This window comes from Ambystoma mexicanum, chromosome 3q (genome assembly GCF_040938575.1).
Source record: "Ambystoma mexicanum isolate Mex_15411 chromosome 3q, UKY_AmexF1_1, whole genome shotgun sequence".
Taxonomy (NCBI): domain Eukaryota; kingdom Metazoa; phylum Chordata; class Amphibia; order Caudata; family Ambystomatidae; genus Ambystoma; species Ambystoma mexicanum.
Genome location: NC_090926.1, coordinates 861,558,511 through 861,702,689, shown reverse-complemented (window position 1 = coordinate 861,702,689; position 144,179 = coordinate 861,558,511).

Here is a 144,179-nt window from a genome sequence, read left to right as displayed (position 1 = left end):
ACACGTTTTAGGTCATTTGTGCAGACCTGTGCATCGCTGGGAAGTGCATAAGAAGTACAGAGTTGTGAAAGACCACAAAATGTTTATACACTATCTTGTTCCCTCTGATCCTCTTCTGCACTCAACCTCACTGTCCTTATGCCTTCCCTGTGTCCCTTCTCACTTCTGGTCTTTCTCCTTACTCTCCCGGTGCCCATCACAAGCTAGGCCAGCCCAACTGTGGTTCTGCTCAAAGCTTGGCTTAAACTTACGTGCTAAAGAGTGAGCTCTCTCTGTCCTTCCCCCACTCCCCTACCTGACAAGACTTCTTCCTCCAGTGATGGTTAATAATGTAACTTTGTATATTTATATAGTACTCCGCTTTAATGTAGAGCACTTGCCCCCTTAGGTTAATATTACCGCTGCAAGTCACCTTTTTTCGTGTATATGTATTTTATCAGTTTATTTTGTTTTGTCCCTGGGCTGACAAGTTAACACCCTCATGAACTGGCTCAGCACTTGTTCTCATCTGTGTGATGTTGTACAGGTGTCCTTCAGGGGAAGGGTCTGCACACCTGTTATTGAAAGTAATTTCTAAATAAAATTGACACCTGTTCTGGAAAGAAATACACATACAAATGCATGAAAGTCTAAACAAGGTTCTTAGGTTTCAAGTGAGGTAGCACCATCTGCCACAGCTCTACCTATTAGTCTGCCACATTTCCCACAGCCACTAGCTGAGTCATAGCAAGGCACTAACTTTCATACCAAGGAGATAATCTATCCAGCTACATCCTTGAAACAGCGCTACTACCAGTATTAGAGTGGATTCAATCAACATCAGTCCAGTAAATATTTTTTGAGCTACAAAGTTTAGCTCACCAAGCATCTGTGCCTCTAGCTAGGGATGCACAATCTTTTCTCATTCTCACAGAGATGGTACCCAACATTATGCAGAAAATAAAACAAATGCTCTGCTATACCTTTTTAGGGTGGCATCACCCCAACAAGCATTGCCAGCATGAAGAGCCGAGGAAGAGACACGGTATAGACTGAACTTAAACAATGAAATACGAGCAATGTACTGAAACACGTTGGGACAGATCACCTAAACTGCATAGTAAGAAATGGTATTTACAAGTATATTTTGTATGGGATGAGCACTATTTTGAAGGGTTTTCTGATATACAACAGTACTAACTCGATTTGATCTGACCTGTGACTCCCCCACAGTTAATGACCTGATCCGGTAATCCACTGCCCGCCAGGGTGTATTACTTAATTATAACCATTGGAATTCTGAGAGAGCATTTTCATTGGACAATCTGCAGGCTATAAGAACTGATATAACCTGCAGATTGTTTTGCATGCTACATAAGGCTAGCAATAGGGCAGAGAGTACCTTCATTATCTGCAACCACACTGGCAGATATTCGTAGTGACAACTTCTACATACTTATATTTGCGCACAACATGTCCCAGACCATACCAGAAATGGGTTGGTATGCCTTGTTAAATGCCCTGAATGTAGTCTGCCCTTTACCTCGGTCTTCAGGGCCCAAACTTCCAGTACGGTCCTCTGTCAGGATCTATAAAACCCAATTAAAAGTAAGGTTCCTGATCTTATGGTATTCATTTTTGCACCATTTCATTCTTGATTTCGCATGTACTTATCCACATTTATTTTTTGCTTTCTAGTAAAATAAGTTGTAACTAGTATTTGTCCACATTGACATGAAAAGAAGACATTAGCTTTTGGATGCCTATAAAGGTGAGCTCATAGAGCTGCCAGAGCTGCTTTCTTGCACAGCAAGTGAAGTGAAGGGCTGCATATCTGCAACCATTTAAACAATTTAAAAAGGAATTAAATCCCATTTTCAAGCTCTCTAATATGACTTTGCACAGCCACTGACCTGCAATCCATGATTGACAATTTAAAGAACCAACCAAGATGCATGCGGTTCTATTGGTATCAATTTTGTTTTACAGAAAAAGTGATTTTCGTTTGTATTTGCATCTACAAATCTGTAAAACCCGAAAACAGCTAGCCTTAATTATAACCCTTGGAGTGTTGAGGAAGCATTCTCAATGGCCAAACCAATGTAAAAATAAGCGGCAGCTAATTTTTCACAACTTCCCAGACAGATCGCCCGCAAATTGTACAAGCCACCATATTTGGCCTTTGTCATGGCTTCTAATACTTTATAGACCTACCCTTGGTCCGTAACCATAGTTATCGAACTGTAAATCTGATTAGCTGCTGTTGCTTTCCTCGGGCCTTGAACTCAGTCTCCTGGGCCCATATCTAGCAGGCCGGCCCTAGAACAGGGTCTATAAGGCAGATGATCATTTGGTCATAGATAGCAGTACTGCAAATGAATATACTTCTATTTTGCACCTTGTCACCAATTGCCGTGTTAATGTTAATGTTAATGTTACAGGACATTTGTACCATGCACTATCACCACCGGAGTGGTCCCCTAGCGCTCTGGTGGCTCTGAAAGAGGAGGGGAGGTTGAGTTAGTGGAAGGAAGCAGGAAAAGTGCAAGAGAGCAATGATGTGCTGTTGGCGGCCTCAGCCCGGTGGGTCCGTTGGCTGGGCCTGGGGTGTTTGCGGCCGGTAGTCGTCATGTACTGTTGTGTAAGACTATGTGTGTTTTTGTTTTGTTGTTGCAATGTAGTGAAGTTTGTGCGGTTTGTTGTGCTGTAGGATTTGGTTGTGTTTGGTTTGGAGTTTGAGAGGTGTATGCAAAAAGGGAAATTGTTAGTAGGGTTGGTTAGTTTGCCTCTCTATCCTGAATTGAGATGCTCGGCTTGCATAGTCTCCCCTGATGCGGCTCTGTCCTGATCTGGGTCCGACTGGCATACAGGTTCCTTACTCCTCTAGCCCCCACCTCTAACATGTTCTCTTATAGCTCCCCTTATCCTCCCTTCATACTGCTGTGGCCAGTGCACCTGCCAAATGTCAACCTCTCAGGTAGTGTGGTGATTGCCAATATCTCGACAATTCCACACCACTGTGATACCTGGCGGTAACTAAGTGGTGGGGGAAAGTGTTGGTGGGATTGTCTGGGGTAGTTGACTCGGTCTGTGTGCGTGCCGCCTGTGTTCCAGTCTATCCGGTGTCACCCGTCCAGGTGCCGTGGGAGTTACCCTCTCGGGTCGGGGATGTCTGTGTCCTTTCCGGTTTAGTCCTCCTTTTTCTGGTTTGGTTTCCAAATTTAGTCTGTGGTGTTGAAGAGCCAGGTTTTTAGCGATTTCCTGAATTTTAGGTGATCTTCAGTGTTTCTTCGTTCTTTTGGGATGTTGTTCCAGGTTTTTGCAGCTAAGAGGTAGAAGGAGGTGCCTCCAAGTTTTTTCTTAAGGTATGGTTTGAGTTCCAGGCGGATTTCGTTGCTTGATCGAAGGGGGCTCGTTGATTTGTAGACTGTAATTTTCTTTTGTAGGAATTCAGCTCCTTGTCCACTGATTGCCCTGTGTGTTATGCACATTGTTTTCAAGGTGATGCAATGTTTAACTGGGAGCCAGTGTAGTGTTTTTAGGGCTGGAGTGATGTGGTCTCTTCTGGATAGTTTGAGGAGTAGTCTTGCTGCTGCATTTTGGATCCGTTGCAGTTTCTTCAGGAGGTATTCTGGTATTCCGAGGTAGAGGCTGTTTGCATAGTCGATTTTTGACATAATGAGGGCGACGATGGTGAGTGTTTTGTGCGTGAAGGAGAGGAAAGGTAGAATTCTTCTTGCCGTGTGGAGGATGAAAAAGCATTTCTTCACTGTTGCTTTTATTTGTGGTTCCAGGGTTAGGGAGCTGTCCATTAGGACTCCCAGATTTTTTACTACCTTCGATGGTGTTGGTGCGTTTGCCATTTGCATAGGCCATGGGATGGTAGTTTCGTTCTCTTGGTCTTTGGATATGATCATGATTTCTGTCTTTCCTGGGTTGATTTTCAGGTTGTTGGCATCCATCCAGTTGAAGACTTCTTTTGGACAGTCGGTTAGGGTTGAATGGTCGGCATCGGTTTCTTTGATTTTGTAGATGATCTGAGTGTCATCTGCGTAGTTGTAACATGTAATGTATTTTTTGAAGATTCTGATGACCGGAGTCTGATAGATGTTGAAATATAGTGGAGATAGTGAGGATCCTTGTGGCACTCCACAGTCGTTAACTCGTGGAGTGGATTTGAAAGGTTTTATCCATACAGTTTCTGTTCTGTCTGCTAGGAATTATTTGGTCCAGCATAGTGCTGTGTCTGTTATGCCTATGTCTTCTAGTCTTTTGGTCAGGGTGTTGCGGCTAATTGTGTCAAAGGTTGCGGAGAGGTTGAGCAGAATAAGGGCGGAGGTAGTGTTTGAGTCTGCGTTAGTTTTGAGGTCGTCCCAGATGGATAGTAGTGCTGTTTCCGTTCCTCTCGCTAGTCTGAAACCGATTTGAGCTTGGTCCAGTAGGTGGTGTTTTTCTACGTGTTCTTGGGTTAGTTTATATACGTAGGTTTCTAGAATTTTTGCTGGGTAGGGGATGTTAGATATCGGCCTGTAGTTAGAAAGGTCATCTACGTCACCACTTGTGTTTTTCAAGAGTGGCTTGATGTATGCTGATTTGAAGATCTTCGGTACAGTCCCTGTTGATAGTGATAGATTTAGAAGGTTTCTGTAGTGTTCTGCTGGCGATTCTTTTGCAAGGATTGATTTGTAGATGTCTGTGGGACAGGGGTCCATGGGTGATCCTGCTTTCTTGCTTCGTTTTACCAGCATTGCGAATGCCTCTGCTGATATTTCTGGAAAGCATTGGAGTTTGTGCTGTGGTTCCGTGTTAGGTTCGTTGGGTTGTATGTTGTGGTTGGTTGGTCGCTTTTGTATGGTTTGTCAGATGTGATTGATTTTTTTTTTGAAGTGGTCTGCCTGGTTGTTGCATATTTTCTCCGAGGGGGTTGGGGTGTTATCGCAGCCTGGTGGGTTTCTCATTTCTTCAATGATGCTAAACATTTCTTTTTGTGTGTTGGTGGCATTATTGATTCTGTCATTGTAATGTCTTCTCTTTGCCTTTTGAATTTCCTTCTTGTATGCGCGGATTTGTTTCTGGTACAGTATTTATTTCCCTGGGTTGTATTCTTTCCTCCATTCCAATTCCATCTTTTTGTTTTCCTTTTTCATGTCGTTTAATAGTGGGGTGAACCATTTTGCCATTGTTCTTTTTTTTGATGGGGTGAACGGTTTTTCTGGGGCGATCTTGTCTATTGTATCTGCGATCCATTTGTGTGGTATCTCTGCTTTCCCGTTAAGGTCAGCTAGTTCCAGTTCTGTAGTTGAGGGTTTCGTTAATTCCAGTTGTTCGAATAGGTTGCTTTCTTTGACATGTTTCCCATTTCTTTTGGTGGTCTTTGTGATTTTCGGATGTTGGATGTAGGCTTGGGTAGGCAGAGTGATCACGAATGGGATGATGAGATGGACGCTCCACAGTATTTGTATCGGAGGTGCCGTGGTGATGAGTTTTTCTTTGGCGAAAATTGCGTCTAGGGTGTGTCCTGCCGAGTGCGTTGCTCCTTTGACTAGTTGTTGTAGTTTCATGGTGCTGAGTTGTTCAAGTAGTGAGTTTTGGGAGTTGGCGTGACTGTCTTCAAACCAGAGGTTGAAGTCCGCCAGGATGATTAGGTGTTCGTGGTTGATGGCTAGGTTGGTGATGGCTTCTATGAAGTTATTGACGAATGTTGCATCATATGTTGGCGGTCTGTATACCAGGATGAATGTGATGTTGGTTTTTGGGCTTGCTGTTAGGTGTATTACCATGGTTTCACAGTTGAGGATGTTGAGTGGTTCATCAGTTTTTATTTTCAGGTGTTCTTTGAATGCTATAGCGATGCCTCCTCCTTTTTTGTTTTTTCTGTTTATTTGTAGGCATTTGAAGTCGGTCGGAAGGCATTTTTGGAGTGTGATTTTGTAGTTGTCGTCCAGCCATGTTTCTGTGATGAACAGGATGTCAATGCCATTGTCGTCGAGTAGGTCGAAGATCTCTGTTGAGTGTTTTGACATGGATCTTGCGTTTATAAGATTGCAGTGAAGTTTGGAGGTGTTGTTTGGTTTGGGCTTTGTCGCAGTTGTCTTCTGCTCGGTGTTGAGGTTTCCTTCCTGGTCAGTCACTTGTTGGGTTGTGGGATTCAGGGGGGGCCAGCATCTTCGAAGAGTTCTTCTAGGTTTTGCCTTGGGTTTTTTGTGTTTTCATCGGTTCGCCTTCCAGGAGTTGTGGTTGTTGAATGGAAGTTCTTCTTGCTTTGGTGATGTAGGGGGTTATTGCATCAGTCGTCTGTTTGTTGTTTATGTTGGTCATCCTTCTTCTACTTGCTTGTGTTAGGTTGTTTGATGTTGCTGCTTCAAATGTTGGGTTGGATTGCCGTGGTGGCCAGTTGTCTGCGAGGTATGGAGTTAGGTAGAGGGATTTTTCTCTTCTCTCAGAGTTGCTTTGGTTTGTGTTCCTGTCTGTGGGGGTCCAGTCTATAGTTGTTGTTCTAAGTTGCTGTTCTGGAGTGTTTGTTCTTTCATCTCTTCTTCTTTTCCTTGCAATGGGTCGTTTGCGTGACATTGTAAGATTGAGAGTTGTTTAGTCTTTGTTTGGTGATGTTTAGTTGGTCCTGCTTTGGTCTGGTTGTCTTGGGGTTTAGTGGCGGGATGAGGGGGTGTCCGCTACTAGTTTGGGCTCCGTCTGTAGGTGGTATTCCGGCTGGAGTTGGCGTTTCGTTTAGTCGCTGTCCTAGGAGGGGAAGGGGGGTGGTAAGGGTTATTAAGTTGGGTGTTATCGGTGGCTCTCTTTACTGTCCTTCTCCCTGAGCGTGGTTCGCTGTGGCGAGCAGGCTGTGTGGGTTGGGAAGGGTATCTGCTGGTTGGAGGGGGGTTGGATGGGCGCAGCTTGGATTTTCGCCTGGTGATGCGAGAGGCCCTAGTCAGAGTGACCCACCACCGTAATTCACTGGTTGCTTCTGTCTCACAAGAGGGTTAGCTAAGTTTGCGAGTGAGCTAGATTAGAGATACCTGTATAGTGGGAGAGAGGCTTATCAAATTTGAGACACCCGTACAGTGGGAGATAGGCCTATCAATGCAGTTTGGAGATCAGACAATGGAATTTGGGAACAGAGGCCCTGCTAAGTTTGAGACAACTGTATAGTGGGATAGAGTCCTATCAAAGCAGTTTGGAGATCATACAATGGAATTTGGGAACAGAGGCCGTGCTAAGTTTGAGACACCTGTATAGTGGGAGAGAGGCCTATCAAAGCAGTTTGGAGATCACACAATGGAATTTTGGCACAGAGGCCCTGCTAAGTTTGAGACACCTGTATAGTGGGAGAGAGGCCTATCAAGGCAAATTGGGCATACAATGCAATTTGGGCACAGAGGCCCTGCTACGTTTGAGACCCCTGTATCGTGTGAGAGAGGCCTATCAATGCAGTTTGGGATTGCACAATGCAATTTGGGCATACAGTGCAATTTGGACACTGAGGCCCTGCTATCAATGCAGTTAGGGGATCACACAATGCAATTTGGGCATACAATGCCATTTGGGTACAGAGGCCCTGCTAAGTTTGAGACACCTGTATAGTGGGAGAGAGGCCCATCAATGCAGTGTGGGATCACACAATGCAATTTGGGCATACAATGCAATTTGGGCACAGAGACCCTGCTATCAATGCAGTTTTAGGATCACACAATGCAATTTGGGCACAGAGGCCCTGCTATCAATGCAGTTTGGAGATCACACAATGCAATTTGGGCACAGAGGCCCTGCTAAGTTTGAGACACCTGTATAGTGGGAGAGAGGCCTATCAATGCAGTTTGGGATCACACAATGCAAGTTGGGCATACAATGCAATTTGGGCACAGAGGCCCTGTTATCAATGCAGTTTGGGGATCGCACAGTGCAATTTGGGCACAGAGGCCCTGCTATCAATGCAGTTTGGGATCACACAATACAATTTGGGCATACAATGCAATTTGGACACAGAGGCCCTGCTATCAATGCAGTTTGGGGATCACACAATGCAATTTGGGCACAGAGGCCCTGCTAAGTTTGAGACACCTGTATAGTGGGAGAGAGGCCTATCAATGCAGTTTGGGATCACACAATGCAATTTGGGCATAAATGCAATTTGGGCACAGAGGCCCTGCTATCAATGCAGGTTGGGGATCACATAATGCAATTTGGGCACACAGGCCCTGCTAAGTTTGACACACCTGTATAGTGGGAGAGAGGCCTAACAATGCATTTTGGGATAAAACAATGCAATTTGGGCACAGAGGTCCGGCTATCAATGCAGTTTGGCATCACACAATGCAATGTTGGCATACAATGGAATTTGGACACAGAGGCCCTGCTATCAATGCAGTTTGGGGATCACACAATGCAATTTGGGCACAGAGGCCCTGCTATCAATGCAGTTAGGGATCACACAATGCAATTTGGGCATACAATGCAATTTGGGCACAGAGGCCCTGCTATCAATGCAGTTTGGGGATCACACAGTGCAATTTGGGCACAGAGGCCCTGCTATCAATGCAGTTTGGGATCACACAATACAATTTGGGCATACAATGCAATTTGGACACAGAGGCCCTGCTATCAATGCAGTTTTGGGATCACACAATGCAATTTGGGCACAGAGACCCTGCTAAGTTTGAGACACCTGTATAGTGGGAGAGAGGCCTATCAATGCAGTTTGGGATCACACAATGCAATTTGGGCATAAATGCAATTTGGGCACAGAGGCCCTGCTATCAATGCAGTTTGGGGATCACATAATGCAATTTGGGCACACAGGCCCTGCTAAGTTTGACACACCTGTATAGTGGGAGAGAGGCCTATCAATGCAGTTTGGGATCACACAATGCAATTTGGGCACAGAGGCCCGGCTATCAATGCAGTTTGGGATCACACAATGCAATTTCGGCATACAATGCAATTTGGACACAGAGGCCCTGCTATCAATGCAGTTTGGGGATCACACAATGCAATTTGGGCACAGAGGCCCTGCTATCAATGCAGTTTGGGATCACACAATGCAATTTGGGCATACAATGCAATTTGGGCACAGAGGCCCTGCTATCAATGCAGTTTGGGGATCACACAATGCAATTTGGGCACAGAGGTCCTGCTATCAATGCAGTTTGGGATCACACAATGCAATTTGGGCATACAATGCAATTTGGACACAGAGGCCCTGCTATCAATGCAGTTTGTGGATAACACAATGCAATTTGGACACAGAGGCCCTGCTAAGTTTGAGACACCTGTATAGTGGGAGAGAGGCCTATCAATGCAGTTTGGGATCACACAATGCAATTTGGGCACAGAGGCCCTGCTATCAATGCAGTTTGGGATCACACAATGTAATTTGGGCATACAATGCAATTTGGACACAGGCCCTGCTATCAATGCAGTTTGGGGATCACAAAATGCAATTTGGGCACAGAGGCACTGCTATCAATGCAGTTTGGGATCACACAATGCAATTTGGGCATACAATGCAATTTAGGCACAGAGGCCCTGCTATCAATGCAGTTTGGGGATCACACAATGCAATTTGGGCACAGGGGCCCTGCTATCAATGCAGTTTGGGATCACACAATGCAATTTGGGCACAGAGGCCCTGCTAAGTTTGAGACACCTGTATAGTGGGAGCGAGGCCTATCAATGCAGTTTGGGATCACACAATGCAATTTGGGCATACAATGCAATTTGGGCACAGAGGCCCTGCTATCAATGCAGTTTGGGGATCACACAATGCAATTTGGGCACAGAGGCCCTGCTAAGTTTGAGACATCTGTATAGTTGGAGAGAGCCCTATCAATGCAGTTTGGGATCACACAATGCAATTTGGGCACAGAGGCCCTGCTATCAATGCTGTTTGGATCACACAATGCAATTTGGGCATACAATGCAATTTGGGCACAGAGGCCCTGCTAAGTTTGAGACACCTGTATAGTGGGAGAGAGCCCTATCAATGCAGTTTGGGATCACACAATGCAATTTGGGCACAGAGGCCCTGCTATCAATGCAGTTTGGATCACACAATGCAATTTGGGCATACAATGCAATTTGGACACAGAGGCCCTGCTATCAATGCAGTTTGGGGATCACACAATGCAATTTGGGCACAGAGGCCCTGCTATCAATGCAGTTTGGGATCACACAATGCAATTTGGGCATACAATGCAATTTGGGCACAGAGGCCCTGCTATCAATGCAGTTTGGGGGTCACACAATGCAATTTGGGCACAGAGGTCCTGCTATCAATGCAGTTTGGGATCACACAATGCAATTTGGGCATACAATGCAATTTGGACACAGAGGCCCTGCTATCAATGCAGTTTGGGGATAACACAATGCAATTTGGACACAGAGGCCCTGCTAAGTTTGAGACACCTGTATAGTGGGAGAGAGGCCTATCAATGCAGTTTGGGATCACACAATGCAATTTGGGCATACAATGCAATTTGGGCACAGAGGCCCTGCTATCAATGCAGTTTGGGGATCACACAATGCAATTTGGGCACAGCGGCCCTGCTAAGTTTGAGACACCTGTATAGTGGGAGAGAGGCCTATTAATGCAGTTTGGGATCACACAATGCAATTTGGGCACAGAGGCCCTGCTATCAATGCAGTTTGGGATCACACAATGCAATTTGGGCATACAATGCAATTTGGGCACAGAGGCCCTGCTATCAATGCAGTTTGGGGATCACACAATGCAATTTGGGCACAGGGGCCCTGCTATCAATGCAGTTTGGGATCACACAATGCAATTTGGGCACAGAGGCCCTGCTAAGTTTGAGACACCTGTATAGTGGGAGCGAGGCCTATCAATGCAGTTTGGGATCACACAATGCAATTTGGGCATACAATGCAATTTGGGCACAGAGGCCCTGCTATCAATGCAGTTTGGGGATCACACAATGCAATTTGGGCACAGAGGCCCTGCTAAGTTTGAGACATCTGTATAGTGGGAGAGAGCCCTATCAATGCAGTTTGGGATCACACAATGCGATTTGGGCACAGAGGCCCTGCTATCAATGCAGTTTGGATCACACAATGCAATTTGGGCATACAATGCAATTTGGGCACAGAGGCCCTGCTAAGTTTGAGACACCTGTATAGTGGGAGAGAGGCCCATCAATGCAGTTTGGGATCACACAATGCAATTGGGCATTCAATGCAATTTGGACACAGAGGCCCTGCTATTAATGCAGTTTGGGGATAACACAATGCAATTTGGGCACAGAGGCCCTGCTAAGTTTGAGACACCTGTATAGTGGGAGAGAGGCCTATCAATGCAGTTTGGGATCACACAATGCAATGTGGGCATACAATGCAATTTGGGCACAGAGGCCCTGCTATCAATGCAGTTTGGGGATCACACAATGCAATTTGGGCACAGAGGCCTTGCTATCAATGCAGTTTGGGATCACACAATGCAATTTGGGCATACAATGCAATTTAGACACAGAGGCCCTGCTATCAATGCAGTTTGGGGATCACACAATGCAATTTGTGCACATAGGCCCTGCTAAGTTTGAGACACCTGTATAGTGGGAGAGAGGCCTATCAGTGCAGTTTGGGATCACACAATGCAATTTGGGCATACAATGCAATTTAGGCACAGAGGCCCTGCTATCAATCCAGTTTGGGGATCACACAATGCAATTTGGACACAGAGGCCCTGCTAAGTTTGAGACACCTGTATAGTGGGAGAGAGGCCTATCAATGCAGTTTGGGATCACACAATGCAATTTGGGCACAGAGGCCCTGCTATCAATGCAGTTTGGGATCAAACAATGCAATTTGGCCATACAATGCAATTTGGACACACAGGCCCTGCTAACAATGCAGTTTGGGGATCACACAATGCAATTTGGGCATAGAGGCCCTGCTATCAATGCAGTTTGGGGATCACACAATGCAATTTGGGCACAGAGGCCCTGCTAAGTTTGAGACACCTGTATAGTGGGAGAGAGGCCTATCAATGCAGTTTGGGATCACACAATGCAATTTGGGGATCACACAATGCAATTTGGGCACAGAGACCCTGCTATCAATGCAGTTTGGGGCAACGGGGGGTGATCACATTGATAAACATTGGTTTTGCCTAGTGGTCAGGAATCTAGGATAGAGCTGTACCTCTCCCCAACCCAAGCCACCCTACCTTCCTGGTCCTTGTAGTTGCTGGTTGAAGGCTGGCCACTGGCTTCCCCTGCGGACACCTGCTGACACTTCCTGGAGCCGCCTCTGTTGGAGCCGCCCTTGGCCTTGGGGCCCTTAGCCGCAGGTCTGCACGGGTAGAGGGCTGCCCTGGGGGGGCCAGTGATGAAGGGCTCACGGCCCAATCAGAGCGGGGTGGGCGGGGTGGGCGGGTTGGGAGGCGGGAGGGAGCAGACACCAGGAAGAGGGTGGGGGGTGGGAGAGGGATGCTTGGTGGGCCTGGGGGCCTGGTGTGGCGGAGAAAAAAAAGATATCCACGTGCCCAGAGATGGGCTTTCTTACCTTGCGTCGGCTTCTGCACAGGATGCAGGGGCCGGTGCGAGGAGGGTCGCTAGACCCTTTCTACCTGGGCTCACGGCCCAATCAGACTGGGTTGGGCGGGTTGGGAGGAGGGAGGGAGCGGACACCAGGAAGAGGGTGCGGGGTGGGAGAGGGACGCTTGGTGGGCCTGGTGTGGCGGAGAAAAAAAAGATATCCGCGTGCCCAGAGATGGGCTTTCTTACCTCGCGCCGGCTTCTGCCCAGGATGCAGGGGCCGGTGCGAGGAGGGTCGCTAGACGCTTTCTACCTGGGCTCACGGCCCAATCAGAGCGGGGTGGGCGGGTTGGGAGGCGGGAGGGAGCGGGCACCAGGAAGAGGGTGGGGGGTGGGAGAGGGATGCTTGGTGGGCCTGGGGGCCTGGTGTGGCGGAGAAAAAAAGATTTCTGTGTGCCCAGAGATGGGCTTTCTTACCTCGCGCCGGCTTTTGCCCAGGATGCAGGGGCCGGTGCGAGGATTGTCGCTAGACCCTTTTTACCTGGGCTCACGGCCCAATCAGAGCGGGGTGGGCGGATTGGGAGGCGGGAGGGAGCAGGCACCAGTAAGAGGTTGGGGGGTGGGAGAGGGACGCTTGGTGGGCCTGGGGGCCTGGTGTGGCAGAGAAAAAAGATTTCTGCATGCCCAGAGATGGGCTTTCTTACCTCGCGCCGGCTTCTGCACAGGATGCAGGGGCCGGTGCGAGGAGGGTCGCTAGACCCTTTCTACCTGGGCTCAAGGCCCAATCAGAGCGGGGTGGGTGGGCATGGGAGGCGGGAGGGAGCGGACACCAGGAAGAGGGTGGGGGGTGTTAGAGGGACGCTTGGTGGGCCTGGGGGCCTGGTGTGGCGGAGAAAAAAAAGATTTCTGCGTGCCCAGAGATGGGCTTTCTTGCCTCGCGCCGGCTTCTGCACAGGATGCAGGAGCCGGTGCGAGGAGGGTCGCTAGACCCTTTCTACCTGGGCTCACGGCCCAATCAGAGTAGGGTGGGCGGGTTGGGAGGCGGGAGAGAGCGGACACCAGGAAGAGGGTTGGGGGGGTGGGAGACACACGCTTGGTGGGCCTGGGGGCCTGGTATGGCAGAGAAAAAAATATTTCCGCGTGCCCAGAGATGGGCTTTCTTACCTCGCGCCGGCTTCTGCACAGGATGCAGTGGCCGATGCGAGGAGGGTCGCTAGACCCTTTCTACCTGGGCTCACAGCCCAATCAGAGCGGGGTGGGCGGGTTGGGAGGCGGGAGGGAGCGGACACCAGGAAGAGGGTAGGGGTGGGAGATGGACGCTTGGTGGCAGAATTGTTTGTGGCGGAATTGACCGTAGTCAATTTTGTTGAGGCCAAATTCAACAAATCTATGCCCCCACCACTCCCAACACATACCCACCACCCCACTGACCTTTTGCACGTCCTCTTCCTTCTGACCCTGCAGCGTCAGATCCGTCCCTCTTACGTAGGTCGGATCCAACGCCAAAGGATCCACCTTTTCTCTTTTTCTTTTTTTCCCATCCCCGCCTCCAATCCTCAGGTATCAGGGGACACCTCCTCTACCTCCCAAACCCATCAATACAGAACATGCAGAGTAGGGGACACACCCTCAACCACTGCTCCCCATGTTCAGTAGTGAACAGAGGATAGCACAGAAGCAACACGCTTTGTCTTGGAAGCAAGACCATGCAGAGAAACAGAGGTTCGAATCCTGCATCCATGATTACAAAGCAAACTCAGGTACGGTATTAGGCGTGTTATAAAAAATCCATTTAAATAAATAAAATGACCAAATTTGAACGATTTTAATCTATTGAATTAGGCCAGATGTACCATTTGATCAATTAAAATCGATCAAATTGTGAAATAAAAGATGTGTGGCTATACATTGAACACCAAGGAGCCTTAGGAATGTCCATCTGGCAAGGTTATAGAGGCCCTGGTCTTTTTGATTTGTATTAAGTAATCCAATGATGTAAGTAATACAATGATATGGGTAATTTCATCTAAGAAACAGTGGTCTTCTAACAAGGTCTCTGTCATAAAGACTCCATGGGAAAAAACATAATGTACACCTGTGTCCTGCTGCATCAGTATCCCAATCTGCATGCCTGCTCTTCAGTAATGCAGACCAGGTTCAGAGGTCACAGGTGACCTAGTTGACTGCTGTTCTCACAGCAATGTCACGGCAGTGCTGCAATTAAATCTGCACCTCTGTCCCAAAACCATGATAAATATGATAAACTAACAACCTGGTGCCAGGATTATCTGAAAACGTAAGCCATACCCATGCTTGGTATAGTGGTCAGTAGTTGCATAATAATTACATCTGTATCTGATTTGTAGCATCCCATTGAGTTCCCTGTGTGCTCATATAGCTATGGCAGGCTATGTGGATTTCAGGCACTTGCCTATCAGCATTCCAGTGAATCAGATAATATACAGTATGCATGCCTCTATTGACTCTCTAGGAGGGAAGGTAAACCTTCCCTTGCCAGGCGTGAGATTTTCATGCTGGAGACACCTGAAGAGCCTGCCTTCAAAGTGCCAATTCCATAACAAAGGCCTACCTCACAATAAGGGGTTGCACACCAAAGGGACTTTGATCCACAGGGCTGGAGAAGTGGGTGGTGCGATGACTCTGATAGTGTCATCACTCCATTCCCAGTAGTGACCACTCCCCATGTGACTAGGATACTGTTGGGTGTCCTGACCCACGTTTAAGCTATCATGCTACAACATTTGGTGCTGTGGGCTTAGAAAATTCAAGATGGCGGAAAACCCACATGTGCGCCGAAATCCAGGAAAGCTGCGCAGTTTGTGCGCACACCAAAATGGTTGCCTCACTTGCCACCCACCAGTGCGAGAATGATAGGCCGGGTTGCCATGAGGGAAATGGGTTGCCAAAGGAAAAACAGTAGCGCCGGTTAGCTTCAAAGCGCTTTAAAACCACCCTGTGTTTCTCTGAAGGCAGGCTCAAAATGTCTATTTTAAACATTGCAACACATCTAAAAACTCACTGAACACCAGCAGACATTTGGTAGAATGGAGTGTTGTGTGCCTACAAAATCTGGGAAATGAAGAGCCCAAAACAATGCTTATAACAAAACTGCTATGGAGTCAGCCGTTTAAGTTGCACTGGATTTAAAGACACTAAAATCGAAAATGTTTAGATTAAATGAGTGACCTATGTTTGGTGTCACATGCCTTTGTAACTGTTGAAATGTCATAGTTTTGCACTTAGAATCAGCATTCTAGCTGCATGTGTAAAATTGCAAGTTAATTTAAAAAGCAACAAAAAAAACATGACAGTTAGCTGAAAGTCTGGCTTAAGGAACTTGATTTTGCTTGACAGCTACCCCCATCAGGAGTGAAACTTGAGTCACAACTGTGTTCCCAGGCCTATCTGCCTTTTGCTGGCCACACTAAGGATATGCCATCTCTCTGATAATTGAATTAAGGGGAGCCCTACAGAATACAGGAGCTCTGAACAATGTAACCCCCTTCACCCAGGCAGATGGTTTATGGCAGGAGTCGTAAATGGTCGTAAAAAGTGGCTTCCTCCTGAAGGAAAGGGGAGGAGCACTGCCTGTGAGAGCAAGCTGGCTTGGCAGAACTGGAAAAACCAGAAATTCAACCTTGTGCTGAGGGTAAACCACACCCCTTTGGAGCTAGAACATAACTTTAAAAAGATGGATCATTCATAGAGCGGACATGTGAAAATTTTATAAATGATACCATAATTCTTGTGATTTTTCTGCCCACAGTTTAAGAGGTTTTTAGAACCGGTGGTATGTTCAGGGGGGTTTTAGCGGAAAAGTGGATATTACTCTAAATGTATGCATGTTAAAAATCTGAAACTTCATCAGTTAATGTCCATACTCCTTGCGCAGATGTGTGTAAAATTGGGTTAATGTCAGAAATTGCAAAGTCAGTTAAAAAGTGAAATAAGTGCCATTTCTGAATGCAAGCCCCCAGGAAGAGCAGAGTTTGGACAGGGTATATCTCCTGTGATATGTGATGTGTGCATGTAATTTTAAACCAATGTTTACCTGTGCAAATATGTCTTTTGTTATCAAATCTAGATTTGTGTGCAAGTTGACAGGGGAGTGTCCTCTCTGCAAGCCATAAAATGACATCGCTCTGACTCACAGTTCCTTCCCCAATCAAGTGAGAAATGGAAGTTTGACCAATTAGAAGCTGAGAGAGAGGTAGGGTCAGTGATGCTAGAACACACCCATTTTGAAAACACATAAAAGCAGACAGACAGGACAGATAGGGACCTTCAAATCCATTTGCAGCTGGAAGCTCTGCCGGGAAAATCCATACTTTACCTCCATCAATCTCCAGAGAAAGCTGTGCAGAAAGATCCAGACTTTAAATCCCTCAATCTTCAGAATCCAGAGAGAGATCAGACCCAGATCACTGTGAAGTGCAGAGACCAGAGTCCCGTCTAAAACCTGACCAGATCCATGGCGAGGCCCATTTCACTCAAGAATATAGTGTGAGTACCTAGAAAACTGTGCAGAACCAATCTCTTAGTTAAAATAATATAATCCAAGCTATTTTAATCTAAGTAGAACTGCCTCCTGTCACCTGTCATTTGTAAAGCTGTCACCTGTGATTTGCTAGTTGCAAGCTGCACTTGTCTTTTTAACTTTAAAATTTCAAATCTGAAAAACGACCTTTATTTAATCGCTCATATCTCCGCGACCGTTTGTGCTAGAGACTTGCAGTAACTTTCATCTGAAAGCTGAGATCCTAGGCTTTCCTAGGACCCCAAAACGATAGTGATAGTCCTTGTAGTTCCTCTGTAATCTCGCTCGGCGCATTCGCGAATTTTACCGCGATTTGCAATTTCTTCACGTGTAAAAAGCTGCTGCTGCTTGCCTTCCATTTGCCAGAAATTCGTTTAACCTGCTAATCATTGCTAGTGTGAGCCTGGACTAATATTAACCAGATACCACTCACCCTGAACTTCTAGAGGGAATTAAAAGCAAATTTAGCATATTTTTCACTCCATTTCCAGCACATTTAAAAGCATTTTGCCTGTGTTTTCAACTTCTGTAGTCTAAGTTGCTGGGTGAACTGAATTACATTTGAATTGCATTTCTGAGAACTGTGTGCTTCCTTCCATTTCCTTGCATTGCATAAAAGGGGGGGTGAATTGCCAGAGAAAAGTGATTACATTGTTTTGTTGAAATCATATTGAGTATTTTCTATACTGCATTTCATTCATTCAACCTTGCATTTCCTTGAACCCTATAAAACATTCTCTTCCACATTATTCTTCTGTCCCTATTTACCAGTGTGCTATCTTATCCATTTCATGTCAACTCCTTATTTATTTATTTATTCAAATTTGTTGAGCGCACATCAGCCCAGAGGCATCGTGGCGCTTGTTACAGACATCTTAGTTGCAGAGGAAACCGTAGTTACAAGCAGTACATAAATTACAGGGGAAATATATACAATAGCAAGGCAGTATAATTACATGGCTTCCTGAGAGTTTGCTAGTTATTTAGCAGGAACGAGGTTTTCAGTTTCCTGCGAAAGATGGGAAGTGAGTTTTCCGTTCGGATGTCTGAGGGGAGAGCGTTCCATGTCTGTGCTGCAATGTAGGGAAAACCTAGACCTCCAGCTTTGGCTTTTTTGATGCGTGGGGTGCAGAGTAGGTTAGCGTATTGCGTCCTAGTGGGACGTGTGGAGGAAGGTTTGAGGATGGCATCTGAAAGATAGGGCGGGGCGGAGAAGGAGAGGCATTTGTGAGTGAGGGTGAGGATTTTGAGGGTGATCCGTTCTTTGACTGGGAGCCATTGGGCTGAGAGCCTGGCCTGGGTGATATGCTCTCTTCTTGGGATACTGAGAGCGGCCCGGAGAGCGTTGTTCTGTGTGATTTGTAGTCTATTTATGTTTTTGGCTGATGTGCCTGCTAGGAGAGCATTGCAGTAGTCCAATTTGGCTCCAATGGTTGCCCTTGCTATGGAGAGGCAGTTAGGTTTAGAGAGGTAGGGCTTGATGGCGTTTATAAGTTTGGTGGTGTGTGCGGATGCGGAAGTGATAGCGCTGACTTGTCTAGTCATAGATAGCGAAGAGTCAAGGTATACTCCCAGTGTCTTGACGGCTGTGGACACGGGGATGATGGAGTTGTCAATTGAGAAGTTGGTGTACAGTTTGTCCAGTTTGTCTAAGGTGTTCTGTTGACCTAGTATCAGGATTTCGGTCTTGTCACCATTAAGGCAGAGGCCATTAATTGCCATCCATGCCTTGATGATGGAGTAGATAGTGTGGAGTGCCTTTGCGTCTTCGTTGTATGAGCCTGAGAGGGGTAGTAGTACTTGTGTGTCGTCAGCGTAGTTCGTGTAGGTGATGCCGTATGAGTCAAGTTTGTCAAAGAGGGGCTTGGTGAACAAGTTATAGAGTGTGGGTGCAGTGCAGGAACCTTGAGGGACCCCGCAGTGGATTGTCGTCGGTGTGGCGTTAGCGATGTCCGAGAAGACTTTCATGGCCCTACCTTCGAGGAAGGAGGTGATCCAGGCGGCTGCTTCTTTGGAGAAGTTGGCTGAGTGCGTGAGGTGGGAGGTGAGAGTCTTGTGATCGACTAGATCCTTAGAATCCTTAGTGATTATAAAGAAGTGTGCTAGTGCCAGATTCTCTGTTGTTAATCTTTCTCATATCAGATTAAGTGTGATATTCAATTATTAATTTATTATAAAGTGTGATAGATATATATTGCTTTACTTCTCAAATAAACCTTTTAATTTGCAAAACAGAACTACTTCTTGGCTCAGTGGGGTCAGGAGGATTCCAAGAGAGGGTGTTATATAGGGGTAGTCATCCAGAACGCATGAACTGGACATAAAGATATATCAATAAGGGTTTTCATTCAGTATTCTAGACTAGGCGTTGACTTGGCTGTAGTGCTGAATTGAATCCTCTTACAAATTGGGGGCTCGTCCGGGATATTTGGATTAGATCTATCACTTGTGCAGATTAATACAGCGTGCCAGCTGACCAGATACACACATCCGGTCGGATCACCATGCTGTGTTACGCTGTAAAGCATTCCTCAAAAGGGACACTCCAAGAAAAGTTCTGTTCTGCAAAAATAAAATACAAACTTCTGTAAGTCAGGACAGAGACCAATCTCTAGAATGACGACCTTGGTAGATATGAAAATAGCCAGAGAGCACTTCTTACATAAACTATTTGTGAGAGGTGAATGGGCTGAGCAGGGCCAGGATGCCTGGTTGCAGGCCATCACGCGACAGGCCACTGAAACAGGGTCAGACTTATGGAGAGATCAGGGTCCATTACATGTGGCCCTGAGTGAACTATATATGGCTCCTAAGGCCAAAGATGAACACGACAAGATTGTTAGGATAGCGGCATATTTATATTTATATATGGGAGCCATACAGAATAAATGTGCTGAAGGCCATGATCTGGCAAAAAGGCAACAGATGGCGTTAGAGAAGGCCCAATCTGATCTGGACTCTTCTGAGCAAAGGCTGCACAGAAGCCAGGAGTCAGAAAATAAGACCAGACAGTACATCACTAAAATAAAGGAGGATATGGATGTGCTGCAAAAGGAAAAGTCAGAACAGGATACCAGATTTCGGGCCTTGCAGAAGGAACACCAAGAAGGTTTGGACTCCCTACTGCAAAGCCAGAAAAAGCTGGAGCAACAACTGGACTTCAACAGGGCATGCACAGAGCAGGTAGCCACCCTGCAAATCCAACTAGACAGAGAGAAAGAGGAGAGCAATAAACTGATCCTGAAAGACCTGGATACCCAGGCAGAGTTTGATCAGGAGCGCCAGAAAGCCGGTGCCTTCCAAAGGCAAAGGGACGACCTGGCGACACAGATGCAGGCTCTTAGTCAGGAAAGAGACACTTTAGGCCAGGAAGTCTGCCACTTAAAAAAGGAAATTGAAGAAAATCACCTGGCCCTCCAGGGGCTGGGTGATCTCCAAAAAGAAAACCAGAACTTGGTAGAGCACACCAGAAGGGTGGAGGATGCTCTAGCAAGAAAGGAGCAGGCCAATAGGGACACAGCTCAGGAGGTAACCCTCCTGCAGCAAAGACTGGCCCAGTTCTCCAGGACCAACCAGGAAGCACAGAGGGAAAATTAGGCCCTCTGTCAACACAATGATAGGCTCCAACAACAGGTAGCGATGCAGGAGAGACTAATAGAGTCTAGTAAGGCCTTAACTGAGGAACTGAAGGCACAAATGCAGGCTCTTGCATTGCAACAGGGAGCAGGGGCGGATAGAGATGAGGTTCGCTGGGAAAGGGAAACTCCGGAGCATAACCTCAGGAGCCCTAGTACCAGAGGCCCTCATACCTCTCAGTCCCTGGACTCTACCACCCCCATGTTCCCTGGCGCACATGAGCACAGGGCCACAGGGATGGCAGATTACTATCCAGCTAAAAGTATGGGGCTCATAGGCCAGCACCACTCAGGAATGGAGGGGTGGGCATCCGGGTATGGGCACCCAAGTACAGTACAGTTCAGTGGGGAACCCCAGGAGAGTAGGCCCCTTAAGGGCATCCTGAAAACCTCTGCCCAGTTAGGTCAGTGGGGGGGGTACCCAGCAAATCCTGGCAGCAAGGGGGGATCTGAAGACTCCTCTGAGCGGTACAGGAAACAGGAGACCAGGTCCCCACATTCTGCCAGCCATTCCCAGGCTCGCAGAATCCGGGAAAACCTGGAAGATCTGACGGGAACCTCTGGGAGCAGTGCCTCTGAGTCAGAGGATGAATGGACAAGGGTTACCCGAACCAAAAAGGCCAATAAGGCAAAAAGGGCCTTGCTTAAGGACCCCTTAAAGCAGATTAAGGCGATCAGGAGCGTCATCACGCCTTACCATAAGAACGCTAAGTATTCTGTTTGGGAGCACTTAGAGTTGTTTGAGCAAATGATGGAGACTTTCCATTTGAAGGACAGCCAAAGCTGTATTCAATATGTAAAGTGGACCTTCTCCCCGGAATACTCCAGTTTCTTTGCGGGGCTGGAGGACCAAAATCATTTAAGATGGTCCACCTATAAGGCGGCCATCTTGAAACACTTTTCTGTTCACAGAAATCCTCAAGAGGCTCGCAAGGCAGCCTACAATTTGCAATGTGGGGAGGATCAGGCCCCACAAGAATTTGTGCAGGAGTTAAAGCGTGCTTTTGCACAGACCACAAGAAGGGTGCGCACGGATAGCAGAGAATTTATTAATACGTTTTTCCATGCCTTGCCCAAATATATCATGACCCAGCTCGTGAGGGATTTTCACGAGAAAAGATCTTTAGACTGGGTCATTGAACAGGCTACCCGGATCTATGAGGTGCAGAAACCGGTAGATAGCAAAAGTAATGCCCAGAAAAACCCCAAAGCCAACAGCACCCCTGCTGCTGCCAAGGTGGCAGAGGTAAAGGTCACCCCCGTTTTGGATTTGGAGATGGGGGGGCCTAAAAACCTACCTGCACCTAATAATGCTAGGCCCAGGAGGTCCTCGGGTCAGTCACAGACAGGGAGCCAAGGAGGCAGCCCCACAAATGGGGTCCCTCGCTCTCCTGATTATGTAAGTCCCCGTTACAAGGGAAATCGACCCATCCTGGGTTATGTGTGGACTCCTCCAGCCCAAGGGGGGGATCCAGCCAAGCACCTAACCCAGGGAACTTCCCTCCAAACTTCCCACAGGAGGGCAGAAATTTACCAAACCCTGGGCAGAACTTTTTCCCCAGATATCCACCCGACTTTCAGCCCCAAAACCATCCATACTTCTTTCCCCAATTCCCTGAGCCCAGACCACTGAATCCGGGAGAGGGGAGGCCAAGGGTGGAGGGGTACCCAAATCTTCCCAACCCGGGGCATTACCAGAGGAGGGACAGCTACCCTTCCCGGGATCAGCCCAGGGGAGAAAACAGGGCCCCGTATCAGCCTGAGCGGGTTTCCCAGTTAGAGCGCCAGGTTCAAAACATGGCGCGGGATCTGGGTCACATACTGAGGGCTCAGCAGAACCCTCAGATGGGCGTGCCGGCGCAGAACGCACCCAACTCTGGACCTGGTGCTCCAGAACAATGACGGGGGCAGCACCCCGATAACTCACCGGTTCCCAGGGAGGAGGCACAAAAGGAAGGGGGGTGTAAAGCCTTGGAGGAAGCTTCCTTCCTCACTTGTAAACAGCCCCTGGAAACCCAGGAACCGGAAACAAAATCTCTTGCCCCTGAAAGTCTGCCTCCTAAGGAGCAGAGGGGGGGTAGGAGAAACAAAAGACCCAAACAGACTCAGTTTGAGGAGGAGGTACAGGTCTTCCAATTTGAGGGAGAGGGATCCTCAGAGGATCCTGGGAAAAGGATCTTCTCCTTCAGAGAGGGGGGAACTCCTCCCAAAGAAAAATGGGTCCCTAGGGATGCAAATCCAGACTGGGGGGATGTGGAGACTGAGCTACCGCCGCCCACTATCTCATCCCAGAACCAACAGCAAGAAAATCCCCTGGTTCAAACCCATCCTGGTGACTGCCTCCAAAAAGGGGGGGGCGGCCCAGAACCGGAGCCAGGGGAACCCAAAATGGCTCTGATCTCCAGTTGCCAACTTTCTCTTTCAGATTCCCAAGGCTCTCCACAGAATTCTGCCCAAATTTCTTCTCTTGCAATGTCTAAAACCAGAAAGTTAGCCCACCAGTTGTCCAAAAATGTGCATTATCTGTGCCCCCTTGAGGAGAAGGAGGGAAGATACTATGCCCCAGTACAAGTACAGGGGCAGGGTACAATTTCAGCGCTGGTGGACACGGGATCTCAAGCTACCCTTCTGTCCAGAAGGGCCTTTGATGAACTGAATGCAGGAAGGGGAGAGAATTACCAAATTCCTCTCACCTCCCTTCCTGGACAACTGCAGAACTTTGACGGGAAGGAAATTCCCGTTGAGGGGACGGCAGACTTGGACATTAAAATTGGGCGACACAAGTTGAAACACCCGGTCATAGTTGTGACCCCAGAGGGCACCCCTTGTTTACTAGGGAATGACCTCCTGAGAAGGTTGTCACCCCTAATAGATTGTGTAAACAAGGTCCTCTGGACCCAGACTAGCCGACCAGTAAAATTAAGTGTCAACCATGTTAGTTTAAACGGCACCTGCCACATGGTTGAACAAAAATCTGACCAAGTAGAATTTCACTTCCAGAATAGCCAAATTCCAGACGTGACAGTAATAGCAGTAGGACAACAGACTGGTGATGGAGGGTCCTCTCTGTTTCTGAAAATCAACCTTCCTTCCAGTTTAAGGTGGTATTCCACGCTGGAAGGAAACACTCTGAAATTCTTTACTAATCCACAATCAGAAACTCCCACTCCTATAGTCCAGAAAGATGTGAAATCAGCTCAGAGCCTGGCTGATATTCAGCAAATTGGAGAGCAGTTGTTCATCCCTGTCCAGTTAAATGATGGGAAGGACTCTGTTCTCGCTCAAGTGTGTGTGAACAACGGTAAGAGCTTCATCAGCGAAGCCATGTTCCGCCAACTCCCAAAAGATCCAGCCATTCCCACCTTCAAACTGATAGACAAATGGGAAATGGACCTGGAAGCACCTAATTCCAAACATCTCCTGCCAAGCAGGTGTATGCTCAAAATCTCCATTGGCAACAAGAGCATAGTCCACAATTGTTGGGTCGTGCGAGACGTCCCTGCCGCCTTTTACTTAGGCAGTGACCTTCTCAATCGCTTTGCCATTAGTTTGGACCTAATAAACTTCAAAGCTTGGTCCCGATTAGCGGATAATCCCATGGGCTTTGATGATCCAGAAAAAGCATTTAGGTCAGCTCAATTGCTACCTTATGCAGTTGAAATTCAGATCAAAGAGGAAGTCACCATCCCAGAAAGGACCCGACAATTCTCCCTGGAAGTGAAAGTTAAAAGAGGACAATATTTGCAAAACCCTGATGCTTACATACATCTAAATGCTTCTCTCCAACAGCAAGGGTTAGGGGTAAACCCAACACCATTAGTCAACATAGAACATGACACCATTCCAATAGAGGTGGATAACAGCGACTTGAAGAGTATTACTCTAGCCGCAGGCACCATTATTGGAATGGCGGTTGATGACCGACATTTCTCCATTGATCTTGGAAATGAACTGTTAGGGCCAATCCCCAAGGACTGCTTTGACAGTGACAGTGATGACAACACAACACCAGACAAGATTTTTACCCGGCATGGGGGGAACTTCCTGGTGTACACTTCCTGCCCCTATGGTAAGGAAGATGTGACTTGTGACTTCAGGAGGGATGAGGTGATTTTCCAGGTCCATGAGGGCTGCCTTTCCCACCTGAAGCCTCCGGTCCAAATCAGCACTCTGACCAGGGACTTCTCCACCCAGCTGGAGGAGGCCGCTGAAATAGCCAAACCAGAAGTCTTTCCAGGCTTCAGGCAGATGGTGGAAGAGAGAGTCAACCTAGCTGATGCCTGTGTGACTCTGGAACAAAAGCAAAAGTTGAAACAAGTTTTCTTGGATTTCCAAGATCTCTTTGCGGTAGACTCATATGACTGTGGCCGCACCGACATCCACACAACCACAATCCCCACGGACCCTGGCATGACTCCTGTGTTTGTGAAACAATATCGCTTGCCTCTCGCATCAATGGAGTCCCTTACTGAAATAATTAAGAACCTTGAGTCCAGGGGAATAATCCGTCCAGTCCACAGCACCTTCAATAATCCGGTGCTGGGAATATTGAAGCCAAACGACCAGTGGAGACTCTGCGCCGACCTTAGGGAGCTCAACAAATGGGTCCATACTTCCCGATGGCCTCTGCCCTACATTGACCAAGGGCTGGCCCAGATCCAGGGGTCACAGGTATTCACTGCAATAGACCTGACCAATGGATACTGGACCGTGCCTGTCAGTAGGGAGGACCAATACAAACTGGCTTTTACCTTTGGGGGCCAACAGTATACATGGACCCGGACGCCCTTCGGATACCTTAACTCCGGTAATGAGTTCAATATTTTCCTACATAAGGCCATGCCCGACCTGGGTGCAAGGGGTAACCTGGCTTATGTAGATGATGTCCTCATCAAAAGTTCATCTGTGGAGGAACACATAGCGGAGATCCGTTATGTTCTGACCCAGTTCAGAGCCGCCGGAGCAAAACTTTCCTTTCAGAAAGCACAGTGGTGTAGAACCCGTGTTAATTTCTTGGGGCATGAGATTACTCCTCAGGGTCTCTGTCCCCAGGAAAAGAAAGTGGAAGCACTTCAGAAACTGAAAGACCCCACAACTCTGCGGGAACTAAGGAGCCTCCTTGGACTGACTAATTACAGCAGAAAGTTCATTGAGGGCTACGCAGAGATCACCAGACCCCTGATTCATCTCCTGAAGGGGGGGTCAAGTGGGAATGGGGTCCAGAACAAGCCGAGGCAGTAAAGCAACTCAAAAGAAGCCTCTCACAAGCGCCTTGCCTAGCTTACCCTGTCAGAAACAAGGAGTTCTTCCTGGAGACGGGGTTCTCTAATACGTGCTTGACGGCAGTATTTTACCAAAAGCATGACAAGGTCAATAAAGTAATCTCATATGCGAGCAAAACTTTATCCTCTGTGGAGGAGAAATTCAACGATTGTGAGAAGGCACTCCTGGCGACGGTGTGGGCATTGAAGAATTACCGCCCGTTTATCCAGGGGGAGCACATCATAGTGGAGACTCCACACCAGCCTCTGCAATATCTCCAAAGTGACAGAATCCGGGCCGGAAATGTGAGTAATTCCCGAATTACTTCCTGGATTCTGTCAATGCAAGGCTTTCCTGTGGAAGTCAGATATGGCCAAAACAAGAAGAGTCCCCTCGCGCAAGGTCTGGCTGACTTGCATGATTGTGCCAGAGAAAACTGTCTCGAGGACGAAAGTCTAAAAATCAAGGACAACATGGAGGCATACCTTAATTCCCCACACAAAGTCTTTGAAGAGGACAAGTGTGAGGGAATGCCCACTGTCTATGTGGATGGATGCTCGTACCATGTTGACAACAACGGGGAGATAGAACTGGTGGCCGGCGTAGGGAATGCATGGGTGAATGAGGCCCCAGAACCCTCTGCTGGATACAAAATTGGTCCCCGAAGTAGTCAGGTGGCAGAATTGATGGCTGTGCATCAAGTCATCCTCACTGCTGTCCAGCATCAACTCCACGAACTGGTCATAATCACAAATTCGGATTATGCACGGAACAGGTTCGTGGAGCACCTGGTTAATTGGAAAGCCAGGGGCATGTTATGTGCTAACAACAAACCCTTGAAACATGGGAAGTTGATCCAAAACATTGATGATCTGGTCACCTCGAATGAGATGACCATCTATTGGAAAAAGATCAAGGGTCATTCCAAAGTAGAGGGACCAGACAAAACTGCAAATGACTTAGCTGATCAGCTGGCCAAAACCGGGGCCATCCAAGGGGATCTAATTGAGATTGAATCCCTGTTGGGAGAAATCCAGGTCACTGCTATCACTAGGTCCCAGACAAATGCTCACAACGACCTTTCAATTGCACAATGGAGTAAGGAGACCCCTGATGCTGATTTGATTACAGCTCAGAAGAGGGATCCAATTATTGGTAAGTTTTACCAACACCTTGAGGACCCTGAGAACTTTCCCCTGACGGATACCGATTACACTGGGAAAGAGGACCTAAGAGTGTTGATGAAATGTCCAAAAATGTTCCGAATCCAAGACGGTTTGCTGGTAAGGAAATCCAAAGCTGGCCACGATCAGTGGGTGGTTCCTACCTCATTCCGAAGCCTGATGTTAAGTCACGCCCATGATGCGGCCACCGCCGGTCATAGGGGGTTTCACACAACATTGGAAATCTTAAGAGAGGTTGCATACTGGCCACACATGGGGCAGGGCCTCGACCAATACTTGAAGGGGTGTCTTGTGTGTGCACAATTTCAGCCATCATCCCTCACGCACCGTGCGCCTCTCCAAAAGAGGGGAATGACACTGCCATGGTCAGATTTACAAATCGACTTTGTAGGCCCCGTGATTCGCTCTGCTAGGGGGAATAAGTACATGTTGACTGTGACATGCTTGTTTACCAAGTGGGTGGAATGTCTCCCAGCCCCAAACTGCAAGGCAGAAACGGCAGCTGCCTTGATGATTAACCACATCTTTTCCCGTTTTGGTCTACCTCAAAGGATTGAGTCAGACAGAGGTAGCCACTTCACCAGTGAAGTAATGACAAAGATGTGGGAGATACTGGGGGTCAAAAGGAAGTTGCATATTGCTTACAGGCCAGCTTCTTCTGGGGCAGTAGAGAGATATAACCGGACAATTGTGAGCATATTAAAGAAGTTTGTGGCAGATTCTGGGCCAAGTTGGGATATCCGATTACCTCTGGTCCTAATGGCCATCAGATCTACCCCTTCATCTGCAACCAAAATGTCACCATTTGAGTTGATGACTGGGCGCAAGATGGTGCTTCCTCAGCATTTGCTCTACAGGACCCAAGAGCAGACACTGATAAATGCCTCCACAACTCATGAGTATGTGGAGAATTTAAGGAAACACCTCCAACATGCTTTTGCTTACGCTCAGCGGAATCTAGAAAGATCGGCTGATAGCATGAAGACCCATTATGACCTGAAAACTTCCAGGAAGGAATATCAGGTGGGAGACCGGGTCTATCTATACAACTTCCAAAGGAACCAGGCCAAGCAGCGCAAATTTTTGCCTACATGGAAGGGACCCTTTGAGATCATCGACAAGATCTCCCCTGTGGCCTACAAAATCCACATCCCCAAAGGTCCTTTGGCAGCGGGGGAAGACAAGTGGGTCCACATAAACCAGTTGAAGTGTTGCCATCCCAGGCACGCTCTGCAACAACTGGAGGAATCCTCTGGAATCCTAGCGGGTACTGTCTCGGACTAATTCAGTTCCAATCATAAAACATACCACATCTAGTCTCTAAAATATTGTGATTTGCATGAAACTGTCTCTTAGTTATACTGTTTTTTTTTTCAAAATAAGAATGTAATGTTTCGTGATGATGAAATGCATATGCTGCCCCACTATCTCAACAGTGGTGGAAAAACGTCTATGAGTAGGTATTGCCGCTCTTCCTTTGTCGTCCTAGGAGAAAGAAAACCTGGAGACGGGCCAAGGAGGACGATCCGGAGACCGGGAGCAGAGACGCGATGGGCCCTGTGTACCGCCCAATACTCCCATCAGGACCGGCGAGGAGAACCGATCGATCAATACCGGATGGAGGAAAAGATGCTGAACTGTGCCATCTACAGAATTGGAAGAAGATTATGCGGACAGACCGGTGCGTGGGTCAAAACCCTTGTGCACCCGACTCCCCATCGACTCAAATTCAAAGTGCAGTCGCGTGGGGGGGCTTGTTGGGTGTCCTGACCCACGTTTAAGCTATCATGCTACAACATTTGGTGCTGTGGGCTTAGAAAATTCAAGATGGCGGAAAACCCACATGTGCGCCGAAATCCAGGAAAGCTGCGCAGTTTGTGCGCACACCAAAATGGTTGCCTCACTTGCCACCCACCAGTGCGAGAATGATAGGCCGGGTTGCCATGAGGGAAATGGGTTGCCAAAGGAAAAACAGTAGCGCCGGTTAGCTTCAAAGCGCTTTAAAACCACCCTGTGTTTCTCTGAAGGCAGGCTCAAAATGTCTATTTTAAACATTGCAACACATCTAAAAACTCACTGGACACCAGCAGACATTTGGTAGAATGGAGTGTTGTGTGCCTACAAAATCTGGGAAATGAAGAGCCCAAAACAATGCTTATAACAAAACTGCTATGGAGTCAGCCGTTTAAGTTGCACTGGATTTAAAGACACTAAAATCGAAAATGTTTAGATTAAATGAGTGACCTATGTTTGGTGTCACATGCCTTTGTAACTGTTGAAATGTCATAGTTTTGCACTTAGAATCAGCATTCTAGCTGCATGTGTAAAATTGCAAGTTAATTTAAAAACCAACAAAAAAAACATGACAGTTAGCTGAAAGTCTGGCTTAAGGAACTTGATTTTGCTTGACAGCTACCCCCATCAGGAGTGAAACTTGAGTCACAACTGTGTTCCCAGGCCTATCTGCCTTTTGCTGGCCACACTAAGGATATGCCATCTCTCTGATAATTGAATTAAGGGGAGCCCTACAGAATACAGGAGCTCTGAACAATGTAACCCCCTTCACCCAGGCAGATGGTTTATGGCAGGAGTCGTAAATGGTCGTAAAAAGTGCCTTCCTCCTGAAGGAAAGGAGAGGAGCACTGCCTGTGAGAGCAAGCTGGCTTGGCAGAACTGGAAAAACCAGAAATTCAACCTTGTGCTGAGGGTAAACCACACCCCTTTGGAGCTAGAACATAACTTTAAAAAGATGGATCATTCATAGAGCGGACATGTGAAAATTTTATAAATGATACCATAATTCTTTTGATTTTTCTGCCCACAGTTTAAGAGGTTTTTAGAACCGGTGGTATGTTCAGGGGGGTTTTAGCGGAAAAGTGGATATTACTCTAAATGTATGCATGTTAAAAATCTGAAACTTCATCAGTTAATGTCCATACTCCTTGCGCACATGTGTGTAAAATTGGGTTAATGTCAGAAATTGCAAAGTCAGTTAAAAAGTGAAATAAGTGCCATTTCTGAATGCAAGCCCCCAGGAAGAGCAGAGTTTGGACAGGGTATATCTCCTGTGATATGTGATGTGTGCATGTAATTTTAAACCAATGTTTACCTGTGCAAATATGTCTTTTGTTATCAAATCTAGATTTGTGTGCAAGTTGACAGGGGAGTGTCCTCTCTGCAAGCCATAAAATGACATCGCTCTGACTCACAGTTCCTTCCCCAATCAAGTGAGAAATGGAAGTTTGACCAATTAGAAGCTGAGAGAGAGGTAGGGTCAGTGATGCTAGAACACACCCATTTTGAAAACACATAAAAGCAGACAGACAGGACAGATAGGGACCTTCAAATCCATTTGCAGCTGGAAGCTCTGCCGGGAAAATCCATACTTTACCTCCATCAATCTCCAGAGAAAGCTGTGCAGAAAGATCCAGACTTTAAATCCCTCAATCTTCAGAATCCAGAGAGAGAGCAGACCCAGATCACTGTGAAGTGCAGAGACCAGAGTCCCGTCTAAAACCTGACCAGATCCATGGCGAGGCCCATTTCACTCAAGAATATAGTGTGAGTACCTAGAAAACTGTGCAGAACCAATCTCTTAGTTAAAATAATATAATCCAAGCTATTTTAATCTAAGTAGAACTGCCTCCTGTCACCTGTCATTTGTAAAGCTGTCACCTGTGATTTGCTAGTTGCAAGCTGCACTTGTCTTTTTAACTTTAAAATTTCAAATCTGAAAAACGACCTTTATTTAATCGCTCATATCTCCGCGACCGTTTGTGCTAGAGACTTGCAGTAACTTTCATCTGAAAGCTGAGATCCTAAGCTTTCCTAGGACCCCAAAACGATAGTGATAGTCCTTGTAGTTCCTCTGTAATCTCGCTTGGCGCATTCGCGAATTTTACCGCGATTTGCAATTTCTTCACGTGTAAAAAGCTGCTGCTGCTTGCCTTCCATTTGCCAGAAATTCGTTTAACCTGCTAATCATTGCTAGTGTGAGCCTGGACTAATATTAACTAGATACCACTCACCCTGAACTTCTAGAGGGAATTAAAAGCAAATTTAGCATATTTTTCACTCCATTTCCAGCACATTTAAAAGCATTTTGCCTGTGTTTTCAACTTCTGTAGTCTAAGTTGCTGGGTGAACTGAATTACATTTGAATTGCATTTCTGAGAACTGTGTGCTTCCTTCCATTTCCTTGCATTGCATAAAAGGGGGGGTGAATTGCCAGAGAAAAGTGATTACATTGTTTTGTTGAAATCATATTGAGTATTTTCTATACTGCATTTCATTCATTCAACCTTGCATTTCCTTGAACCCTATAAAACATTCTCTTCCACATTATTCTTCTGTCCCTATTTACCAGTGTGCTATCTTATCCATTTCATGTCAACTCCTTAGTGATTATAAAGAAGTGTGCTAGTGCCAGATTCTCTGTTGTTAATCTTTCTCATATCAGATTAAGTGTGATATTCAATTATTAATTTATTATAAAGTGTGATAGATATATATTGCTTTACTTCTCAAATAAACCTTTTAATTTGCAAAACAGAACTACTTCTTGGCTCAGTGGGGTCAGGAGGATTCCAAGAGAGGGTGTTATATAGGGGTAGTCATCCAGAACGCATGAACTGGACATAAAGATATATCAATAAGGGTTTTCATTCAGTATTCTAGACTAGGCGTTGACTTGGCTGTAGTGCTGAATTGAATCCTCTTACAATACGGCAGCCGCTACCTGATTGTGACCCTGGGAGGCTAAATGAGGGAGGCTCACATGGGGGGAGGCAGCCCATAGGGGAGTGACCTGACATCATCGGACGAGTCATGGTATCCCCCTTTTTCCTTTTGAGGATACCCCCTCCATTGCCCATGCCATAATAGCATGTTGTCATACCTTCCCTCACACACCTCTGAAGACAACTCAGAATACTTTCCCAGACTCTGGTTACAAGTCATTAAGAACTGATATGACTTTCAAAACTACTGAGAACATGTTCCCAGGCTCTACTTACAAACCATGCAGGATTGACTTTCCTTTCCACAAATGCAAAAGTACAATAACAAATGAAGGTCAGAAACAGAAGCAGAACTCTAGTTGTTGAAAGCTCCTACTTGGTGCAGGGACATTCAAACCTGCAAACCAGCTGACAGAGGGGAGACGCTAGCTTGAGAGGTACTGTCCTCTCAGTACTGAAGTGCAGCGAGGTCCATGGAGCCTACCGGCACACAGAAGAAGCCAAAGGGAGCAGACTGTGTGGGACGGTATTCTGCAAGGAGACCAGAACGGGAAGGAAGACTTCCTCGCGTGTGCAGGTACAGAACAGCAGCCTCTACGCTGCTCGAGTAGAGAGAAACCCAAAGCAGGCGGCCGCAAGGGGCACAGCAGCCACAGAGCAGAGGCAGCAAACCCAGAGAGAAAACAGGACACCAAAGAGAGTTGGTGAGACAACCCAAGAGAAGCAGAGACCTGAGGGCATTTTGGCAATACTACCGAAGGCAAATAGTAAATGAAGCATATCAAAAAGAAGGAGAGATTCCATATATCTTAAAGAGACAAAAGGGAATGAATATTAGAGAGGATCAAGTTTATGAGTGTGTGCAATATAATTATTTGAGTAGAGGCCTGGCTGGAGAGTATAACAGGCAGATACAAGTTGCAGGAAGATTTATGTAAGAAAAGCCCTAGCAGGAGAATATACCAGGCAGATTGAAGTTGCAAGCGTATTTACATCAGAAAAGCGTGACAGGAGAGTATACCAATCAGATTCCAGTTGCAAGAGTACTTTCATAAGAAAGACCTTGGCAGGAAATATACAAGGAAGATTCAAGTTGCACATGTTTTCATATAAGAAATCCCTGGTAAAGGTGTGCACCAGGCAAGGACAAGTTGAACAGTGTGTAAAGAATATCATATGATAAGATCCTGAGAAGGATACATCAGGATTGAGTGGAATATTTGAAAGAGGAAAAGAAACATGGCTGGAGAGTACGCCAGGTATCCTGCCAAGAATCAGAGTAACCAGTTGTGTTATTGATCAAAAGAAACACAAGGCATTAACATCCTTAAAACTTTAAAGCAGAGTGAAGAGAAATCCAGGGGAAGGGAACCACCCTCTGGAACAGGGAACTTTATCCTTCTGGAACATTTGTTTTGGAGTTACACATTTCCTTTTTTAACAATTATCCACTTTTCAAAGCCAAAGACATTACCCATTTCGCCTTAGAGTTGAATTGTTAGACTGTGACGGCCAGAATAGTACTTTGGACACAGGACATTTTGCTTTGGACATCTTGACAATGGACAGACCCTTAGTTTTGTGTTTAGGTAGGGAAAATCTTCTTAGAGTAGGGCTAGACAAGTGTTGTTCAACCCCCTTTTACTTGAATAAACATTTATGGCTAAAATCATGAATACCTGTGTTCGCTTCTCATTCCTGGCTCCTCACAATGTTTATAGGCAAAAAAGCAGAGTAGAGAACAAGAAGGAAATGGTGCATTCATTTTCTCTGGTTTTCTATTCCATTTCAATTCCCCCAAACGTTTTGCATAACATCACACTCTGTGTATGACATTAGAATGCAAGAAGCATGTGTCAAAAGTACAAAGATTGGACAAATTAAAGTAGGCTTGTATTCCATCTATCCTGTGTGAAATTGTTCCCACAAAAGAGGGTGCCTCTCTTCTCCACCTTTGGTAGAGTTGATCTTTCCAAGCCCTCAGTTATGGAGGTGACAATGGAATGCTCCAAGTCAGGAAAGCTTTGCTTCTCCCACTCCCTGGACACATAGGGGGTGAACTGCTGCTGTACTGACTCTCTGCCAGCTCCACTGGTACCCATGGCTGGACTGCTGGTGCAGGACTCCTGCAACTGGGACACCCCCAGAGCCAGAAAAGCCAGGATCCCAGTTGTCATCGCCTCAAACTGGCTCAACCACAATCAAACAGTGTTCTCTGTATTCAAACCAGATGAACCCATCGGCGCAGCCTTTGGCACTCATTTGAATTTCAAACAACCGCTGCTCATATCATTGAACTAGCACAATGCTGTATAGCACCAACAGCGCTTTGTCACATCTACGTCTCGAGCACCAACACATTGTGCAGATGACTTCGAACTAACGCAGCAAATTGCCAGGACTACGCATTAAACACAACTCGAACGTCTGGACCATCGCAACACCCATCAAACCAAATCAGCAATATTCATCATTTCAAAACATGCTTGATCGTTGAACTGCTTTCGCTACTGCTCAACGCCACCTTGAATACTCAGAGCACTCCCTCGAATCCAGCTCAATGATGACTCACTGTCGGGGACCAACATAAGAAAACACCTTCTAACATGGTTCAACTCGCATGCACAACTGGCCAAAGCCTGATTCAAGAACAAAGAAAAGTGTCTAAATCTAAAGACACACCCGTCCCTTGCACACTATTAAAGATGATACAAAATCAGTCAATTGTAATTCAACCCATTTGAACCATTTAAGGTACTTCCAGTGACCTTTGGAGCCCCAGAGACTGGTTGCATTCCTGTTGCACCTTTTTCTATCAAGACACTTTATTTTGAGCAAATTGATGTATTTCTTGCCTGTTTGAGTGCCTTTACATATCTGTTCTGCACATGTTGTCTTCTTATTACAGATCTAGGTTTTTATAGTATGTTTAATAGTTAGTAGTTTAATTGATTTGTATAATTAAAGTATGTATTTTAATAGAAACTTGATTGAACAATCTTTTATTTTGGAACTGTTGTACTATTACAGTTTGGGTTGTGTGGTGGGTTGAACGATGGAGGCAGACACCTGCTGGACATTTTAAGGATTCTTTTATTTAACCTATAAGAAAAAGGCCCGTCTTTCCATATTGCTAAAGAGATTAGCCTGCCCATCTAAAGAAACTAAAGGTGTTTGTTTGTCATTAGGAAGTCCACAAAACATAAATGTCCTTGGTCCAAATCTAGTTCTACCTAACCCTACCACTAATAAGAAGAACTCAACATTAAGCAAAGAGAATATCTCTCTTATCCTGTTCTTGTATTGTGGTGCTTGACTTTTAAAAATGTCTCTGGTCAAAGAATGTACTTTTCTTAACACAATCTTCCTTGATATCATCTTGCTATTTTCGTCATGAGCTCCTGTAGCTCTTCATAATTCCGCTTGTCTCTTGTCCACCCTGTTTAGGATGATTTCCCTTGAAATAGTCTCTTTTTTATCCATGGCTGTATATCTCTAATAGCCTTTACACCCAATCTTCGCCAGGTTTGATGTGACTTTATCCAATTAAAGACGTCCCCTCTCCTGGCTTCTGGATATTGGATTGTCACTTAATTTATCTTGTTCACTTGACACTTTTGTCTCACAACAACTTTCTGTTGTCTGCATGCCATGTTCTTTCCACTCTCCCACTCTTAGCTCGTGGAGGCTTTTTCCTTCTTACCAAGGTATTTGTTTCTAGTCTTTTTTATTTTGCCATCCAAAGTTACTGGTTATGTTTTAGTGGGTCTTTCATATCCTCAAGGAAACTGTTTTGCTGTTCATATTTCGTCCATATGACTGGGACGAGATTCTCTCCTCTTGTATTGTGGCTCAATGGCCTCCCACGTTTCCCATTTTCCACTTCTTGTGTGCTGGGGAATGTCGCAGGACTCAGCATTCGCTCGGGTAGCCAATTGTGTCGGATGGTTTCTCTGTTGCTGCTTTCATCAGCATTCTATTCTCAGACATGCTGCAGATGGGTTCCTTCTATGGACGCTAGTGGCAGGGAGCAGATAACACTCCTCATCGCAATGGTATTGGTGCCATTCGCTGGGCTGCTCGTCCACCACAAGATATTTGTGGTCGCACCACGACCTGTCGCAGAACTTCTGTCCCCACTTTCGTATTGGTTTCCCTGTTGCTTGTCTTGCCAGCCTTCTGGTGTCTCCACTCAACTTTCTCTGCCTCTCTGAAAGTTGCGGGCTGCAACTGTGTTAGGGGGCTTCTCCTGCATAGCATACTCTCTCTTCCTTTGTAATCCACTTGCCTCAGTTAAGTACCCGTCTCTTGTTAAGAGACATCTGCTTTTTATTTGCAGGATATGTTTTCACCATATTTATCTTGTTCACTTGACACCTTTGTCTCACAACACTTTTCCCTTGTCTTCATGCTGTGTTATTTCCATTCTCCCACTCTTAGCTCGGTGGCCTTTCCTCTTCTCTTGTGGCCATTCATTGTCAGATTCTCTTTTTTATTTTGCCACACAAGGTTACCGGTTATATTTTAATAGGTTTTTCATATCCCCAAGCATACTGTTTTACTGTTTCCATTCTCTTGTATTGTTGCCCCGGTGGCCTACCGCATCTTCTGTTCTCTCTGGTACCTACTTGTGTGCAGGTGAATGTGACAGGACTCAGCATTCGCTCGGGTAGCCAATTCTGTGGTCTAGTTTCCCCATTGCAGCTCTCACCATCATTCCCTTCTTGGACTCACTGCAGATGACTTCTGTCTATGGATGCTGTTGGTAGGGTAGCAGAACATTCTCCTCGTTGTGATGGTCTCGGTGCCATTTGGCAGGCTGCTCACCCACCATGGTATTTTTGTGGTCACGCCACCACCTGTTACAGGACTCCTGCCCCCACGCTGGTAATGGTTTCTCTGTTGCTTCACTTGCCGGCCTTCTGGCACCTCCACTCAGCTTTCTCTGCCTCTTCGAAAGTTGCAGGCTCTGTGACTTGCCTTTGCTCTACCTCTCCAAGACACAACTACATCAGGGGGCTTCTCACATGTACCATGCTCTCTCTTCCTCTGTAATTCACTCATCTATGTTAAGTCCTCTGTTTTTCATTTGCAGGATACACTTTCTCCAGCATTGCCTGCAGCCAAATGTATGATGGATATATAATTCTTCGTTGCAGGCAGTCCGATGTTAGCTGAGATGGTGCTTAGTCTAGGAAGTTCCTCAGGAGAACGAGAATCCTTGTCCCCTAAGGGGGAGTCACTACTAGTGAGGCCCCACTTTTACAGATCCCTAGGGATAGTCTTGCAGAGTGGGCTCATCTCCCTAACCTCAAAGGGGTTGCCTACTGGCTCACATTTACACACCATCTGAAAGGATAGTCTTTACTCGGCCTGCGTTACCATAAAAGCTGAAGGAGTTATACATAATTTCAACAAAAAGACAGTGTCACAATTATAAACATGGTAATATGGTATCTGGTAATACATACTAATGGTCAGGTACTATCCATGGTAATAATATGACATTCCCATACATGCCAACCCTCCCGATTTAGGCGGTAGACTCCCGATTTTTGCATGAAAAATATTGCTATTTTTCACGTTCTCCCGCCTAAAATGAATCTTTGCCCAATACATTCCTATGGGAAAATCTCAGTTTCCTGATTTTTCGGACGTAATCTCCCGCACAGGTGGGTTGAAATGTTGGCATGTATGCATTCCTCTATAGGCTGATCAGCTTTAGAGGGTCCTATGGGTCAGGAATGCACACAAACTAGTACCTAAAAGTTGTCCATGTAGCGAATGCGCATCAGTTAGAAGATACAAGCTTTTTTGATACGTGCTAAATGGCCAAAATAGCGCTGATAAGTGTGAGCCTAGGCACTCAAAATATAGAAGCAAAACAATACGTTTTTTCAAAACACGCAGTTCATCTTTTGGTCCTAAAACTGCAGTACCTCGAAATGGAACCATTTCCAGCCACAATTAGTCCACCAGCTAAACTTTATTATTTTGTCCATTACAAACGCAAATGCAAATAGCAAGTTAATTTCCGATTCAAGAACAGCAAAGCACATATTTAAATATTCACTGTAGGTGTCGTTTCTCTTTAAAGCACCTAAATGTGATTTTCAGGCACATCCATGTTGTTGGTGGTAACGTTAGCAACGTTTCAGAATCACGTCCCAAATCACTTGTGAACAAAATGAAAGTAGAAATACACAGGCGTCAGTAGCTGGCTCCCCTTTTGCCGTGCGGTGACTCACAGCCTGCATTTTAAGCAGTATATAACGTGCGCTCAGCATTAAAGCTTAAAAAGGTAAGCGAACATCGAAATCTGTTACCCGAACGTATCGAGTGACTGTTGCTATTATTAAATATGTTACCAAGCAAGGCAAACTGAACTCGAGTTATTTACTCTTGTTTATCTTTAGACTTGAGTTTTTTGTGCACGGTTGCGTGCAGTGACTTATACTCTACACCTCTAGCAGTACATTTCATGCGTTTAGAATTGATACATAGACAATAAGCAACCTTTTTAATCCATCGCCATAATGTTCTTTGAGAGACTGTCTCTAATACCCAATTAGTTATCAGGCAAGTTAAAGTTAACTAGAGTCATACATTCTGTCTTTAGATTTGGGCCTCTTGATGCACATTTGTGTGGTATGATCTTCAATCTGTTTCTCATGCAACATAACTTGTGTGACCAGCATTCATTAATGCTCAGACAGTTAAGCGTACTTTTTGAATCCGTGGCTTATAACGCAGTGTGATTAGGCAAGTTAAATTCCAACCTAGCTTTAAATGTCTAATTTATCCCAAGATCAGGCTTTGGAATCACACATAGAGAGACTCTAACCAAACAGGAAGAAGTGACAGTTTAAATATCCAACTAGTAAGGACGTAGCAACTTACCTCACCAACAACTTGTAAGGTACTTGAATCATGTGATCGAAATATGCACGCTATAGAGACTCCTCACTCAACACTTGGTGTTCCATAACACAGTGGTGTACTTTAATCATGGTGTATATCACTGTAAGTGGTGTATATCACTGCAAGTGATATAATACACCTGTATGCGACATGAAAACAATATGTCATGTCGCATACAGGTGTATTATATCACTTAAACAGCAACGTGGTCAGTTATAAAGGGTCTTTTCAGTTATTATTATTAAGCATGCTCCAAGTAATTTGTAAACTACGTGTTCACCAACATATGTAAGAACTTAAAGCAATTTCTAATTCTCGTTTTGCTCTCTCTTCTTTCTCTCCCTTTCTCCTACTGTATATTTTTCATATATTTTTCTCCTATTTGTGTTATTCAATTACAGATAGTTGAAATATTGTAACATTTTTGCCCTGATGATGAACCGAAGCGGTTGAAACACGTGTCGGCAGGACATTTTTTGGATAGCCCATTTTTGTTCTAATTTGATAAATACTGATTGAAATCCCCTGTGTTACCATATGTATCTGCATAAAACAGATTAACTTTACAGTACCTGTTGAAGGTTATGTGTATTTTGCATTGTATTCTGTTAATCTTTCGATTTGGTATGAAAACAAGATACCAGTATAACAAGACTTTTTTTCATTTGTCTATCAAAATATATATAGCCGCATAGGCAAAACATTTCTTGGGTATGCCCTGTGAAATCTGTACTTTTTTGAACAGCCAATTGGTATTTTTGTTGTTGAGCGTGGCAAGTAGAGGACAACTTCCCCTTTGTTTGTTCTAACCCAATAGGTGACCCAGGGAATTTACCAGATCCTCCGCTACTGCAGCACAGCATTTCCCAATGTGTAAAAGCAAAAAGAAATATCGAGGCTGTGTACCACAAAAGGAAATACACCAAACACAGGCTTATAAAGATTACCAGATCTTATTCAAATAACTGTACAGTTTAAAAAGAAACAAATATAGGAGCCATCTTAAAAGAGATCAAGGATTGAAAGGGACGGGACAGTCTGTCAGAAGGCCTAATAGAAGCAACATTTGGCTTGCTCCTATTCGCAAAAGTGAGCATCCCAGGGGTGTCGGAACACGTCTTTGAAGATCATTCAAATTCGTCCCATTGAAGTTCCCTGAGATGCTATCATTCCATCGGCCAAAGAATAGTGCTCTAAGAGAAGCATAGCAAGCAGTTGTCAAAGGTAAAAGATGAATATACCAACCTAGCCCCTTATCCCCGTGTTGCGGTAGATGTGAACAAACCCAACAGACCTATTAAGAATGGTATGTGTAGCGTTCATAATAAGCAATAGAGTGTTGTTTGATAATTCTGTCTGTGCTGAGAGTCTCTAGGAGATAAAGTGTGCAGATGCACGAAAGGAGTAGAAACAGTGGGTACATTCTCAGTGGGTAACACATTTTCAAGCGGATGTACTTCTTCCAGATACCAAAATCCTAAGATAATGACTATTGTAAAACCAATCAACATTATCGCTAAACAATACATTTTCGGGGCCCACACATTTGAATGCCCGTTTCCATAGTTGGTCACACAGTCTCTTATCTTTTCCGTACGAGCGGGAGCGGTTGCAGGCATTGTTCTTCAAACAATTTGCACCAATGTTTTTTTGCTGGCGACCTCCAGGTCGAGTGTCTTCTTAGTCCTTTCACAAACCCTAGCCAACAGAATCCCCTTATACTCAAATGATTGGGCCAAAAAGACAAGCCCTTGATGACTTTTCTTCGAATGCACAGCCGAACCATGTGGTAGGTCTTTTTCCTCAGACGCAGATTGTATCTTGTGATCTCTGGTACTGAGTGATCTGTGAACAACGTGCCGTCACTTCCCGTTGGAAGCGACGAATCTAAAGCAGGCTCTGATGCAAGATCCGGAACAAATTCAAAAGACGAAACTGTTGGAGAGTGTGGAGGTGAAATGGCTGATTCCCCAGGCCCCACGGGCTCAGGGAGAGTCTCCGATGCACTCTCGATGCTATTTACTGCTTCATGATCGTTGGTTGCAGTACTGATGAGGGGTTCTGTATCTTCTGTAGCGTGTGGCACAGGGTGTGGAATCCTCTTGATATGTGACGCTTGGATCCAATTCTTTTTTCCTGCAAACCCGCACCGCCGTCTGTGTGTCCAAGAGGACCTGATGCAGGCCCCGCCAACGCAGTACGAGGCAAGAGGATTGCTCGAATACCTTCGTAAGGACCCAGTCACCCGGCCGTATGCTGTGACTGGGGCCCTCGTATTTTACAGGTAAAGCCTCTCGCACCTGGTGATAAATCAAATACAGATTTTTAGTTAACTGGCCACAGTAGTCAGAAAGAAGTACATTATCGACCTTGCGCAAAGAATGAGGCCTTGGGATATTCCAAATGTTAGCTGGCCTACCCATGACCACCTCAAAAGGAGAGAGCCCAGTCTTAGTTTGAGGGGTCGTCCTCATGGACAATAATATGATCGGTAAGGCGTCCGGCCATTTTAGTTTGGTGCCGGCACAAGTCTTAGCGAGCTTGTTTTTGATGATGCCATTGGGCCTCATTACGACCCAGGCGGTAAGTTACTGCCTGGGCCGCGACTTTACCACCATGGCGTAAACTACATTTACGCCATGGTGGTTGGTGGATTTACCGCCCCATTCCAACCTTGGCGGGGCGGTAAATCCCCATTTTCCCATTTTCCCTTCCCCATTCCCATTTTGCCCCATAGGGCATAATGGGAGTGGGGAAGGCGTTAATTACGCCACCGTAAATTACGGTGGCGTAATTAACATCAAGGTCCCTTAGCGCCATGGATTTTAACACCTGCTAGAAGCAGATGTTAAAACCTCCATGGCGCTAAGGGACCTCGGAATCAGGCGGTAAGGGTCGGCGCTGTTTACGCCGCCGTAAAACCCTTACCGCCTGAGTCGTAATGAGGCCCATTGTGTTTTTCTACTAGTCCAGCACTCTGTGCATGTCTGGCCGAATGGAATCGTTTATTGATCTGTAAACCTGTGCATATATGCAGAATTACAGCAGAGATAAAATGTGGACCATTGTCTGACAAGATGACTCTTGGCAAACCAAATCTTGGAAAATATTTCTTTAGTATGGTCTTTGCCGTGGTCATGGCTGTGGCATCTTTGACAGGAAAAGCTTCAACTCATTTGCTAAAGGCACAGATGACAACTAATACGTATTTGAAATTATAACAACGCTCCATTTCAATAAAATCAAAATGAATCACCTCAAAGGGGACAGAAGGTGGACCAAAACTACCCCTAGGAGTTGATGCGCCCTTTCCCACATTGTGCTGTAAACAAATCATACAACCTGAACGAAGCGTTCAGCTACCTTAGGGATTTTTGTCATTTACCCACACATTTTGCAACATCTTAGTGACATTACAAGCACAAATACGGGTAGGACCATGAGCCATAACAACCATCATCATAACATACGCATCAGGCAATAGCCATTTCCCTTCAACTTTGTCCACCCAACACCCATCATCATCCAATTTTCCCAAGCCCTCAGCCCATTTCTTAGATTCCTCTAACGTGGCATCAGCTTGAATATTCTTTACGGAGTCAATACCCTCATCCAAAGTACAGGCATTTGTGGCTTCCCTTGAAGTATATATTTATGAAGAGAGATCAGTGCCAGTCTGTTTGGCTATCTGGTCAGCAAAAGCATTCCCTTTTCCTACATTGTCTATGATTTCTGATGCGCTGCGCATTTTATAATAGCTAGCTGAGTAGGGAGTGCAAGCACCGAGAGTAACCGTACTATCAAGGAGCCATGTTGGATTTTAGTTCTGTGTGAGGTCAAGAACCCTCTTTCTGCCCAAAGTCTGCTGAAGTTGTGAACCACCCCAAAGGCATACTGACTGTCAGTATATATATTTACTGTAAGCCCTTCGGAAAGTTCACAAGCAGAGCTATGCGTGCTTCTTTTGGTCTCCATGACCGTGCTCAATGTGGTGATTGCATAAGCAGTTGTGGATGTACCATCAGGAAGTTTGAAACAGGAGCTGTCACAAAACACCTCCCCAAGTGGATTGTTCAAATGAGTGTCTCTTAGATCAATTCTGCCTTTGGTCTCATGTTCTTTAGTGTAAAGGCAGTCATGTGACTCTTCGTCACTGCAAGCAGTATCTTGCGGGAAAGGTAAAAGTTCAGCCGGATTAAGAACACAACACCTCTTAATTTGGATATGCGGTGCAAACAGGATCAATTCGTATCTCGTTAATCGTGTAGAGGTGAGGTGTTGCGTTTGTGTTCTGTTTAATAAAATATCTACAGAGTGAGATACCATCAGCGTTAGAGCATGGCCTAGGACCATTCCCTAGCTCTGTTTTATGGGCGCTGCAGCAGCATCGACAGCTCACAAACATCTTGGCAAACGCATGCAACGGGATCAAGGGCTGAAGAAAAGTAACCACACGGCCTATTCTTCTCTCCATGTTCCTGCATTAATACAGCCAAAGCACATCCATCACATTCATGCACATACAACACGAAGTCCTTTTCATAGTTTGTTGTGCCCAAAACTGGTGCCGAGCACAATGCAGTCTTGAGCAAATCAAATGCTCGCTGGTGTTCCAAGTTCCACAGCAATGGCGAAGAAATGCCCTTCTTCGTCAAAGCCAACATTGGTTTAATCACTAAGGAGAAATTCGGGATCCACTGCCTACAGTAAGAAGCCATTCCTATCAAGGCTCTTACTTCCTTCTGTGTATTTGGGACAAACATGCTAGAAGTTATTTTTATCCGTTCAGGTGTCAACCTTCTTCCCTCCTTTGACGGGAGAAAGCCTAAATAGGCGACCTCCTGTCGACAATATTGACATTTTTTAAGCAAAGCCTTGTGTCCATGTTGTGCTAGGTGAATGAGCAACAACACAGTGCCCTCCTTACAAGCGGTCTCTGAGTCAGCAGCTAAAAGCAGGTCGTCGACATATTGAAGTAGTGTACAAGTAGAGGGCAACACAATGGTATCGAGCTGCTCTTTCAAAGCCCTACTCTAGATGCTAGGATTTTCCGTATAACCTTGTGGTGCACGGGTGAAGGTAAACGAGCGTCCCCCTAAGGTGAATGCGAACAAATATCTACTGTCCTCCTCATGTATAGGGATACTAAAGAAGGCATTCTTTATATCCACAACACTAAAGTGAGTAGCTGAAGCCGGAATCATAGTCAATATTGTTGTCACATCAGGCACAATAGGGAATTGTGGAGCAACGATCTTATTAATGGCACGTAAATCAATAATGAAACAGAAGGGAATTGCATTATCGCCTTTTTTGTACACAGGCAATATCGGACTATTGCACAAACTACCTGCAATTTCATCAATCACCCCTCGGTGCACAAAATCGGAGACGATGCATTTGAAAGCTTGATCGCCATTGACCGAAATCTTATACTGGGGAATACGTGGCAACTTTACTCCATGTTTCAAAATAATCTTAACAGGCTCTATTTGCAAAACACTGACATCATTGTCGTCAATTGCCCACAAACACTCTGGAATATCTCTAAATTCTGGCGGCAATGGTCTGGTTAAGAATTGAGAGACAGAAAGTTGCTGTGATGAAATCATCAAATGCACTCAGAAGAATAATGAATTACCGCATTTAATTCCTTCAACAGATTCAACCCCAACAAATTCTCTCCACAATTCGTGGTCAAAAGGAATGGACAGTGGTCCGTAAATGGACCCAAAGTAATAGGTACCGGCGAAGAAACCGGACAGATGACTGGTGTGCCAGAAAACCCTTAAGAAACCTTGGTTTGCCCTGACAGTGAAATGTTTGGAACCCGCAAATGGTCAATGGAACACTTCTGTGCCCCTGTATCTATCAAAAATAGATGTTTCCTATCTCCCACTAACATCTCAACGTAGGGACCTTTCTGATTAACGGGAATAGGCGTTGGGTCCAAACCCTGCTTCGGGCAATCCTAGCGAAACAGAATGTCGTCGAAAGGGAGGTCTTCAGAGAGGTAAGCAGCAGAAGGAAGGTCGAAAATGTTTCTATTAGCCACACTTGATGCCTGATTGTCCTGCGAAAAAGGTTGCTGTGAATCTTGTGAAAACTGACCTCTACCAGGACCCCCTACCCCTGGACGGCCTCTGGGCCATCTACCCATATTCCCAAATGTGTTATTTAACCTTTGCTGGAAGATCGGGCATTATGCACGCCAATGACCCTCTTGTCTGCAGTAAGCACACTGGTTAATGTTTACAGGACCCACTGGCGCATTTCCTTGTTGAACATACTGTCCTCTAAGTTGCAAATTAGCCCCTCTAGGGCCTCTAACTATTTGCTGTAATAGTACTTTTGTCTTTAAGTCACCTTTTCTCTTTTCAACTCTTTCCTTTTCGTTATTGCCACGATTCTCATAGTACTGAGCCATGTGCAGTACTTCTGACTGAGACTTTGCTTGCCAAGCACTCTCAGAGGACATGATTTGTGACTGGATGTCAGGCAGCAATCCACGCACAAATTTGTCCACGAATAACCTTTTCCCAGACTCTGTGCTTAAGTCTTGCCCACTGTGATCTGAAAATACTTGTTCAAACCGGTTGAAGAACTTGGTAGCACCCTCAGATTTCCCTTGGACACAGGCCCTAAGCTTGTCCCAAATAATCCTTCTTTCAGGAATTATAGTCTTTAATTTTGTAACTATTCTATCAGGTAAAGTTAGTATTACCTGTGGTGGTCTCTCACCAGCTGGTCTTTCTCTGTCGAGTCTAGTCATAGTATCCCATGAATCTCCTAACCCTGCTACATCATCTACAGTCCTAATCTGTTTCCATAAATCAACAGCAGGAGTACGGCAAACAACATATCAATATCACTTAAGGTGAATACTGAGGATTGTAAAACAGACTCTATTTCTTTGTAGAACCCTGTCGGATTCTTCCTAATATTGGGAATAGATTGTTTGATGGTGTTCACTTCCTGTCTTGAGAACGGGATGTGAACGAACTGTGACACATAATGTGCAGGAATATCGCGAGCAGGTGTACCTGCTGCAGCATCAGCATGAATCTCAACTTTTGGGACAAATGTCAGAGGAACCTCTCTCATAGGCAACTGAGAAGTAGGCAACTCCGAACGCTTACTAAGCAACAGAGCTAAATCAAGAGCTAAAGCAGCTGAAGAAGTGTCAAATGAAAAAGTTCTCTTATAAATACTCAATAACTCTGCGGGACAACAAATCTTTCTTTTCACACACTAATCCTGCAGGCACTCTACCATTACCTGTATCACTTTCCTCTGCATTTCTAGCGTATACTGACTATACGTGTCATACACTTCAACGGGCGTTATCGATGCATCTGAGATCCACCTAATCGCATCTTTCATACAAATTCGTGTCTCCTCAGGAAGAAGGAGAAAACCTTTTCTGTACGAACATAACATCCAAACTATCACCATCTACATCTTCATTCTTTAGCCCTTCCAATTCCCTTCTATACCCAAAAACCCTCTCAACATGCTCTTGTACCTTCTCCGCAGTATCTCTAGAAAATGCTAAAGTATTCAGATCCCTTAACCCTTGTGAGAGATCTGTATCACTTAGTCTGTTCCACATTACACATAAATGAATTCCTAATCCCTCGATAAAAAATGTTTATCTCAGGGAAATTGTCTAAATTATGAAGTGTGGCAAGAATATCAGCTTGGTCACCCTTCTCCATGCAACGCTTAGCCCACGCAGTTAACTCACACTTTTTCACTGAAGATACAGTATTACGAGTTGCAACCCTTGAACCTGCTCCCTGATCTATTACAAGCGGTGTAGAACCACTTGGAAGAGGGAGAGTAGGCAAATTTCAAATGTCTGGAAAAAAAGGTACTATCACTGGCGCGGCAGGCAAGCCCACCGGACCCGTAGCAGCAAGCAAAGGAGGAGGAGCAGGTGGAGGAGCAATGACAAGAGGAGGAACAATAACTGGAGGAAGAGGAACATTAAGAGGAGCAATAGGAGGAGCAACGGGAGGAAGAATAAGAGCAGGAAGAGGAACATACAGAGGTGGCGCAGTGACACCAGGCCATCATTCATTTAAAAGCTTATCGATAAGTTCATCGGATACATGAAAGTCTTTAGAAGGGTACATTTTCTGGATACCAAGTGAAAAAGCCCTATCCATATTCCTAACTGACTCATCAGACTGTTTACTTTGGTCATATAACAACGCTTTTTTGGCGTTCGTCATATGACGGCGCGCATGCTTTTCTCTACTCTTAAGCTGCTGCATAGCTTCTTTCTTCCAATTTTGTAATACATCGAATGTTGCAGGTCTAGCCTTTTTCTTCAATAATATGGATTCTCAGTATTCAATATGAGGGATTTCAAAGCTACCATTGATTGGCCACTGAAGTTCGGAAACATGTCTAGTTTGTCTGTGCCAAATATCGTTAAATACTATACTACCAATGTCGTGCTTACAGTACATAGTACACGCTGGCGACCCCTCCATTGGTGCTGGTCGGCCAAATTCCAAAGATTGTCTGTCACTGCGGAATAACGCCCTGAAGCAGGCAGACAATTTCCCAGGCATATCAGAATACTGGTGTCACCTGGTCAATAATTGCACTTGCAAGTGTAATACACCAAAACAAATGATCAGGATTCTTAAGAATCGGGTCACGACTCGCCTGATCAAATCCTAAGGAGGTCCGACCGGAATACACATTTTCTAACTAAGGTCCCTCGTGGTTGATGATTTCAACAAATCTGCCCACCTTGATACATGGACCCTCATCAAGATGGCAACACGGTCCGCAGGCTCACTGTCCAGGGATCGGGCCGTGCAGCGCTGCTGAGGTGTTGCGTCTCATCCAAGAAAGGGGCCCCCTTTTACATCGTCCGATCCCGGTCCGATTGCCTTGTCAACCTTCAACGAGCTGGCATCAATCTTGAGGGTTCCTATTCGGGCACCATCTGTAAAAGCAAAAAGAAATATCGAGGCTGAGTACCACAAAAGGAAATACACCAAACACAGGCTTATGCAGATTCCCAGATCTTTATTCAAATAACTGTACAGTTTATATAGAAACAAATTATCAGATAGCTATCTGGCCCTCAGTGCATCACAACGAATACTAGCCCTTTCGGTGTGAGAAGTGAGAGGTACTGGACGTCTAAATATATTCACATCTTTTATACATTTTTCAAACGCAATGTCCAGCTCCTCTGCAGGTTAATTATTCTCGGTCTAGGGTTCGTGCAGAGTTCACCTCTAGTTAGTCCAACTACAAGTCACAAGGGCAACAGTGTATCTTCGAATTTTGACATTAAGTCTTAGTGCATGTTTTATACAATATAGTTCAACAAGTGTTCACATTCAGTATTTAAACAACATTGTATTCAATGTATGTCCGTGGATCAGACTTATTCGCGCAAGTAATCCTTTAATCTATAGGTCAAACATAGGGCAAGGTCTCATTACACGGTCCTAGCATTTAGCCTATGGGCAGTTCAGGCATTAACTTATGTAAAGGTCAGAACAGCTAAGGTTACGAGCAGAAGAACACTGTCCACCACTTTAATCTATAGGTCAAACATAGGGCAAGGTCTCATTACACGGTCCTAGCATTTAGCCTACGGGCAGTTCAGGCATTAACTTATGTAAAGGTCAGAACAGCTAAGGTTACGAGCAGAAGAACACTGTCCACCATTTTAGAACACAGAGTGACTTTGAAACAGAAATCAAAATGGCGATGTTCCCAAAATGGCGGCTAGGTCGATCTAAGGTTGGCCAATATATACGATAAAGGAGGCATAATATGATATCCCGTTTAACAAACGCCCTTCATCTAATATAATACAAGTGTATGCGCACTCCAGATAAGGTACCCTACCCTTTGAGTTTTGTCACACATTGTCACTCTCATTCATCAGATCTTAAAGATAAACAGTGATGGCTGATTCCACAAGTTATCATTTTTTAAAACAGTTCTTCTTAAGACTTTGAAGAGTTACATTCGGAACGAGAAGAGTATGAAGAATTTGCATAGAATTTATACACCACATTGGTTTATATGGTTGGTTGACAACTTTTATTCTGAGAACTTTACCTATGTCACCCCCCATTTGCCATCCAAGGATCAGGTGAGTGTATTCTCCATGCGCAATCCCCTTTCTGTTGTTTTTTTTGTTCAAAAGTTCCCCCAGGCCCTGTGTGCCCCTGCGCTTCCCAGCCTCCCCTTCCTGGTCTTCCCCTCTCCCTCCTGCCCCTCACCCCTGATTGGTTGTAGTCCTTTGGAAGCGTTGGTCTAATGACCTGCTCCTAGCACCTGCTCCCATTTGCCATCCAAGGAGCAGATGAGTGTATTCTCCGTACGCGACCCCCTTTCTGTTGTTTTTTTTGTTCAAAAGTGCCCCCAGGCCCTGTGTGCCCCAGCGCTGCCCAGCCTCCGATTCCTGCTCCCCCCCTCTCCCTCCCGCTTGCCATCCCGCCCCCTGCCCCTGATTGGTTGTAGCCCTTTGGAAGCGTTGGTCTAGCGACACGCTCCTAGCACCTGCTCCCATTTGCCATCCAAGGAGCAGGTGAGTGTATTCTCTGTGCGCAAAACCCTTTCTGTTGTTTTTTGTTCAAAGGTGCCCCCAGGCCCCGTGTGCCCCTGCGCTGCTCAGCCTCCCCTTCCTGGTCTTCCCCTCTCCCTCCCACCTCCCAATACTCCTTGACCGCCTCCACTCCCTGGGAATCCGTGGAAACGCTCTCAAATGGATAGCATCCTTCCTCGACAATAGGAACCAAATAACCCTACTCACCTCATATGCTTCCCATGCCTGACCAGTCAACACTGGAGTTCCACAAGGAGCATGCCTATCAGCCCCCCTTTTTATCCTCTATATGTCCACCCTCCCACGAATAATCTGCTCACACAATATCCTGTGCTATAACTATGCCGATGACACACAACTAATCCTAAAACCCCTGAATTCAAAGCCCAACTGCCAACCCAACCTCGCTTCCTGCCTCCTCGACATAGATCACTGGATGACCACAAACCACCTCTTGCTAAACCCCTCCAAAACTGAAATCATGGTATGTGGCAACAACAAACTTCTTCCTCACCTGCTACCCTGGCCATCTGCCATGGGCAATTCCCCGTCACCCTCAAATTCAGTAAAAAACCTTGGATGTACCCTAGACTCAGACCTAACCCTCTCACTCCAAGTCAACAACGTCTTTAAGTCCTGCCACTACCACCTTAAAACTCTTAGGAACATTTTTCCATACCTCTCCTTTCCCAACAGACTCTCCACGGCCCAATCAATTGTTATGTCAAGACTGGACTATGCTAACCCTCTACCTCGGAGTCCACACGTACCAACGGACTAAACTACAAAGAGCACAAAACTGCTACTAGCACTTAGCCCAAGAGATCACATCTTCCCAACCCTCAAAACTCTGCACTGGCTTCCGGTTGCCGAAGGGTGACCTTCAAAACCTTATGCATCTCTCACCGAGCAATGCATAAAACCGGACCTCAATATCTTCAAGACAAACTAAAACCCTACCATCCTCCACACACTCTAAGATCAAGCTCTGCCGGCCTACTAGTCATACCAAAAACCAACTCAGTCAGGTTAGGTGGATCATCATTCTCAGCCCTGGCCCCCACTCTGTGGAATGCACTTCCACCCCACATCCGTCTCACCGAGGACCTCATGTCTTTCCTCAAATTACTGAAAACATGGCTCTTCCCCTAACATTGACTCTTAACTCAAACTGGATAACAGCAATCAATGACCTTAGCCCAAAGCTGCATTATCATAAATAACATTCCAGCATAATGATCCGAGTGAGAAATCTAAAACTAATAACCGCCAATGTAAATTAAAACGGATAAACTGAATAGAACGAGTGAAGTGGATGAATGTAGTGAAGTAGATGAAAGGAATAAACTGGATGAAAGCAGTGAACGTGGATGAAATTAAGGAAATGGATGAAATCAATGAAATGGACGAGAGGAATAAAGTGGATGAGAGGAATAAAGTGGATGAGAGGATGGAAAGGACGAATACATGCTACGGATGGAGTGCACAGAATAGATAGAGATCATGGAACAGATAGATGGCATGGAATGACAGAGTGCATGGAATGAACAGAACTAATGGAATAGATGAATCAAGTTCATGACATGGATGGAGTGCATGGGACGGATGGAGTGCATGGGACGGATGGAGTGCATGGGACGGATGGAGTGCATGGGACGGATGGTGTGCATGGGACGGATGGTGTGCATGGGACGGATGGTGTGCATGCGATGGATGAAGTGGGTGGAGCGGAGGAAGAGTGTGGAGCGGAGGAACAGTGCGGAGCAGAGGAAGTAAGTGGAACAGATGGAATGCATTGATCGGATGAAGTGCATGGATCAGAATGAATGCATGAAACTGATTGAACAGATGGAGTGCATAGAACTGAGGGGGTACATGCGACCGATGGAATGCATGGAACAGATAGAGGGCATGGAATGGACATTGTGCAAGAATGGTTGGAGTGCATGGAACGGTTGGAGTGCATGGAACGGTTGGAGTGCATAGAACGGTTGAAGTGCATGGAACAGCTAGAGTGCATGAAATGGTTGGAGTGCATGGAATGCATGGAGCATGAAGGCGCTCGATCTCAAGCACCTACTGAAAACCACCATATCACATCACCACGCTTATTCTCTTCTATACACCACCACTCAACTAGAAAACAGTGATACTATGACACATTCATTATAGCTGTTCTCACACCTGCCACATACTCCCCATTATCCTAACTAAACACACCTGGCTGCACACCAGCCAGCCTATGCGTTCTCCTCAGGTCTAATGCATCCAGAATCAGTCTGGTATCACCCTGCCAGAATTAACACATACTCCTGATCTCCCAACCACCACACCTACCATTAAGAAGCAGCTATCATACGAGTGCCACACCTTCTGCACACATATCCGGTGCACACACGCACCTTATGACTCTCTCTCTCTCTCTACTGTCTTGAACTACGGTTCCCGAGGGCGTTCAACCTAACATCATACCAATGGTACATAAGGCGCTATATAAAGGCAAAGTAACATAACATAACATAACATATGTCAACTGAAACAGTCAGGACAGCATTCACCCAACGATCGTGGAACTACTATATGTGAGTAAAGAGTTAAATTTGAAGAGGGAAGGTCAGAATACCCCTCACCTCCCAGAAGACCCTCTTACTGAAAGAAGCACCAAAGACAATATGGCCGCCGATCGTATGAACTCACACCAATTCCCACTGCTCCCACAATTCGACAATTACCACAAGAGATACCCTCTCACCAGGCCCTACAAAACCCGGACGCATCTCTTTCAAAATTCTTACTACCACGCACAAATGCATCAACCTCTCAGCACCCTCATACCTATCTGACACCCTATGTAGATCTCAATCCACCAGACCGACCAGACTACAATACACCAATCAACTAACAATACCTCACATCAATAGGACTAAGGCAGGAGGCACAGACATCCCCTTCCTCGCACCTAAGATGTGGAACTCTCTCCCCACTGACCCCAGAGCTGAAACATCTCTCTTCTCCTTCTGCAAAAAACTCAAAACTGCTCTCTTTAACTAACCCTGCTCTCCTAGTTACCTGTCCCTCAATGTATATATGTAACAAAAGAATCATATCGTCCAATGTAACTCTGAGGGACTGAATTGTATGTAACTAAGTATAAGCAACACTGTAACAAACGCCACGATGCCTTCGGTCTGCTGTGCACTCAACAAATACCAATAAATAAATAAATAAATAAATGCAACCCAGGAGCTGTACGAACACTACCCAGAGTGGACGAAGATGCACTGCAGGGAGCTGGAGACAGCTAAATGGACAGAATTGACGTAGGCGCCAAGAAACCATGCCTTATTAGAGACTTCACAATGACATAGCTACTTTAGACATGAACCACACGTGCCATCCGCACATTCGGGATACTCACAAACCCAACTACTCGAAGAACACATGTGTACAGTTCTATGAGTTAGAGGACAGTGACATATACATACTGTCTGCACGTTAATTATTTTTCCATTAGGCTTGCCGCAGCAACGCAGGAATGCAAGAAGCTTGTGTAAATGCTTGCAGATGCTTACATGCAAATAACCCCATGGTATGGCAGGAGCACTCGAGGGACCTGACAGCCATGACTCACTAGCCTATGGATACTATGGAAGACGCATACAGTAGAAGCCAGACCATGGTTTAGGAAAATCATCTTAGAGGAAGGCGAAGCCACACTAAATGCTGCGCAAGCAGAACCACTGCGGCGGGAACAAAGCCACTGTCAAGGTCGCAATGTCACAAATGACATTCCTCACCCTGAAACGAAGTAACACCGCCTGCAGCAGAGGCAAGTTCTACGACAAATACAGATTAATTCAGAGCTCCTGTAAAAGTATATTGTGCATGAATACCACCTGAGAAGAAACGATTGGCCTAAGCACATTCACATTGCACTATAAATTGCATTGAATGAACCAGAAACAGGCTGACTACGCCGCCATTTTGAGTTATCTGCCATTTTGATCACATCTTGCTTTGTGTCCCATGTTTAGAATTGTGTTTTCGGCTCCAGCAGAGCAAAATGAACTTTGTACTGTTTCCATGATGTCAACGTAGATAAGAATGTTGAAGCTGCTAAAGTGGATTGTTTGTCCTACACTGACAAACCTTGGAGTCCAACAAAAGCCCTACTATTCAGTAATTTAGATACCATCTGTTCCAATAGTGCCTTCTCCGTTCAAACAGCAAAGTAGAATGATAAATAGTTGAACATGCTCTTCTTGCAGAAATCTTTGTTTTCGCTCCTTGAAAACTAAGCAGACTGTAAACTCAAGAACAAATGACAGACAAATATAAACGAGCAAAATAAGGAATGTTACCTTTGTATATTATATTTGGAAAACATTTGAAATGTTTAAAGGTAAACAACAAACTGTTCAAAGATGTTTAAGCTATGTAGATAGGCAATGAACCGTAGGTAAATGTATTACACGAAGAGGGGCTGGACGATGTGTCCGGGATTGTGAAAAACTTGTATAAATTCTTGTGTTTTTGAAATGTCCAGTGCTCTATCATCTCACAGTGTCTGCTTGCACACATTGCTTGGTATTGAAGGCCAGACAGCTGCCTGTTAATAAATGTACATTATACTTTGACCTTGTGACCAGCGTATTTCTATTGTGAGGTATTAAGCCTCGATATTCTTTAATCTTTCACTGCTGTGCTCACAAACGTGGTCTCCAAGCACGTGATACAGACAAGCTGATGAAGAGCCAAGATTTGGTGACTGGGAAGAGCAAACTGTCCCACAGATCAGACAATGGTTGCAACAAATTTGTAACACTTAAGCTACTGTTCTGCGTTGGGAAACGAGGCACTTGGCAGTAATGGTTTACACACGATTATGCCGCAGTCACATTATTGCACATCACCAACACATAGTTGCAAATGCACCGTGAACATGTGTCTAGCAGGCTGGGAACTGAGTTTGTTCTAGGCTTGGGGGCCCACGGCTCAACCGATCAGAATTCATAGCCCTAAGGGTGGGTAGATGGGGTCACCGACCAATCACTAGGCCCGCACACTGTAACAATTAGTATCCGTTTTCGGGGATGGTCTAAGCCTAACAGCTGATGCAGCCTGGTCCAGTAAACTAACTCCTATACGGGCTCCTATAGGGGACCTACCACTCAGCAACCTCGCCGGAGAGAAGTTCGTTTTTGGAGAAAGGCCCAGAATGTGGCACAAATTGTGACGCCACACGCCACCAAAACTGCCATGCGAGCCAGAATGGGGCGAGATGCACCTGGACCTCCCTCCGTGCATTTAATCCCTGTGGTTTGTTGGCTGTAATAATCCCCAATTGTACCTTGCTATTTGCGTGGATCTTGCGTTCTTTTGGGCGAGGGAAGGAGTTAGTCCTTCCATGCGTTTGGCATCCAAGGACTCGTAGCAAAGGCTCTGCCTGCCTGGGGGTTCACCCTAACAGGTTGGAGGCACCGGTGAGATTGTTTGTGATGTCAGCCTGGCAAGAAGCTGCCTCCTTAGTCATCAGACCTGGAAGGCTGCAGGACCTCGTGGGAATTGCAAGATAACTGGACAGCGCAACTTGAGATAGGCCGTCGGGAGCCGTCTTGAGAATATATGCCGCCCGCGGTTGGCGGAGTATCCAAGCAGACCAGAAAGGTGTGACGGGGAGCCAGCAGCCGAGCAGTGTTGATGAACGTAAGTAGTGGTCCACATAAATAGCAATGTGTTGTATGGGTGGGTTTCATGCATGCGGGAGGAGGGAGGTGTTAACTGTGATTCCGTGATTTATAGATGTGAATAGTGGTGATGGAATCGTGGTAGCACGTGCATGATAGTAGGGACCTGAGCAGAGATAGAAGTCCCTTTTCTATGTCTAGTGAATGTTCGGTTTTAGAGGTAAAAGGTTTTGGTGAACAACCAGGACTACTGACTTGATAGGCTTGGACTATAGATGTATGTACATTAGGTATCCCTATGATTTAGAGGTAAAAGGTTTTGGTGAACAACCAGGACTACTGACTTGATAGGCTTGGACTATAGATGTATGTACATTAGGTATCCCTATGACTTAGGCGTTTTAGCTTGAACCATAGATGTCGGTATCCCCATGAGGGTTAGCTGGAGCTATCCTAGATTGAGGAAGGTGCATTAGCTGGTTAAGTCTCCTGGAGAGAGGCGTTTCACACGTTAGGCGACGCGGCGGGTGCAGTTAATCACAAAAATAAAATAGTATACTCCACCCCTGAGAGGTGGGAAGACAACTGTGGGGATTGTGGGTTTTTTATGTGGGATTGTAGTAATGGGTCATAGTCCGGTGCATGTACAACTTGTCTGTCCATCTGGTCAAACTTTAGCTTGGTGACGTCACCCATGGGTCAGTGCATAGGACAGTGTGTTGTGACAGTGAGGAGCTAGCATTGCGGCATTGATATTGGTAGAGAGGTGAACCAGTGGCTGTGCATGGACGGCACATGGCAGGATTGAGGTGGTGTGCCAGAAAACAGCAGCGCTAGTGAAGGTGGGGCTGTACGCAGAGTACGCCATGCAAGGTGCATGGCCACTGAGGCTCGTAATAAGCAAAAGTGATAAATTATTGCATTTTAACGTGTTTCTCCCTTGACAGCGGATTATTGAAACCCTCGACTAGAGGTCAGGTAAAAACCAAAAAAATATAATGTATCCCACGTATATCGGGGTGGCGGTTATGTACAGCGGGGCGGTAGCAACCATACAACACATGTGCAATACCCTTCCCCTGTATAAGGATAAGATAGTAAAGTACAGTGTACCTTGGTCCAAAGGTACGGAAGGATAGATAGCAAGACCTTGGCAGCCTAACGGCAGTTTCTCCAAAGACGTATTGCAATCACTGCTGACTGACGTACAGTGCACCTACAAGGGAAAGAAATTAGCTAACCGAATGCAAATATTTGAACTGTGGCGTATGTTACAGGAAGACAGGCCATGGATGATTAGCCAGCAGGATGTAAAGGAGGAGGGATCAGACCCTTCCGCCCGCCTCCAGCGCCGCCTAGTGTAGTGTCCAACGATGCACATGAGGAGGAGAGCATATACCCATTGAGAGAACTAAAAGTAGCCTAGGGGTATCCAAACCCTACGTATAAACCACCCCCATATACCAAAAATGAACAACAACAAGGTCTAGGGAAGGCGACCGGCAGCTCCGTACTTGACGAGGAGGGGCTGCTGCATGCGAAAACAGAGTTCGCGGGAATAGGGGCGGAGGAATGGATAGTAGCACAGATACTTCTAAAATTAAAGGGGGCAATGACCGGGGCAGCCGAAGGAGCAACAAAGGCAATAGAGAGCTTGCAGTTGGAAGAAGGATGTTGTGGAAGGGCAACACAGGTAGAGGGGGAGGAGCAACACTAAGGGACGAGGAAGCCAGACTAGAACATGAGGACAGGGAGCAGAAACAAGAATTAGCAAAGGAACTGGAGCTGCGGAAGCAGGGACAGAGAGAGCACTTGGCAATCTTAGAAAGGGAACAAAGGGACATAGTGGAGAGGGACACGAAAGAGGAAAGACAAAGGGGAGAGATGGAGAAGAAGAGGGAGGAAATAGAGTAGCTTGGAGAAGAGGAAAAGGAGATGAAAATGGCATTATGGAGGAAGAAAATATTATTGCAGGCTTCACGTAAGTATGAGGAGAAGTGGCTGAAGCAGTTGAGGTTGGAAAGGTTGACAAGGGAACAACATAGAGAGGATGAGGAGACGTGGGTGTTGAGACAGGTAAGAGACCAAATTAAAGTAGAATTGGCAAGGAAAGATGAGCTGAGGTGAACCAAAGAGAATGGGAGACCACAGATGTACCCAAGGGAGGGTCAGCAGGACACAGCACTGCCCCCCTGGAGGTACGAAAGGAGGAGAACCCATGCAAAATAACAGACATTTAACTTAATACACAGCGTGACTCTAACCTAATCGCACAGAGATTACACTTTTCAAATGGGTTCTGTAGCCACATGGACGAAGAATCAGACCATGACGACAACCATAGTGAGGAGGAGAATGAGGGGCCCAGCAAACTCTACCTCACAAGGACAGGTGAAGGGACCTCGTGGGAGTGCAGATCACAAGAACAGAGGTGAGGAGGGCACAATGCAGACGAACCAACCCAATACAGGTTACCAGACATTTGGTTGAAAAAAATTGGTCGACCAGACAAATGGTCGAACTAATTTGGTCGAAAACCAAATGGTCGAATTTTTTATTTTTTTATTTTCACCCCTTTTTTATTTTTTTTGGGGGTTTTCCCCCCCAACCCCCTTTTGTTTCTAAAAACCCATTTTTGTAAAAAACAAAAACCCGAAAAATAAATATATAATTTAAAAAAAAAAAACGACCATTTGGTTTTCGACCAAATTGGGTCGACCAAATGTCATTCGACCAGTTTTAGATCGACCAAATGTCTGGACACCCCCAAGACATAGTAGAAGGGGAGCCAATAACAGACTACAGGATCTCCTAGGGATTAAGAGGGACGAGGCAAGGGTTGCACAATCAAAGGGACACTCCTGTTCAAGGTGAGGGACTGCCTAGGGTACATGACCAACAACAACAAACACCTGCAGTAGAACAAATAGACATGGGCGCAGACATTGAGGATGAAAGAGGGCCCATCCAGATCAGGCAGTACATACGGACACCGGAGGAGAGAGCAGAATACTCACAGATGCCTTTACTAGAGCGAGAGGGGAAATACCACAATACATGCCCTCAAAGCACACAGACAAGGGCAATGTCAAGTACTGATTACCCTCATTAAGTGTAGGGGCGGGACAGTGGATTTATGAAATGGAAAAACTGACTGCGAGGCACAGACTGGCAGTGAGTGATCTCAAAGGCATGCTGGTTTCCGTACTGGGTGACGCATCTGATGACATCTGGTAGAGAGCGGGGTTCCCAGGGGTGACTATACAAAATACAGCCCATGACGGCTCACCATTCCCCAATTGTAGAGCTGCAAAATGGCAATCATTAAGGTCACAATATCCTGACACCTAGGGGCTATTACGTCACGTTAATTACATTCAAGAGATTCAAGAGCTTTGGCGCCTTGAAACTTGAGAACCGTGGGACAAAAACGATAGCAATCTTTTATCATATCTTGATATAAGGTTTACCAGAACAAGTACAGAAAAGTTAAAAATGGGGATGGAAGCAAAAGCATGGCCAGAAATACAACTCACCATAGTGCGCCATTGCAGGCTCTGGCAGGAGAAAGCAAAACAAAAGGCAGAAGAGAGAAAGGCAGATTGTGGAGGAGGTGCTATACTTGTTAGACCCCTCCCCCCCAAACTGAATGCAGATAACGTGTCAGGCTGATCAATAGAATTGTAGCACTTTTTAGGACAAAAAACACATTTTAGGGCGATATGTATTTCTTAGGGTCAGAATTGCTCAGGGCATCTCAGTTAGTACACATATATCATGCATATCGAAAATGAAGTCTGGGAACTGGACAGAAAATAAGTTATGCTCAAAAGTAGGTTGCCATTTCGTAAAAAATGGCCAAGTATTCAGATGTGGTTAGATTCTAAAATGGCTGCCGGAAAACAAAATGGTGGAAAAAACCCATAGGCATGCAAAGATAATTAAATAATTCTCTAACAATATTTCATGGATAGTTCACTGCAGCTTGGGCATATATTTAGAACTTCTTGCCAGGAATTCTGACATTAATGGGCTGGGGGTGGCCAGTTAGCGGTCTGGGAAAGTAGCAAATACACCAGGCAGTTGTTTGGTTTGCAACAAATGTGATGAACAAGCACGGTATAGCCTACCAAAAAGACTCTGGTGATCTGAAAAGACTGCTTCTTTCAAAACATCAAAGCATTTATAATAAAGGTCAGCAGGATCTCACACATATTTAATTAGCCTATATGCCAGTCAAGTGAGGCCTGCCAAATTGTGTCATGTGGGCTTGATGAGTGGCAGTTAAGCCAGCCAATCGCAGGCAAATAAGGGCTTGTCTTTAATTGAAAGAGCCAATCAAAAAGTATTGTGTAGCAAAATGAAATGTTGCATCAACTGTAAAAAAAGTATATAAACCCAGTGATTTTGGGAGCTCATTGCTGGTGTCTTCTTGGTATCCTGTGATGCACGAAAGTAAAATCTTTTTACTAAACCACTATTTGACAAGCTAGACGCAATGGGAATAACATACACTAATTACGCCGACGACATGCAGATTCTCCTTCCCTTATCAGGTAATTATCAACAAGATTCCACGTCCCTTCAACTAATCTACTCCACCATACAAGCTTGGATGGCTACCAACGGCCTCTGCTTGAATGGGGACAAAACCGAAATCCTCATCCCTGGTCAGAAACTCGCCCTCTCCAACCTCGACCCATTATACATCAACTTCAACATAGACAACTGCATCAACCCAGTTCTATCCTCAGTCAAAACGTTAGGTGTACACTTAGATGCCACCTTATCCATGGATAAACAAGTTAGCGCCATAGTCTCAGCATCAGCGCTAAGCACTCAACTCATCAACGCAATAAAAGCCTTCCTAACGAAAGACAACTGCCTCTCCATTGCAAGAGCCACCATAGGAGCTAAACTGGATTATTGTAACGCTCTCCTAGCAGGCACTTCCAAGAGCAACCTCTCCAAACTCCAAACCACTCAAAACAATGCTCTTAGAGCAGCCCTCAGCATACCAAAAAGAGAACACATCACCCAAGCTAGAAAGTCAGTCCATTGGCTCCCAGTCGAGGATAGGATTACCTTCAAAATTGTCACTACCACAAATAAATGCATCAACCGCACGGCACCATCCTACCTTTCTGACACCCTGTACAAATCACAATCCACAAGACCAATCAGATCCACATACACCAACCTACTTACCATTCCACACATCAATAGAACGAAGGCGGGACGTATTGGCTTCCCGTACCTTGCACCCAAGCTCTGGAACACACTTCCCACCAACCTCAGAGCTGAAACATCTCTCCTTTCATTCCGCAAACAACTCAAAACTGCCCTCTTCAACTAAACTTACTCTCTGTACCTCTCACATGTTCAACTGTGTATGTCACTAAAGCATAATCATGGCCCTCTGTAACCACGGGCATCAACATGTATGTAACTAAGTCTACGAAACACTGTAACAAGCACCACGATGCCTTTGGGCTGCTATGCGCTCAACAAATGTGAATAAATAAATAATGACTTTTGAAACCAACCCAACTACCTGTCTGCCTCCTTGCCTTGTGTCCAGTCTCTGCTGCCTGATCCACAGGTGTCATGCCCAAGGGAGGGTCTCCTATGGCTCTCAGCATGTGATGATTATTAGACAAAGTTTCTATGCAATACCCTTTGGGTGCACTACACACAACTCTGACTACAGGTATAAGAAACCCAACCTTTGGTGTAAGCTTGTACTACACAGTTTTGGTAGCGTGTTGAGCTGCCAGGCTTCTCTCAAGAGGGGTCAATGTGAGCTGTAGGGGAGTTACACAGAGATTCACAGTGACAAGTGTTCAAATAAACTCTTACACATAAGGTTTCTTGAAGAAACAATTATTAATTTATCAGTCAGGTAGAATAAGTCTTCAAAATAAAAAGTAGCACACAAATACACTTCAATACTGTACGCTCTTAGTTTCTAAATCAGTAAAGACCATTTTGGGATGTCCCACAGACACAACCTACACCCTCAGGTGACTTCAATAGCTAGGGTGCTTGGGACATTAATATCTTACTGTTTGCATTTAGAATAGTCTTAGAAGTTGGTAAAAGGAAAAGGTTATTAGAACAACAATAGACCACAAATATTCTTAAGCAGGCAAATACTTTTGGATCCCCTAAGAAGATCCATTCAGTACAAGAGGCTAAGACAGAGTCAGTGGGCAAAAGTCTTATATAGGATGAAGCACTTCTGGTAGGTAAGTAGAAAAGTCTTTGAACAATGTTTTAGAAGTCTTTGAAGAAAAGAAGAATCAAATGTAGGGCCACAAGCTGATTAGACTTGTGAGTAGTATAAGATGCAAGCAACTCTACAGTAAGAGGTAGGTTCTCTCAGACTTTACAGTACCTTTTGTATTGAAGAAAAAGTGCAGCAGATGACTTCTGTTCCTGTGCAGCTCTGCAGATCTCTGTTCCTGAGCCTCAGCCGTGGGGACAGGAGGGAGGACCTCTGTGGACTCCTGCACCGCAATGGGATGGTCACTGCTCGCAACCAGCAATCTTTCCAACAAGTGGAATTTCAGTGTTTCAGCTCCTTGCGACTACCACAACTAGCAACACTGCAGTCGCTGGCTGTCGAGATGGACTTTCCTTGCTTCTGGAGTCCCGCAATCTGTTGAGGGGGGCTCAGACTTGGTCAGTCCTGCTTCCTGGGAGTCCAGAGGATCTTCCTGGAACTCTTGGCCAATTTAATAGCAATGCACACAATCTGGTGTTCCTCTCCCTGGCTGTGGAAATTCAACCTGCTCCAAGAAGGATGTCCAGGTGACTTACTTTGGAGTTGATTGGTCCCACCAAATCAAGTGGAGAAGTTGTTCTTGCAGGGGCTTCTCTGGCGATACGAATTTGGAGTTTCAGCACAGCAGCAGGGCTTCACCGGGCAAACCAACGGTCCAGGAGTTACAGCAGGCATCTTCTTCAAGTTCTTCTTTGGTTCCTTCATCCAGTGGTTGACTCTGCCTTCCAAGCCAAAATCCTCGCCTTTTATTCAGTTCTCTCCCATTAATTCCAGCCCAGCTGTCAGTCACCCAGCAGGGTGGCTCTCCTTGCCGGACAGTCAGCCAGCCGATCACCACAGAGTGCATTTGGGTCTCCTAGGAGACTAAGAACAGTGAGTTTCGGGCACCTCCCTCGCTTCCTACCTACCCCAGACACCCTGGAGTCATAGTCGGGCTTCACTCGTGAATCCCTCCAAAGGCAAAGTGAACAATGGGACCAAACCTGGTTTGAAGCAGCAAAGTAAATCTCAAGAAGGACCTTTCCACAAAGAAATGGTGAAAAAAGAAGACCAGGGCCATTTTGACAAAAATGGCACCTTTTTGAGTGCTTTACTGCAGCTACGAACGCAGCCCGGGGTAAATGCACACCAGGGTAGTTAAAACAAAACCACTGCCATCAGCCATTCAGTGAGAAAAGGGTAACATAAAGATGTTATATGAGAAGCTAGACAAAGGGGATACTAGATAACCCCCTCCAGCACCCTATGGTAAGATAGTGTGTGCTGGGTCTAGAAAGTTACACATTTCACTTTACTGCACTTGGAAACAGTAGTTTATCCAAGAGAAGGTATTTAACCCTTTGGGAAATCTGAAAGACTTTCCCGTGCCACTGCACTGAAGGTGCTGTGTGTCACAATGTAAAAGATGATGCCTATGAAGTTTGTCAGACTCCACAACCAAAAGAAACACAGAGTTCAAAATCACATTAAAATACATGAGAGAGTGGGAAAAGGGTCTCACTCTTTCCAGGTTAAAAAAATCAAGTCCTCAAAATCCAGCAAAGTTGCTGGGGGTCTCTAAGGTGAGGGAATTAGCACATTTCTGAGAATTCTCCCTAACAATGATAGCGTGGTGTTTTGGCACCTGTGGATTGGGGTATGTATTATGGAAGACTAAGGTAAGGAGGGAGAAAATAATGACATGTATTATTGAGGGGTCTTTAAAAAGTAATCCAAGAATAATCAGGTTTTAAAAAAAAAAGTAATCCAGGACTAATCCAGACATGATTTAGAAGTAATCTAGAATTAATTTAGAAGTAATTTAAAGAAGGTAATCCAAAAGTAATTTAAAGGTAATCAATGGTTTAAAATGTGAATATGGTAGTTTAGAAAAGTAACAAGGGGTTGTCTCCGTGTTTAGTTAATGACGAAGAGCGTCACATAGAGGTGTTGATTAATGATGCGAGATGAGGAGCGTCACAGATAATGATGCGAGATGAGGAGCGTCACAGATAAGCCCAAGAATCCTACATTCAGGAATTTCTAGAAGAAACTATTTCAAAATCCAAGTGGATACATAGGCTACATGCTAGGCAGGGTCTGCGAAAGGATATAGTTTAGACCCCATCAGAGTATTTTTAGGGGCAGGAATAGCAGCGATGAACGCTGGAAGATACATGTGAAGCCAGCTTGTATGTCATGTTTCTGTCTGTTTATCTGTTATGTGTTATGTGTGCAATTAAATATGTTGAGAAGCAAAAATGAGGTGTAAATAATTGAAACAGGTCAAGAAATTGCATTATTTATTAAGGAAAGGTGATTTGCACCAATCCAGAAATAGACAGGAAAAAAGTGAAAAAGATAGGTAGGAGTAAGCCATTAATAAAGGAACTCATATATGTTAGATTTGAAATGCTATGAAGAAAGAAACAGGCAGAAAATATGAGTTTTGTAGCCAAAAACGTGTAAAGTGCAGTCACTTTAAACTCCTGCAGCAGGCAGGCGCTGGGGGCCACAGGGTTAATTCTTTTAATGTAAACACTTGACATCTTCAGGTATCCAAAAACCTTCAACGATAGAAATCCACAGTGCGGTTCACATCAACGAACAAGAGATAAAGTACGACAGAAATTAAAAAGATTAATTAGGCTTTAAAACAGCTAGCTACAAAGCTACAAAGGAAAGGACTTAGGGAGCGAAAATCAAATTGAAACACTAAACCAACATCACATCATGGTTCTGTAGCTCAAAAGCAAGAGATTAAGATGTGTTCCACATTTTTTAAGTGTCATTTCAAAGAAATAGAGCTGTTTTTCTTAAAGCAATGTGTGTAGCTTGGCAAGAAATCAGTGCAGGCGCACACAGTAAATAATGTTTAAAGCTGCTCTGAAAGCAACTATGATGCCCCTTTGAAGGACTGAGAGATCAGTTGGCTAGGTCCAAAGAGAATAATTTATGATCGCAGGGAAAAGCAGGGCTATTGCACAGAAAGACAGAGATAGTTCTTGCACAGGAGAAACAGCAACATGCGGTTGTTAAATGGTCTTAGCAAGGCTATGAGTTAATTAAAGAAATTGATTTGTATAAGCATTCATGTTGAAAAAATAAGGAGAAATTGTATTAACAAAATCATGAAAAGTTTTATAAAAAAATTATTACAATTAGTAGGATTAACACTAGTATATGTGTAAGCATGTAAGGAAAGTGTTTAGAATTGTAATTTGTGCAATTTTGAGAAATCTGTTTTTTCTAATGCCTAACTGAAAGTGGCCTCGGCTCACCGGGACACATATGGGAAAATATACTGGAACCCGAATGCATTCAATTAATTTGTTATTTTTTGAGATTTTTAAGTTACAGCTGTTTAGTGGTCATGGTCCTTAGTGGGGACACCCAGTTAGGGGCTGAAATGATTGATGTTTATTGAGCAATTAACAGATGAATATGTTTTGAAAAAGATAATTTTTTATGACATTAAGTGTATGGTTGTTAAAAATCAGATACTGAGAGAAGTGCTGGTTTTAATTTGATATGTTGCAATGTTAGTTAACCTCTAGTTGTCTAACCAAGCAAGATGCACATTTGTGAAAAATGTGTTGTTTTTAGAAGAGTTATATATAATTGAACTTTGTTTTGAATATATTGCTTTTGCATTAGTGGTGGCTTCCAGTTGTATATGAGAGTCCTGGGGGGCCCTATTGAGACACTGTTTAAGGATTGCATAAGTCATTTCCCATTGTAAAGGGGTTGGCTGGTCGCCTAATGGGGTGGTGATTGGATGACTTTTTTGTTGAAGCAAGTATGGACCAATTGCACAGATAAGGAGGAAAGCGGAAGACTGTTCTATTGAACAGTTTCAGTGTGCTATGGGAGAAAAAAGGACAGATTGCTAAATGGAATCACAATAGGAGTGTTGTGGGTGGCCACATTAGCAAGAATGTATATATTAAGGGATAGAGAAGTGTCATGGGATAGGTATTGCAATACAATGGAGTGACATGGGGTGCTATGCATGTAAGATTTGCACCAACATTTTGAGGGAACAATGTTTCCCTCACCATAGATTATGTCTCTGAAGTATGGAGACATTTGGAGAAAAAATTGGAAAAAATTGTGTCTGCAATCACACAAGTGGAGAAAGAGTCTCGGAAATTTAAAATGTAATTATGAGTGCAAATTACAGTAAAAGCAGGCGTATTAGTAGCTTACACTAAACTAGGTACAGTGAATATTTATGGGGGATGACAAGGAAAAATGAGATAAAAAACTTTTTTGGAAAGCCTGAAAAATGCATGAAGAGATGAACAAATTTGCATTTATACTGAGGAAGTGATGAGCAATAAGGGAAAGTGCTCACAAAGTGTGCTAAGGCTAAAAGCATACACAAGGGTAAAAGGCATTATATATTTAAACAGTTAAATTGAGAGAACATTAGGTTGAAGAAGTATTTTGTGTAGAAGCACACACCCTGATGATTTGACCTCTAAGAATAAGGAAGGCATTATTTAGGGGATTTCACAAAGAAATTGTTCAGATGGAAATGTAATTAATGAAACAAAAGTGCAAACAGGATGAGGCACTCACAGGAAAGAATGAGGGAAGCTTGGCACAATTATTGGAGAAAGAAATAGAGATGGTTAAGGCAATAATCTCTGCTTTCAAAAAGAGAGAGAGTGACATAAAGGCATGCATACACACATGCATGCACATGAGAAGTCATGCATATACACATGCATGCACATAAGAAGGCACGCATACACATATGCACATGTGATTTTTTTGGAAGCATAGGTGATCAATACACTGTAGACAATGAATTTAAAAACATGCATACATGCACCAGTTGCTTTTATTTTCACATGAGGAACATCAGTTAGGGATATCAGGTTTTCTTAACACACGATACAAAAGAACTTAGATTTTGAAGACTATGAACAAAAAGAGAATAAGGATTTGCTTGCTTATATTTAGAAGCACTGAAATTCTTGGAGTATGAAAGCAAGGAAGAAGACAGTAATACTATTTCACCATGGTTTATGTCAGAGGCTGTTTGAATAGGTACTGAGACACTTGAGAAAGCCTATGGGATTAGAAGCAAGGTCATGGGTGAGGATACAGTGATTATCGTGCATTTTTGCAGCCTATTGCAAGCAGATAATAACAAGACAGCTTGCGGAAGCCAAGTTGGTTCAAATGAAAGTGTCAAAATATGCCATAGGAGGGGCAATACTGACAAGTGGAGGAGGACTGGGAATGAGGCAATACGTGGGTGCATCGTAAGTGAATAATTAGTGCCAGATAGGCCATGAAAGGAATGGGTCCATGCCATAAGATAAACGAATGACCTACAGAGGAAGGACTGTTTTAAAAATAAAGAACCAAGACAGGTTTAAGAATGTAAAGAATAATAATCAAGGCATGCAGGGAGGGCAAATTAGAAAAGCGCCTCTTGTATGCTGGGCATGTGGCATGAAAAGCCAAGGATATGCATAAGATGAATAATTCTTAAGAGTGGGGACAGCTTATACTCCAGTATATAGCTCACAAACTAGGGAAGGGTTTGCTCAGGATCGGACATTATATCAGATGTAAGCGCTGAGAGTGCAACAAGCAACAGAAGCTAGAGCAAGTGTAAAAACAGATTCACTTCAGGGGCAATTGTACTAAGCCACATTTCAGATTCAGCAATATGTAAGCACAGGCAGATATTGACACACAGGATAGGAGGTGCCATTATTATAGGAGAAAATCCTTTCACAGGAACAGGGGTATTCATGCACCCACAATAGGACCGCCCAAAGGACAACTTGATGTGTTCAGAATTATTAAATGATGCTAGGCACCAAGCGGTGCCAAGAGTTAATGAGGCAGTAGGAGGTGAAATCTTTGCTCTATTGGTAGACACTGGGATTGCATGTCTTTGAACAAAGGAGGAAAGGTGTCAAATAGTGGACATTATCAGAAGATTGACTTTTTTTGAAGTTACAAATTGAGTCTCTTTTTGTTGATGAATCATTAGTCTTTAATAGGAGAGTGTGCTATGACTGATCTTTGTTATATTGGTGACAGGCACCTGCCAATGTTTTGGGAAGGGATTGGATGACAAAACTTAAACATGATGATTTTATTTAGTTAATCAAGGGATAGCGTGTTCCGCTTTTGGGGTACACTATTCAAGCGCAGATTAATTTATATTGGCATGTGCAGGGCAAATGGCCCTGCGGGGTGTTGTGGTAAATCCAGAGGTCTTTCTTGTCGTGAGGTAAGTGTTTTGTTGAACATGGCTATTTGGCCTGGTGGACAAGGTGGTAAGAATAGTTGATGAATTCTTGATTAGACCACGGATACATATGGATAAAGAGGGGGGGACAGATAACCCCCATGAAATTAGAATCAGCCATATTGCGAAAGCAAATGAACGTGTTCAAAGGAAGGGACAATAAGAGCAGACCGTGGAGGACTGTGATGGTTCTCATGGAAGGTTCTAGGGTGATTGACGTCAATGATAATGACATATTTACATAGGACTAAACAAAAGAGGAAGTTGTGTTTCTTTAGGAGCATCACACACTGAAAAAAAGAAAAGGGAAAATCTTATAGCATGAGGCAATAATGTAGCAGCGCTCACCACATATTCAGGAAAGCTTGGAGCGAATGCCAAGTGTCATGTGGCACACAGGCCCTCATGGCATGGGTCTAGTAAAATGAATAGGGAAATAAAATAAAATATATATGCATGTAAGGGATTATAATATGACAAGTATGAAGGTTTGTGTTATGATAAGACTAATTAGTGAAAGATGAAATTAAACAATTATCCTTAAACAGCATAGGGGTAAGAAGCTCAATTAAAAACATTGACGTCAATTTGGTGAACTAAATAAAATAAATAAATAATGAATGAATGATTGGATTGGATGATTGAACATTAAAACAGCAAGAAGCATAAATGAACACAATACCCAGCTTTGTAAAAAAAAGAGCACAATTGAGGGGTGCTGGCAATAATTGAATAGTGTAGTGTATCTTAATAAAAAAGACAGATTAATGAAGGACCAAAGGGGTATGCTTGGCCAAGACTGAGTTGATCATAGAAGAGAATTTTATACAGAAATGATCCCAACAACATATAAGGGTAAGTAACAAAAACATTATTTTGAATATGTATGTTGATGGTGGTTTATGTTTTACAGATTAACCCTACTGTCATTTTTGGAGCGTGCGAGGAGTGTCCAAATGGCCTTAGCAGAGTACAACTATATAATGAGAAGAAAAATTATATTTTGACAGAGGTGAGTACTAGTTAAACAATGAGTGTCAGAAAAAGTAAGTATTGGTTCAAACCACATTGTGTGAAAACACTGGAGATCATTATTAGGAGTAAGAGGACCCAGGTGAGTACAGAAAAAAGGCAGTAAGGGATACAGTCTTTTCAAATATGTAGCATTTTTCCCAAGATAGGTGCGAGTATAGAATAGCATGAATATGCAAGTATGGCCATTTCTAGCGAAAAGGACGCAGAAGACTTCAGATAAAAGGTGGAGTTACCTTTTTTAATCCTGATGAATAGCAAGATGCCAAAAGAGTAGATTGGCAGAAGTGTAGGAAATATTTAGAATAGGCAAAACTAATTATTTGTATATGTCACATTCATATACATTTAATAGGAACACTGCTGGGCTCTAAATAACAGGGGTAGGCTAGATTAGTGTAGGTGGAGCAGCAGGTGGCAAGCAGCGTGCAGTGAAACGTGTCAATTATGTTTTAACAGGATCAAGGCACAGTAAAAGAAGATGACCGTGGTCCAAGGCGAACAGAAGGAAGACTTCAAAAGACAGAGAAGAATGTTCAGCTAAGCAGGAAAAAGCCAAGAACAGGTCTGAATGCTATGGCAATTAATAATTTTATGTGCACTAACGATCTAGAAAAAGCGAGCCTATAGTTAAATGGGCTGGAAATATCAAGAGAGGATCCTAGTAAACCTCTTTTTATAGACCAAAGGAAGCAAGGGTCTATGCTTGGGAGAAACCTGACCCCCTTGCCAGTCCCCAAATGACTTTGCCTATATTTCAGTTTTCTACAGAAAGCAAGAACACACACCAGTGGTGTCTTCTTCAGCTACGGATGCACCAAGAACACAGAAAAATTTTGAATTTGTCATGTTGTTTGTTTGTCATTTATTATTTTTATGATAAAGGAAACTTCTTAGCCTGAGAATGTCGACTATGGGGGGAAATGTGTCCTTTAAAAGGATATGCAGTTTTTGAAAAAAGAAGCCCATAAGAAATGAGTGCAATGCCAGACACAGGCGGATGTATTTATTGTAAAAATCCAGATTATGAGCCAGGTCCCGACATCAGCCAGCATGTATTTTAAAGATGAGCAAAAACAAAAAGAGGAGCAGTCATTTTGGTATATTAGAAAAGAAGAAAAACATGGTGGAGTTCATTTAGGAGGCAGGAATGGTTGAAAGAAACACACAAGTAGTTTTTTAAGGGTTGAGGAGGAAGTGCTGACGATAGAAACATACTACCTTCTGAATACCAAACTGATGTAAAAGAAATTACTGATTCTGACGCATGCCACGCTGATGTAAACCAAAGCAGATGGCATAAAGAGACTGTAAAGATCACACCTGAAGGAGGTAATTCTGATATAGTGGGTAATAGTAAAAACCAACCACACGAAGAGGCACTATTTCGAGAAAGGAATCCAAACTACTATTGCCAAAGTCAAAAGGGACATAAACAGAGGCAATTGATAAACAACCAGGGTTGCCTAAGCCAAAAGAACATAACTGACTATCGGAGAATGTGTGAAGAATATTGCCCAGGTGTAGAGAATGTTTTAAACCCTCATTCCAAAAGCCAAAGAAGTGTGAGGGAGAGAAAGAGTTATTGTCAGCATTTGGTTAACAAAGGTGGAACAGGATTGCAAGACGGCTACCCTTCTGATAAGAGGTTCAGGAGGATGGAAGCATTGCCTGTCTTGCGTGTGGCAAACACAAGGTGTAATAAACAACCCTGATGTGATTCTTGTGTCCCTTGAAGAAATTCCAAAACCTAATCATGTGAAGCAGAAGACATTGATAACACCTTTAAAGTTGACCCTTGCCACAGAAGTACTTAGATGTAGTAGTTTGGCCTGGCAAGGGAGTATGCCAGGTCATAACATTTTGTTCCAATAGGGTCTGTTTGGGCAGAAGAGTATATTCACACAGAGAACTGCAGTAATTTGTTTTGGCTGGCAGGAGAGTATACCAGACCAAGAGCTACTGTAACCATTGGTTCTGTTCTGGCAGGCGTACAGCGGAGGAGAGAGTTGTAGTAGTAGTTAGCCTGGAGAGAATAAAGTAAACCTGGTGGAAGTTCATGAAGTACTCATGAGGTAAAGCTCATGATGAAGTAATTGAAGAATTATTTAAGTGTTTTGGTGAAGTAGTACTGAAATTAAAGTGGTGCCAAAAATATCCTGACAAAGACATTTGTTTTGACGTTAATGAAGTTCTGAAATATTAATTGTTGATGACAAGAAGCTGTCTCAAGACCTTAGCTACAAGTGGAAAAAGGAAAGCTTTGCTAAACAATTGTGAATCATCCTTGGAATCCAAGTAGGAACATGTGTGTTGTCAAGTTGGTTTAGAAAGATAACTGAGTGGAACATTTTGTTATGACACAGGATGTCCTCATCCTTTTTTGAACATTTAAAGAAAAGCTTGCTTGAATCTTGGGAAGGAGAGCTCTCCCAGGTTATCAAATTGTAGTGTGACCTATACTATTATATTTGTTGCTATTAAACTGCCATATATTTCCTTATTGATTTATAGTGTATTTAAGTGTGAGGGACAGAAACCTTTTTTTTAGAGTGTTTTCCTTTATTTTATTTTAGGCAGGGAAATGCTCATTAGGGTAGGGATAGTGAGGCATTCATCCAACCATTTTGAGTTAATAAAATAGCATCTTTTGAAAAACCTGCAGTACTTTGTCATCAAAAAGGTAGCGGAGTAGGTGACGAGTAGGTGCAGTCCTGCAGTCTACTCTGGAGCAGTCTTTCTACAGTCTCTTCAGTGGGTGGAGCAAAGTGGTGCAAAGTGAACAATCAAAACCCCACTTCCCAGCGGAGCGGAGCGGAGTAGGTGACGAGTAGGTGCAGTCCTGCAGTGTACTCTGGAGCAGTCTTTCTACAGTCTCTTCAGTGGGTGGAGCAAAGTGGTGCAAAGTGAACAATCAAAACCCCACTTCCCAGCGGAGCGGAGCGAAGCGGAGTAGGTGACGAGTAGGTGCAGTCCTGCAGTCTACTCTGGAGCAGTCTTTCTACAGTCTCTTCAGTGGGTGGAGCAAAGTGGTGCAAAGTGAACAATCAAAACCCCACTTCCCAGCGGAGCGGAGCGGAGCGGAGTCGGTGACGAGTAGGTGCAGTCCTGAAGTCTACTCTGGAGCAGTCTTTCTACAGTCTCTTCAGTGGGTGGAGCAAAGTGGTGCAAAGTGAACAATCAAAACCCCACTTCCCAGCGGAGCGGAGCGGAGCGGAGTAGGTGACGAGTAGGTGCAGTCCTGCAGTCATGGCTGCCAGGGCGGCCAGGCTCGCCAGGAGCGACACATCGTCGCCACCACGCCACAGCCAGGAAGAAGAAGGTGAGGACTGCGGCAGCCGGCTGAAAAGTCTGAGATCACGAGCGGGCACAGAGAGTGCCACAACTGGACAGCCGTTCGCCCTCAAAGCTGCTACAGCAAAAAAAGGTGAGCGTAAAGGAATCCCCTACACAGACAGCAAAGTTACTCCTAGCCCCTTAGTTACACATGGAGGGGCCGAGGAGCGAGGCGTAGGGCCACCGAGTGGGGAGGAAATCACTCCGTGTCCCAAACCAAAAACTCCCAAAACTGCCCCAGCCGCCAGTACCAGCCATGAGCCAGTTTGGGGTGTAGCAGTTAACATTCCACTAAGCAGCCTGAACTCGCAGCCACCAACCTGCCTTACGACCACCTGCCCGCATATCACCGCTCGGGGTCCTAAATCGCCGACCCGGATCCTCGTGGAGGCCGTGGCGGCGCGGAGGTCGCCCGGGGAGGAGCTAGCGGGGAGTGGGGAAGCAGACGCCTGGCCGTCAGAGAGACCGAGCACGGAAGAAGAAACCGTCGGTAGCCCAGCAGAGGGCCGGGAACGTGAGGAAGATCTGCCAGGAGGGCCGAGCACGCCAGCCGAGGACGGCGTCGGGCCTGGGCTTGAAGTTCGAACAAGGGTGAGGGTGGGAGAGGGAGAAGGAGAGGGGAGAGACTTCAAAGCGGTCGGCTTGCCGGCAGCTGAGGAGCGCCCGAGCGGTCGCGAAGAGAGCAGGCGGCCAGCACTGTCGGTGCTGGCGATGGTGCACGCCCCTGCCCAAGGGACTAACAGTGACTTTCTGCCTGGCTCCCAGGAAGGAGGAGAGGGGACAGCTGATTCCACAGAACTGAGATTGGGCACATCTAATCCATCCAGAGTCAAAGCCAAGAGAAAAAGAAATGAGAATGCAAGCTCTTGGGCCTCCAAAATAAGGACGAAGGAAGGCACGGGTTACCGCAGACGGCCTCGAGCGAAGCCATATAAAAATCAAGAGGCAGCGGAGGGGGATCAATCTCCACAAATGACACCAGAGATTAAAACTACAAGAAAACCACCAGTAACTCATAGTCTAAAATACTACTTTAAGCCATCTTCAGCACATAGAAGTAGAAACACTGTGGAACTGTCAGACACGGAAATCCTCCAAGCATTGCAGGATTGCTGGCCGCAGGCGAAATGCCGGAGAATAGACGATACATCAAGATTGCCCACCAAGGCGCAGCCTGTCGCATATATGAGCCCTCCCTCAGAAGGGACTGCAGGAAGGACAGGGCAGCCCGGCGGCCTCGAGACAACGCAGGAAGACAACCATAGAAAAGAAAGGGCCTGGGCGACACAAGCTAATGAAGAGGAAGGCCTAGGAAAGGTCTCCTCTCTAGAGGCGATCGTATTAGACCCTGAAGAGACTTCCGAAGAGACACGAAATGGAGAGTACCCAAGCCCAGTGGTGGAAGACACACATAAAGATGGGGAAGCGGTGGAACCCACACCTAACACCTACGGGTCACACGTAATCGATCCCGCATCAGAGTCAACAGACGTGAGCACGGATGCAGAACGAGAGAAAGGTGAACCCACACTCCAACAAGCAGAACTTAGACGGACAGCCACAGTATCCATTGGTGAAAAAAGCCCTTGTAAGGTGGAGGGTCTCTTAACCCCGAGGAGCCAGTGGCCGTCTGCCCCTGCATCTGAGGGGGCCCAATTGCACCCGGGCGGCGACACAACTGATCAGGGGAGCAGGGAAACATGGAATAGTCCAATAACAGGACCCTCAACTAGCAACATCCCAAGGTACACGGGATCGGCAAGAGCCTCTGCAGTGAACGAAAATCAAAGAAGGCCAACGGACTCTTCTTGCTCAGAGTCCGGGCCAGGGTACAAAAAGCAGCACAAAGTGCTTGAAACCCCTGCAAAAACAAGAACATTGACTTCGTCAAATCATACAGGCGCTGAAACCCCTTCGAAAAAAGCAGACATTCTGGCAATTATGTCATCAACAACAATTGCTTTGGCGCCCTTTATGAAGCTTTACGAGGCCATGAGTGACAACTTAAAAGATCTCAGCACAACACAAGCCATGATATATAGCAAACTGATATTTCTAGAGGCTTATACCATGGCCAGAGATAAAGGCTCTCCCAATCCACCTACCGAGACAAGTATACCAATCCTGACAACAGAGCAGAACATACCTACAACAGTCTCAAAGAGGCATGCAGTATCCACCGCGACGCAAACAGACATAACTATAGATCTAACCAGTGACATCGGTCAGGACCAAGAGAAAGAACCGCACTTAAAGAGACCTCAGACAGGCCTCGACAAGCAGGTGCAGGGGCGGGGCGGTGAAACCTCCAAAGAGAATAGTCAAGCCCAAGAAGCCCCAAGCAAACCCCATAAGAAGCAAACTCAATTTTTTAAACAGTCAACCGGAAAAGCAAAAGGCTCAACTGTGCTCAGTTACCTGATCAAGAAAGAACCCCCCTCATCAACAACAGCGATGAAAGCCAGGCCTCCCACTAAGCAAAATAAAAAACAGCAGGGGGCCGAAACGAGACAGAAGACCCCAGCCCAACAACCGTCCACCACAAGTGGGAGCCCCAAACCCGGAACAGCGGTGAGCTCGCCCAAATCTGCTGAAGACTTCCTTGAAGATGACTCAATGATGAACATGAGCCAACACCTGGACGAAGAGCCAACCCAAGTACAAAACGAATGTGCTCCGCTCATGGCAACAAGAGACGTCCATAGGGAGACACACACGGGCACAGGGTTCAACTTTGAGGATGAAGCATTTAGCTCAGAATTCTTAACACTCGAGGATCGCTGTAAGAAATTGAATAAAAGGGCGCAGTGGAAAGCAAAGAGCCCGAGGGGATCAGCGAGCAAGGGCAACCAGGAGTCTACAAACCCTCCACACGAGAAAGAAAACCGACACGTGTCCAAGCCCCAAAGTCATACTTCTGCCTATGCAGAGTCGCACTACACAAGCAAAACAAGCCTCCGACCTAGCACAGATTCTTGGAAACAGATTGCGCCGCACTTCACCTCCAAGACGGAAAAATACCACAAGGATGAAAAAAACACAGAAAGGAAGAAATGGATACTGAAGCTGGAGCAGATCCCTGGAAACGATGACGAGGTAGTACTAAACAGAGGCGCGGTGCTAGAACTACTGAGCTTCGTGCCTAATCTCAGATCTATAAACACGAAAGACCTGCTGATAGTAGACCCAAGCCAGAGCCAGCACAAATCCATCTCACATCTCTACGTGGCTTCCAAATCTGTGTTTCGTCTCCTGATAGCCGAAACGAAAGCTTTGCTGAAACTTGGATACAACATCATAGAATCAACTAGATCAACACGATTCAACCGACCAAGCCCAAAACACGATCATTCAGCTGCTCTGGAAACGAGAAGCCCCTCATCAAAACATTGTCAGTACACAAAAAACCATCGGCACGAGACAAGAGGGGAAAAATCAAATCATAGATACGAGTCACAAACTACTACTAAGGAGAAGGCCTACAAGGATCAGGGAGGCGAGAAAGCGCCGGCAAGAATAAGCCAAGAACAAAAGGAAATAGCAATCCAAGTACCATGAGTCCGGTTCAGCCTTCACGACCGTCAAGAAAGCTGAGAGATCCTGCATCCGACTAGGCTCATGGAACACCAGGGGACACTCGCATCTAACGCGACCAGGAGTCATTGAACTACGAGATTATGACTTTCTATGTCTACAGGAAACCTGGCTCACAGAGGTCCCGACACTTGAGGGATACGAAATCATCCTCTCACCGGCCACAAAAGGACAAACAGGACGTCCATCCTCTGGAATATTGACAGCATGTCGTCAAGGCTGTGAAGCGAACGCCACAATAGACCACATATTTGTGTCCACGCCGTTGTTGGCAGTGATAAGTTCTTTTGACGTGATCAATGCGCCGGCTAGTGACCACAACTTGCTGGTGACAGTTTGGTCAACAACACAGGTGGAAAGAGACTACGCGTTGCCACAGCTCTCCACGAATAACCAGCGAACAAGAGTGAAAATATCAGCTAAAGCAATAAAAGAACTAGGACACAAATACCAGGCACAGGCAGAACGGGGGACAAGCGAGCTGATCGACTACTTACCTTTATTGGTCACATACAAAGTCAAGGCCACCAACAGAGCCAATCGCAACTGCTCGCACCACAGATTTGACAACATCGTGGTGCTAAAACGCAAGGAGATGAGAAGGCTAAAACGACAAGCTAAAGTAAGAGGAACTGCGGCAGCAATAACCGAGGCAGCAGAGGGGTGCCGACAGTACAAAAACTGGCTCAAAAACTATCGCCTGACCCTATATCAACAGGACTCAGAAGCTATTCTTTAAACAATAGTATCCAACAACAGCAGAGAGTTCTGGAGCCTCCTGAATTCAACACACTCCGACGGAAAAACTGCTTTTATTCAAAACATCGGCGAAGCTACCTGGGTAGAATTCTTCAGCGCATTGTTTAGGAAGTCCGAAGAAGAGCAAACAGAGAAGCTGGCAAAGACACCATTACCATGGATCAGAGTGGATGACATCGAGGACATCACAACACAAATTAAGAGACTGAAAAACTCCCGAGCCCCAGGCCCTGACGGCATCTCGAACGTTGACCTGAAGTCCTTCGAGGAAGATTGGGCCCCCCTTCTCAGTAAAATGTTTCAAAGATGTGCCCAACTACAATCTATTCCTCCATCATGGAAAACGGCCACAGTCGTTCCAATTTACAAGAAGGGAGATAAAGAAGATCCAAAAAACTACAGGCCGATCGCCCTTCTCGACTGTATTGGTAAAGTGTTTGGTTCTCTCGTTCTGAGAGAATTCAACAACTGGGCCAAAACGGCAGGTTGCCATGACTACCCACAAACAGGTTTTAAAAAAGGACTGGGCACAGCAGCCAACATACTGATGCTCAGCGTGTTCAAAGGGAAAGTGTTGGAGGGTGGACCGCGACTTTACCTAATCTTCATCGACCTCACCCAGGCGTTTGACAAGGTGGAGCGCCCGCGGCTCTGGCAGAAACTCGAAACCTGGGGCTGCCCTACCCCGATCCTGGAGCCAATCAAAGCACTGTACACCGGCACCACCATGCGAGTAAGATTAAACCAACACGGCCTCCTGTCCCCAGCGATTCCAACCGCCAGAGGGGTGCAACAGGGGTGCCCTTTGGCCCCGGCCCTATTTATCTCCTTCCTGGGGGACCTGCAAACAACGTTCGAAGAAGTCCACTGCTTCCCACCAAAGTTGGGCGATACACACGTGAATAGAATTCTATACGCAGACGACCTGGTCCTCCTAGACCACACTGTCGTGGGCCTACAGCGGCAACTAAAGAAACTCTCGGAATACATGGCTGACAACAAATTGGAGATAAACGAAAAAAAAGACAAAATTTATGATCCTGTCTACAAAACCAAAGAAGGTGGAAAAAAACGCTCTGTTCTTGGGAAAGCAGCGGGTCGAAAAAGTCGCCGAATTTAGACACCTTGGAGTGACACTCGATGGCTCAAGAAATGAATTGGCAATGCAAGCCCACCTCAAAAGAACAACGAAAAAGCTGATTGCACAAGTCAAAGCAATTAACAGAAAATTTGGTCGCTTCTCCCTAATTCCTGTTGTAGACTTCTACAAGAAAAAGGTTATTCCCACCTTGACCTACGGCGTCAACGCCCTTCCGAATTTACCCACTGTTGTGTGGCCGAGACTGGAAGCGATGTTTTGGAGAGGGACACTGGGTCTCCCTAATTCCACCTCGGTGACCGTCATAAGGAAGGAACTCAGCCTACTATCACTCGAGGGAACAGTGAAATCCAGCATGCTCATGCTTTACCGCAAAACCAGAATTTCGCCTGACCCATCAATTTACAATCTAATCAAGAAAGAATGTGAAAACGGCCAAAGTAAATTGCTAAACCGTTGGACAAAAATAAACCAGGCTCTGCTGGCTACTACAGAGTGCGACGAAGAGACACTTGTCAGAAACCCTACAAAAATTCATAACAAGCTGAAAGAAATCGACTGGATCCATACCAACGAGGCAGCTCTAAAGAACAAACTGACACAGCACCTCCCGCCAAACATCAGAAGATTCAACAATTTACAACCGTACATCAAAAAGTTCCTTTCTAGACACGCTCGCGATTTAATAATGAGAGCGCGGCTAAACCTCCTGTTAACTAACGAAATTTTAGCAATCAGAGGGCTTTCCCTATCGAACGAGTGCCGATTCTGCAAAACGCCGGGAACAATAGAATCGATTAGGCATTTGCTCTTAGCATGTCCTCGCACAGCCAGGATCTGAACAGTCTACCTGTCGAAGATCTTTTCGGAGCACACTTTAAGCGACCAGGACGTTTGTTGGTCCAGACTGATGGCCGGAGATAGACCCTCGTGGCGGCTGGCCACCTACAAAATGTTGGTCTATATGAACACTGAACTTCTCAACCGACCGCCCTCAGGTTGAGCGGTCCGTCCAACGACCTTCGATGAGTTCCGGCCTCAACACAATTCAACATAATACAATACAATACTTCTCCCGTTTTAATCATCACCGATGACACTACAGCTTTGCACTGAAAATGAAAAGTCTTCTATTGTAAAAATCTTATTGATTAAAAGCAATAAAAAAAATAAAAAAAAAGGTATTCAGGTTCCCCAATATCCCCATATCATAGGTTCCCCATATAAGAATGGATCATTTTCCCCTTACATTCCCCCAACCACTCCCTGTGGCATTTTAGAATGTTTGCCTTATAGCCAGGCAACACCTGGCACAAATCATTCAAGGGAGTTGCCATGCTCCATCCCAAATTATCAAAAATCATTTCATAGAAAAAATGTTCATCAAAATATTTTCACCCAAAGTAACCTCTTTTTACCCCTATCCAGTTTCTTAGTCATTCCCCACAATCACTCACCATACCTGTTTATACCGTAATAACCTAATTCAGCTACTTGCTTCAATTTTACTTCTCACTCTTACACACAAGACTGCAACTTACCAAAAACACTTGCCGAACAAAACTTCTGAGATATCCCCATCACTCGAGCATAGGAGGGGTGCAATGTTTTCCACTACAGCTCTGCTGCTCTTGCTCTCTTTATCACTAGCAAGGCCTTCTCTACTACAAACCTGTCTTTTCCTGACTGCAGGAAGTTTCCACTTCAACTAACCAAGAAAATCCAGGCAAGGGATATGCCCGCACGGCTAATTCAAAAGAATGTCAAGATCTACTTCAGAAAGGTATCTACTGTGGGACTCACCATAAGATGCCACCCCACCTTCAGGTGAGGCTCCAGCCAACCAGACAAGCAAATAAAAGGGTATCGGGACACAAACTTCCACACACACTCCAAATATTCTCTCATGACATCATCACAGACTCCAAGCATCCTCTCTTGACATCGGGTCACACAGAGAGTAAGATACAACACTCTGTCAAGTTGTCCTGCACAGCTGGACCACAGCACCACATCTCTGGGGAGCAGACAGACCTTTAACTAAAATGGCATCCGCAAACCTCTTTTACACTGTGCACTGAAGACTGGTTCCCCCAGTGAGATTCTGCAGCTGAGTGGTGCAGACAGAAAACCCCCAATGTCTTGGAAAGTCTGGGCTCCTACCTGGCTCGCCATATTTGTAAGGGCAGCCCCTTAATAACCTCAACCCAAATGGGCCCACCACTTGAAGAACAAGTGCATGTTTTGTACATAAAGCATATTATCCGGGGAGCAGTTAGATGGTACTGTAGGACCAAACTTATCCAAGTCTCAACAAATCACATCAGTTGACATCTTATATACATGTTTGCAACAGTTAGAACACTCTCAGATACTTTATTACAACCCACACCCAAAATGTGATTGGATATAGAAATCCCATCTCTCTTCAATTCCGACGTTTTCATTGGTAGCCCTTATTTTAACAACCACCTTCAGCTCATTTATAAAACACACCTCTTCTTAGGATTGGTTGTGGTGGGTCATGACATCATTATTCAGTTAAACATTTGTATGCAAACATAATTCATTACTAGCAATAACTGGCCTAAGCCCTTCTCGCCTTAACTTTTAATTGCACATGGTTTGCATACATTTTTCAAGCGATATGAAGAAGGCTGGGGGAATAATCTCTCTTTGAGATAGCGATACTATCTCATTACCCAGGTCACTGGTTTTCTTGGAACATTCTTATCTAAATAACAACCTCTTTATGGCACATAGTACATATGAAAATACAACCGAAACTCCTAGTTTCCCATTACATTTGCCTTGGACATTGACTGACCCTCTGTTTTACAGCTAGACAAACCAAAAAGTGAGACCCCTTCTGTCATGCTCACATGTATCAGGAGATTAGCTCTGCCATCTGCGATATTTATCAGACCATAAAACTCATGACCAATTTCTGCAGCTGAGCTGACCACCAAGGTTGTGAAGTTACTTATCCACTGGTCCCCTGAAACCTCACAGAATCAGCTTCTAAACAGTCAAAGTTCACTTTGCAAACAGCCCTGACTACCGTGTTTTGATTAATTTGTAAAAAGCCTACACTGTATTGAGATTCATGAATTCCTCATGTATTTGTATCATTGTACATGGATGTGTAATACCTGTTTTCTATATCCAGTCATCTTCCGAGCATCATAAACGCCCTTCCCCGTCATTGGTTTACATGTACTTCAACGCACCCCATGTGTGAATCGTGTTTATGCTACATTTGGTGGTTTTAACATTTTCTCTTTCTGCGTGTGTGCAAGCTATAATGTATCAGTTCAAAGCAAAGTAACACTTAAAAAGTAAGATATCCCATCCACAATTAACTGCACACAATATATATAAAATTGCAACATCGCGCTCAGTTTACCGCATCCACAAGTCATAATTACGGCGCGCCCAACATAAACTCCCCTTGTTGTGGAGACCTTTCCTGACCACCCCAACACCTGCGCTGCATGAGGTCACAGCATTGAATACAGTGATGTGGCCTGTCCCTTACTGTAAAAAATTCAGAATGTCTGAAACTGATGCCACCCCCAACATTCCTCAATGTTGCTGTTGCTCATCGTTTGGACCAGAATTCTGTTTCCCGTTCCGTGTTTCCCTACAGCCTTTGCCTGCACCTGGCCCTCCTGTACCTCAGTCCCTGTGTCTCCCTGCTCCTGGTTTCTATGTTCTTTGATTTGCCTACTAGGATCATATACCTTTTGCTTGGAACTCTGTACTGCCTTTTCAGATTGTGGACTGGCTTGACATTTTGTTTTGGATGGATTGTGGTTTAAGCAGGTTTGTGTGATTTTCTCATTTGGATCTTGGAGTTGTTGCATGGAACTAGGGAACTGGACTTCGTTTTCTTTACATGGATTTGTTACCTGGAAATCTGTTTCTATTGCTTGTGGATCACCCTCTGGATAGTTGACTTGTACATCGTCTACGCTGTCTTCAGTAGGTGTAACCACTATGCCTCTACATCTTGCAGGTCAGTAGTGAGCTGGGAATTTGGCACTACATGTAAGAGAACATTGGTTATTTCTTGTTATAACCTTGCATTGTCCACTTCCTTTCATCCAGGGAGAGAACCTGGTGCTATACTCCCAACCTTTCATCTGAATGCTTGGTGTATAGAGAGTGTGATTATTCTCTTGCACAATGTGGTCAGGAGGAAGATCTGTGCCCACAGGGAAGCCCAAAGGACCGTTAATCTGCCCAGGAACATCATGGCTAGGAGAGTTTAGCAGAAGGGCCAACGTATTAGTTTTCTAAGGAAGGGTGAGATATTGATATGATATGGTAGTTTATTTATATAGTGCCTATACACAATGTGTTTCAAAGCACTTCAAGGCAAGGGAGGGAATAAGGGAAAATACAATGACAGTCTTACAGGCCATGAGCAGTAAGTATATGAAATGAACTATCGTACTAGGCCTGACGACATTTCTGGTAGAGCCGGAGAAAAAACAAAAGGTGAGCGAGAGGGGTGCAGAAAGGGAGGGGAGGAACAAAACGAGCAACTATCGTACTAGGCCTGACGACATTTCAGATAGTGCTGGAGGTGGGGGGATCAAGTAAGGGGAGGAGAGAGGAGACAGACGAGGTTGCTATCATACTATGTCTAGAGACAACTCTGATAGAGTAAGTACATAGAAGAAAGTAGGGGGAGGAGGGGAGGAGATAGGAAAAGGGAGAAAGGGAGAGGAGGAGAGAACAGAGAGTAAGCAATCAAAAAGAGTGTAGAAGGAAGAGGGAAGAGCAAATACAATTGCAGAAGTCAGTAGTAACACATAATGTTGCAAGCAAGGTTACAAGATGAAGGTGGGAACAGCATGATTCAGGGCCACCATGAGTACAAGATGCAAATGAAGTCCAGCATGAGAGTTGCGAAAGGGTGACGCACCGTGAATCAATGAAGTCCATAAAAGTCAAATCCAGCATTGACCACAAGTTGATGATGGTGAAACCAGAATGTATCAGGACAGACTCCTGCAGAAGTAGCCTGGAGTGGGTTTGGGGTCAGGTTAGAAAAATCAAGCAAAACAGGCAACATCTGTGCAAGAAGGGTGGGGGGCAAAAGGGAACAGCACAGGGGGACTAGAGGGGGTGAGGATGGCCTGTGTGGACAGAGGGAGTAAACACATGTTGGTGCTTGCTTGTTGGTTGACTAATCCTTTATGTCTGCCTTATAAATACATCAACATTGCTTTTGGCTATTGCGAAGCCTGTCATGAAATGAATGTGTGGCTGCATGGTTGTGGGATCGATCACAACTGTGAGAGAATAAGGAATGTCTGTTGCCCTAAATTGATGTACAAGAACACTATTTTGAAAGAGAGAATTTGCCTTCTTAGTCTCAAATATTAGTGCAGTTTCTTACTAGCTGAAGTCTTCAGCTGCCCATTGACCCATGGTGAAGCATTGGCCAGGTATATACATGGATTCAGACAGAGGGTGCAAGCCGGGCACTGTCCCTAGTCATGGCGAAGGAGAAAAGTGCGTTGCCAAAATGACATGTATGAAACTGCAGTTGAAGAATGAAGAGCGTCTAATTGATGCTCACACCAACACTTCCGCCCTCGCTCCCTACTCAAGTTCAATAACTCAGGGCTACCTTTCATGGGGAGCACACATGTCAGTAACATTCTGATATGCAATGACGGATATGATACCTTGCAGAATAGAACTGTTTGTCAGGGCATTGTGTACATTGGCACAAGATTACCCATTTTTCTTGAGTCAGGTATCACAGTCTTGCAAGAAATTGGGATCTATATTTTGGGTTCATATTTGAACAGATTGTTTGGCTAATTATCAAGTTCAGGAGCCATGTTAAATTCAAGTGGTAATTGAGAAACACATTGTTTTGTAAATATGTAGAGACTAGTCATCTATACAAACATACATTCAAAATATATGATGAGGTACCTTTTGCTGGCAATTTAGGGGGTAATTCATAGAATTCAGCGCACAAGTGGTGCACGTGGCTGGCGCACATTGTGCGCGTGTGGCAGTCTGCGCCAGCTGCATGCGCCCAAATCCATTTCCGCGCACAGCCTATTCATAGATTTTAACATCCATGACCAGCCGTGGCGTAGAGTGGCGCAGCGACCCTGCAGCAGCGCCAGTTACACCCCAACCCCTCCCTATGTGCCATGAACAGCGTACAAATCCCGTACATGGCGCACAGGCCAGTGGACCAGCATACAGCCCCCCCAACCACGAATGCGAGCGGGGTATGTTTATTACGGGGGTGCACGGAGAGAATCACACGCGATTGGCCCTGTGCAAGCGGGCTACATGTATTTCGGGGGTGCGCGGGAAGTTATACACGCGATTGGCCCTGTGCAAGTGGGGTACGTGTATTAACGGGGGTGCACGGGAAGTTCTACATGCGATTGGCCCTGTGCGAGCGGGGTACGTGTTTTTGGGGGGTGCGCGGGAAGTTATACCTGCGATTGGCCCTGTGCGAGTGGGGTACGTGTATTACGGGGGTGCGCGCGAAGTTTTACATGCGATTGGCCTTGTGCAAGCGGGGTACGTGTATTACGGGGGTGTGCGGGAAGTTCTACACGCGATTGGCCTTGTGCGAGCGGGATACGTGTATTACGGGGGTGCGTGGGAAGTTCTACACTCAATTGGCCTTGTGCGAGCGGGGTACGAGTATTTCAGGGGTGCGTGGGAAGTTTCACACGCGATTGGCCCTGTGCGAGCGGGGCACATGTATATCAGGGGTGCATGGGAAGTTCTACATGCGATTGACCTTGTGTGAGCGGGGTACGTGTATTTTGGGGGTGCGTGGGAAATTTACACGCGATTGGCGTTGTGCGAGCGGGTTATGGGTATTTCGGAGTTGCGTGGGAAGTTTCACACGCGATTGGCCTTGTGCAAGCGGGGTACGTGTATTCCGGGTGTGCGCGGGAAGTTTCACACGCGATTGTTCTTGTGCAAGTGGGGTACGTGTATTACGGGGGTGCGTGGGAAGTTTCACACGTGATTGGCCCTGTGCGAGTGGGGTACGTGTATTTCGGGGGTGCGCAGGAAGTTCTACACGTGATTGGCCTTGTGCGAGCGGGGTACGTGTATTTCGGGGGTGTGTGGGAAGTTTCACACGCGATTGGCCTTGTGCGAGCGGGGTACGTGTATTTCGGGGGTGCGCAGGAAGTTTCACACGCGCTTGGCCCTGTGCAAGCGCGGTACGTGTATTTTGGGGGTGTCCCAATGAATTGCCAGTGTGTGTCCTCCCACGTGTGCCCTCTGCCCTCTCCCCAGGGCCTGAAGGCAGACCACAACACAGGGGAACACACTGCACCCCTGGCCATGCCCCACGGGCAGCCCATCCACCCTGTCGAAGCCCCCCAGCCAGCCCACATGTCACCCGCACATGTGAGCACTGACACATGTCCCCCAGCACCCCCACCTACCCAGCATTGAGGGTCAGGCCCCGACTCATGTCCCCCAGCACCCCCATCCACCCAGCATTGCCGGGTACCTGCCAGCAGGCCCTGACTCATGTCCCCCAGCACCCTCACCCACCCAGCATTGACGGGCACCTGCCAGCAGGCCCTGACTCATGTCCCCCAGCACCCTCATCCACCCAGCATTGCCGGGCACCTACCAGCAGGCCCCAACTCATGTCCCCCTGCACCCCCACCCACCCAGCATTGACGGGCACCTGCCAGCAGGCCCCGACTCATGTCCCCCAGCACCCCCATCCACCCAGCATTGCCGGGCACCTGCCAGCAGGCCCCGACTCAGGTCCCCCAGACTCCCCACCCACCCAGCATTGACGGGCACCTGCAAGCAGGCCCCGACTCAGGTCCCCCAGCACCCCCACCCACCCAGCATTGAGTGTCAGGCTCCGACTCATGTCCCCCAGCCCCCCGATCCACCCAGCATTGCCAGGCACCTGCCAGCAGGCCCCGACTCATGTCCCCCAGCACCCCCACCCACCCAGCATTGACGGGCAGCTGCCAGCAGGCCCCGACTCAGGTCCCCCAGCACCCCCACCCACCCAGCATTGAGGGTCAGGCCCCGACTCATGTCCCCCAGCACCCATCCATCCAGCATTGCCGGGCACCTGCCAGCAGGCCCCGACTCATGTCCCCCAGCACCCCCACCCATCCAGCATTGACAGGCACCTGCCAGCAGGCCCTGACTCAGGTCCCCCAGCACCCCCACCCACCCAGCGTTGACGGTCAGGCCCCGACTCATGTCCCCCCAACACGCTCATCCACCCAGCATTGCCGGGCACCTGCCAGCAGGCCCCGACTCAGGTCCCCACCCAACATGTCATAAAGATGCACATTCATGGGCCTCATGTCCAACAAAATCCCACTGCACGCCACCCCAGTCTTCAGACACAACCAAGTTCCCATCCACCCCACACTGAAAGGCCTATTACTTGTCACTAACCAAAAGTCAAATATGCACATCAACACATGTCCGTCACACACACACACTTGGTGCGAGTGATTGTGTAAACCCACATTGTGACATGCAGTAAACCAAAGAGCAAATACCACACATGGAAGTAAGAAATCAAAATGTATTGTGCACAAAAATATCAAAAAAGTTTCAAGGCATGGAAAGAATCAGAAACAAGAAAAAAAGGCATGTCCTAAAAAAAAAATAATAATAATGATGACACAATCCAAATGAATCCAAAATAAAGTTTGACAAAAATCTTTGTCCAACAAAGGAAATCCAAAGGAAATCAAAATTCAAAAATCCATTGATCCATGGTGAGGGTAAAATGTTTTTTTTTTAAAAATCCACTGTCCAACTATGTACAAATATTGCAACAAGGGTTCATGAGCCCACCAAATGAAATGAAACCTATATAAAAAACCCTACCTAATTTACAACTATATACAAAAACGTGGGGCATTGTCCAAGTGTCCCAAAAGAAAAAAAAAAGAGAAAGGAAACCTATCACTAACTATATACAATAGCGGCGGGCAAGTCCTGCGGCTCACTCTGTGATGTTGTGGGCCAGGGCATCATCGAACTCCATGTCTATCTCCTGGAGGTGGGCCTCTGCCCTGGCCCCGAGGTCTCACAGGGATGCATCCATGGCCTGTTCCAACTCCCTGCGAGTTGCCTCGAGGCACTCAGCCCGCCTAAACGCCCGACGCATGGAGAACTCTGCCCTGACCATGGTGAGCCTCTTCCGCCTGCCGCCGCTCCGCATTCGTCCGCTGGCCCAACCGCAGCCACACGGAAGACACTCCCATTCCAGGGTCCTCCTGCCCTCTGGCCGATGCCTGCCCCTCTGATGTTGATGGCCCCCGAGCCATCATTGCTCCAACCTAGAGTCTGCTGCTGCTGCTGTCCATGTGCCCTGTTCGATGATGCCTGCACATCCTCCATCTGCTGGTCTCCAGTTGTTGGGGTGTCCACCCCTGCTGGACCGGCGACTCCCGACTGTGGCAGGGATGGGATCTCCACCAAGCTGGCTGTGTTGGTCGGGCCAGGTCCACAGGGGGCCCTGGTGGAATCTGGGCCGGAAGACGACAGGGAGAACGACTGGCGCATAGTCTCCACAGAGGAGGAGAGGTCCGCTAGAGTGCGCGACACATGTAGGAACCCACCGACCATGGCCCCTCCCAACTGTGCCACATTGCCACGCAGCTCTTCGTGATGGCGTGTGTGCTCCCCCCAGGAAGCACGCACGACATCACGAATGACACGCGTGCGCAATGCGACACCAATCAGGACGGAGCCCATACCGTCATGGGACTCCTCGTCCGCAGGTAGTGGAGAGGCAGATGACGTGGGCCTCCCCCCTACCTCTGGACGGGCCTGGGACGGGGCATCCCTGCTGGTGCATGGTGGTGCAGTCACAGGGTCAGGTATAGCAACATGCACAGGCCCCTCCGCGGCAACCTGTGCTGCCTCCTGACCCTGGCCCTGGACTGCACCACTCGCACCAGTGGTACTACCCCCACCAGGCCCCATGTGCGGCTCAGTAGCGGGCTCCTCCTCCTCTGTGGAGACCACCAACCTGGATGTCTCCGCACCGTCTTCCGCCACTGCAAGCCCCTGTGGGGGCTCACCCGGCCCTTCTGCTACAGCCGTAGTGGCAGACGCGGCACCAGTCCCCTCTCTCCCGGATGATGGCAATTCCTGGGAGGGTGGCTCGGCCTTGCGTCGCCGCCCGGTGGAAGCATCCCTGCCGCTTAGCTCCACAGCGCCGTCTCCGCCCTCTTCTTCACTCGACGCTGCATAGAGAGAGACAGAGAACACAAGCATCAGGGTACCGTACAATAGTCCCCTAGACAGGAAGCAATCACACATGAGTGGCACTGTCAAACGTCACTTCCATCCTGTCCCTCCACAACACATGGGTCAATGCACGCAACACACATGCAGAAGCAGGCACGGCGCATGCAATCAACATCAGCATCCATGTACAAGGGCCTCTGTTAACAAAAATGTTGCCTTAAAACTCACATGCATCATGGCTCATACTGATCCCATGCACACACATCACTGGAGGGTCATGCATCATGGCTCCTACACCACAGACACAGTGGATCCAACGGTGACCGCACTGCATGAGTGAACCTGCACATCGTCATGGACATGTGTCATGCATCCATGGTGTTTCAAGTCACACACACACTTCTCAGACACACAGACATGCACACCATACATGTACATGAGAGCTGCACCCATCCCCCACCCCCCATCCATGTCCAAGAACAGGGACTGGCATGCATTCATGTGTTCATTCCGCATGCATCTCCCCATGTCTCATTGGAACACATGCACCATCCATGTGGTTCACGCATTACTGGTCTCACATGCATTACCATGATGTCCTGGCGCACACACATCCATACATGGCCTATGTTACACATACAGGCAAGTAGCTGACTACCAGCACACTGCAACATGCCCTGTTTCACACAGCAATGCAAGGCCACTTACCGCTCGACTCCGGACGGGTCTTCCTCTGAAGGATCTGGGCGTGGAGCGCTGGGCTTATGCGTTCCAGGACCCTCATCTGGATGTTGCTCAGGTGGACCCGGCACCCCTCTGCATCCTCTGCATTCACGAGGCGCCGGGCCTTGTTGAGGGTCCTGGACCTGAAGTCCTCCCAGCGCTTCCGGACGTGCTTGATGTCGCGGGTTTCCACCCCCTCCGCGTTGATGACAACCATGACGTCCTCCCAGATCCTCTCCTGTCCTTCCTTGTCGGCACGCGATGGTGTGAAGAGGGCATCATAATGCCCCAGGACATGCTCCACCAGGACACCAACTTCCTTCTCACTGAAGCTGGTGGCCCTCTGCCTCTCCTGCTGGGGGTCGCCAGTGGTCTCGGATGGTGTTTGCCCCGACATGGCGACCCCCGAGGCAGGTGTGGGTGGGCAACTGGGTCCTGGGGCTGGGCTGTGGAGCGATGGTATCCCAGACGGGAGTCTTCAGTTCCAGCAGGGGTGGACACAGCAACTGGACCCCTGCAGATGGCTGACATGCAGGCACCAAATAGCAGGGCACGTGGGCAGCAGGCAGCAGCAGATGGCAGGTGGGAGCGTGCTTGGGGCTCTTGGGGGGCAGGAAAATTGCCTTTTGGGCAGGAGCGTGGTCTTCCGTGTGTTTTTGCGTGGCCAGCTTGATACAGAGTGATTTGGCATGTGAAAAAAGTGCACGTCAGCGTGTAATTCGAGGAAAGGGCCTAAAGGCGTAAGTGACGTGACATGCGCGGCCGTTTCCCTCAGCACGGGTTAAAGGTGAGCGGGGCCAGCAGTTCGCTGTACCTGCCTTTCGTGGAGACCGACATGTGTGTTGCTACTTCGTGTTGTTTCGTGCGCCATCACAACTTCACAGCGGATCAAGGACGTATCTCTTATTTTGGCGGGGGTATTGGCTACGCATGTTTTTTCATTATCGTGCTAGTCTGATGGTGAGTCACGCATGCTATTTTTCCCACTGCAGGTGCCTCAGTGTATTGCATACCCGTTTTCGAGGTCATAGTAGCCTGCGTGTCCCATACGTATGCGTTTTTTGTGTTCCTGGGTGCCACCGCGTACTGCAGGAGGTTAATTCCATGCACGTAGGCGGCAGGGGTTGCGTGCACGGTTTTACTGCAGTTTTGGGGTGCGTGAGTGTTGCGTGACCTGTCACTTCATCACCGGGGTCACATACAGCCTTGCAGGTGCAGGGATGCTGTTAACATCTTGCATCCCACACCCTTCACCCCAATTGCCCAGGACAATTGTGGTGTACACCTCCCATTGGCACTTCTCCATCTGTGCCAGCACTACTCCATCTGTGCCATGGTTGGGAGGCCACCAAAGGTGAGGGGCGCCTCAGCTGGGCATCCTCCTCGTGGCGGGCGTGGTCAGGGATGTGGCCGGGGTGACCAGGGAGTAGGGGGACTCCAGGGTGGCCACAGAGGGGGAAGAGGCAGGGGTGCGCCACTTGTGCACGATGTTGTGCCATGTGTCGGTGCATTCATGCCACCACCCCCTGTGGTTCCGGGAGATGCAGCTTCTGCATCTGGCACTGGCGCCCATGTGACCCGGCAGTCCGTTTCATCGACTGCCACGGGCCCAAGGGTAGTGGTAGCTGCCGGTGCAGCTGTGGACACCACCACCCAGGCTCAGGGTCTGCCAGCGCAGGCTGCGTTGGCACCTGAAGAGTCCTTGGAAGATTTCCAACAGGGCAGGAGGCAAACCGTAGGTGCACTCAGGGCTGCCCTGACCGAGACACGTGTCCCTGGGGCAGTAATGTCATCTGCTGCCCGGACCAGCCGGGTGTTGGCAAGTGCAGGGGCAGATTCAGCCAACAACACCCCGGTTGTGAGTCTACCAACCAGGACAGTCGCGGTCAATGACCCTGCCACAGCGGATGTTGCTGCGCTTGGTCCATTATAGGGCACCCAGCTGCCACTGATGCAAGTCAGGCCTTTGGTCGTCCCTCCAGCTGCCACTCGCTTGGCTCAATCCACCGGTGCCTCTGGCCATACTGATCAGGGTGGCATTTGCCAGTCAGGGTCTGCGCCACAATCCAAGAGGAGGAAGGTTGCACCTGCAGCACAGGCTGGGACCCCACATACAGCCATGACCTCGTGCATGTCGATGAAGAAGCCTTTCTGCAACTAGGAACTGGACTTCCTTGTGGACTACGTGCGGGACCACAGCCGTGACATGCTAGTGGGGCCTAATTGTCAGACTACGGCTGCCTACCGTAATACCCGCTGGAAGCAAGTTGCAGAACATGTGAGTGCATTCGGCCATAAGGTGCTCACGGCGCAAGAGTGCAAAAAGCGTTGGAATGACCTCAAACGCAGCGCTTAGGTTAAGCGTGCCTCAAATTACAACTTGACTCTGGTGACTGGCAGTGGGCCTGCACCTGAGGAGGAAGACCTCACTCCGCATGAGTCACTCGTTGCGGAGTTCATACCACTTGAATCAGTTGAAGGAGTGGGAGAGATGCCGGACTTTAATGCCCAGTCCAGTGAGTGTTGCTGCGTGTTTGTTGAGGACATGTGTGTGTGTTTTACTTGTGTGATGTGTTGTCCATGACTGCCACTACATATCATGTGTACATGGTCCTGATGTGCAATTAATGCAATGCTTCACTGATGCATGGCTGCTCTGCAGGATGGTGGACATGTGGAGCAGGCGGGGACTGTCCGCATCACCACTATTGCACCCTACTCACATGCTGGTCACCAGGATGCCCCTACGGTCCATGTTCCAGCTCACTGGCCCTTCTGCATGTAGCCTGGGGGGACCTTCATCTCAGCCCTGGGACTATGTCATAGCATGACTGACGTGCATGTGTCCTCTGCCTGCATGCGGGTAGTCCACATAGGCATGCTCCCGTGCCCCTCCACCCCCCTCTGCACCCCAATTTCACCTTTGCACTGGTCTGCATCAATTTTGCTGTTAAGTACTTGCCTGTTCATGCGTCCTGGCTACATGCTAACTTCCACCAGCCAACCTGCCAGACATATGCTGTGTGGTACCTCCTTTGTACTTGATGCAGGGTGTCTCACTTGGACTGTGCAGATGTCAGATGCTCCCCAGGGACATGAGTGGCCATTCATGCTCCATGTGCATTCCATGCATGCCCCGGTGTGTCATTGACTGGATGATCATTGTAGTACGTGTCCAGGGTGACCTACATTACATGGCATTTCATCAGCCCTCCCATTGCCACTGTGGCTCACTCCTGTGTCGCACACATGTTTAGGGTGTGACAGTCTGTGTGAGTTACAGGCCTCAGCCTGTTTCATGCCCAATGACTCTGTCCAACTGGTGTAGTGTCTGCTTCACACGTGGGTGTACTCCGGAGGTTTCATCATGTGTCCTGCTTACTGCCCCATCATCATCTGCTGTGTTGTCACTTGACTCACATGATGCAATTGATGCAAGTCAACACTGTCTGTCAATACACAGGTTTATGGTCATCCTTTTGATACCATGCAAGGCATCCCTGCATTTGCACTTGGGGAGGGCTGGTTTGCTTGTAGCCATGCTACCCATTGCATGCACATTGCACGTGATGCCTGAAGTTGACCTTGCACTGCCTTCACATTTTCTGATACACATCATATAGTACTTGTACATGTAGATAGTGAGTAACATACACATTTGCTGTAGTGCATCAACACACTTCTGAGCGATATAACACCCTTCTACATGCCTAATCACAGAAGCAATGTCAAGTTGACCCAGCATGCATGGCAGCTGCTCTTTTGTGTGTGACATGTCTGCTTGATGTGTTTGGTGTCTGTGTGATGTCTATGTGCGTGTGTGTTGTGTGCTTCTAACATGTGTAGTGACCTTTTTTCTCTCTACTTCTCAGATGATGATGCAATGGAGCCAGAGGATGGTGTTGTCATGCCAGGCACAGGGTTGTTCTCACTACAGCAAGCCGGCACCAGTAGGGGTCGTGGGGTGGTACGCCACAAAAACCCACATGTGCTACAGTCCATCTTGTCTTTGGCTGGCAATGAGTCCAGCCCTGATGACCACTCTGACGTCCATGTCGAGTTGGATGTGTATCAGGTCCATATGTCAGGGGTGTGTGATTCTGATGTGGGCACTCCTCTGTCCGTGAAACCTGCACTGACGGGTCAGACAGTGTTGGAACCTCCGCCTGTGGTGGATCGGGATGCAGGGTCACCCTCCACACCAGTCACTGATGTGCCTGGGCCATCACGTCGACGGGTGCATGTAGTCGTGCAGCCGCAGGCGGCGCCAACACAACAAGGACACCCGGTCCTTGGGTCCCGCAGGTGTCAAGCCCAGCAACGCGGTGGCCGCACGCTACCGCGGTATACTGATTGGGAGCCAGGCATGACTGCCAATGTTGAACGCCAGGGGGCAGCAATGGAGAACATCGCTGTGAGCATGGAGTGTGTGGCCCAATCCGTGCTCCCCCCTGCTAGGCAGGTGCTTCTCCAGCAGCGGGCAACACGGTCCACGGCCCTCTCACTCAGGCTGGGCATGGCAGCCTCAGACAGGGCTCGCCAGGCTGAAATGTTGTCTCTGCATCAAGCAATTGCTGCTCACGCAGAGGCACACATGGATGCCCTGAGGGCTGAGTATGAGTCCTTCAGATCCACTCGGGGTGTCCTCTTGATGTCCCAGAGGGCGCGGTCTGAGGAGAGGTTTGAGCAGCTTGAGTGTACCATCTCGACTGAGCTACGTGCTTGCCGGGAGGTACATCAGTTGTCCAGCCAGGCCTTGCAGGAAGAACTCTGTGTTACCTTGCAAGAGGAAGCACGCGTATCACAGGAGGTTCTGCATGCAGACCTATGTGTCATCGCCACACAGAACCAGGCTCACCCATCCGGCAGATTTGCTGCCGACGAGGGGCAACCTGTGGCTAGGCGTGGTCAGGCTCCTGTGCCATGTCCTCCTTTCCAGGAAGAGCCAGACTCGGACGACGAGGTATCTCCCACATAGGTCGGGCTGTGCAGGCGTTGAGCCCATGGAGGGTTTTGTTTCCTCAACATCATCGCATGTGTGTGTTGCGCAGCACCCTGTACCTCCCCCCTCCTGTGTGCCCCCACCCCCCGGGTCGTATATGGCCATTTTTGATTTTTCTTTTAGTTTAGTTAGTTAACTTTCAATTTGATAGTTAGTTTAATTAGGTAATGTAGGTTTTTCATAGTTAGTCTAATTAGTTAATATAGTTTAAAATTGTTTGTCTATTGTGCTTTCATGTGACGGTGTGGTGCTTTGTGGCTTTTGAAAGCATCCACTGTCTGTTCCAGCTGGTCCCTTCAAGCTTGTCTCGTGTATGTGTTTGCAGCTTGGGGTCCTGACTCACATGCCACTCCTGCTTCTCTTATCCATGGGTTCGCAAGGATGGTTCGGTGTTACAGCCTATTACACAAGGGCTTTGGACTGTCATATCTGTGGCATGTCTGCTGCTGTACTACTTGTGTTGACACCCCTAGTGGGGATGATAGGGGTGATTTTGACCACAGTTCTTCCTTTGCTAGATGGGTGGTTTCATGATTCATGTGTGCATTAATGTAACGCTCACCTGATTCCCGTAGAGGCACCGGTCTTGACTGGGCGTATACCGTATCTTCAAAGGTGATGTGTAACACACGGCTGGCTCTTTGGGCTGGACCTCTGTGCACTGTATGTCTGACTCGAAGGGTAAGATGTCTGCAGATAGAAAATATGGGATTAATGAACTGGATTATTGAATGTCTCTCTCTTCTTCCCTTTCTCTTCTCCTGTAGAACCCCAAAGGTTAACGCTCTCACCTTAGGTAAGTGAACGCCGTGCTCTCCATCTGCCTCGGGGCAGGGTGCTGTAACCAGTTTCTTCGCTGGATAAGGGAGCAGGCCTCTTGACTTCAGAGGACTGCTGTCCGTAGTTTACTGCACGAACGGTAAGTTTCGAGTAATTCTAATGTCTTTAAAAGTCTTTAGTAATGATGTCTCTTGTTTTGCAGGGTTCCGGCGATGGCGGATGACGGGCTGAAGTGAGTTGAAGATGGAGCCCGTGTGATGAATAGAAGCGCCTGGAAGCACGTAAGTAAGCGCTTGTTGCCTGCTTCACGATGCGCTCTAACTGTCTTTTTATTTTGCAGGTACAAGTTCGGAGCGGCTGCAGGGTGCCGGAATACCCACTGGGTTAGATGTGGAAAGGAGTAATGGCACGTGAGTATTAAAGTTCCCCAATGTCTTTAAACGCACCTTGTTTTGTCTTTCAGATGCGGGATGCAGCGCCGAAGGCCTCCGGAGCGTGCGAAGAGTTGGTAAGCTTTTGTCTTTCAGATGCCGGAATGCAGTGCGAAGACCTCCGGAGCGCACGAAGAGTAGGTAAGCCTTTGTCTTTCAGATGCCGGAATGCAGCGCGAGGCGTTGGTGACAGCCGATGGACCAGGTACATGAAGCGCTGTCACTGAAGACCGTAATGCTAACCTGTTCTTTCTTGTCTTTATAGGTGTTGCTGAAGACTGGATTCAGGATGGTAAGCCTTTTTCCTTAGGCCCAGGATCAGATGCAGAAGACACGATGAGCGTTCTGCTGCAGAGGATGCAGAATAACGCAAAGCAAGATTCATCCATCGGGTGTGGTTTAAATAGCCTCCTGTAGTGCTTAGGTGGCTCCTTCCACAGCCACGCCTAGGTAAGAAAAGAGTTCCTGCTTTCCAGAAGAGTTCCAGTGTTCTGAACCTAGGGAGTGGCTTCTGCCCCACCCAACAGGAAAAGTAGTTCCAAACAGAAGAGGATCAGAGGCTCAACTGGCAGGCAAGTAAGCAGCATGGTCTGCTGCAGGTAAGTCCACCCAAGCATTATGAGCCCGGCGCTTCCAGCGCTGGGACTGGGCATATTTATGAGCCTGGTGCCACTGGCGCCAGGACTGGGTCCAAAAGGTCCCAATTGGGACTGGTTGGCACTCGGAACCTGGGTTATGGATCTGCTTCCAAGGGAGTTGGGAAAACCCTGACCTTTTGGAAGCAGAGATCATGACAATTAATTGCTATACATTATGTAGTATGTTTCTTATCTTTGCTGTACATGTGCTTGATACAATTCATGCTGTAGACAGTGCCTAACACACTTTGCCTGTGAAAGTCGCACTGATGGAGTGATTTCTGATGTACGTCTCTGACATGGTCCAGTCATGACATGCCTGAGGAGACACACACAGGGAAATGTCATGCATTAATCATGTTTTCTGCCCTTTCCTCAGGGGGGATGAGCCTCCAGATCACCTTTCCCAGCAGACATGGGCCATTGGACGTCTGGAAGATGGCCACGTTTGGTGGTGCAGACATGCACATGTGTGCGCAGGCAGAGCCACAGGGATTGCGCTCATGCATCCTACAGAAGCTGACGTGTTTCTCCAGGCAAGGCGAGCAGCACAAGGGGGACACACCGCAGCCAACCATCCACCGGGCCAGTTGCACAGGCATGCTAAGTAGCACCATTGACGGTGAGCTTGGACAGATATTGGTGTTGAAGCGCACAGTACAGCTAAGATGCGTTGGTGGACTAATGGCTAGTTGATGGGAAAGTTGTCAGGGGCACATGCAGGGGCAGTGGCACATATCCTCCGGTCCACCATGGTCCATTGAGGCAGTTGTATTAGCCATGTAGCGTTCCAAGACCAGGAAAGAAGCAGCTCACAGGGACAGACAGCGAGGGACAGACTTGTGTGCAGTGCATTTCATTTTCAGGTTGAAATTGCCACATGCACTACCTAATTTATTTAGGTTATGCTGGAACACGACTTGTACTGAAGTCGTACCTTGCCAAATGCATCTGGCTGCTTACCCAGGGAACATTCGATGTTGTGTGAATCTTGACACATTGGTCTTCCATTTGCCAGGCATCCACCGGCGCCTGAATTACTGCATTGACTGTGTATGAACCATCACCGGGGGAATCTTACGTATGGTACGAAGCACCACACCAGATAGTTTGTTTGTACAGTATTTTGTTACTTTGGGGCATGCATGTTGGTTGGTGTGTGTTATGGGCACGCACAGATTAGTGACTCCGGCTCTCTTTGCAGCATTGAACTGCTCATGTTACCGGACCTGAGAGTGCACAGGCAGGAGGCCAGCACTCACCCCAGAGATAAGTTTCTCTTTGACGTCAATTTGAGTAATTTGGTACTATGTGCATGATTTACACGTTTGGTCTGATTGTGTATGTGTTAATGTGATTCTCATGTTTTTGAACATTCCCTACTTTCCCTTGTCAATCCTACTCCCCTCTCCTGCCCCTCATTCCGGTTATCCAGTATACCAATGCCTGTCCCAACTGCATATCCCTGACCCTCCTTCCCCACCAGGGTCTCAGAGGCCTGTGTTGAGTTTGACCTTGCAGGCACCCAGACCACGGTGGGGGTGGTTGGTTCATGCCACTCCTGCACCTGTACACGGGAGCTATGACTGTACACATCAGTTCGTGGTGCATCATTCTTTATTATGTACCACACATGGTACACATCCTGTTGTGACATTGTTTTACTGTGCTACCTTGGTTGTTCCATCATTGTGCTAGTACTTGGCATTTGTGACGTACTGCTACTTCAAGTCATCTACTGGAGGCTCCTCTGGTTTGTTTTGCTGCCTGCAGGATCTTTGCTTGGCTTCTGTGTTTGCCTGCTTTGAGTTCTCTTTGATTTTGTGTTTTTGCAAGTCAAGGTGGCTTCTGAGGGTGCTGTACACTTTTTACACGCAAGGTGGAAGATGGAGACACAGGGGAAGGGTGATCCTGTGGCCAGGTGAACTTCAAGGATGAAGGCTACATACCCCATGCGCAGTAGTTCAATGGGTCATGGTGATATGTGAGGGAGGGGGGTATTTTGTTGTTGGACAGTTGCCTTGTCCCACAGTGTGATGGGCACCCTGACATTGTAATTGTGGTATCCTATGTACATGATGTATTCTGCTGATCAATGGCTGTTCATGTGTTGTGTTTACCTTTCAGGTGTGAGGGTATAGTTGTAGTCTGACATGCTGGGGTGTACACATGGGCAATGTTCACATGTGATGAGGACACTGATGGTCACTTGATTGCACATGCATGTATTGAGTGCATGTCCCTACTGACACACATACTCTCACTATGATCCACAACATGTACAACCACCCTTCCATGTCCACATGTGCACTCAGTTTGCCTTCTGGGGCCCACTGTGTCCCTGCAGCACATGATCTTTGACCATTTGTGGATCCTGTACATGCGTGATTTTTTTTAATATTTAGTTTGTCGTTTTCATGTGATGCTCAGGGTGTGCGTCACACACAATGGCTGGTCACTATGCTGTGTGCTGAGCAGTGTGTTGCAGGAGATGGACACAGTACACGTATTATGCAGTGTTGATTTTGCCATGCACAATGTGCATGTGTACAGGCATTCATTGTTATGTTCAAGCTACAACTGTTGTTATGCATTTGGGTATGACTTGCTTTGTGTGGGAGGTTGTTGGTCAGTAATTCCATCTGATTCCATGTCAGGCATCATTGTCTGACGCCACTTTGCATTTTTCACATGTCAATGTGTACATTATTGTTACTGTGTTGGTTTTTTGCTATTGCTTGCCATGTCATGTTGTTGTTTGGTGGCTTTGTGTGACATACCAGTGATTGTCATGGCCTGTTTTGCAGGTCTGTGTGATACACACCTTGCATGTGTACCTTTTGGTCACACAGGATTGGTTAGGTTTGAGTAGCTAAGGATGCACACAATGTGGCACTTCCATGGCAACATTCTCAGGGTGGTAAGGTTGTGACAGTTGACTGTATCTTTGTCATCATCGATTGTCACCTGGTATGTGCCAGGCCTATGTGCACTCCGCAGGGGTGAGAGTTTAGGTGAAAAATGTGGCCACAAGCTGGGTCCGGGCTGCCTTGCCACGTGCCCTATCCCCTCCCATGGCAGCACCTGTGTCTGTGGTTGGGGATGTGGGGGTACCACCATGTCCACCGGTACGCCCTGCCGTGTTGCAACATTGTGCAGGACACATGCTGCCACAATGATCCTGCACTACTGGGGGTACATAGAGTATCTGCCCGCCAGAGCGGTCAAGGGAGCAGAAGCGTGACTTGAGCACTCCGAATGTGCGCTCCACTATGGCCCTGGTTGCACTATGGGCAGCGTTGTATCTTACCTGGGGTTGTGTGGTGGGGTTCCGGATTGGCGTCATCATGTGGTTGCTCAGAGGGTAGGCACTGTCCCCTGGAGAGGTGATAATGGTTGTGATTATTGAGGTTTGTGTGTTTGTCTGTGTGTGACATGCATGCATGTGCATGGGCATTTGTACTCACCTAGGAGCCATGTGTCGCCATGCTGCACAGCTTCCAGGGCCCGGCTCAGGGCGGACATTCTGTATATGAAACTGTCATGGGTGGAGCCAGGGTAGTTTGCATAGACAGAGGTGATGATTCCCTTGGCATCGCATACCACCTGCACGTTGATGGAATACCAATGCTTGCGGTTTCGGTAGATGTGCTCAGTGGCCCTAGGTGGACGTAGAGCCACATGGGTGCAATCTATGGCACCGAGCACTTTGGGGAAGTGTCACCCTGTAAAAGTCCTGGACAACAGCCTGCCTTTCTGCGGGTGTTCTGGGCATGTATATGTGCCTGCGGACTGAGGGGCGCGCAGTCATGATTGCCAACACCTGGTGTAGGCAGCGTGACTGCGTGGCCTGTGAGACCCCCCGCCACTATGGCAGTAGTCTGCTGAAATGACCCAGTGGCCAAAAAATGCAGGACATTGAGCACCTTCTCCAAGGGGCTCAATGCTTGGGAGCAGAGGGTGGGGGATGTAAGGTCATCTTCCCACTCCCTGACCAGGTCTAGGATGATATGAGGTGGAAACCTATACCGTCCGTAGACCTGGTCGTCAGGCATCCCAAAAAGGCTAGTCCGGGGGGAAAAAATGCAGGCCCTGGCTATTCTCCTCCTCCTGCAGTGTCCCACGATTAGTGCTGCGACAAATGGGGCATTCATCGTAGCGGTATGTACGTGTTTGTTGTTTGTGCGCACTTTTATACTGTGCCCGGGGATGCTTACACCTGCCTTCCTGTGGCGGATGGGTTGATACCTGTGCGCGTCTTTTAGCGTGCGCTTGTTTCCGTATTCAAATCCATGAATAAGAGTTGTTCGCGTGCATGTGGGCGTTCCGTGTATTTGCCTGCAGTACTTCCCCAGTTACGCCTTCTTTTTCACGCGTTGTTCCCCATTCCGTGCGTTACGCCCCGTGTCCCGCCCCCTTTTTGGTGTGTGCGCAGATGTTGTGCGCTGTCCCTGTGCTCGTCGCGCACGGCGTTCGGATTGTTGCAATGATATGTGCGCCCGTGTGCGCCACGCAGGGATTTGGCGCACAACCAGTGGAAAACACGCGCAGCGCTTTCCTTGAATCGCACGCGTGCACTTGCTTTCTCACGCTTGCGCCACCTTGCGCCAGTTGCGCCACTTTTTTCGGCGCACATTTGTTCCATGAATCGGCCCCTTAGTTTCTGAGTTCTCTTAATATATTATTTATGGTAACTTGGCTAATATCTAGTTTTGGGCATTATTTAAATGTTGGGATAGAATTATCATTGTTGAATATGTCTATGAACATTCAAAATGAAGAAATAACAAACCAGAAGTAATCAATAATCCCAGAGAAAGATTGGGAGTGGGATCTATGCTATGTTGTTTTTCACTTTCCTTAATCACCGAAACATGTTTGCCTATTTTACCCTGCTTCTCAATTGTGTGATTAGTTGTTTTGTGAATATAAATAGGATGTGCAACATGTCCTTGCTTTGTTAGTAATTGTCAAAAGAAAATAACATTATTTGGGGTACATTTTACAATGGGGATGCGTTGGCATTACAGGAGGTTATAGGTTTAACTAAATTACTCCAATTTTTGATAGTGTGATAGGAGAAGATTTATCCCACATCCTTTTGTATTGTTGACATATGCTTCCTGGAAAATGCAGCTGTTAGTTGACTCAGCTCTCAATTTCACATTGACAGGTGCATGCAGCATATGGGTGCCATGATGTTACGTGTATTATTCTATATTTGATGTAAAATGCTCCATTGCTTCCTAATCTAGGTCCATGTTCAATAAATACAATAAGAATGATAATAATAATAATTATATGGGAAGCCTCCATTTTCACTGGGATAAATCTTTTATCAAGGAAAACAAAGTAAAACCCTTGAGTCCCTATCCCAGAAAATGCATACTTGTGGGCTCCAAGACAGTATTACGTCAGTGGGGATATGATTCATTGTTCGTGTTCCTTCTCTAGAGGGCCCTTAATAATGTTGACGAACAGTTATGTGGGTACCTTGTATCCTAGGATCACAATCATCTCAGAATTGCAGAAGCAGCCTTCATCAACAGATATGCTCTAGAAATATTTCTGAAAGGTTTTCATCAGGAAGACTGCATCTTAAAACTATGGGATGCTTGTTTTAATACATTTTGGAAATGGTACAACATGTTCTCTGTAGTGAACAGGTTCTATAAATGGCACAGCCACAGTGGCCGCATAAATGGAGACTATACGTCAGATGCAGGAGTCTGCTACCCTCCAAGCTTGGCAATTGCCAAATAATATGTTCTTTTCTCTGACATCTGTGTCTGGTGCTTTGTAGTTTGTCATGTTGTGCAAAAATGCTTTTAGACAAACTGAATAAAGAAATCTTGGCAAAGACTTTGAACAGCATGCAGAATGCTCCACTCTTGCAACTTTTAGCTATCTAATGGAGGGAAATGATTGCATTTTGGCAAAGGTTTAAACATTGTTGTCAATGATAAACAGAAAATTATCTTTAATTCTTGGCCTTTCGTCTATGAGCACATCAGATAGATCTCTCTAATTGACGAGAGAGAATGAGAGTATAATATGTATTTATAAAAATAACGGTCTCCGTTTTCAGGCAAAAGGGCTTACTACTGTTAGTCTTGCAAGACAAATCAACAGCATCCTGGCAGTAATCTTCCCTCCAGATGTGCTTCTTAAACGTGTTCCAGTCAATCGACTCGACAACGTCAAAAAGGCACTTACCAGGCTTTCCAGTACACTATTCTCGCTTTTTATAGAACAGTAGATTACTTTGTCTCCAGGGTCAGCCATTCTTTTATGTTAATGTCCATATGGTATCACATGACTAACCAGCTCCGAGTGAAATAAGGCGGCGATGGCAAGTGGATACCAGCATAAGGTAAAAATAGCAACTCAAAACATTCGTTTGCTTACCTATTCCTAATCATTATTATATCGCTTTTCTGTATTTGGCCAAATCTCCCTAATGGCTGCTTAGCCCAAGTGTTGATTTACCAGATAAAAGCTACTTCGCCAGCTGACTTTGTACCAGACATCCCACAAAGTTAAGCCAATACGACTCATGAGAAAGCTACAGGGAGATTTATATGTGTTTATCCATATTCTGAGATTGCAAAAACACTGTTTCCTTTTTAATTAATCAGAACTTCCTGTTCTATTCATTCCTGCCAGATTACTTGGTGTACAAATTAAATCTCTCAATGCATTTCTAGTTGAATTTGTAGCATGGAGAAAGCCACTCTATCGGGAATTTCACAAAATTCACCTGTACACCTTTGTGGTTAAACATGGTTAAGGAATGCTACTGCCAAGCTAAGGTAGGAGACCTAGAGGTGGGCTTTTAAAATGTTTTCCTTCAAAGAGTTTGCCTGAGTGAATTATGCTTCACTCAAAAATAAAACACAAGTACCTTGATGAAGTTTAAATCACTTTGAATGGAATGATATAACAGAACTAAAAATGTAGTATAAACCTTATTGAACTTTGGAAAAATGAACACAGGCAAAGCAATTCGAGGGCTTTTCTTTTTTCTACATCACGCCAAACGTGGTTGATTAATTCTTCTGGGATGGAATTTTTATGTGCATAGGCAAGGATAGAGTGGCAGTGGTAGATGTCACTTTGTGAAACAATCTTCAACTTAGGCATGGTCACAGCAGTTCTGTGAGTTCCCACAGGTAGTCAAAAGCTGCCCTCTAGGTGCGGCTTGAATCCTTGGCTGTTTCCTGATGCGAACTCTGCTGCCGATGCTGTGAACGTCAGAATGCATAGATCCTTTCTTCTGAATGGCCGCGGCACGGCCTTGGCACTTTGCTTTTCAGTAGGTGTTTTTCCTCCTCGCGAATGGCTGTGGTGTGTGTTGTATGTGGTGCCACCTAAAGTCAGAGGGTTAGTGCTGGTCAGTGAGCGGCCGGGTTAGCTGGATCGGACTGGGTAAGCTGTCACTGATGGTATTTGGAGAGGATGCTTGTGTCTTTATGTTGTAGCAATTACGACCAGCTAAGGGGGTGAACGGATTGGGTCTAGGAGTTGTTTGGTAGCTGGGGCGAAGGCTACTGATTGCTCATCCCTGTCGCTCTCGTTATTTCCTCAACCCTTAATTTGGGGGTTTATGAGAACCCTCTGTGGGCATTGGTGATCTATTCTGCCCACCTCTCGGTGATAACTAGGCAGGGCATTTTGACCATGCCCCTTAAGAATCAAAGCTCTGAAGTGAAGGTTGCTAGCACCCGGAGGAAAGACGCCGCCAAGAATTTAAAATTAAGCACATCTGAGGATGAAAGTGGTTGTGTAGTTTGTGAAGATTCTGCCATTAAAAGTGATGTTGAGCAATCAGGGCATAAAGTGCCAAAAGATCGAATATCTGATTATGCACTTGCAGCACCTGTGGTGACGTTATCCCCACAGCCCTGTATTGATAAACAGGAGACAGGTGTCACAGCATCAGAAAAGGACCTGGAGTCAAATAATGAGCAATCCTTGGCAATGGAACAGTACAGCTCAAATCAATGGTTGCAAGTAAAGGAGGCTTTTATTGCCGACCTGCTCCGATGCAGGAACTGTCATGATTTTGACATATGGCTGGATTTAGCAGATAAAGTTGTGACAATGGTACTGTCGGTGTAATTATCCCGGGGCCGGCAGAGCCGTCTGCGGACCTCCAGGCTGGGAGGCCCCAACTCCTCCCGTGTCCCCCAAAAGGAGTATGAGACACACACAAGGAGCAAGGTGGTTCTGCTGTTTATTGCAACAACGGCAGGGATGGGTCTCAGACTGTACGCGTCCGTCGAGACTCTCACCCTTAGTAGGGCTCGCAGGCCCTTTTTACCGCAGTATGATGTGCTATCTGCGTCACCTGGGAAAGTTAGCAAAAATCTATCGCCACTCTGGATTGGTTCCCCGAGTGATAGGGTTAGTATAGGGAACGTATGGAGAAGGATATTAGTGGTTAAGGATGAGTCAGGTGGTACACTTGGGCTGTGCCTAATATTTGTTACTTCAGAATTGCTATACGGGACCCCTGGTGATTGGCTAATACTAATGGCGTCAGTGATGATTCCCCCCGGTGTTCTCATTGGTTCTCCCGCGAGCCCCCAAGCCTGGGACCATCATCGTTCCAAGCTCACGGTGTACCTGTCATTAGCAACAATGTGCAACTATGTGTTTGTGCAGGCAATGGACAGGTCTGCTCATAGGCTTGTGAGCGGGTCGTTCCCAACGCCGTAGCTGTCCATCTTGCCGCTTTGTTGTTGCAACCTGTGTCCCAGACGTAGGACCCAGGCTACTTTCTGTCTCGTGGGCCTGGCACTTTGTCAGATCGGTTTGGTCACGTGTGGAGAGACCGTAGCTGGAGCAGAATTCTGAGCATTAGATTTGTATTTCGCTTCTGTGGGCTTGGCTTTTTTCAGGTATAACCTTAGCACTGGGCTGGTAGCATGCGAATTGCAACATCGTGGCCTTGGCTGTGAGCTCTCGCTGGGGCTCGTTCTGCGTGATCAGCACTTGTACTCTTGCTCTGAGAGGATTTTCATGGCGAGGCTCTGGCTTGCGGCCTACTCGGGACTAGTTCATGAGTGACGGTACATAATCCATTGTATGGAGGTTGTGGGTTGACAGGGCGCCACAAGCAGTGTTAGGTATACATGATGGTGTCGTCATAGGGCGAGTGGCGGGAGAAGCATCAGCAAGCGTATACACAAGCTCTTCAGGCGTCTTGCGTTTCTGCATTACTATTAAAAGGCTGATGTGAAAAATAACAACGATGCACGTCAGTGGGTGTGTCAATCACCTACGTCATAGCACTGTGTATGTTCTTCGTGTAGGTTGGTGTGTGAGTGACCAGTGTTCATGGTAGCACGTGTGTTCTTTGGCAGTTTGGCTATGTCGTTATGGCATCTCTAACGATGTGGATACTAGGGGCTGTCGTTTTAGTCAAGCTCATCCATTCCACAGGTGTCGGCTTGAGTCGGACAGGCTGGTGGGCATACCCTTATGTTCCTGAACCAGGGTATTTTGTCATCTGGTAGATAGACGGACTCGTCCCGTGGGGGGTGTCTGGGTCGTGATCCTCTAGGCCATGGTCTTGATGAGATTGGGGGGAGCTTGTTTTCCCATTCTCCCACTTCAGTCCCCCCTCTGGTCGACTTGTCGACCACAAACATATCCTTTCCTTTATCTTCTCTTACTCTCCATAGTTTAGTTATTCCAGCCAAGTGTCCATAGTGGTTGACATTATCTTCGAAGGACCAGTACATATAAACACAGCTGCTGCCTGGTTTGCAGTATACCCATCTTCCGACATAGCTCCTCGAGTTTCTTGGGTTCTCCACTTTCACAGATGGCGGATCCAAGTGGTTGTTACGGATCTGTTTACGCAACCTCTATCTTTCCTTTATTATCATGTCGGTGTGCTGGTCATAATCAGTTGGCATCAAGGGGTGCATGCTGACCATTTCTATCATTTCGTCTGTAGTGCGTGCTTTTCTGGCCTTCCAGAACCTTATTACAATCAATACAGCTGCAGCTAATATTATGCATCCAACTATAATCTTCAGTCCATCTGACAGCCATGATGGCATCCATGACCATATGAACTAAAACCAACTGGTATCTTTCTTTACTCCTTTACTTTCTTCCATCATTTTGGAGTACATCTGGGCCAGTTGTGATACTGCTTCAGTAAGTGTCCCATTATCTGCGTCGTTAGCAGGGATAAATGTACAGCATGATTGTCCAATTTTTGCACAAACTCCTCCTTCCATGGCGGTGAGAAGATCCAGCACATATCTGTTTTGTAGTGCTACCATTCTCACCGCTCGTAGCTCTTCTTTTATGGCGTTGAATCCATTTACTGTCGAATTAATTGTCATCATCAGTTCCCACCGGGTGATCTGAAACCATTTTGCGTTTACATATGCTTGTAGTCCTGGGTGTATTATTGATGAGAAGAAAATTGCTGCCCTGCTAAATAGTCTGTGTTCTGGTGGGATGGAGGTGAGTGCTGTTTCCGATCTTCCCCACAGGTAGTTTCCTGTCAGGGGTTCTCCTTGTCTTTTCACTCTTGGTAAAATATTATTGTTGTTATTTTTGTCTCCTTCTCGTGATTGTATAGACCTTTTCCTCCTCTTGTTCCCTTCGTCCATCTTGGGGAAATTGGCCATGTTAACATGTTTTTGAGGCACATCCAGTGATGGTACATTGATGTGTACCATGGCACATATTCCATTCCGTAATGGAGGCAAGGTGTGGTATGCCTTATCACCGCAGGCCCAATAGTGGTCCATTATAACTGCCGTTACAGCACCCCCCTCAGGTAGTTCCACTACGCTTCCACAGTTGGTGTTGTATCCCACATCCACATCTCCTTTGTGTTGGTAGCATAGTTTGGGTGCAGTCAGTGGTAGTATGCTTATTGGATCTTTGTCCTTCTCCATCCACGTCAGCATGGGTACATATTTACCCCACGTCGTCCAACATCTGTCGTTGTGCTCCTGTATAGTGGTAATATTTTCTCTTGTTATTATGTTGCTCCCAACCACTCCTATTTCCCATTCATTGTTCATATATATTTTCCCAGTTATTGTTATCAGTGGTCTTTCCCAGCATCCTTGTACACCAGGAACTTCAGTGGCGTACCAATCTCACGGCAGGTATTCTAGCGTTACTTTCTTCGTTTCTCCTTTTTCAGGGCCATCCGTCATGTATCTGAAGGCTTCAGCATGTAAGCTGCTTTTATGGTAGTTCAAATATGTCTTGAGGAAATTATTTTTGCATGGGTATGTGTCCCTTGTTTTCCACTGAAGTCTCACCACCGTCCCTTGGAATCGTCCTCTCGTTTGGAATAGCGCCAGATATATTATACATTGTACTGTTTTTGCCTGTATTTCAGTGGCAACAAATGTTCTTGATGTGCTCATGGCGTATGGGATCAATGAGCACACATAGCAGTTGTCCTCAGTTGTCTGCTTACCAATTTTGGTCATGTGCTGGTACCACATGTTGTTTGAGACGTGTGCTGAATCTGTTATGTAATTATCGATACCTTTATTGTCTGCATATGTGCTGCGTTTAACTCTATTTCCCTTACCTTTAGTGTTGCTAGTACCACCTGATGTCATACCTGTTGCAGCCGTGGGAGGGGGTAGGTTAGTTTTGGATGCAGCCATAATATTGGAAGCATAGTTTTTCTGCCATACAGAGGCAGCCAATAGACCAGTGATCACCAACACTCCTATCAATTTTATTACAAGAGCTATTCTCATTTTTGCTCTTACCTTGCTGCGGTCCGGCAGCTTATTCTTGTGATGTTAAAGGTGCCCACCTGAAAATTCTGAAGGGGTACGTTATTGTAGTTAGTATTGTTTAATTAAGCTCTCCCTATCAAATTAATCGTTCAATGCCCAGGCGAAAAGCTGTTCCCATGCTAATCTCAGCGACCTATCTCTTAGAGCCGGCAAGTGCTCGTGAAGATGGGGAAATGATTGTTCTATGGCCAAAACAAATGCAGTGTAATATATGCGTACCCTCCTCCTTTTCAGGTACTTGGGCCTCATTATATGATATACAAATTGGTGTGATGGGGCCTCAGGGGTGTTATCATCTGTGGGCAGCATCTACTCCTGGGCAGAGCACACTGTTAGTTACTTCACTTTCTAAACAATACAATGATATGCGGTACCTGCATGTCCGAGAGAAAATAAAGAAATAAAGAACTATATCCTTCATTCGGTGGTGGCCTGGGAGGGGCTTGGTTGAGCGGAAGTTTGTTTACTTTGTGATCTTGTGATCATGGGGTGGGCTATGGGCAAGCGTCCAAAGTCTATGGCAGTATTTGTGAATGGGAAGGGTTCAGGGGCATTGACACAATTGTCCTTGGTAGCAGTTGCTGTGTCCTTGTCTGTAGCCGACGTTGCTGATGTTGCGGGTTTTGTGATGGCCCTATCGTCGACACTAGGTAGGGTCTGATGTTTGTAGGGCTTTACGTCATGGAGGTGATTCCAGGCACGCTTATCATGCAGCATTACTGCTCTGGGAGCCACTGCCTCTACCAAGTGGGGCCCGGTAAAGCGCGGGCTGTTCCACTTTCTATTGAAGTTGCGGAGGAGCACGTGATCTCCCTCCGCAATAGTGCATAGTCCTTCCTTTTCTTGTTCCTCGTTGGTGTCTTGTTGAGAGCTCTTCGACCCGCCCCATGTGCGCTCGAGCTGTTGAGATATAAAGGCGACACTAGTAATCAAGGGAGACACATATTGATACATTTCTTCACCAAAAATAGTTGCAGTGTTATCATAGTCAGTAAAGGCTCTTCATGTGGGTGTTAAAGGAAGGCGCATTTGACGGCCGGTCACCACCTCGTGGGGAGTGAGGTGGTGATCAGATCCTGGCCTATTCCTCAGCTCAAATAGAGCCAGCCGAAGGCAGTACAACCAGCTCTTTTTAGTTGTGTGCTGAATTTTTGCAATTTCCTCTTTTAATAGGCCATTCAGGCGTTCACATACACCGTTGGCCTGTGGGTGGTACGCACATGCAAATTTATGTTTGATGCCCAGCAGCGCTGTGATGTGCTCAAACATTTCGTTTGCAAAGTGTGGGCCATTGTCTGACCTCAGCACTTTGCAAACACCTCACCTGGGGAAGACCTCTCTCACCAAAAATGTTGCTGCTCTGAACGCATCCATTCTCCAGCCTCGATCCACCTGGAGAATGGACATACCACTACAATCATATACCTGTGACCTTGAAACATTGATCATATCAACGTAATCAATGTGGAGGTGTAGGAAGGGTCCTTCTGTCCGGGGTATAGTACCTTTTATCACTTGCAGCGTGTGACCGGCCGTGAACTGTTGGCATGTGAGGCATTTGCTGATGAAATTAGCAACATGAGAATTTAACTCGGGGCAGAACCATGCTTCCCTAATTTGTGCTGCAATCACTTCCTTTCCTCTATGTGCTGGATGGTGAAGCTGAGCCAGGGCGGTGTTCAACAGTGCCAATGGCATGACCACCTTTCCAGTATTATTTTGACGCCACAGTGCGTCTGTTGGGGACATTGTACACCCTCTCTTCACCCATAGTTCCTTTTCTTGCATTGGTGCAGCTGCCTTCAACTCCATTATCTGGGTTGCGGGGAGGTGGGTGTACCCATCCTTCATCAAGATCTGTCTTGCCGTTGATCTCCCCCTCCCTTCTCTGATTCTGGGGGGGTCCACATTTCGCCAAAATATGCAGCATGCTTGGCATGTGCGTCTGCTGTTTCATTACCTTTCGAGATAGGGTCATCTCCATTAGTGAGGGCCTGACACTTAACAAAGGCCATTTCTTGGGGATCATTAATTACTTCAATCAATTCGGCTAGTAACACGGCATGTTGCACTGGGGTGCCATCAGCTCTTCTGAATACCCTTCTCTGCCATTTTATTAAACCTGGGTGTGCTGTTGATGTTACATATGCACTGACAGAGTATATAGTCACTCTTTTATCAAAACTTTCCTTTAGTGCCAAAATCAGTGCGACCAATTCCGCCGCCTGAGCCGAATAGTGCTGTGGTAATTGTACACATTTTACTGGGACATACATCAAATCTTCCATCATTTTAACCACTGCTGCCCCTGTTCTCCTTATCCCATCACTCTGATCAATAGTTGATGACCCATCAATGTACATTATTTCACCCCCCTCAAGGGCATCCTCCTCTACCTTCCTTGTGCTAGAGTGCAGTTCAATAGTCTGTGTGCAATCGTGGGCATAATCACCTTCTTCAACAATTTCTGCTATGAATCTGGCTGGGTTTACAATACTGCATCTGACAATTGTCAATTCGGGTCTGGATAACATTATTTCATAACCTGACACCCTCTGTGTGGTCAGTGTGGACTTAGGCTTGTTCAAAATTGCAAACAGTGCATGTTCCACAAATAATGTGGTGGGGCACCCCATTGTTATTGATGATGATTTTCCACCGCAAATGCTGCTGCGGCGAGGCCCTGTTCGCAAGGGAAATGACCTAACATAACAGGATCCAAGTGACCATTGTAAAAAGCTATTGGCTTGTGCCCCAAGCTTGTTTTCTGAGTCAGTACTGCCTTCATTACTGCTGAGTCACAATGTGAAAAAATGAAAAATTGATGTTCGTAATTTGGAGTGGCTAGTACGGGAGCTGTGGATATGGCGTGTTTCAACTCATCAAACGCCTCTTTCATTTCTCTTGTCCACCCCAACCTCGTGTCCCCTTTTTGTGCCTCTCTTAGTGCTTCGAGCAGGGGTCCTATGTATGAGCTGTAGTCAAAAACCCATGCTCAGCAGTAGTTGCATAGGCCCAGGAACTGCTGCAGCTCCTGCACGGTTTGTGGTTGTGGTGTGTTGGTTATGGCTTGTGCTCTTTGTGGTGCAATGTTTCTCCCGTGCTGGGAGATTAGTTGGCCAATGTATAGTACCTGTTCCTGGCAGTACTGTAACTTTTCCTTGTCCACCTTATACCCCTTCTCAGCCAGCACCGTCAGCATTTTTACTGAGTCTTCCCTGCACCTCTCCTCAGTGGTGTTGCAAATTATTATGTCATCAACATATTGCAGCACCATGCTCTCCATTTCAATGTTTCCCAAATCCACCTGTACCCTGTTGAAAATTGAGGGTGACTCGCAGTACCCTTGTGGTAACCTGGTGTGTTTCCATTTCGTATTCCTGTATGTGAAGCTTGTCAAGTCTTGTGAATCTGGGTGCAGAGGTATTGAGAAAAATGCATTTTTGAGGTCAATCACGGTAAACCGTGATGCCTCTGCTGGTATTCCACATAGTATCGTGGCTGGGTTTGCTGCTATGGGGTATTCTGCCTCTACAATGTAATTCAAGGGCCTGAGGTCCTGAATGAAACGCCAAGACCCTCCTTTAGCTTTGCGCACTGGGTACACGGCCGTGTTACATGTTGATTCTGATGGTACCAATATGCCATTATTTATCAGGGCTGTTATGGTTTCGTATATGCCCTCATCTGCCTCTTTTGATAGTGGGTACTGCTTCACTCTAGGTAATATTGCACCCCTTTTCAATTTTATTTTTGCTCCTACAATGCTCTTTATGCAGCCCACGTCATAGGGACTGGTGGTCCACAGTAATGCTGGAACTTTAGCCATGTCTTCCTCATAAAATGGTACTGGGGTAGATGCAGGTGCCTCGAGTGCCATTGCCATTTTCATTGCTACTTGCTTGTATGTCACTCTTAACCAGATGTCAACACTCATCATAAACACCATCTCTCCTTTTCCTTTGTTTTCTGAGAAAAGCTCTTCGTCAGACACCTGCGTGAGCCTGCATCCCTCAGCCAGTGCTATTACTGCTCTCCATGCTCTCCCTTCCCTGTCTTGGGCATGTACTGTGATGTTATCTGCAGTTGCCATGATGCTCTCGATGCTCACCGAAATCACCTTCCCCTTTGGTTCACTAGCTGGTGTCTTAGGCCTGAACAAATATGCTGCTGGCCTCCTCTAAATCTTGCCTTCTATTCCTGGCATCCCTACAAATGCCATGTCAGTTCCATTTTGGAACATTTCGCCATCCACAGGCTCAGCTCGAGCTACTGTTTGGCCGCAGTAAGCTTGCAGTATTTGCCGTGCAGTAACCATGTTTATTCCTGGTGTGGAGGAAATTATGCCGTTCTCCGTGAAGGAGATCGTCATGTTTAATCTTCTCATTATGTCCCTTCCAAGTATGTTCACTGGTGACTCCTTTGAATACAGGAGTGGGACAGACATTTCATAATCTCCTATAGATAAGGAGATGTTATCAGTAAAGGGAACCAACCCTCTAGCCCCAGAGAATCCTTGAGTGTGCATGGCCTCGCTTGACTTTTTAAATTTACCCTCTCTTATGTAAGACCTAGTTGACCCGGTGTCAACAAGGAAGGAACATTTTTTGTCACCTATCGCTACCTGAATGCATGGTTCCTCCGCACTATTAGGTGTTATCGACAGGATGGGACACATCAAAGACGTCTGTGGGCTGTCCTATTGTGGGTACAGTGACTGACTGCTTCCAGTGTAAGGGTTGTGTCCCAAGACGGTCACCTTCCCTAACTGTGTCTCTTGCAGTGGTGTATCAATGGTTGTCAATTTATTGTCCTGCATTTGGGTGAGCTACTGTACTGGTTGCACTTGGTGCTGTTATGCAGCTACCACGTGTTGCTGGTGTGGTGTGTATGTCTGTACCTGTTGTTGTGGTGCAGCGTAGCGTTGTATCTGCTGCTGCGGTTGTTGTGGTGATGTTTGCTGTTGCGTATTGCTCTGTTGTATTCCCTGCTGTTGCTGGCAAACCTGTTGCTTCCCCATAGGCCCTCGTGGCCCCTGTTCTCCCCAGGCTGGTGGGGTGGGCCTCATTCTACATGTGCGCGACATGTGTCCTACCATCCCACAAACCCAGCATACAAGTGGTTCCCTGGCCTGCCATGGGAAATTTCCCGTATTGTCTTGGTACCCTTGCTGCCCATTGGGGTAGTAACTTCAAAATCCTCCCCCTTTCTGTTGTGCATGTTGTCCATACCCTCTCCCTCTCATCATGCCGTCCCTCCCCCGGAATTTGTTATAATATCCATTTCCCGGTGGCATGTATCCTCCCCCTGTGGGAGCCGTGTATGGTGGGGTGGTGGCATTTGTTGTGTTATAAGTTGTGGTGGTTGCGATAATAGTGCTATCTGTTGTTGTGGGGGATCTCGTGCAGCCACTACTTGCGTAGGGGTTGGTGCCAGTACTACTGGTCTAGTTATTAGTGCTCCTTCCATGGTATACTTGGTTAGTTTTTTTCTGCACTAATTTTGCCTCTTCTGGCTTCCTATCTTCTTCCTTTTGTTTCATCTTTTCTTGCCACATTCTACAGTGGTGTACTATTGTTAGTTGTATTTCCTGCCAGGCCTTAGCTCCATTCCCACTATTTTCTTCAGCTGTCTCTGTACTGCCTCCGGGAGTCCTTGTACTAGTATATGGTAAAAAATGGCCGGTGTTTTGTCCCATTGCTCCTGAGTTTCCAAGCGCCACTTCTCCTTGATCTCCTGGATGTAATCAACAGGATCTTCATTCTCACGAATCTTGCGTGACGTAATGGCTCCTATGTCTGATGTGTCAGGGTACTGGACCCTCAGGGCCTGCCATAATGCATGTCTGCAGTTGGCAAATGGTGCCCCGTCATGTGACATGTTTGTTATTGTAACCCCAGGGAAGCCTGCCCTCTTCCAAATGTCATCTGCCGCATGCCCCAATATTGATATTAATAGTCCCTTCACGTCTCCCACTGCTAGCCTCTGTCCCGCAGTGTGTTTTTCCATCTCATATATCCACTTTCCTGCTCCTCCGCTTAGGGAATGGGAGCCTGCATTTTATATTCTCCTTATCAGCATTCTTCCAGGGTACATATTTTGGTCTGGCCCCTCCCTATTCCAATAGTGGCATTAAATTGTAACCCATTTGTTCCCTTCATGGCCGTGGGGTACAATCGATGCACTCCTCCTCTTCCTCTGTGTCAAGTAAACCTGATGCCATATCTATATTACCATTGCTTGTCATGTCTTCTGCTTCGTTTCTCCTCCCTCCCCTATTACTCTCTTGTTTCACCGCAGGTGTGGGTGGCCGTTCTTCCTGCCTGCGTCCTGGGAGACCTCTGAGTCTGCCGATGTATGGTGTGTGTTTAGGCGTGGGTGTGGGTGGGCGTGATAATGTGGATGTTACTGCGTGTGTTGTTCCTCCTGCCACTTCTCTTACCTGTTCTTCACTTTTCTTCTTTTCTTCCCTCTTCCTGCATGTCCATGGTGATTCCCCGTTAGTGCGTGTGATGTACAATTTATCTAAGCTCTCCCTACTGCCACTTCTTCCTTCTTTCCCTATACCCTCTTCTTCCTCGCTGCAAAATTCGTCCAGGAGCGACAACCCCCATTCTGTCCTTTTCCCCCTTACTGTCACTGTTTTTAAGTCTATTAAATCCGTTCCTTTCTGTTCGCTTCCACTATTTGTGGCCCCCTGCGTTGATGTCTTAGCCACTTCCGCATCCCGGCTCGCGTATGTTCTTGCCCCATGCTCCACTCTCCTTCCCCTGCTCTCCTCTTCCTTCTTCTCCATTATTTCTCCACCTACTTCCTCTCTCTTCTTTTTCAGTTCCTCCATCACCTCACTACTTACCCTTGCTAATATCCTTTCTTCCTCTCCCATTTCTCTTTTTCCCTTTTTAATATATCTTCTATTACTTTACCTTCTTCATATTTCCTGATGCTTTCATACAGTATTTTCTTCTTCCATAGTTCCATTTCCTTTTCCGTCTCTTCCTCCATTCTTTTCATGTCACGCTGTTCTGCTCGGTACACCCGTTCTGCTATTGCCTTCATCTTCTCCGCTTCCCTCTTCCTCTCTTCTGTACGCCTTCATTCTTTCCTGCTCATCCCTCAATTCAGTCAATCTTTCCTCCAACCTCTCCTCTTCTTCCTGTGACAGCTCTCCTTCTCTCGTGTTACTCACCTCACCCCCTGTCCGAGTACTATCTTGGTCGTCCTTATGCATTTTCCTCACTACATCTTCTTCTTCTCCGTTAATGTCCCTCGCAGCTTTAAGAGCACCTGCGCTGCTATCCATTCGTCTTGTCCTATGTTCGAGATGTGCTCCTCACTTTCCCTCCCTTTGTGCGCGCCTGTGTGCAACTCGGACCCACCGTGCTCGTCACCTCCTCCCCCCTCTGGTAGCTACCTGTAGCAGTATATGGTGGAGGGCTGTATGCAGGGTTTGAGTACCCCTCAGCTGCCGTCAATTGTTGCCTTGCTGCTTCTCGTAACTCCGTCACTGGATACAACCCACCTTCCTCCTTCTTCACTACCTTCGGTAGGGGCATGTCTTCTGTCCCTTCTTTCTTTACTTCTACTTCATGTGCGGTGCCAGGCCTTTCGTTCCCCTTTCTGTCCCTTTCCGCGCAATGTGCGTCACTAGTCGCCGTCCCCTCTTTCCCCTCTTCCTCCTTAATCTCTTTGCCCTCCTTTTTTTCTTTGCTTCCCTTTTCCTCCGCCGTTCCTTCCACGGTGAACATTCCGGTTGGTCCTGGCCGGGATCCCTGGAACATTCTCCCTAACTTAAATACCTCCACGTGATGTGCTAACTTCCTCCCTTTGTACGTGTATATGTATTAGCAGCGAGTGTTGGATGTATGGTTCAAAACTGCCGTTAGGCGGCCATGATGTCGTCATTTTGTTGTCTGTTCCTTGTGTCCATTCTATGCTATATTTGATAAGTTTCTCCCTGTGAGGGGATAGCGTCTTGCAAATATGTTGGAGGGGGTAGTCAAAGTGTTCCCCCACCCTCCAGATTCCGATCCATATGACATGGCTATACTGTGCTTTTAACTCTCCTCAGCACAACCTTCGTTACTTTGCCCCGTAGATTGGGGACTTTCGACCGTCTGCTAAAAAGTAAAGCAGTTACTAATATACAGTCCTTCTCCTCTGTTTGTTTTCCTCTTTTGATACCACTGGTATGGCCCCCTGTGGCCGTGGCACACGAAGCCCCCTGTGGCTGCGTGCCCTGTGTGACGTGCTTGTACAGCTGCCCACCTTTTCCACTCCCCTCTTCTCCCACCTTACTCAGCGTGACTGGCGTTCTCCGTGCACAGTCACTTCCCCCTTTTCACCCTTCCCGTAGTTGGGGGTGGCCGGCGTTCTCCGTGCGCAGCCTCACCACCTTTGTTATGCCGCCCTTACCCTCTACTTACTCCCCCACCCCACCGAATAACGCGATGTGGTCGAAGTGTCCTATGAAGGCCCTACGGGTGACGTCACCAACCTCTTCAAACTATTACCGGTAAGATCTTTAGAACATTAAGAGAGCGCGCAATATGTTTTAGCTTCTTGTCCCCGTTACCCCCACAGCTGTCCTCTTGTTACGCCCGGAACAAGGTAACCAACAATGAACTCTTATAATCGGACTGCGCACGCTGCGTCGCCTCGCGTGTGACACACCCCTCACCAGGGGGGCTTAACCAGCCAATTATCTTACGCACTTGGCAACAATCTAGCTACCTCCTACAGGAAAACGTCATCTATCTGTGGAGCTTTAACACTCGATCAATAGGGATCCTCGTCTATTCATTGATCAAAAACGCCAATTCATAGGAAAGCCACACACCCCCTCTACAGGTGCCCATGATCTAGACCAATCAGTGCCTACGAGCAACCGCGCATGGTGCCTTCTGGCTCCACCCACCCTGCTTCCGTGACGTGGTAGAGGACGGCCCTCGTGCCTGCCCTGCTACCGCTCACTCATCTATCAACACTTATTAATCAAATTTTTTCGCAACACACTGTAATAACACCTCACGCCGCCCTTATTACAATGCCTCCCCCCTCCCTCACAATATCACATTGCTTGTTGGGTGGGCCATACTCACCAAGTTCTCTTGACGCAGGGCCGCTCGACTGCGTGCACCCCTCCAAGTGGCTCGCCACCTCCCCTCGTCTGGACACTCGCCAACCGCGGGCGGGATGCTTCTCAATCGCTCCCGAGGGCCAATATCCGGATTGATATGATATGATATGATATGATATGATATGGCATTTGTAACGCGCCTATACACAAGTGTTTCAAGGCGCGGCGAGGCAGGGAGGAGGGAACAGGGGGAAGACAGACAACGATCCTACTAGGCCAGGTGTCATTCAGATCGCGCAAGTGCAGGGGTAGGTGGAAGGGAAAAAGTGCAAGGGGAAAGGGGAGAGGGGGAAGTGCTGAACAGGGTAAGTAGAATAAGAAATAAATAATAAATAGAGCCAGCTGGTGGCAAGTGCAAGGTAAGTGCAGACAAGTGCTGTGAGGGGGGGGCTGTAAGGGATGCAGAGACAGTCCCGCAGTGCTGGGGTTGCCAGGGAGGCAGTGCAAGTGGAGAGTGGCTGGGCCAAGGACCGAGGTCGGTGTGAGTGGCCCAGGTGCAGGTTCAGTGCAGTTTCAGTGAAGAATTAGCAGGGGAGAGGGAGAGAGAAAGCAGAAGCAAAGAGGAAGGTTTTGAGGTGCTTCCGGAACCGAAGATGGTTCTCCTCAAGTTTCAGGGAGGCAGGAAGGCTGTTCCAGAGGGAGGCCCCTGCCGCAGAGAGAGATCTACCCCCAGCTCGTTGCTTCGAGAAGCGGCTGACCCTGAGGGATTGCGCTGTCCGGTCTTATCGCAGTTCCGCGATGGTCCTGTAGTCCTCAAAAGTGGGCAGCGGCAGAGGGGGCCGTGCTGCCGGGCCTCCCCGCAACGAGAGGCCTTGGAATAAAACCTTCAGGGATAGACCTTAAAGATCTCAGCAGTGCCTCCAACTTGTCGGGGTGATTATCCCGGGGCCAGCAGAGTGGTCCGCGGACCTCCGGGCTGGGAGGCCCCAACTCCTCCGGTGTCCCCCAAAAGGAGTATGAGATGCACACATGGAGCAAGGTGGTTCTGCTGTTCATTATAACAACGGCAGGGATGGGTCTAAGACCGTACGCGTCCGTCGAGCCTCTCACCCTTAGTGGGGCTCGCAGGTCCTTTTTACAGCAGTATGACGCGCTATCTGCGTCACCTGGGAAAGTTAGCAAAAACCTATCGCCACTCTGGATTGGTTCCCAGAGTGGTAGGGTTAGTATAGGGTATGTATGGAGAAGGATATTAGTGGTTAAGGATGAGTCAGGTGGTACACTTGGGCTGTCCCTAATATTTGTTACTTCAGAATTGCTACAGGGGACCCTTGGTGATTGGCTAATACTAATGGCGTCAGTGATGATCCCCCCGGTGTTCTGATTGGTTCTCCTGCGAGCCCCCAAGCCTGGGACCATCGTCGTTCCCAGCTCGCCGTGTACCTGTTATTAGCAACAATGTGCAACTATGTGTTTGTGCAGGCAACGGACAGGTCTGCTCATAGGCTTGTGAGCGGGTCGTTCTCATCGCCGTAGGTGTCCATCTTGCCGCTTTGTTGTTGCAACCTGTGTCCCAGACGTGGGACCCAGGCGACTTTCTGTCTCGTGGGCCTGGCACTTTGTCAGATCGGTTTGGTCACGTGTGGAGAGACCGTAGCTGGAGCAGAATTCTGAGCATTAGATTTGTATATCGCTTCTGTGGGCTTGGATTTTTTCAGGTATAACCTTGGCGCTGGGCTGGTAGCATGCGAATTGCAACATCGTGGCCTTGGCTGTGAGCTCTCGCTGGGGCTCGTTCTGCGTGATCAGCACTTGTACTCTTGCTCTGAGAGGATTTTCATGGCGAGGCTCTTGCTTGCGGCCTACTCGGGACTAGTTCATGAGTGACGGTACATAATCCATTGTATGGAGGTTGTGGGTTGACAGGGCGCCACAAGCAGTGTTAGGTATACATGATGGTGTCGTCATAGGGCGAGTGGCGGGAGAAGCATCAGCAAGCGTATACACGAGCTCCTCAGGCGTCTTGCGTTTCTACATTACTATTAAAAGGCCAATGTGAAACTGTGTATGTTCTTTGTGTAGGTTGGTGTGTGAGTGATCAGTGTTCATGGTAGCACGTGTGTTCTTTGGCAGTTTGGCTATGTCGTTATGGCATCTCTAACGATGTGGATACTTGGGGCTGTCGTTTTAGTCGAGCTCATCCATGCCGCAGGTGTCGGCTTGAGTCGGACAGGCTGGTGGGCATACCCTTATGTTCCTGAACCAGGGTATTTTGTCATCTGGTAGATAGACGAACTCGTCCCGTGGGGGGTGTCTGGGTCGTGATCCTCTAGGCCATGGTCTTGATGAGATTGGGGGGAGCTTGTTTTCCCATTCTCCCACTTCAGTACGCCCGACTATGATAGACAATCTATGTTAAACAGACTCAATATTGGAGGTGGAGCCCATGAATATGAGTTTCCACAACAACCACAGGTCATGGATTTCTCAAACTTGACTAAAACTCTAGGGCTGACCAGCAAAAGCATAATTTAGGGTCAGAAGAAAAAGCTAGCCAGACCGAGCCGTTGCTTGCTAATATGCAGTATCTTTCGGATCCTGATCACCTGACCCCAGAAGACCTCAGCCCTAGGTTTTTGATCTGCTACAGGAGTTTTTGCAAGACAACCTGACCTTAAAAAGGGACCAGGTTCTGTGTGTAATTCTGCAAAAACGAAACCCACATCGTTCATGAGTCTACACATTAATACATCTCAGATGCGATACATTCCAGATAAGAGTGTGAGAGACTTAGTTTTCGACCAAAGAAATCTTGTCATTACCAATATTATGTCACCCTTAATGTCTGAACCTAGGGATGCTTTTAGGAACAAGGTATTGGCTTGGCTGTGACATGACAAAGAATGGGACCTGGTATTGTTAGAAACTCTGACCTTAAGGTTCCATGGAGGACAAAGATAGAAGGATGGTGCACTCAAGCCAACACGGATTGTATAATTATAGTATGTGGTTGCACCAATCTTCCCAGTTTCTTAGCTTATTGCAATCCTTTTATAAGTATGTCCTCCAAACTGAAATTGATTGTTGATCGGGGAGAGTTTCTTTTTCTGTTTTCCCATACCAGATTTGGGTCCGGTGCATTTTGCCTTGTATCATGTTATGTTACATGCTGTTCCCTTATCAAATCTGGTTCCTGTTTATTTTGCCTTGTATTACAATGTTATCTTAAATGTTGTTTAGTTTCTGTGCTCAGAATTTTGCATTAATAATCAATGACAATGTTTATTTTTAACGCGTGCACCCTTTAGCCTCAGGGTCCATGGTGCGCAGTATAAACAAAGAAACTAAACTAAACTAAGGATCACTTATCCTTTGCATAATATTTGGCAGCCTGCAATACTATTATACAATTCTGGGTGATGGGGCGCTGACCCGCAAGTTCTCCATTATCCAATCATTTGCCTATTATGATGGAGTATAGCCAGCCCAGTGAAACACTGAGTGCTCCCCCAGGTAAGTGAGTGCTCCTGAGGTGGCTTAAACTGTCAAAGGGAAATGTGGTTTCTGTTCCCTGGCACACATTTTCAATGGCCCATGCAAGGTCAGGAAGATCTGCTTCATATTCTGAATTTTCAAGTAAGCTCGTGGAAACACACAGGTTACATTTGAATTGGATCATGATTTTTAAAGAGGTGCACGCCAAAATGCACAAAAGTGCTATCTACACCATTACACACACAAACCAGAAAGGTATTTTAAGTATGATTGAGTTGGCATCTCACTTAATTTTACATGCAGTGAGATTGCACTGTTTATATCTGATTTAAATCAATGTATTTTGTGAATATCTTCCCAAACCACTCGCATTCCAGGATTTAGGAGTGAGATAGTTATAGAGAGCATATAATCAAGTTTTTTGGGACAATCGTGAACTTACTTTTGGTTACTCTTCAGAGGCATGAAGCTAGGAGAACTACCATGGGTTTCAAGAGGGAGGGGCCAGTCATCATCGGGTTCCTTTCTGAGAACAGGGTTTATCCTTGGAACAGGAGTTTTCCCTTCTGCAGAACTTACATTGTTGCTATACCTCTTTAATCCATTCAATGGTAGCAGGTGGTATTGCCTCCTGCAGCTGTTTCCAGTGTCAAAATGTTCTGTGAGCGCTCAACCTGCTTTTAAAGTATGCCTAATTCTCAAGCTATTTCCAAATTATGTCGCACTATGTGACTGGCCTAACCCTTTCATTAGCTTACTCAACAGCCAGGCACTCAAAGTAAATACACCCTTCATCTTTCATTAACTTATCACAATTTCTACATTTTTAACATGAGCAGAAGAAAGGGGTAATCTCACTTCAAATACTTTTGACACAGCAATTTTGTTTTTGTCTTATAATTTCTGACAGGGGCATGCCAAATCTATGAAACCATGATTATTGACATCTATGCTCCAAGACGTACGCGGAGACATGCAGCATAACGTTGTGGCATATGTGGACATTATTTTATTTTGGTGTCAAATCGAACAGGAACTCTTACTGTTCGATTCATGGAATTAATGTGCACCGAAAATTCCCGCGCAGAGGTGCCAAAACGTGCGATTCGCAGTAAAAGTGTGAAAATCGCAGTGCAACTGCGAAAATCGCAGGGAAACCAGCGCACATCGATTCATGGAAGTCCGTGCGCGAGAAAAACATTGGATGTGCGCTGAAAAAGTGTGCGGCGCACGCCGGCGCACAGGTCATCCAACGGCGTGCGCCATGGCCACTGCGAAATCGCACATAGCGCGGCGCACATCACAAAAGTAGGCGTAACACGGGGCGTAACACACGGAATGGGGAACAACGCGTGAAAATATGGGCGTCATGGGGGAAGTACAGGAGGCAAGTGCGTGGAACGCCCACACGCTCGCCTACACCCCGTATTCATGGAATCGAATAGCGCAAACCAGCGCACGGTGAAAGACGCGCACAGGGCCAAACAAGTACGCCACAAGAAAGCAGGCGGTAGCGTCCCTGCGCCTGAAATAAATGTGCGCCAAAATGTGCGCTAACAAAAGGCACCCATATACAGCTATGATGAATTGTCCATACAGTGGCCCTCTAGGACAAATGAGGTGCAAAGGGGTACCGACAAACACGGACACCCGCTGTGTGAAAAATAGCGTGTGCGTGTATTATGGGGTTCGCGGGAAGTTCCACACGCGATTGGCCTGGGCACGTGTATTCCAGGGTGCGCGGGAAGTTTCACACGCAAATTAGCAGGGTACATGTATTTCGGTGTGCGGGGGAAGTTTCACACGCGAATTAGCAGGGTACGTGTATTTCGGTGTGCGTGGCAAATTCCACACGCGAATCCAGCAGCCTATGTGTATTTCTGGGGTGGTGGGGAGTCCCACACGTGAATTGGCCGTGTGGGTCCTCCCAACTGTTCCCTCTACACCCTCCACGGCCCCTGCAGGCGGCCCACACCACAGGGGACTACCCTGCACCCCTGCACATGTCCCGCAGGCAGCCCATCCACCATGGCCATGCCCCCAGACAACCCACATGTCACCTTGCACTACTGCCCACCAACGCATGTCTCCCAGCACCCCCACCCCCCTGCATCCAGGGGCACCCTCCATCAGGCCCCCACTCATGTCTCCCTGCACCCCACCCCCCTGCATCCAGTGGCATCCTCCACCAGGCCCCCACTCATGTCTCCCAGCACCCCCAACCCCTGCATCCAGGGGCACCCTCCACCAGGCCCCCACTCATGTCTCCCTGCACCTCCACCCCCCTGGATCCGGCGGCACCCTCCACCAGGCCCCCACTCATGTCTCCCTGCACCCCCACACCCCAGCACTGTGGGGCACCCTCCACCAGACGCCCCTCATGTCTCCCAGCACCCCCACCCCCCAGCATCCAGGGACACTGACCACCAGGCCCCCACTCATGTCCCCCTGCACCCCCAACCCCCAGCACTGTGGGGCACCCTCCACCAGGCCCCCACCCACGCCTCCCAGCACCCCCACCCCCCAGCATCCAGGGGCACCCTCCACCAGGCCCCACTCATGTCTCCCTGCACCCCCTCCCCCCACCAGTCAGGGGCACCCTCCACCAGGCCCCCACTCATGTCTCCCAGCACCCCCACACCCCTGCATCCAGGGGCACCCTCCACCAGGCCCCCACTCATGTCTCCCTGCACCCCCACCCCCCACCAGTCAGGGGCACCCTCCACCAGGCCCCCACTCATGTCAAACTCATGTCTCCCTGCACCCCCACCCCCCTGCATCCAGGGGCACCCTCCACCAGGCCCCCACTCATGTCTCCCTGCACCCCCACCCCCCTGCATCCAGGGGCACCCTCCACCAGGCCTCCACTCATGTCTCTCAGCACCCCCACCCCCCTGCATCCGGGGGCACCCTCCACCAGGCCCCCACTCATGTCTCCCAGCACCCCCACTCCCCACCAGTCAGGGGCACCCTCCACCAGGCCCCCACTCATGTCTCCCAGCACCCCCACCCCCCTGCATCCAGGGGCACACTCCACCGGGCCCCAATCATGTCTCCCTGCACCCCCACCCCCCTGCATCCAGGGGCACCCTCCATCAGGCCCCCACTCATGTCTCCCAGCACCCCCACCCCCCACCAGTCAGGGGCACCCTCCACCAGGCCCCACTCATGTCTCCCTGCACCCCCACACCCCACCAGTCAGGGGCAACCTCCAGCAGGCCCCCACTCATGTCTCCCAGCACCCCCACCCCCTTGCATCCAGGGGCACCCTCAACCAGGCCCCCACTCATGTCTCCCTGCACCCCCACCCCCTTGCATCCAGGGGCACCCTCCACCAGGCCCCCACTCATGTCTCCCTGCACCCCCACCCCTACCAGTCAGGGGCACCCTCCACCAGGCCCCCACTCATGTCTCCCAGCACCCCCACCCCCCACCAGTCAGGGCACCCTCCACCAGGCCCCCACTCATGTCTCCCAGCACTCCCACCCCCCTGCATCCAGGGGCACCCTCCACCAGGCCCCCACTCATGTCTCCCTGCACGCCCACCCCCCAGCACTGTGGGGCACCCTCCACCAGGCCCCCACTCATGTCTCCCAGCACCCCCACCCCCCTGCATCTAGGGGCACCCACCACCAGGCCCCCACTCATGTCTCCCACACCCACACCCCCCTGCATCCAGGGGCACCCTCCACCAGGCCCCCACTCCTTCCTACCACCCCCCACCTCTCAGTAGTGCGATTCCCCTGTGTACGTGTATATCAGGGTTGCGCGTGTAGTCTGACACGCAATATCAGCAGGGTACGTGTATTACGGGGTTCGCGGGGAGTTCCACACGCGATTTCAGCAGGGTATGTGTATTTCGGGGTGCGCGGTAAGTTTCACACGCAAATTTGCAGGGTACGTGTATTTCGGTGTGTGCGCGTGAAGTTACACACACGACTGTGAGAGTGGGGTACGTGTATTCCAGGGGTGGGCGGGATTATTTACTCGCGACTGGGCCTGGGAGAGCGTGTTACGTGTATTCCTGGGGTGGGCGGGAAGATTTACACGCTCGCCTACAACGCGCCAAAAAATAAAAGGACCAATCCTGAAACACGTACGCCAGCATGAAGCAGGCGCACGTCCCGCGCAGCATAAAAGAGTGCGCAAACAACAAACAAGCTCAGACGCCAGGATGAATATACCGTTCCTAGCAGCAGTGGCCGTGGGATACCGCAGGAGGAGGAGAAGGATAGTCAGGGCCAGAATCTTCACACCCAGAACCAGCCTATTTGGTATGCCAGATGACCAGGTGTATGGGAGGTACAGGTTTCCACCACACATAATACTCGACCTGGTCAGTGAGTGGGAGGATGACCTCACATCACCCACCCTGTGCTCCCAAGCACTCAACCCCCTGGAGAAGGTCCTCAATGTACTGCACTTCTTGGCTACCGGATCATTTCAGCGGACAAGTGCCATAGTGGAGGGGTGTCACAGGCCACGCAGTCACGGTGCCTACACCAGGTGTTGTCCATCATCACTGCACGCCCATCAGTCCGCGGGCACATATACCTGCCCAGAACACCTGCAGAAAGGCAGGCTGTCAGCCAGGATTTCTACAAGGTGGCACAATTCCCCAAAGTGCTAGGTGCCATTGATTGCACCCATGTGGCTCTACGTCCCCCCAGGGCATCTGAGCACATCTATAGAAACCGCAAGCACTGGCATTCCATCAACGTCCAGGTAGTATGTAATGCCAAGGGAATCATCACCTCAGTATATGCCAACTATCCAGGGTCCACCCACGACAGCTTCATTTACAGGATGTCAACCCTAAACCGGGACATGGAAGCTGGGCGGCATGGCGATGCATGGCTGCTTGATGAGTAGAAATGCCACAGCACACGCATGCATGACAGATACAGAGCAATGCCAATACCCCACTAATGATCCCCATCACTACCTCCCCAGGGGACAGTGCCTACCCTCTGAGCACACACATGATGACGCCAATTCGGAACCCCATCACGCCTCCCGAAGTAAGATACAACACAGCCCATATTGCAACACGGGGCATAGAAGAGCGCACATTCGGAGTGCTCAAGTCACGCTTTCGCTCCCTTGACCGTTCTGGCAGGCAGCTGTTATACGCTCCCCCAGTAGTGTGCAGGATCATAGTGGCAGCATGTGTCCTGCACAATGTTGCAACACGCCGGGGCCTGGCTGTGGACATGGTGGTGCCCCCACACCCCCAACCACATGCACGCTCGCTGCGCATGGGAGGGGAAAGGGCAGGGGGTGAGGCAGCCCGTACGCAGCTGGTGGCTAATTACTTCACATAGAAAGCACACCCCTGTGGAGTGCACACAGCCATGGCACATACCATCTGACAATCAATGATGACTCAATCTGACAATTATGATGAACAAAGGGACAGTCAACTGTCAGAACCATAGCAGCCTGAGATTGTTCATCTGGAAGTGTCACAATGTGTGCATCCCTACCTACACAAACACCACCAATGCAGTGTCATCAAAAGACACACTTCCATGCAGCAAAAATGAATACCCACTTGCAAAATACAACATGAGAACAGTGCCATGTCACCCAACCCCTCCCCGGCACGGCCACACAACACATCATGGCATGTCATGCAATGTGAGAGCAAACAAATTAATCCCCACAACATGCCCCAAGTGTCACCAACTACAGTGTACCTAATGGAAACTGGCCACACATGAAATGCTCACAGTAATGCAGGACCAACAACACACATTACCAAATACTTACCAAGAATACCAATCACCTACACAACCTCCAACCTACCATAAACATGACAGTACGGACTTAAAAAATTGGTAGCCTCACTACCTGATAATGGCAGCACTTCGAACACTTCCAAGTATACAGTGTTAGCGCCACGCAAGAGTGTAGGTGCACTGCTTAAAACATGGACTCCAGTCCCAAAGTAGACCGCCTTGTGAAGACAAGAGAAATGGACCTGCAAATTAGGAGGATGAGATGGATGCAGAGGCACATATCAATACACCATGCAGTGTACAATACAACAACAATATGCACTAGGAATGTATCCACAGTATTGACTATAGACTGCCCACACATCAAATGGGAGTCCAACGTCACTGTGTAAGTCAATGTCACTTGGGTACACCCTTTGCAAACCCATGGAAACGGGAGGCAGGAGGGGTGTGTGTCACACAAACCCAACCATCTGACCCAAATTCAGGACAATCCTGCATGTGCCCAGCCACAATACAGCGTATGCCCACGGGAGTCACGTAAGGCAACACACTGTCCAAAAAAAAAAAAAAAAAATTCTAAAATGGCCATTCATGGGCCTGGGGGGGGGGAGGCCACCCAGGAGGTCCGAGAACAGGGTGCACACCAAAACCCACCTGTGTGGATCTTGCAAAAAAAAAAAACTCCATGGGCTCATGGCCTGCACGGCTCCCCTTTTGTGGGAGAATCGCTGCTGTCGCTCTCCTCACCCTCTGCAGCTGCATCAGGAGGTGGTGGCACTATGGGAGGCAGCCCACGCAAAGCCCTAGTCTGGTCCTCCATGGCAGCAAGCATGCGGGTGTGGAAGGTCTGGTTCTGGAGGATAATTGTGCGGAGGTCCCCATGCAACAACTCACGGGATGTCTGGACCTCCGCCCTAGTTGCCTGCATCTCAGCTGAGAGCATACGTGTGAGCCGCTCCAGCTGCTGTTCTGTCCTTGTGTTAGCTGAAGCCTCAAGCTCAACCAGACTTGCCCTGAGCTGACGGAGTTCCACCCTCAGGGCTTCCCTGTGGCCCTGGGACTCAATAGAAATGGCTTCCCACAGAGTCTCCAGTGCTGCCCGCCTTTCCCTGTTGGACGCCAACACGTCCTCCCTGTGTGACTGGCTAATGGAGTCTGTTGCCTGCTGTAGTTGTTCAATTAGCCTTTCTTGGGGGACAATGGAAGTGGCCACCCTATCCATGGGCTGAGCCATCATCTCAGTTGATGCTGCCTGTTGGTTTTCCATACCGTATATGGATTGCTCCCATGCAGTATTGCCAGGTGGCGTACGGCCACCGCGTCGGCGGGCACCACACCTGTCTGGGGCAAGGCGAACTGTGCCTTGCTGTGCCGGCACTGCCTGAGGCTGCAGGACTGCATTCCCCCTCTGATCTGCTGGCCCAGGAACAGGATCAGATGTAGCGGAGTGTGACCCTGCATCTGTAACCACCAAAGGCTGACCTACCAACACTGACATCCCCATTGAGGGTTCTACCCCTGGTGCAGGTGGGTTGGACAGTACAGAATCCCTCCCAGAGACACTTACCTGCGACGGCACGTAGGTCTCATCATCCGAATCGACACCTGAATAGAGCTCGGGGGAGGTGCACCCAGAGACACCCCTCGAGATGACGGCCTGCAGCAAGTGTGGGTTCTCACCCACCACCACACCACGTCCCTCACTGGTGCCTGGTCGGGCCTGAGACCCCTCCTGGGTCTGCACCATCTCCACAAACCCAGCAGTATCAAGTGCGTCACCCCCTGCAAAGACATGAAAGAAAAGAAATGGGAACAGGCATTAGCAACATGGAACACAATTAGGGCTGAGAAGCAACAGAAACAGTACTTCATTGACACATGTCCCACATGACTATAACCCTCCCATGCATGCACTGTCACTGCGTATGAAGGGGAGGCAAATGGCACACATTGATGACACCAAGATGGAAGACCAACAAATTTGCTGCATGCTGCCTAGCAGTGCCATCACACATTGGCCTGTGATTGGCATGTCCAATACACATACATGACACATGCCATCATACAGATGGCATGTACCCTAGCCATGTCACACATGTGACAATAGGACTGAGAAATGCCTAGTGAAAGTGGTGGAATGCAGACAATCAGCCTGAATGAACACAGAATAACATGCAACTATATTGTGGCAAGATGACAATTCAAGGGCAACTGGCGTGAGGTTGAGCTGAATGTCTACTGTTGCCAGAAGGGATACTGCAACACCCAAATCCTGGTGCGCAGAATGTTTTGGATGAAGCACATGGGTAACCCAAACCACTCAGGCACACACCCCCTCACTTGGCACTCAATCAGAAGCACTCACATACACGGCATGCACATGGATGACACACACATGCATGTGCACTCACCGGACAATGCCTCGTAATCTGGCAGGTCTCCCAAGCCTTGGATCTGTTCCTCCGTGACGTAGGTCCCAGCAACATACTCATATGGAGTGCGTTCTATGTCCTCTGCCGGAGACCCACCTCCAGTCACTAGAGTTGCGGCATGACTTGAGGCCAGCTTTTTCTTTGCCCTGCGCTTAAGGTCATTCCAGCGCTTGTAGCAATCATTAGCTGTGCGCCTCACGAATCCAAGGGCACTTATGAGTTCCGCAATGGTCTGCCAGTGTGCCTGACTTTGTGCAGGTGTGGTCTTGCATCCTGCAGTAATCACCATTTCGCTGTCATGTGCGGACCCATACTCCACAAGTGCATCAAGTTCGACCCGATTGAAGCAGGGCTTCCTTGCTGGGCCGGACTTTGTAGCCGTGTCTGGGTCATCAGCCTGTACTGGACGAGCACTCTTCCTCTTCCGCTTGGAAGGTGGTGGTGATACTGAGTGTCCTACGCCGCTATGGACACTAGGGGCAGGAGCCCCGGTGGACTGTGGACTAGGAGTGTGGGAATGGACACTCACCATGGGAGTTGGTGCAGGCATTAGCTGAAGTGTGATGTGGTCAGGGGGAACGTCAGCAGGATGGACTAGGACCGACACTGTCCTGGCTGGGACACTCAGAGCTGGGGTGGATGGAGCCGCAGCTGCCCCTGCAGCCTCACCACCCTGCCTACTCGGGGCAGCAGATGACATAGTTGCCCCTGATCCACGTGGGCTGGTGACACCAACGTGCACCGCCACACGTGGCCTAGACCTGCTGACCTGGAAGTCAGCCATGGAGTCACCCAGTGCCAGATCTGGTGCCACAATGGGCTGGTCCAACAAGGGCTGAGCAGGGATGGTGTCAGCCACATTACCCTCAACCAGGGGGGGGGCATGGGTGTCCCTGACTGGTCACCCACACATGGGGGGGCTAGGGGCACCCTACAAGTCCTGGCCACGTCCCCTACCTTATCCACCACGGCCACCTCTTGTGGCTCGCCCACCTTTGCCACCCTTACCGCGTGCTCGCCTCCCAACCATGGTACTGATGTTGTTGTGCTTATGGGAGTTGCAGTAAACTATTGTCCTGGGCAATTGGGGGTCAAAGGGGTAGGGTACTAGATGGAATTCGTACCCTAGTGCTCTAGCAAGGCTGTATGTGACCCCTGGGGAAAGATGACGGGTCACGCAACGCACAGGCACCCCGAAAAAGGGAGATAATGTGCACGCAACCCCTCCTAGACCACGTGCGTGGAAAAAAAAACCTGCACTACGCTGTGGCACCCAGAAACCCAAAAATGAACGTATGCGTGTCACATACGGCAACACACGGGGCAAGCACAGATGTCACATACGTGCGCAACTCACCATCTGCCAGGAAAAATCGCGCGTTGACAACACCCCCGCCAAAAGAAGAATTGTACGCTGTCTGAGGAGACAGGACAACAGGAGAAGTGAACGCTGTTTGAGGAAACAGGCCCAGGAAAAAAACAAGAAGAGAAAAAGCTGTCAGAGGTAACAGGGAGTACGAACTTGGAACGTCGTGAAGTAAATCGCGTGTGAACCGACAAGAAGTACAGATTTCACCCACTCGCTCTCCACGAAAAGCACGTACAAGGAAATGGCGTTCTACAAGTACCTTTTAAACATGCCCACACGTCCAGCGTCACTTCCGCGTGTACGCACTAAGGCCCCATCCTCCAATTACACACGCTGACACTCTGACGTGCAGTCATTGGACGTGTAACATGCACCCGTGTACAGGGAAACGCCCGCGCACGCACGTCAAAGACGCGCATACGCGCTGTTGGCCTTTGGGCCAATGAATTCGCGTACGTGTGCTGACGTGCTTACGCGCTAAGGCCCTTTCCTCGAATTACACGCAGACGTGCTGGATTTTCACGTGCCAAATCACTCCGTATCAAGCTGGCCATGCGTAAGCACACGGAAGACCACGCTCCTGCCCAGAAGGCCGAATTACTGCCCCCCAGACCCCTGAGCACGCTCCCACCTGCCATCTGCTGCTGCCTGATTGCCTGCTGCCCACGTGCCCTGCCATTTGCTGCCTGCACATCAGCCAGGGGTGCTGTTGCTGTGACCACCCCTGCTGGAACCGAAGACTCCCGACTGGGATTCCATCGCTCCACAGCCCAGCCCCAGGACCCAGTTGCCCACCCACTCCTGCCTCTGGGGTTGTCATGTCGGGCACTGCAACATCTGGCACCACTGACAACCCCCGGCCAGAGAGGCAGAGGGGCACCAGCTTCACCGAAGTTGGTGCCCTGGTGGAGCAAGTCCTGGGGCAGTATGATGCCCTCTTCGAAAGTTTGCGCGCCGACAAGGAAGGACGGACTCGGATCTGGACGGACATCGTGACTGCCATCAACGCGGAGGGGGTGGCAGTCTGCGACTTCCAACATGTCAAGAAGCGCTGGGAGGACTTCAGGTCCAGGACCCTCAACAAGGCCCGGCGCCTCTTGAAGGCAGCGGATGCTAAGGGGCGCCGGGGCCACTTGTCGGACGATCAGATGAGGGTCCTGGAACGCATATCCCCAGCGCTCCACGTCCAGGTCCTTGAGAGGCAGACCCGTCTGGAGTCGAGCGGTAAGTGTACATGCATCATGATTGTAAGCTGTGCGTGTGGTGATGTGGCAGTAGTGTGCAGGTTGCACATCTGTTTGTATGGGGCCGAGTATGGGTGGGGGTGTACAGGGCCGTGAGGCTAACACATGTGAGGGCTGTCATGTGTGAGACATGGATGGTGCTTGTGTGTGTAGGCTTGCATGCCAAATGCAGTTGTGTGGGCACACATGTTTGGATAAATGTGTATGTAAGTAGGCATGTTCGTGATGTCACACATGGATGTTGTTTTCAGCTTCATGTATCAGCACTGTGTACATGTGTGTGTATTTGACAAGGGTGCAACAGTGATGCAACATGGATGCATGTGACAGCGGGATGTGGAAGCCCGATTGGCAGATGTGACATGGATGCCCATCTGAAAACTGCGACAGTTGGCAGAGGTGTACACATGCATGCAAGTGTGGTGGTGTGTGTGCATGTGTAGTGCACTCCCTGTGTTGCATGTGATGTCTCGCTCACCTTTGCCTGCTCATGCTGTTGTATGTGTATGGATGGTGCTGGCAGTTGCGATATGGCTGTGGTATGGCTCATGTGTGCAAGTTGAAATGACATGTGTGTTGGCGATTGTGATGCCATGTCTATTTCTCCCTGTCTGCAGCGTCAACTGATGAAGAGGGCGGAGAAGGTGCTGTGGAGCACAGCGGCGGGGATCGCACCACCAGCCGGAGACGCAAGGCCCAGCTCCCCTCCCAGGTTGTGATCTCGTCGGGGAGTGAGGAGTCCGGTGCCACGTCCCAGGCCGCAGCTGCCGGGGGGAGGTCCAAGAGGCGGAGGTCGGAGTTGGACTCCTCGGCAGCAGAAGGGGAAGCTGGGACCCCACAGGGCCCAACGGGGGAAGATGGCACGGAGTCATCCAGGTTGGTGGGGGGTTTGGTGGAGGAGGAGGCCATGCAAGCAACAGAGACGGGGTCTGGAGGTGGGGATTCCACTGGTGCTAGTGGTGCAGTGCAGGACCAGGGACAGGAGGCAGCACAGGCCGCCGCAGAGGTGCCTGTATGCAATCCTGTCCCTGATCCTGTCACTGCATCATCTTGCACCAGCAGGGATGCTTACGTCCAGACCCGTTTTCAGGCAGGGGATGAGCTCACAACAACTGGCCTTCCTCTGCCTGCAGACGTGGCTATCCGGGTCCGGGTTGAGCCTGTCCTGACTGGTGTGGCGTTGCGTCAACGGGCCATGCGAGGTGACCTGCAGTCTATTCATGAGGAGACTGCACGTCATCTCGAATGGCTCGTTGACTACGTCGGCCTACTGGGACAGGTCACCCAGGCCGGATTCCTCCGTTTGATAGGGCTTGCTCAGACCCCCTCCTCAACTGAACCCCCTATGTGCCAGTCGTCCTCCGTGCTATCTTCCCACCCATTAGTCACCTGGGTGCCCTGTGGAGCTGCCTCTGACGGTGCGGCCAGGCTGGTGGAGGAGGCATCCCTGCCACAGTCGGGAGTCGGACGTCCAGCAGGGGTGACCACATCAACGACTGCACCCCAGCCAGTGGAGGATGTGCAGGCTGCAGGAGGCAGGGCACGGGCAGAGGCACAGCAGCAGCAGCAACGAGGTGGGAGCCATGATCGCTCGGGGCCTTCGACATCGGAGGGGCAGGCATCGGCCGGAGGGCAGGAGGACCCAGGACGGGAAGTATCTTCCGTGTGGCAGCGGTTGGGCCACGCCATAGATGCAGAGCGGCAGCGGGCGGAAGAGGCACGGCTCACGATGGTCAGGGCGGAGAACGGGCCGAGTGCCTCGAGGCAATCCGCAGGGAGTTGGAGGTGAACATGTAGACGGCCCTGCGGACCCTCAGGGCCATGGAGGAGGACCGCCTCCGGGACATTGAGCAGGAGTTCGATGATGCCCTGGCCCGGAACATCCAGAAGTGAGCCGTCGGACTAGCCCGCTGCCCTTGTAAATAGTTCTGTAGTTAGTGTTAGGTTTCCTTTTGGTTTTGCATTTTTTTTGGACCTTTTGGACAATGGGCCACATTTTTGTATATAGTTTTTTTTATTAGGTAGTGTTATTAGATAGGTTTCATTTCTTCTGTTGGGATCATGGACACTGGATTGTTTATCTGTATATAGTTGACTGTTGGATTTTCATTTTTTTTTATGATTTACCCATGGAGCAATGGTTTTCTATGATTTGTGGTTTTGCATTATTTCACGGACATGCTGTTTTTTTTAAAATTAAATTCCCATTTTTGTTTGTTTATTTTTGATTCAATTTATGTTGCTTTTAATACATATTTTTTCTTCAAACTTCAATGTGAAGTATCATCTCATTGGTTTCATGCATATCATGATATGGGTTTTGACATTCACTGACACCCATTGTGTGTATGTGAGGGACATGTGTTCATTTCCAAACTTGCAATTGGGGTTCTATCATGTTATTTCCATTTCTAAGTGGGTGGATGCAATACTCGGGTGGGTGTTTGGCATTTGGAGGCTGACCATAAGGGCCAGGGATCTAGATTGTGATGACATGTTGGCTGGGGGACATGAGTGGGGGCCTGGTCGAGGGTGCCCCACAGTGCTGGGGGGTGGGGGTGCAGGGGGACATGGGTGGGGGTCTGGTGGATGGTGCTCCTGGATGCAGGGGTTTGGGGTGCAGGGAGACATGAGTTGGACATGAGTGGGGGCCTGGTGGAGGGTGCCCCTGGATGCTTTGAGGTGGGGGTGCAGGGAGACATGAGTGGGGGCCTGGTGGAGGGTGCCCCACAGTGCTGGGGGGTGAGGGTGCAGGGGGACATGAGTGGGGGCCTGGTGGAGGGTGCCCCTGGATGCAGGGGGTTTGGGGTGCAGGGAGACATGAGTTGGACATGAGTGGGGGCCTGGTGGAGGGTGCCCCTGACTGGTGGGGTTGGGGGTGCTGGGAGACATGAGTGGGGGCCTGGTGGAGGGTGCCCTGGATGCTGGTGGGTGGGGTTCAGGGAGACATGAGTGGGGGCCTGGTGGAGGGTGCCCCACAGTGCTGGGGGGTGGGGGTGCAGGGGGACATGAGTGGGGGCCTGGTGGAGGGTGCCCCACAGTGCTGGGGGGTGGGGGTGCAGGGGGACATGAGTGGTGGCCTGGTGGAGGGTGCCCCTGGATGCAGGGGGGTGGGGGTGCAGGGAGACATGAGTTGGACATGAGTGGGGGCCTGGTGGAGGGTGCCCCTGGATGCAGGGGGTGGGGGTGCAGGGGACATGAGTGGGGGCCTGGTGGAGTGTGCCCCACAAACTATTGTCCTGGGCAATTGGGGGTCAAAGGGGTAGGGTACTAGATGGAATTCGTACCCTAGTGCTCTAGCAAGGCTGTATGTGACCCCTGGGGGAAGATGACGGGTCACGCAACGCACAGGCACCCCGAAAAAGGGAGATAATGTGCACGCAACCCCTCCTAGACCACGTGCGTGGAAAAAAAACCCTGCACTACGCTGTGGCACCCAGAAACACAAAAATGAACGTATGCGTGTCACACGCAGCCTAGACTGACCTCTGAAGGGGTAGGCAACACACGGGGCAAGCACAGATGTCACATACATGCGCAACCGACCGTCTGCCAGGAAAAATCGCGCGTTGACAACACTCGCGCCAAAAGAAGAATTGTACGCTCTCTGAGGAGACAGGACAACAGGAGAAGTGAACGCTGTTTGAGGAAACAGGCCCAGGAAAAAAACAAGAAGAGAAAAAGCTGTCAGAGGTAACAGGGAGTACGAACTTGGAACACCGTGAAGTAAATCGCGTGTGAACCGACAAGAAGTACAGATTTCACCCACTCGCTCTCCACGAAAAGCACGTACAAGGAAATGGCGCTCTACACGTACCTTTTAAACATGCCCACACGTCCAGCGTCACTTCCGCGTGTACGCACTAAGGCCCCATCCTCCAATTACACACGCTGACACTCTGACGTGCAGTCATTGGACGTGTAACATGCACCCATGTACAGGGAAACGCCCGCGCACGCACGTCACAGACGCGCATACGCGCTGTTGGCCTTTGGGCCAATGAATTCGCGTACGTGTGCTGACGCGCTTACGCGCTAAGGCCCTTTCCTCGAATCACATGCAGCCTGTGCTGGATTTTCACGTGCCAAATCACTCCGTATCAAGCTGGCCATGCGTAAGCACACGGAAGACCACGCTCCTGCCCAGAAGGCCGAATTACTGCCCCCCAGAGCCCCGAGCACGCTCCCACCTGCCATCTGCTGCTGCCTGATTGCCTGCTGCCCACGTGCCCTGCCATTTGCTGCCTACACATCAGCCAGGGGTGCTGTTGCTGTGACCACCCCTGCTGGAACCGAAGACTCCCGACTGGGATTCCATCGCTCCACAGCCCAGCCCCAGGACCCAGTTGCCCACCCACTCCTGCCTCTGGGGTTGTCATGTCGGGCACTGCAACATCTGGCACCACTGACAACCCCCGGCCAGAGAGGCAGAGGGGCATCAGCTTCACTGCCACTGAAGTTGGTGTCCTGGTGGAGCAAGTCCTGGGGCAGTATGATGCCCTCTTCGGAGGTTTGCGCGCCGACATGGAAGGACGGACTCGGATATGGACGGACATCGTGACTGCCATCAACGCGGAGGGGGTGGCAGTCCGCGACTTCCAACATGTCAAGAAGCGCTGGGAGGACTTCAGGTCCAGGACCCTCAACAAGGTCCGGCGCCTCTTGAAGGCAGCGGATGCTAAGGGGCGCCGGGGCCACTTGTCGGACGATCAGATGAGGGTCCTGGAACGCATATCCCCAGCGCTCCACGTCCAGGTCCTTGAGAGGTAGACCCGTCTGGAGTCGAGCGGTAAGTGTACATGCATCATGATTGTAAGCTGTGCGTGTGGTGATGTGCCAGTAGTGTGCAGGTTGCACATCTGTTTGTATGGGGCTGAGTATGGGTGGGGGTGTACAGGGCCATGAGGCTAACACATGTGAGGGCTGTCATGTGTGAGACATGGATGGTGCTTGTGTGTGTAGGCTTGCATGCCAAATGCAGTTTTGTGGGCACACATGTTTGGATGAATGTGTATGTAAGTAGGCATGTTCGTGATGTCACACATGGATGTTGTTTTCAGCTTCATGTATCAGCACTGTGTACATGTGCATGTGTGTGTATTTGACAAGGGTGCAACAGTGATGCAACATGGATGCATGTGACAGCGGGATGTGGAAGCCTGATTGGCAGATGTGACATGGATGCCCATCTGAACACTGCGACAGTTGGCAGAGGTGTACACATGCATGCAAATGTGGTTGTGTGTGTGCATGTGTAGTGCACTCCCTGTGTTGCATGTGATGTCTCGCTCACCTTTGCCTGCTCATGCTGTTGTATGTGTATGGATGGTGCTGGCAGTTGCGATATGGCTGTGGTATGGCTCATGTGTGCAAGTTGAAATGACATGTGTGTTGGCGATTGTGATGCCATGTCTGAGGTTTACCAATGCCACTCATGTACAACTGTCATGTGTGTATGTGTCCATTGTACAGTGCCCTGATGCCTGTGTTTTATTTCTCCCTGTCTGCAGCATCAACTGATGAAGAGGGCGGAGAAGGTGCTGTGGAGCACAGCGGCGGGGATCGCACCACCAGCCGGAGACGCAAGGCTCAGCTCCCCTCCCAGGTTGTGATCTCGTCGGGGAGTGAGGAGTCCGGTGCCGCGTCCCAGGCCGCAGCTGCTGGGGGGAGGTCCAAGAGGCGGAGGTCGGAGTTGGACTCCTCGGCAGCAGAAGGGGCAGCTGGGACCACACAGGGCCCAACGGGGGAAGATGGCACAGAGTCATCCAGGTTGGTGGGGGGTTTGGTGGAGGAGGAGGCCATGCAAGCAACAGAGACAGGGTCTGGAGGTCAGGATTCCACTGGCGCTAGTGGTGCAGTGCAGGACCAGGGACAGGAGGCAGCACAGGCCACCGCAGAGGTGCCTGTGTGCAATCCTGTCCCTGATCATGTCATTGCATCATCTTGCACCAGCAGGGATGCCTACGTCCAGACCCGTTTTCAGGCAGGGGATGAGCTCACAACAACTGGCCTTCCTCTGCCTGCAGACGTGGCTATCTGGGTCCGGGTTGAGCCTGTCCTGACTGGTGTGGCGTTGCATCAACGGGCCATGCGAGGTGACCTGCAGTCTTTTCATGAGGAGACTGCACGTCATCTCGAATGGCTCGTTGACCACGTCGGCCTACTGGGACAGGTCACCCAGGCCGGATTCCTCCGTTTGATAGGGCTTGCTCAGACCCCGTCCTCAACTGAACCCCCTATGCGCCAGTCGTCCTCCGTGCCATCTTCCCACCCATTAGTCACCTGGGTGCCCTGTGGAGCTGCCTCTGACGGTGCGGCCAGGCTGGTGGAGGGGGCATCCCTGCCACAGTCGGGAGTCGGACGTCCAGCAGGGGTGGTCACATCAACGACTGCACCCCAGCCAGTGGAGGATGTGCATGCTGCAGGAGGCAGGGCACGGGCAGAGGCACAGCAGCAGCAGCAACGAGGTGGGAGCCATGATGGCTCGGGGCCTTCGACATCGGAGGGGCTGGCATCGGCCGGAGGGCAGGAGGACCCAGGAAGGGAAGTGTCTTCCGTGTGGCAGCGGTTGGGCCACGCCATAGATGCAGAGCGGCAGCGGGCGGAAGAGGCACGGCTCACGATGGTCAGGGCAGAGAACGGGCCGAGTGCCTCGAGGCAATCCGCAGGGAGTTGGAGGTGAACATGTCGACGGCCCTGCGGACCCTCAGGGCCATGGAGGAGGACCGCCTCCGGGACATTGAGCAGGAGTTCGATGATGCCCTGGCCCGGAACATCCCAAAGTGAGCCGTCGGACTAGCCCGCTGCCCTTGTAAATAGTTCTGTAGTTAGTGTTAGGTTTCCTTTTGGTTTTGCATTTTTTTTGGACCTTTTGGACAATGGGCCACATTTTTGTATATAGTTTTTTTTATTAGGTAGTGTTATTAGATAGGTTTCATTTCTTCTGTTGGGATCATGGACACTGGATTGTTTATCTGTATATAGTTGACTGTTGGATTTTCATTTTTTTTTATGATTTACCCATGGAGCAATGGTTTTCTATGATTTGTGGTTTTGCATTATTTCACGGACATGCTGTTTTTTTTAAAATTAAATTCCCATTTTTGTTTGTTTATTTTTGATTCAATTTATGTTGCTTTTAATACATATTTTTTCTTCAAACTTCAATGTGAAGTATCATCTCATTGGTTTCATGCATATCATGATATGGGTTTTGACATTCACTGACACCCATTGTGTGTATGTGAGGGACATGTGTTCATTTCCAAACTTGCAATTGGGGTTCTATCATGTTATTTCCATTTCTAAGTGGGTGGATGCAATACTCGGGTGGGTGTTTGGCATTTGGAGGCTGACCATAAGGGCCAGGGATCTAGATTGTGATGACATGTTGGCTGGGGGACATGAGTGGGGGCCTGGTCGAGGGTGCCCCACAGTGCTGGGGGGTGGGGGTGCAGGGGGACATGGGTGGGGGTCTGGTGGATGGTGCTCCTGGATGCAGGGGTTTGGGGTGCAGGGAGACATGAGTTGGACATGAGTGGGGGCCTGGTGGAGGGTGCCCCTGGATGCTTTCGGGTGGGGGTGCAGGGAGACATGAGTGGGGGCCTGGTGGAGGGTGCCCCACAGTGCTGGGGGGTGGGGGCGCAGGGGGACATGAGTGGGGGCCTGGTGGAGGGTGCCCCTGGATGCAGGGGTTTGGGGGTGCAGGGAGACATGAGTTGGACATGAGTGGGGGCCTGGTGGAGGGTGCCCCTGACTGGTGGGGTTGGGGGTGCTGGGAGACATGATTGGGGGCCTGGTGGAGGGTGCCCCTGGATGCTGGTGGGTGGAGGTGCAGGGAGACATGAGTGGGGGCCTGGTGGAGGGTGCCCCACAGTGCTGGGGGGTGGGGGTGCAGGGGGACATGAGTGGGGGCCTGGTGGAGGGTGCCCCACAGTGCTGGGGGTGGGGGTGCAGGGGGACATGAGTGGGGGCCTGGTGGAGGGTGCCCCTGGATGCAGGGGGGTGGGGGTGCAGGGAGACATGAGTTGGACATGAGTGGGGGCCTGGTGGAGGGTGCCCCTGGATGCAGGGGGGTGGGGGTGCAGGGGGACATGAGTGGGGGCCTGGTGGAGGGTGCCCCACAGTGCTGTGGGTTGGGGTGCAGGGAGACATGAGTGGTGGCCTGTTGGAGGGTGCCCCTGGATGCTGGGGTGTGGGGGTGCTGGGAGACATGATTGTGGGCCTGGTGGAGGGTGCCCCACACTGCTGGGGGATGGGGGTGCAGGGGGACATGAGTTGGACATGTGTGGGGGCCTGCTGGCAGGTGCCCCACAGTGCTGGGGGGTGGGGCTGCTGGGAGACATGCGTTGGTGGGCAGTAGTACAAGGTGACATGTGGGTTGGCTGGGGGGCATGGGCATGGTGGATGGGCTGCCTTCGGGACATGTGCAGGGTAGTCCCCTGTGGTGTGGGCCGCCTGCAGGGGCCGTGGAGGGTGTTGGTTGAACAGCTGGGAGGACCCACACGGCGGATTCACGTGTAGGACGGGCCGGCACCCCCGGAATCCACGTAGGCTGCTGGATTTGCGTGCGGAATTTCACTTGCACCTTCGAATACACGTACCCTGCTGAAATTGCGTGTGGAACTTCCCGCGCACTACCTGCTGAAATTGCGTGTGGAACTTCCCGCGCACCTCGAAATACACGTACCCAGGGAAATCGCGTGTGGAACTTCCCGCGAACCCCGTAATACACGTACCCTGCTGATATCGCGTGTCAGACTACACGCGCAACCCTGATATACACATACACAGGCAAATCGCACTGCTGTGGGATGAGGGGGTGGTAGGAAGGAGTAGGGGCCTGGTGGAGGGTGCCCCTGACTGGTGGGGGGTGGGGGTGCAGGGAGGCATGAGTGGGGGCCTGGTGGAGGGTGCCCCTGACTGGTGGGGGGTGGGGGTGCTGGGAGACATGAGTGGGGGCCTGGTGGAGGGTTCCCCACAGTGCTGGGGGGTGGGGATGCAGGGGGACATGAGTTGGACATGTGTGGGGGCCTGCTGGCAGGTGCCCCACAGTGCTGGGGGGTGAGGGTGCTGGGAGACATGCATTGTTGATCAGTAGTGCAAGGTGACATGTGGCGTGGCTGGGGGGCATGGCCATGGTGGATGGGCTGCCTGCGGGACATGGGCAGGGGTGCAGGGTGGTCCCCTGTGGTGTGGGCTGGCTGCAGGGGCCGTAGAGGGTGTAGAGGCATCAGCTGGGAGGACCCACACGGCCAATTTACGTGTAGTGCTCCCCGCGCACCCCTGAAATACATGTGCCCTGATGGAATCGCGTGTGATACTTCCCGCGCACCCCTGGAATACACGTACCCTGATGGAATCGCGTGTGATACTTCCCGCGCACCCCTGAAATACACGTACCCTGCTGATTTTGTGTGTGATACTTCCCGCGCACCCCTGGAATACATGTGCCCTGATGGAATTGCGTGTGTTACTTCATGCGCACCCCTGATGTACACGTACCCAGGACAATCGCGTGTGACACTTCCCGCGAACCACTGAAATACACGTTCCCTGCTTGGCGTTTGCTGTTTGGCAGCCCTGTGAACTGGTCCAGGGTTAGCGCATCCCTTTGCGATGAATTGGGAATTTTGAAGGATTTTCCTTGCGCGAGGGCGTTCTTGGTGGCGTAACTGGCACTGCTGCAGGGTCGCTGCGCCACTCTGCGCCACGGCTGGTTTTGGAGGCTGGAAACCATGAATACGCTGTGCGATGAAATGGATTTTATCGCACGCGGCTGGCACAGTGTATCGCACGGGGACACTGTGCGCCAGCCGCGTGCGCCACTTTTGTGCGAAATTCTATGAATTACCCTCTTAATCTTTCAAACACAATTGGCTTTATGTCCCTAAGGATCATCATTCAAAATGTGTGAATAGTATTTGTTTTTTCATTGTGTGTCAATGATCCCATATAGAACTTTTTAACTCAAATAAAAAAACGCAATAAACGGAATATGTTGTATGTCCACAGGCATCCAACACACCCACACAAGTTCTCATTTGTGGTTCCTGACAATGATGGATAGAACCTTTCAATAAGCCTTAATTGACTATCTGGCAGGGTATGTTGAAGGACTGGCCAAGTGGTTTAAACTAATGCATAGATTCATCTTTAAATACTCTTTCAAGCCTAGCCATAATACTCAAGTATCTATTCAGTTCAGATAATAATATTTCTACCCCCACTGCAAGGCCATACCTTAGTACACATTATCCTTTGTTTTTCACAAATGTATTCAAGAACATTTTATAAGTTTGCAAGGAGGGATTTTGCTCCAAGGTGAATCTATGCCCACATGCAGTCAGCACAATTTCAAACTGAATTGAATGCACAGGTTGTTCAAATTACAGAGCATATGTTATGTTATGTTGCTTTGCAATTATATAGCGCCTTATGTACCATTGGTATAGTCTCAAGGCGCTGGTAGGTTGAACACCCTCGGGAACCGAAGTTCAAGTCAGTAGAGAGAGTAGAGAGTCAAAGGTGCGTGTGAGCACCGGATATGTGTGCAGCTGGTGTGGCATTCATGTAAGCTGCTTCATAGCGGTAGGTGTGGTGTTTGAGAGATTAAGAGTATGTGCTAGTTCTGGCAGGTTTTATCCAGACCGGTTCTGGCTGTGTTAGGCCTGAGGAGAACGCCTGGCTGGAGGGTTTGAAACCAGCAGTGTTTAGTTAGAGTGATGTGGAGTATGAGGCAGATGTTGGTATGAGAACAGCTAAACCGAATGGTGTCATAGTATCTCTGTGTTCTAGTTGAATGGTGGTGTACAGAAGAGAGTAAGCATGGTGATGTGATATGATGGTTTACATGCTCTTTCATTTTCCATGCACTCCAAACCATTCCATGTTGGTTGCACGCTTCTATGCGCTCCAGTCAGTTCCATGCGCTCCAACATGTTCCATGCGCTCCAACCAGTTCCATGCACTCCAGTCCGCTCCAGGCACTCCAATCTGTGCCACGCACTCCAATCTGTTCCACGCCCTCCAATCTGGTTCACGCCCTCCAATCCGTTCCACGCCCTCCAATCCGTTCGACGCACTCCAATCCGTTCCATGTATTCAGTCCGTTCCATGCACTCTAGTCCGTTCCATGCACTCCAGTCCGTTCCATACACTCCATTCCGTTCCATGCACTCGAATCAGTTCCATGTACACCGATCATTTCTGTGAATTCCAAGATGTTTTATGCACCCATCCACATATTTGACCCGTACCTTTCACATATTTCACCCATACCTTTCGCATATTACACCAGTATCTTCCCCATACTTCATCCGTTCTATCCACATACGTCCCCATTCCATCCACATATGTCCCGATTCCATTCACATACATCCCCGTTCCATCCACATATGTCCCCATTCCATCCACATACGTCTCCCATTCCATCCACATACATCCCCCGTTCCATCAACATATGTCCCCCTGTTCCATCCACATACGTCCCCCGTTCCATTTGCTCTACGCACTCGTTCACTCCACGCATTCATCCGCTCTCAACGCACTTGCCTGATCTACGCACTCGCCCGCTCTACACGCTCGCCCGCTCTACGCACTCACCTGTTTTTCGCACTCGTCCGCCCTTACACACTAGTCCGCCCTACACACTAGTCCACTCTACACACTAGTCCGCTCTACACAGTAGTCTGTTCTACGCATACATCCGCTCTGCGCACTCTTCCGCTCTGCGCACTCTTCCGCTCTGCGCCCTTCCCACTCACCTGCTCTACGTACTCACCTGCTCTACGCATTCACCCGCTCTATGCACTCGTCTGCTCTTACCCACTCGTCCGCTCTACACACTCGTCTGCTCTACACACTCATCCGCTCTAAGGACCCTTCGGCTCTGCGCACTCATCCGTTCTACACACCCATCCATTCAACGCACTCATCTGCTCTATTCACACCTCCGCTGTATGCACCCATTTGCTCCACACACTCATCCGCTCCACGCACTCGTCTGCTTTATTTACTTGTCTGCTCTACACAGTCCTTTGCTCTATACAGTCATCCACTCTATAGTCTCATCTGCTCTATACACTCATCCGCTCTTAACACTCATCCGTTCTACACATTCATCTGCTCAGTGCACTCCTGCGCTCTACGCACTCCTCCGCTCTTATGCACTCATCCGCTCTACATGCTCATCCGCTCAATACAGTCATCCGCTCTACACATTCGTCCGTTCTACACACTCGTCCACTCTATGCATTCATCCACTCTAAGCACCCTTCCGCTCTACGCTCTATTCATTAGTCTGCTCTACACACTCCTGCTCTACACGCCCATTTGCTCTACACGCCCATTTGCTCTACACGCCCATTTGCTCTACACACTCATCTGCTCTACACTCTCATCTGCTCTACACACTCATCTGCTCTACACACTCATCTGCTCTACATACTCATCTGCTCTACACACTCATCCGCTCTACACACTCATCCGCTCTACACACTCATCCGCTCTACGCATTCATCCGCTCCAGGCACTCATCCGCTCCAGGCACTCCTCTGCTCCACGTATTCGTCCGCTCTATGCACTCGACCATTCCACACACTCATCTGCTTTATGCACTCATTTGTTCTATACAGTCCTTTGCTCTATACACTCATCAGCTCTGTACACTCATCTGTTCTATACATTCATCCGCTCTATACACTCATCCGTTCTATACACTCATCCGCTCTATACACTCATCCGCTCTATACACTCATCGGTTCTACATATTCATCTGCTCTGTGCACTCCTGCGCTCTACGCACTCCTGCGCTCTACACGCTCATCCTCTCAATACAGTCGCCCGCTCAATACAATTGTCTGCTCTACACACTCGTTCGTTCTACATACTCATCCACTCTATGCATTCATTCGCTCTACGGACCCTTCCGTTCTACGCTCTATGCATTTGTCTGCTCTACGCACCAGTCCGCTCTGCACACTCATGCGCTCTGCACACTAATGCGCTCTGCACACTCATGCGCTCTACACACTCATCCGCTTGGCGCGCTCATCTGTTCCACGCGCTTCATCCATTCTACCGATTTCATCCGCTCCACTCACTTCATTCATTCATCATGCATTATCGGTTCAGACCATGTCATTTGGCATACGTACTGGATCCGTTTCATGCACTACATCCATCTCATGTACTTGAATTGTCTATTCTGTACTTTCCATTTATGCCATGCACTAATACATTCCATGCCATCTGTCTGAGTACTCATCAGTCTCCTGTATTCATCTTATCTTTCCATCCTCTTCTCTTTATTCATTTCGTCCATTTTTTTCATTTTGACCATTGCAATCATTACATCCATTTCATTAATTTAGACTGCATTTCTGTTTTCGTGTGTTTTTTTTTTCTTTTTCTTTTTTTCACTTCACTGCATTGCTGGCTTTTCAAAGTGTGTGCATATATTATATATTATGTTGCATTAGTTCAATTTGTTATTATGGCTTTGTACAATATGTTTGACAGTAGTTTAATAAAAGCATGATTCACATCACAGTGTCTTAGAAACAGTGAAGGCACTAGCACATTTACTACAGATGTCAGAACTGTGCACCTTTCTAAAATATAACAATGTTTTTATTCTTACAGAATATCTTGCTCGCATATTGTCTGATAATGATATTTCGGTGCCACCGGTCATTCATCTCCTTGCCTAGGCAAGTTGGCCCTTGGTGCTTTTGAATGCAAAGGAGTTTTCTGAAACTTCTGTTGTTGCAATACAA